This window comes from Photinus pyralis, unplaced genomic scaffold, assembly GCF_008802855.1.
Source record: "Photinus pyralis isolate 1611_PpyrPB1 unplaced genomic scaffold, Ppyr1.3 Ppyr1.4_LG2, whole genome shotgun sequence".
Taxonomy (NCBI): Eukaryota; Metazoa; Arthropoda; class Insecta; order Coleoptera; family Lampyridae; genus Photinus; species Photinus pyralis.
The window spans coordinates 32,051,524-32,194,632 of record NW_022170403.1 but is presented as its reverse complement, the minus strand read 5'-3'; the positions used below and the strand labels follow the sequence as shown (position 1 = coordinate 32,194,632).

General features: G+C 35.4%; 12 protein-coding genes, 3 long non-coding RNA genes and 1 pseudogene across 30 annotated transcripts; 5 read left to right on the top strand and 11 right to left on the bottom strand.

The window, feature by feature from the left end:
* The first annotated feature begins 9,038 nt into the window (after positions 1-9,038).
* On the top strand, positions 9,039-9,695 carry LOC116164788. Its single transcript, XR_004143993.1, has 3 exons — positions 9,039-9,221; positions 9,273-9,341; positions 9,392-9,695. It is a non-coding gene; the product is annotated as an uncharacterized LOC116164788 (long non-coding RNA).
* Positions 9,696-10,384: 689 nt separating this feature from the next.
* Positions 10,385-11,241, bottom strand: LOC116163588 (methyl-CpG-binding domain protein 3). The gene has a single exon (XM_031477598.1). The coding sequence runs from the start codon at positions 11,140-11,142 to the stop codon at positions 10,540-10,542; it is 603 nt and encodes a 200-aa protein (XP_031333458.1). The 5' UTR covers positions 11,143-11,241; the 3' UTR covers positions 10,385-10,539.
* Positions 11,242-13,165: 1,924 nt separating this feature from the next.
* LOC116164681 lies at positions 13,166-20,334 on the top strand. 3 transcript variants are annotated; one of them, XR_004143971.1, is made up of 4 exons: positions 13,166-13,345; positions 18,540-19,368; positions 19,523-19,658; positions 19,708-20,334. XR_004143971.1 is itself a non-coding variant. In XM_031478878.1 (3 exons), the coding sequence occupies exons 1-3, from the start codon at positions 13,193-13,195 to the stop codon at positions 19,561-19,563; spliced, it is 1,023 nt and encodes a 340-aa protein (XP_031334738.1). In that variant the 5' UTR covers positions 13,166-13,192; the 3' UTR covers positions 19,564-20,334. The 3 variants fall into 3 exon arrangements, 2 of the variants coding, with proteins under 2 accessions (XP_031334738.1, XP_031334737.1); XM_031478878.1 differs by having other exon boundaries at positions 19,523-20,334; XM_031478877.1 differs by lacking the exons at positions 19,523-19,658; positions 19,708-20,334 and having other exon boundaries at positions 18,540-19,489.
* Positions 20,335-25,300: 4,966 nt separating this feature from the next.
* Positions 25,301-26,468, bottom strand: LOC116164407. Of its 2 annotated transcripts, none has more exons than XR_004143891.1 (4): positions 26,225-26,468; positions 25,706-25,910; positions 25,495-25,657; positions 25,301-25,455 (listed from the first exon to the last, which is right to left on the bottom strand). It is a non-coding gene; the product is annotated as an uncharacterized LOC116164407 (long non-coding RNA). The 2 variants fall into 2 exon arrangements; XR_004143890.1 differs by having other exon boundaries at positions 25,500-25,657.
* Positions 26,469-38,963: 12,495 nt separating this feature from the next.
* On the bottom strand, positions 38,964-39,353 carry LOC116163946. The gene has a single exon (XM_031478074.1). It carries the CDS (start codon positions 39,351-39,353, stop codon positions 38,964-38,966), a length of 390 nt encoding a protein of 129 aa, XP_031333934.1.
* Positions 39,354-43,721: 4,368 nt separating this feature from the next.
* On the bottom strand, positions 43,722-44,985 carry LOC116163056. The gene is made up of 2 exons (XM_031476896.1): positions 44,446-44,985; positions 43,722-44,389 (listed from the first exon to the last, which is right to left on the bottom strand). The coding sequence occupies exons 1-2, from the start codon at positions 44,558-44,560 to the stop codon at positions 43,722-43,724; spliced, it is 783 nt and encodes a 260-aa protein (XP_031332756.1). The 5' UTR covers positions 44,561-44,985.
* A 5,874-nt stretch (positions 44,986-50,859) lies between these two features.
* LOC116163055 (rab-like protein 6) lies at positions 50,860-61,339 on the bottom strand. Its single transcript, XM_031476895.1, has 7 exons — positions 60,858-61,339; positions 60,478-60,805; positions 60,287-60,427; positions 51,971-52,630; positions 51,588-51,883; positions 51,318-51,529; positions 50,860-51,211 (listed from the first exon to the last, which is right to left on the bottom strand). The coding sequence occupies exons 1-7, from the start codon at positions 60,994-60,996 to the stop codon at positions 51,038-51,040; spliced, it is 1,950 nt and encodes a 649-aa protein (XP_031332755.1). The 5' UTR covers positions 60,997-61,339; the 3' UTR covers positions 50,860-51,037.
* Positions 61,340-62,583: 1,244 nt separating this feature from the next.
* On the bottom strand, positions 62,584-71,258 carry LOC116163718 (60 kDa SS-A/Ro ribonucleoprotein-like). The gene is made up of 7 exons (XM_031477808.1): positions 71,143-71,258; positions 70,446-70,966; positions 67,830-68,044; positions 63,722-63,924; positions 63,282-63,670; positions 63,004-63,232; positions 62,584-62,950 (listed from the first exon to the last, which is right to left on the bottom strand). Exons 2-7 carry the CDS (start codon positions 70,960-70,962, stop codon positions 62,818-62,820), a joined length of 1,686 nt encoding a protein of 561 aa, XP_031333668.1. The 5' UTR covers positions 70,963-70,966; positions 71,143-71,258; the 3' UTR covers positions 62,584-62,817.
* Positions 71,259-75,068: 3,810 nt separating this feature from the next.
* LOC116164531 lies at positions 75,069-79,695 on the bottom strand. Its single transcript, XM_031478726.1, has 7 exons — positions 79,417-79,695; positions 79,153-79,328; positions 78,883-79,103; positions 78,380-78,836; positions 78,158-78,329; positions 75,313-75,655; positions 75,069-75,263 (listed from the first exon to the last, which is right to left on the bottom strand). The coding sequence occupies exons 1-7, from the start codon at positions 79,687-79,689 to the stop codon at positions 75,199-75,201; spliced, it is 1,707 nt and encodes a 568-aa protein (XP_031334586.1). The 5' UTR covers positions 79,690-79,695; the 3' UTR covers positions 75,069-75,198.
* A 3,536-nt stretch (positions 79,696-83,231) lies between these two features.
* Positions 83,232-105,431, bottom strand: LOC116163521 (CLIP-associating protein-like). 7 transcript variants are annotated; one of them, XM_031477492.1, is made up of 13 exons: positions 105,277-105,431; positions 104,857-105,062; positions 97,753-98,030; positions 97,449-97,705; positions 97,258-97,398; positions 96,845-96,889; positions 90,842-90,993; positions 90,552-90,788; positions 90,247-90,503; positions 90,004-90,200; positions 89,820-89,918; positions 83,850-83,972; positions 83,233-83,725 (listed from the first exon to the last, which is right to left on the bottom strand). In XM_031477492.1, exons 2-13 carry the CDS (start codon positions 105,046-105,048, stop codon positions 83,625-83,627), a joined length of 2,079 nt encoding a protein of 692 aa, XP_031333352.1. In that variant the 5' UTR covers positions 105,049-105,062; positions 105,277-105,431; the 3' UTR covers positions 83,233-83,624. The 7 variants fall into 7 exon arrangements, with proteins under 7 accessions (XP_031333359.1, XP_031333352.1, XP_031333354.1 ...); XM_031477494.1 differs by having other exon boundaries at positions 83,233-83,676; XM_031477499.1 differs by lacking the exons at positions 104,857-105,062; positions 105,277-105,431 and adding an exon at positions 104,516-104,617 and having other exon boundaries at positions 83,232-83,725.
* Positions 105,432-109,677: 4,246 nt separating this feature from the next.
* LOC116163647 (CTD small phosphatase-like protein 2) lies at positions 109,678-114,751 on the top strand. 3 transcript variants are annotated; one of them, XM_031477681.1, is made up of 6 exons: positions 109,703-109,829; positions 110,326-110,333; positions 110,381-111,376; positions 113,193-113,561; positions 113,611-113,706; positions 113,755-114,751. In XM_031477681.1, exons 3-6 carry the CDS (start codon positions 110,399-110,401, stop codon positions 113,818-113,820), a joined length of 1,509 nt encoding a protein of 502 aa, XP_031333541.1. In that variant the 5' UTR covers positions 109,703-109,829; positions 110,326-110,333; positions 110,381-110,398; the 3' UTR covers positions 113,821-114,751. The 3 variants fall into 3 exon arrangements, with proteins under 3 accessions (XP_031333540.1, XP_031333541.1, XP_031333542.1); XM_031477682.1 differs by having other exon boundaries at positions 109,706-109,829; positions 110,326-110,330; XM_031477680.1 differs by lacking the exon at positions 110,326-110,333 and having other exon boundaries at positions 109,678-109,829.
* Positions 114,752-116,176: 1,425 nt separating this feature from the next.
* LOC116164210 lies at positions 116,177-117,982 on the bottom strand. Its single transcript, XR_004143838.1, has 3 exons — positions 117,772-117,982; positions 117,461-117,722; positions 116,177-117,381 (listed from the first exon to the last, which is right to left on the bottom strand). It is a non-coding gene; the product is annotated as an uncharacterized LOC116164210 (long non-coding RNA).
* A 791-nt stretch (positions 117,983-118,773) lies between these two features.
* Positions 118,774-119,836, bottom strand: LOC116164209 (proteasome subunit beta type-4). The gene is made up of 4 exons (XM_031478353.1): positions 119,625-119,836; positions 119,368-119,574; positions 119,178-119,313; positions 118,774-119,130 (listed from the first exon to the last, which is right to left on the bottom strand). The coding sequence occupies exons 1-4, from the start codon at positions 119,744-119,746 to the stop codon at positions 118,828-118,830; spliced, it is 768 nt and encodes a 255-aa protein (XP_031334213.1). The 5' UTR covers positions 119,747-119,836; the 3' UTR covers positions 118,774-118,827.
* Positions 119,837-120,517: 681 nt separating this feature from the next.
* Positions 120,518-128,202, bottom strand: LOC116163112 (alpha-1,3-mannosyl-glycoprotein 2-beta-N-acetylglucosaminyltransferase). Its single transcript, XM_031476962.1, has 7 exons — positions 128,012-128,202; positions 127,560-127,962; positions 122,841-123,274; positions 122,685-122,789; positions 122,540-122,630; positions 122,314-122,484; positions 120,518-121,578 (listed from the first exon to the last, which is right to left on the bottom strand). Coding segments are annotated over exons 1-7 (1,320 nt in total). The 5' UTR covers positions 128,014-128,202; the 3' UTR covers positions 120,518-121,464.
* Positions 128,203-128,354: 152 nt separating this feature from the next.
* Positions 128,355-131,851, top strand: LOC116163945 (annotated as a pseudogene).
* A 3,227-nt stretch (positions 131,852-135,078) lies between these two features.
* LOC116163673 (protein VAC14 homolog) lies at positions 135,079-141,428 on the top strand. Of its 5 annotated transcripts, XM_031477737.1 has the most exons (14): positions 135,080-135,275; positions 135,327-135,477; positions 135,524-135,754; positions 135,805-136,146; positions 136,196-136,319; positions 139,181-139,282; positions 139,330-139,472; positions 139,520-139,667; positions 140,049-140,172; positions 140,221-140,395; positions 140,441-140,559; positions 140,614-140,693; positions 140,740-140,896; positions 140,945-141,428. In XM_031477737.1, exons 1-14 carry the CDS (start codon positions 135,172-135,174, stop codon positions 141,108-141,110), a joined length of 2,166 nt encoding a protein of 721 aa, XP_031333597.1. In that variant the 5' UTR covers positions 135,080-135,171; the 3' UTR covers positions 141,111-141,428. The 5 variants fall into 5 exon arrangements, with proteins under 5 accessions (XP_031333594.1, XP_031333592.1, XP_031333593.1 ...); XM_031477734.1 differs by having other exon boundaries at positions 135,079-135,275; positions 139,187-139,282; positions 139,336-139,472; positions 140,441-140,693; XM_031477732.1 differs by having other exon boundaries at positions 135,079-135,275; positions 139,187-139,282; positions 140,441-140,693.
* Positions 141,429-143,109: the final 1,681 nt, after the last annotated feature.

The following is a 143,109-nucleotide window of genomic DNA, read 5'->3' as shown; positions in this document are numbered from 1 at the left end:
CGATTTTGATTATTTTTGATCAAAACCCATATGGCAATAATTTAACATTTTTGAATCACACACATGCGGTTATCAAATGTGCACGTGATGTACTCTTGCTGCATCAAGATAATGCGTTTGAAACCTTTTAAAACTCTTAAATTCATGTATAAAGTGTAATTTTTGCTACATTTTGCTCTAAAACTTTCGACCTATACCACAGAGAAGAGTTATATTAAAGTATTACACATCTAAGAGTCATAGGGAATAATCTAACGGAAGTCCCAACCCGATACATGACCTAGGGAATGAAATATGTTGATTTCTATTATATTGAGCCCGTAATTTTTCCTGTTCCCGATTCACTCGAAGTCCTATAACTTTTGTTCCTATTGAACCAGCTTCCTGAAAATCAATAGCGTCCGTCCTTAATGTCCAAAGAACCCGTACACCAAATTTCAACTCAATCGGCCACTTTTAAAAAGAGTTAGAGCGCACACGGACGGACGGACGGACGGACGACAATACAAAACTATAAAGGATCTGAGGATCCTTAATAAGAGATTCAACGGCATAGAGAATAGTGTTGCATATGTATTGTGTGTTGCCTAATAAATTTTACTTTTACTTTTTCTCAATTTTATTGGCGTACGCTACGCCTAAGGGGCTATTTCAAGGCAACTACTTGTTTACAAGTTTATAAATATCATTGCAGAAATCCCAGCGTTGCCAAATGTTTAGTGTTTGCTTGTACTTATTTAGGTATCTATTATTCCTTGAAATGTATGATGTTTAGAGATATGTTATTCCATTCTACGCTTATGGCACAATTTATTAAGGTCCGAACGCTTGTTGGTTTGATTCATAGGTGCGAAGATATGTTCTTCGTGTAACAATAAGCCGTTTTTTGAGCGGTAAATAATAGATTTTTTACTGTGTATTGTGTATTCCCAGTAAGCGCAAGTAATAAGCTCGCTTTGATTACGTCTCTGCCCTTTGTACACACTGTTCGTCGCCCTACCGTCGACGGACGTATGGAAAAGTCGACCGAACTAGATCGTTTAGTTAGAGGAAGTCGTCTAACGAACGATATTTACTTCCGACTTGCGCGGAAATAAACGAACATTTTTTTTAAAAAAAGGCCAATAGACGTTTTATAGCATTTATTGTACAAATAATAAGATAATGAAAGATTCCCGGAAAAAATGTTGCAATCACTTTTTAATTTTTGCCGACCAAACTATAAACAATATAATAAATCCAAAATAAACAGCCTCAATTGGATTATAGTTGTGATCGAATGGTTCAAATCAGTTAAAAATGTGAACTGTGGACCAACGCAACCCCTGACGCAACCCCACCCCTTTAAAAATGGTTTCTTTGCGATAACTGAAAAACTACTTGACCGATTTGGACCATATTTTTTACCAGTCGATGTGACTAATGTCCCCTTTAATCTCATTACATTTCAGTCCGATCGGAGATATTTAAACGCTCCAGAAACCCATGTTGTTTTCAAAAATGAGAACATACACTGCATTATCAATCGTTTAGATGGATGAAGCGCTAGCAGAGTGCGCGGTGGCTCAAGTTGAGCGGCAAATTTAAATACCTACATATACTTATGTGTTTTTTCCGCTACTAGCCAATGGTGATTGAAAAACGTGTAAGACGCTTAGTTGCTAGGAGACCGATGCGCTCTAGTGCTGCAGCTTAAAATGCGGGTCGAGAGTATTTTTTTAATTGAATTGTTTATTAAATTTATTCGACGGGTGCAGATTTATTAATTTATTAATTAACTGCACTATATATTTTGACTGATTATTGGATTAGACTGATGTTTTTTTTCTGAGGACATAAGGATTATTGCATTGCAATGATTGATTGTTAATGATTAAACAACTCGGCGTATGTAGGCATCTATTCAAAATTAAAGCAAACAAAATTTCCTGTAAAATAATCGCTAGTGCATTTTATGAAATATGTCGTCTACTTATTTAATTTGATTGTAGGAGACGATCTAAAAAGGATGGATAATAACAAATTTAATTTACATTTTTACAATTGTACCTGTTATTGGTTATTAAATTAAATAGTAATTATCTACTCAATAGACGCCAACTAAACAGGAAAATACCAATGTAATTAACAATAGATACTGAATAGTTGCTGATTTCTTTTATACTTAAGTAATGTTTTCTAATTATATCATGTCCACATTTTATACAGCCAATAAGAAAGAAAATTAAATGTGACAACCGCGCAAATATTTTAAACCGAAATTCTATAAAGAATTCTGTAAATTTTCAATACGCGCCAATATTTAAAGAGGCGGTTAGTTCTGGCCACCTCTACGCGAGGGCCCGCTTTTGGAATCCTAGCGGGCGAGTTCTTATAGCCTACACGCGTTTATACCATTGCGCTGTATCTCTTATTATGGTTACTCTTTGGTTCGGGTTAAAAAACGATGTTATCATTCAACGTTTGTTTACCGAAAAGGCCGGATCGTTAACGTTTCAGAAAGCTTATCACCCCGCAATCAATATTGAAGCAGCAGAGACAGACGCGTTAATGGTAGAATCAAAGGAGCCCCTATCATCTGACATTAATTCTCTCCGCCAAAAAGGGTCGCGCGGTCAAAAAACTCGCCAGGGGCAACTAAAATTTAGTAACCAACCCAGTTCAAGTCAAGAAAAAGATAATAGCGTCACTTAAAATTTGTTTGTCCCCAAGATAAGGAGTAAATGAAACAAGGTAAATACTCAGCAAGGAGAAATCATTTTGTGGATACCGACGATCAGGAAACGACCTGCACTGAATCCGAAGAATGCAGTTTTTTTGCCTGTCGGACGAGCACACCATTGAGGAACCCATTAAAGTTACTCTTAAGGTAGAAAATATTGACCTGGAAATGGAATTGGATACGGGATCAGGAATTTCTGTGGTGTCTTCTTCAGTCCACAAGAAATTGTTTCCGTCAAAGAAAATTTTAAGTACCACACTTAAGTTAAAATTATATACGGGCGATTATTTAAAACCTTAAGGGTACATCTTGGTGAATGTGTGTTATCATGGGGTTGAAAAAGTGTTAAAATTGTACATCGTTGATAACGGTGGGCCTGCTTTGTTAGGGCGCACCTGGTGTCGGAAGTTAAAAATACCCATTTTTGCGGCAAGCATGAACTCTATCGAGACGAAGGGTGGAGTGTGTGAGCAGTTGCTTAAAGAGTTTCCCCAAGTGTTTGCTAAAGGAATCGGAACATTAAAGGACATCAAAGCTAATTTGATTTTGAAAGAAACTGCGTCACCTGTGTTTTGTGAAAACCGACCGCTGCCGTTCGCGTTAAAAGAAAGTGTCGAATTGGACAGATTAGTGAAGGAGGGCATTTTAAGTCCAATAAATTACAGTGACTGGGCCACACCAATCGTTCCCGTTTTAAAAAAGGACGGCTCAATTCGTATTTGTGGGGATTTTAAGATTACCGTGAATCCGAACCTTAAAATTAATCAGTATCCACTGCCTCGAATTGAAGAACTTTTTTGTAAACTGAAAGGGGGGAAAAAGTTCAGTAAAATTGATTTATCAGAAGCCTACGCTCAAGTATTACTCGACGACGAGTCAAAAAAGTGCTGTACGATTAACACTCACTGAGGACTGTTTAGGTACACAATCGCCTTCCGTACGGTATCGCGTCAGCGCCAAGTTTATTTCAAAACATTATGGAAAACATTTTCAGAAATGAAGACGGTGTGTGCGTGTTTTTGGACGATTTGCTGATTACCGCGGCATCGGAAAAGGAACATTTACAGCGACTTCGTAAAGTGTTAAAAATGTTAAGTGAGTTAGGTCTAAGGGTTAAACTGAACAAATTTACTTTTTACTTAGTGGACAGAAGGGGTTTACATGTGTGTAATGATAAGGTAAAGGCAATTTTAAATGTTAAAAAGCCAACAAATGTAACCGAGTTAAGAAGCTTTTTAGGTATGGTTAATTACTATGCCAAATACGTAAAAAACTTGAGTACCATTGTAAGCCCTTTGTATCAAATGTTAAAGAAAAATCATCCGTATCACTGGACAACAGAGCATGATTTGGCATTTAATCATGTTAAACAAGAATTAAGTTCCGCCCAGGTATTGATGCATTTTAATCCCGATTTGCCAATTAGTTTAGCTTGCGATGCCAGTGCAACAGGAATCGGCGCCGTCTTATCACATGTATTGTCAAATGGTGATACGCGGCCTATCGCATTTGCATCGCGCACTTTAAATAAAAATGAATTAAATTATAGCCAAATCGACAAAGAGGCGTTAAGTATTGTTTTCGGAATAAAAAAATTTAACCAATACCTTTTTGGGAAAAAGTTTATATTAATTACGGATCATAAACCCTTATTATCAATTTTGGGTCCTAAAAAGGGAATACCTTTAATGGCAGCCAGCCGACTACAGCGTTGGGCGGTGCTGTTATCGGCGTATAATTACGACATACGTTTTGTAAATTCCAAAAACAACGTGTGTGCCGACGCATTATCGCGATTGTCATGCGGCATTGTGGAAAATGATAAACCTGATTTCGGGCATATTTATTACATAGAAAATGGTTTACCAATTTCGTATAAAATGATAGCCAAGCAAACGCTTAAAGATCATTTTTTAAATAAAATTTTAAGTTATGCAAATTTTGGTTGGCCAGAATCTAATGATTCTGAGGAAATCGCACCGATTTTTAATCGTAAAGATGAAATTCACGTAGAGCATGGTTGTTTAATGTGGGGGTTTAGAGTAATTATCCCAAGAAAATTGCAATCTGACATTCTAAATGAGATTCATAGCAGTCATTTTGGTATAAACAAATGTAAATCTATCGCGCGCTCTTACGTTTGGTGGCCATTAATCGACAACTACATTGAGAATATGTGCAAAAAGTGTAAAACTTGTAATTCAGTTCGATCTTCGCCTCCAAAGATTGAACTACATGTTTGGAAGTGGCCAGAAACGGTTTGGGAGCGCATTCATTTGGACTTTTTAGGTCCCTATAAAGGAAAAAAATATTAAAATTTTAAAATGCCAAGCACTAATGCGGTAACAACGATTGAGGCCCTTAGAAGTGTATTTTCTAGATTCGGCTTGGTTAAGTACGTTGTGAGCGACAACGGTCCCCCGTTCACATCAAATGAATTAGAAAATTATTTTAAATGTAATGGGATAAAGCATTTGTTTACGGCACCGTATCACCCATCTAGTAACGGGCAAGCTGAGTGCCGTTAACAGTTAAAAATTTTTTTTAAAAATGTACAATCGAAAATAAATCAATTGACGATTATTTGTATAAATTCCTGTTTGATTACCGTAATTCTATCCATTCAACTACGGGAAAGTCACCCGCAGAATTGATGTTGGGTCGTCGTTTACCTACGCTCATGACTATATTTATTAAGGCAAGATAGACAAATGCGTAACTATGGAGGTTCTAATAAAAGGGTTGAAGTGGGCGATAGCTGTCTATTAAAAGATTTTTCTTCAACGTCTAAATGGCAAGAAGGTACCATTAAAACCAGGTGTCAAATTCTTGACAGAATAGCTTCCTAGCTGAAACCAAAAATTGCCAACATATGTACGCACTTACAGACGGGAAAAATTTATTCTTTAAAAGTTGCTTAAAATGATCTAAAACGTCAATTTTTACGCATGCATTTTGTTTGCTTTTATTAAAAGGACCTACCATCTAAATTTCGTTAAAATTGTTCCATAAATAAGAAAGTTGCATTTCTGCGCATGTGCAACACGATTTTTGCGCATGCATTTTGTTTGCTTTTATTAGAGGGACCTACCATCCAATTTTCGTTAAAATTTCTCCATAAATAAGAAAGTTGGATGTTGCACATGTGCAACTCGATTTTTTGCGCATGCATTTTGTTTTCTTTTATTAGGAGGACCTACCATCCAAATTTCGTTTTAATTGTTCCATAAATAAGAAAATTGCATTTCTGCGCATGCGCAACACGATTTTTGCGCATGAATTTTGTTTGCTTTTATTAAAGGGACTTACCATAAAATTTCGTTTAAATTGCTTCAGAAACAAGATCGTTGCGTTTTGCACATATGCAACACAATTTTTTGACTTTGACAATTTTTTTCTCCGTTTTTTGATAATATAACCCGGCCCAATTTTTTGTAGGTTGTACACAGGAAAATAAGGTCTTCCAAATAATAGAATAAAAATTTTAGGTTGCTATTTGAAAAAAAAAGTTCGATGCCGTTACGGCGCTCCAAAATTTTTTTTCAAAAATCCGGCCCGTTATTTTTCTGTTCGGTATGCCTAAAACATATATACAAAATTTCAACAAAATCCGTCGAGCCGTTTTCTCAGAAAATTGCCAACAAACGTACGTACGTACATACAGACGGAAAAAAATTTTATTCTTTAAAAGTTGCTTAAAATGGTCTAAAACGTCGACATTTGATGAAATTTTGAAATGTTCAAAAAACGGCTATCGCAATAGCTACCTAGCACATGCTAGGAAGCTAAAAATTATAGGTGATAGCAAAGAGTAACCATTATGGTTACTCTTTGGTGATAGTATGGTTAGCGTCGGTGATCAAACAACAAATCAAAATTTTAAACGCCACCTTGACCAAATCATACCGTCCATCGGACGATTTTCAAGTTGAGGAATTACAAAGCGATCAGGAAATGCAGATCTCAAATAAATTGGTTGCTGATGAGACCTCAATTTCACCTCGTTACAATTTACGCCCGAGAAAATAATTTATTTTTATAATCTTGTTTTTTTTTATGTGTATTAGTAAGGGTGGGGGTGTGCAATACTGTATTGTAAGCTTGTATTTGTTCAAAATAAACAGTTTGATTCCAGCGTTTGTCTTGTTTGGTTGTGCATACGTTACACAGTTGAAAATGAGCATTCCGGGTCAACTGTATCTTATAGAATAGTTATTTATATAACAAGAGCGCGAAGTTCAATTTCGCGCATTGAGACTGAAGGTATTTTGACGAGGCGAAGCCGAGTCAAAATATCAGTCAAATGCGCGAAATAACTTCGCGCTAGCGTTATATACAATATTTTTTCTACAACTGAACCGATTGTTAATTAAATTTGCTGTTTAAGTTCAACTTTGTCACGTGCGCGAAATACTTTTTTTCACTGTTGACGATTTCGCGCACGTTGTCAAGAGCAACCTTACTTATTAATTAACCGTTTAAAAATCTAGTACTTCGCGTTTCGAAATCCGTCAGAAAATGACAGGTTTTTATGACAGTTGTAGAAAAAATTTTATTCTAAACAAGTTCATTTCTATTCATTTTTTCGCTCCGAGCAATAGTTAACGAGATATTCGAAGTCAAATGTGAAAAAACACGACATTTTCCCATTTTTTCTTCGTTTTTTGTTTATAAAAATATGTTCCGGGCGTTTCCGGCCAGGGGGACTATGATTTTCGGAATCAGCGGATTTTTTTACATAGGGTACGCTTGGTGTCGTTGAGTGAAGTGACAACATCCAGCCCAAACCGTAATTTGACTGGACTGTATAAGTATAAATGTGCACAACTCTTGTGCAGATAAAGCGCATTTTTTTTACCGAAACAGTACAGTAGTAGTAGTAGGTAGAAAACGGTTTCTTTCGTTGAGACCTTTAATTAGAATACAATGAGAGACAAAATTAATGTTTAACCCCCCCCCCCCCCAAAGGCCAGGTTGCTCAATGATCTCGAAAGAGTCGCACGGGAAAGTTATACCTAGTTGTACAAATCAATTTATTTCGATGAGACCTTTCATTGGAATACCATAAAGGGTAGAACATGTGCCCCCCCCCACCCCCCGTTTTCTAAAGTTTAACTTGGCACCACTAAAGGCATGCGTATGCAAAATCTGAGACCAATTGGTTGTCGTATATAAAAGTTATGCACATTTTACTTTCAAAAACAGCATTTCAGGAAATAATTCGTGGGGGGGGGGGGCATTTTAGACAGCGAAATTTGATGTCCGTCTGGCACACCTTCCAGATATAGGCTACCTACTGCAAAATAATTCCAGGACTCTATAGGACCATTCCTCTAGAAGTAGTTCGAAACAACAGAAGTGGGTCCGGAGGGATGCACAAAACGCAAACCATTTTTTTTAATTCCTAAAAAATGCGCTAAAAATAGGAGAGAATGTAACGGTGGTGGGAAATACAAAGCACGCGGCGGAAGTCGCCATCATATAAATTTTTCGTTTGCACCACTCGTTATACCCATAACCTATAAGGAAATCCCTCGTTCCCGATTTTTATTCTTGATTATTTTGGTTGTGGTGTTGTGAAGGTGTATTTACCTCCTTTGCGCTGGTCAGTTATTGGTTATGTGGATAACACAGAAGAGACTCCTTTATACCCATTTCCGTCGCGTGCTCTTTAAATGCAAAGTTCTTCTCCTCTTATTTTTTACTCGCAAGATCTAGTAGCGTCAAGTGCTGAAATTTAAAAAAAAGTTGTATTTTTCAGGAACACACTAAAAGTTGTTTTTGCGATATAAGTAGGTATATGTACTTAGTTGTCTGACAAAGAGTAGCTTTATTGGCTTTCACTTTCACTAATGTTTTCCCCGTAAAAGTTGCAATGATTTCCACAGCCTTTTAGTGGTCTTTAGTTTAGATTAGAGCTTCTCCAAAAGATTTCAAGATACTCCTAGGAGTATTATTGTATTCTGCTTTCTACAGAGTATGATTCTTTATATTCCATACATGAGGGAAAATTGGGTTTGGGAACTTATTGGAATTACACAATAATGTCTGCAAATACTGAAAAGTAACATGCACCTTGAGCAAGAATTAAGATATGCTTAGATGATGTGGGATGCAGTTAACTAACAAACATTTTAACAATTAATTAATGAAGTAAATTTTAGATTGACCTTGCCCACCGGCCACCACAGATCCAACACAATGTGCCCAAATCATTGGATCGTTACACCAAATAACAATGGTCTATGCTATTACTAGGTAATGGAATAATAATAAAGTTTATCTACTTTGCGTTACTAATCGACTCATTAATGAAGGCTAAACGTGTTTTTGGTGATTTTTATTTGTCGTATATTGGTAACATCCGTCGCGGCACAGAATATGTCAATGTCAAACGTCAGTGATTGAGGTTAAATTGTTTGTTTTGATAATGAATTATTGAACTTTTGTGTAAGTTTAATAGTAAAGAAGACTTTCCTAGTTATATAAATCAGTGTAGGTAAGTGATACACCATAATTGTAAAGAAATACCTATGTTTGGCAATTTTAGTGTTTATTACTTGGAAATAAAGAATGCAGGTACTTGTGGGAAAGTGGATTCTTCGGTTACATGGCACCAGTAAGTAAATGCAATTATCTGCAATTCATTTATCCCATACTTGCTTTTAGATTCCCAAGTAAAAAAGTAACAAGAATGGTGGCTGCAAGCATGTGAACTATCGGAATTCGAGGATGTAAAAAGAAGGCTGTGTTCTCGTCATTTTAACTGTTATGAGTGCATCGATTTGGATGCACGCAAGCACGATGGGGGTCACTTAACACCTAAAAGATTTCCAACTCTACAATGTTACTTTCATTTTAAAATCAGTAAATGTCTTTAATTTAATTGTGTTGCTTTGAACATTAGTAATGTACCACTTTGTATTATAGCTGATGCGAACTTATCCGATTTCATGTTATATTCAAGGTATAATCCCTATAGTTATATTATTTCAATTGCAATTTAAGTTTCTAAATCGTTACAAGGTTTCCCATCGAGGTTGAAGGGTGTAACCGTAAACAAACTCGGCTGAGGAAGCTTGAAAGTTCTCCGTGAAAATGCTACAGATTCCAAGCAGAACGATAGGGAGCACCTCGAGCCAGGACGCATTGGGCTGCACACGAACATTGCTTTGAGTTAGCAATTAATTTGTTCCACTAGGCCTTTGGCTGCTGAGTGGTAACTGCAGGTGTGGAATCATTGCCGAAAACAATGTTGAGGGTACAAAAAACGTCCCTGATAGGTGATGGGAATTTAACCGTGATAGCCAACAGGTGACAAAAGCTTCAGCCACTTCCTCTGTCGTTATAATTTTGAGAGGATAGTCCTTGACCATCAAACATACTTACCCAGAGCCATCAGAAGATCAGGCAGTAGGATAGTCCGGTAGGTGGAATAGGGTCAATGTGAACCTGCATGAAACGAATAGAAGTCTGGGTGAAGTGTACGAATGGTGCGTGGTTGTGTTTACATATGGTAATGTGTTCCATTTCAAAAAATTTACATCCAAATTAAATGACAGATTATTTGAATTTGATTCCCTGCTACTAGATCAGTGATTACACAACATGGATAGAAGAAACAAACCACATTTACCTTTTTCGACATTAAAACAATCTCAATGCATTCAATACAAACAAAAGTTGTATGTAATAGAAGAGAATTAAGCGAGAGATTAAATAAATACAAGAGATTATTGTGAATACATCACATATTTGTATCACCAATATTTCACCTTAAAAACTACGTAAATAAATACACCGCCAAAAACGTAGAGTCAGTCTTTTAAAGCTTCTTGCAATTTCTTTCTGGCCGCGGCGACTCGATCTTCTTGTCTTCGAATATCATCGTCTTGAATATTAACGGCCTGTACAAGAGGTTGCTTAGGATCTAAAAATACGCCAGGATTTTTTTCTAGCGATGTACGAGACCCAGTCTGGCCCGTGATCGGTTGCGCCGAAACATGAAGTGCTGTAGCGACACTTTGAATAATTGTTTCCTCACAAACATTGGGCCCCACCGCTTTCAAACCTTTCGGTAATTCCATCGCCTCAAACTCGACACCGTCAAGATCGCACGCACGCAAACCCTCCAATCGTTTCTCCCATATCAATTGTTTAGGTTTCTCTTGCGATCCGTGTTTAAAGTCGGTTTTTACCCTACCTTCTTGAGTTTTATAGACTGTAACAGGTTGTTTGAAAATTGAAGCCGTTTGTCTGATTGGGGGCACCAGGGATGCATCATTGCGAACACCTCTGCTATAATACATAACGTCCACTTTACCGACGGTGATACCCGTTTTACGTAACATATCCTCTCGATGCCATCGTTTAGGCAATGCCGCACATTCATATTTCGTTTTTTCTATTGTTACACTCATAATTATTACGAACAGCAATGCAATCAACGTAAATTTTCTGTGGTTATAAAAACAGAAATGGCGGAGGCGGAGAAACAATAACAGTGACGTTCTTAAAGTCGATAAGTTAGCAACTCGCTTTTACGTTTTAATACAGCGCGTGTTATAGCGAACTGTAATCCAATTCACTCAACTCAACTGGTTACGGTTTATTTTACGTATGGCGGGAATATGCTTACGTTTCAAAATTCAAATAGCGAAAATCGTTTATTTATCCAAGTTTTCCATTTTTAACAAGCATTATTAAAGAGTTATCACGAATTTAATTTCAAAAACAAGATATAGGCAGCGGCGTAACTATCAGTGGGCAAGTGGAGACAAGACTCGCGAGTCGCGACCTCCGCAGTTTTGGGCATCTCATCTAAGGAACATTATCGTACCTACCCTATTTCATAGAGTAAATCCTCTATGTCTATTGTTATCATAGAATTTTACACCATTCAATTAATTTTCCAAAAACTCAGGAAAATAAATATCATTTCTTTATGTAACGAAATAGCCAATGGAAACAAAAGTTTATTGTGCAAGTGTATAACCACTTTATTTTTAATTTGATAAACCTTCGTTCATTTATTGCTATTTAGTTTTAAGTACCTTCTCAAGCGTATCATCATGGATCTAATAACTTTGATTGAAGTTTTTAGAGTATTTTCAGGAAACAATAAAAGTTGCTAAAGGGTTTACCAATAGGGACGATAGGATTTTAAACGTTTAAGGCGGCTATGTTGGATGCCAAACATTTGACATATGCTGTCAGTTGTCATCAGTAAGGCTTGCCATTTCATCATGAACAAGTTCACGTTGCCTCAACGCTTGGAAATTATCCAAAAACATGCCACACAGCGAACGCTACAATGAACTTATTGCGTCAACAGTTTGGTGAATCGTTGATTTCTCAAAATGGCCCCCACAATTGGCCGCCAAGATCATGCGATTTAACACCATTGGACTTCTTTTTGTGGGGCTATGTGAAGTCAAAGGTTTATGCGAATAAACCCAAGACTCTTGACGAGCTCGAGGCCAACATTCGAGCGACCATAGCTGCCATTCCACCCGATATGATCCACCGAGTCATCGAAAATTGGTCCGATCGGATGAGCCAGTGCAAAAAGAGCCGCGGTGACCATTTGAACGATATTTTGTTTAAATCATAAATGGCATGAAATACAGCATCTAATAAAACCAATCAAACCTAAATTTGACCAAATTGACTGTGTTTTATTTCAATTTAAAATCCTATCGCTCTTATTGGTAAACCCGTTATTATGGGCGCTTCTCTGTACATCCATACGTCCGTGTGAGAACGAGATTTCGGAACTGGAAGGTCGTAAAAAGTACATTGATATCCCGTGTGATAGATATAGGTCCCCATTTAGTGCAACAAGAAATTTCTAATCACTGCGTAATGGTGGCGTAATATGGAAGATTTTTGGTCATTCTCGTTCCGAGTTTGTAAAACTTCTCTCAAGTTATATCCCAAGAACATTTTTGATTTTGGTATCTGATGGAGATCTTTGAACATTAGAAAAATTCAATTGCACTTCTTGGTACCGCAACTAAAATATTATATTATAATTGGTTTTAAATTATTCCAACGGGCAGAACACATGTAATAAAAAAATTATTTCACTAAGGTGGACTTCAGATTCAGACGCCAGCCTTTACAGAGTTGCCACAGAGTCCAGAGTATATCATTTGTGAACTGTTTTTTTAATCCTTTGATTGGAAGAATGACTATTTAACAACTGACCTATTTTTCATATTCTTTTTAAATTTTCGTCTTGTACTAGGTTCCTGAAATTTGATTGTTAAACAAGTTGCATATTTTGAGAAAAATTTGGCTTAACTATGGACAAGGCAAGATTCTTCTTCAAAAGTCCCAAAATGCGCAAAAAGCTCGCTTCCCAATTGTGAAGGGTTATGTTTTAATTACACTAAAAATGTAGTAATAGTACTATTGCTTATAGTTCCAAATTTTATTACAGAATCATCTATAAACAATTCTGTCATCATGGACCGAAATTCTGGTGGCGAGGAAGGGGAAGTGGACGCAACGGATGTTGATGGCTTGGATGAAAGTCGCAAATTGATTCGAGAATTACGTCAAAAAACCAGAGCACAATCACAACAAATTATTGCCTGGAGAAGAGCATATAAATTGCAGGTTGGTACCTACTTACATTACGTAGATATAGTATATAGTAATTTTTGTATTGTATAAAATATTAAAAAAGTATGTATGAACCAAGATAAGGTTGTCTATCATGGGGATCTCCGAAACCATAGAAGATACGACGATGGTCAAATCAGGGAAAAGTTGCGCAATTTAACAGTTACATCATGCTTTAAAAAAACCAGAAATTTCCGATTACTTACTACCAGAAAAACCGAAATTTGCCGATTTGGTTTTTATTTTTTTTTATATTATTTGAACAGATATAAAACAAGATACGTACGAAGAATCGCATACGAATTTCAGTACGGGAATTTTTTGCCACTCGGCTCGCATTCGGTAACCAGACTTGTAATCCGGCTCATATTCAATAGCACTGATCTCTGAACTCGTAGAAATTGATTGGCGAAGGTTTGACATTGCTGTCTGTTTTCGTTCTCGAGTTAGAGGAGGTATAGGCGGACAGACAGACGAACAAAACCATCACATAAGGGGAATTTTATCTTTCGAAAAATTCCTCTAAAAATAAAGATTGTCAACATTGCCACTTTTTGATATTTTTAATACAACGTTTCGTTTCGGACTTTATTTTTTTATAATAATAATAGCCCCGTGTTGGAACATCTATAATGATGACGTTTTACGGGATAAATGGGTATGGACATACTAACCTTGGGTATGGATCACTTAATTTAGCTCGACCCTAACTGGAACGAATTTCAGGGAAGTAGTGTGACAACCACTACGCTCTAAAGTCGCCTATTATTACCTCAGGATGGTCCTTTTGTTTGTTTTTGAACTCCCATCAAACTTGCCTCTCCACCTTGTTGTATCGTTGGATCTGTCCGTGACTTACCTTGTATATTCTTGCCTCTGAAAATTGTGTGCATGCACTGTTTTCTATATTTGAGCGCCGGCTAGCCATATTTGAAATATTTAAGTACCTAAGAGAAATCAGTGTTAATCTTATTATGGGGATGCCTTTATCTACATAAAGCGTTGCTGACTCCCCGCAATCAAATCTGAATATTCCGAATTCCGTCAGTACTGAACTTGCGTTTTACAAAACTATGTCAATCAAGGAATGAAAATGGATTTATTCACATACACACCATTGTATAGGTATACAACGTGTTGCAACGACGACAGGCGGGACATAGGAAATCCCCTGTAAATTTAAAGAAGGTTAATTAACGAGTATTGGCTTCCCTAATTATTTTAGAGGAAAAATGTATTTAGGTTATTTGATACTGTGATTCGGTATAAGATCCTTATTCGCTTGGGTGGAATGACGCAATTCCCCAAAATCATGTAAAACCGCTGTTTCGCATCCAATTGCTTCCCAATATGATGGATTTATGAATATTCTAGGTCACCAACCTGATACAGCTGCTCTATGTTGAATTACAGCGAAATTTTCTTCTGCCCTAGGTGATGAGTTGATGACTCGTACCATTGAATAAAAACACTTTTTATTCAATGCTCGTACACGGTAAAGCTGTTCGCTTCGCTGCCCGTGTGCAAAATAATAATAATAATCTTAGATTCGGAAAATTGTAAATAACAATTACAGAAACGGCAAATCACGAACATACGAACATAACATGTATATGTATACCGGATGGTGCCTAGCGCGACGCAGCATACCTAGGGATTTCAATGGTAATATCTTTATAGTCAATTACTAGCTCCCCTAATTATTTTAGAGCAAAAGTCTAAATATGTTTTTTTTAGAGAAAAAAATAAGGCTTTTCAACACCGTAGAAATCGACAAAATACAAAAGTTCATTTTACAATAAATCAGATATGCCTTGGAATTACCTAAAAAAACGGCGATCACGTTGCAGTATTTGCCTTTGACCTTTATTCAATTTAAATTCATACTTGTTTATAAATTAGCGCTAGCGTTATATACAATATTTTTTTTCTATTTCGGTGCCACAATGATGATTTTGTACAACTGTTTTCGCCTTGTACAAAGACAGTGATTATAGTCGTTTTTTTTTGGTAACTCATCTGCATCTCTTAAGTTGGCAGTTACTAGTTAGTACAAGTAGGTACAATACTTCCATGTTTGAATTTCAAAATGTCAGTCTTACTAAGCTGCCAACCTAAAACTTAACGGCATAAAAAGTGTTCCCAACATAAAACAAGTTAGTTCTAATATTCCTTATAGTTTCTGATAATGATTTTTTTAATTAAATTAAAGCACCGAAATAGAAAAAATAGTATGAAAAACGCGTGTTACAATGCTTTATTGTAATACTCCTATCTTGCGGACACTCGTGGCTACGCTTCGCGTCGCCACTCGTGCCACAAAATAGTCGTATTACAATAGGTCGCATTGTAACACTTGTCTTTCAATATACTGTTACTGAATAGAAAGAATGATTTTGTAATATCTGTTTCGTTCTCTTTTTAAATTGGGGGTGGTTCATTTTTTTAGAGTTTCAGGAGCCGGTGTAAAACGGAGACTTTTTATAAAATGAATGTTGATGTTTTGGAATAGAGATTTTATTTTTATTTCTGGTGTTGTGATCGTGAATATGACTTATACATACTTTGTTATATTTGTGTCGGTTTTTATGAAGCTAAATAAGTAATTTAAAGATACAAGGCAGTGGCATTATTTTATGATGTTTGAAAAAATAAAGTTGTACTGAAAATCTCTCAACGGTGTCTCGTAGAGCTCAAAAAGTGGCAATAAGAAAGTGTTTAATTTTTTTTGTATCTGTTCAAATACCAGAAAAAGATTAAAACGAAATCGGTAAATTAAGGTTTTTCTCGATCTTCGAAAGTAATCGGAATTTTCTGGTTTTCTTTAAAACATGACAATAATTACCTATGCGCATCGTTTCTTTAATTTGACCATTATCGTATCTTCTATGTTTTCGGATATCTCCATGATAGACATCCTTATCTTGGAAACAGCGTAGGTATAGTAGAAATAAGATAAAATCACAGATTATTTAAATCTGTGATAAAATAAATACTTAGTCGAAGTAGGAAAAAACCAAATAGAAGCTAATTCAGTGGGCCATCTATGCGATGTATGCAGGATGGATTATTTGTCGTGCACAGCATTCAACAAAGATTTAGGTTTAGATTATACTGCAATACAGGGTAGTCTGAAGAAATTTTAAATTATATTATACTAGAGGAAGCCATGCGGTCCTAACGTTTTTGAAACGGTTATAGTAGTTTGGGGTGGGGGTGTAGAACTATCACTATGCAGTATGGTTCCATTCCCGTTTTCGTGCAGTTTAGTGTCCATCGTGATAGAACCGTGTGTTTGTTTATGACGCGTTTGTCAAAAATTGCCAATCAATAATGGCGGCGCAAAAAGCGTTTCGAGTTGAACTGTGTTTTGAGGCCATGGGTGCTCCCCAACCATAAACACAATTCTCAAGTGGGTCAGTACAAACTTCGAACAAATGGGAATATCGCATGAAGAGAAAACAGCCCGGAACCGAGCGTGTTCTTACTTGTGTTCGATGGCAGAGACATAAACTTAGGACAATTATAATGCACATTTTCTATTTGTTTAAAACAAGCGCGCGGCGAAAACCATCTTCATGCGCTCTCGTGGTCAATTTCCAAAATTGCAAAATATCTTTTTAGGCTATCATCACAAAAACGTTGATTTTGTGGTCGCTTTTGCGGCCATAAAGTTTAACTTTATTGTACGCTTCTGTCAAACTTTACTTTATTGTACACATCTGTCAAACCTACTTATTTGAAACTGATGTGTGAGAAACAGTAATCTGTTTGATACAAAGCGTCTATCTGGTCTAGCCCCATCAAGGATTGGGCCATCCACGTGCGTTTCTTTCATTTTCGGACTTGTAGGAATGTTTCACACTATTTTGCATAATCACAATGTTCACATTTAAAATTATAGTTTGACGTTTCAATCTTTGCTGCTTGCAGACCTTTTTGAAGTGTAGAACCAAAACATGAGGAAGATGTTATTGCTTACATTATTATACGAAGAATCAGCAGCAATTAACCGAGAACACAAGTAGCTGCCTATACCTACCATCAAAGTAGGTAATCAGGTTTCTAATAATTGTACAGCATGTTAACTATAAGGTCTTGGAAGCCACAGTTACGAAGGATTGCATTATTACAATTTTGTACAACGGAGGAAGTTGCGATTGTACTTTTACTCTCAAACGCCTGCTCTTATATCATATATGACTTAGGGTCGCAACGCTTGCAGCTTCCAAAATTTCATTTGGGGTATCTGAACTGTCGCTATCACCCATTTTGATACGCACAAAACACACGCAAAGATGCTAATTATAATTTATTACATATGACAGGAAATGCTTTGTTTTTAATTGTCTAAGATAACTATGATTTTCAGAAAAAATATGTTTATGAGCAAATTTTTGAATTCTTTTTTGATGATCGCCTAAAAAATGTTGTGTGCACCTTGGCCAAAAGTGATTTGTTAGGCCTAATCTGAATTGCGGCCTCGGCTACCGCCTCGGCCACAAACAGCAGCTTCGGCCAAAAAAGATCACTTTTACGGCCTTGGTACACAAATAACTATTATAGGCAATAACGCCAGGAAAATTTGTTTCCATTTTTCTTTATCAAAAGTTGGCACCCTAACATAACAATAAACGCCGGCGTTACTGTCTAGCTAAAGCATTCACCTTTCGCAGGAGTAGGTATTCAAAATCAAGAGTTTTCGTGCAACGTTACCGGTGTACTGTCCAGCCTTAAGAGTGAGTCGTTCCACAGTGTCATATTGTTAAACGAGACCCATAGAAGTGCCATGTAATTTACTAATACTATTAATGAACGTTAATAAAAAAAATTGTTGTCTTGAAAAACCCATAAGCGCAAACATTTATTTTACAGTCTACGAATCTTTATGACATGGACCTTGAATTATAAATCAACTATACCTACTTTCTTGTAGTCACGAATCTGTGCCCCCGCGTGGTTGTTTTGTAAATAAATTTCCGTACCTATAGGTATGCCGGAACCTTGGCCGGAACACTGCACATAGTACTATAAGTCTGAAAATGATTCACAAACAATGACGCAGTGGCACAGATCTTTGACTACCTACAAGTATAATTCAAATGATTTCAGAACAACCTTTATTGCAGTTTACTTTAAATGATGATTTGATACATTAATTTTGAAGTAAATGAAAAATTTGTTTTAGGAGACCTTAGTCTGGCGTTTGCAACGAGAGAAGGCCGACCAGCTTAAATTTTTATCTTCAAAGTTACTCTTATTTGAATCAAGACTAATTAGAAAACAGAAAGACATATCAACCTTATTAACTCACCGCGAGAGCATTATACATCGTCAACAAAGGATAATAGAGACCATTGTAAATAGATTAGTCGATAATGGCTTAGAGCTCCCTCATCGTGATTTATCAGAACTCGATACAAATTTATTAGACTTGGAGTCATTAAATGATTCTGATAGCGCTGTAGTAATGGAAGATGTCGACTCTGATAGCAATGTGACGCATATTCCCAGGTTTCGTTCTACGAATGCAGAGGGTGTAACGGTGGTTAGGTCTGTGTCGGATGCTATTGATCCCAATTTAAAGTACACTGCCCGTCGATCCAATGGATTTTTGAGACGCCCCGAAATATTGGAAACTGTATATAGCGTTGAAGAGGATGGCGATAACGATACCCAAAGCGAAAACAAAATAGATGCTATGAGAAAGCGGGATGCATTTGCGTCGCAACGTAGTGAAAAAGCAGTTCCGCCCGTTGAAGAACAGTTGGAATTAAATCGAGTAACAGAATGTGGTGAACCTGTTAGAGATTGGGCCTACAACTGTACTATAAAAACAGACGAGACGGAGAAAGTGGCCACCGGAACAAATCAAGTCACAACTTATAATAGGGTCATGTCAAATCACAGATCCGTCACAAAGCCGAAGGATGTGAAATATAAAAGGATAAATAAAGCTAAATCCAAAAGTTTAGAAGAGTTACGAGGGCGTCTGAAAAATTGGGTGGAACAAGGAAGTAAGCTTCCAGGGTTAGCTTTGGAACATAGTCAAAGTTATGCTTAATAGATAATAGATATAGTTTTGATCAATCAAAATTGTAATTTTACATAAAAGTGATCTAAAAATGTTCATGTGGATCAACTAGCTCATATCAAAACTTTTGTTTCCAGATAAGACAGTGTTAACAGTGACTCTGAATATTAATCTGTAAACATACAAAGCAAATAATGAGAATATGCTACATAGTCAACTATTGAATTGTACCAGCTGAACTTTTACTATACCTACTCTATTAACTTTAGCTAGGTACTAAAAATCAGAATAGCCATAACTACCTACTAACGTTATGTTCAAGGATGTTGGAACCTTCTTCAACGGTTACAATTGTGAAGAAGTAATGTTACTGTATTCGTAATAATGTGGATATTGCCAATGGTACCTATATACAAGATTAATATAAAATACATAGCAATTTTAACTTTTGCTGCACCTTGCTAATACTACGGAAGACGATTCATCTCGTAAGCCAGTTTGTCTATGCAGTATAATTTGTTATCCGTAAACAAATATTATAGTAAGCTATTTTATTTTCATGTCAACGTGCTATTTACCTACTCCTGTGGTTATTTAACAGTAGATAAGTTCCCAGTTTGAAATAGCCGTTTTGCTAATGTTTGAGAAAAATAAGAACGCCATCTTCTTTGTAAAGAAACGGTCGGGGCTTCATTATAAAAAAAAACAAATATTGGAATGTTTTCAATGACTGATATGGACTATTTCAAATCCTCATGAGTCTGTTCTTTCCAGTATCTGTATAATCTTATATTAATCACATCACACGCAGCTTAACCTACCTGCAGTAGGTATCATTATTATTTTGATAGACTGTAATAAAGGAGTACATTTTGTTTTGTTCATGATGGATTGTACTATACTATACAGGGTGTTTTTTTGGGAGCTTTAGTTAAAAGTTTCTGGGAAAGTAAAATAGGTAGGATTTTGAAAATTTGTACTTAGGAGTTACTCTGAAGGCCGAATCGATGTAAAATATTTTCAAAATGGCCGCACTTCCGGAAACATCGGAAGTAGATAGTAACTTCGTTATTTTAAATGGCAACCCCTATTTTTTATTGCATTTTTGGATTCTACGTGAAATTTCAGTTATTTTGATACCCATGTGTCGATATCTGCCATTTATGGTTTTTAAGTTATTTTTGACTTTAAGAAAAAAAAATGGCGGATGCAGATGGTACCTTGATAATGGATTACTTGAAAAAGGTTATAGTCATGGCAACCCATTTTTATCAGTGCATAGAGAATGAATAGGGCTTTCTTTTAGTGTACTTAAAAAAAAGTTAAGTTGCGTACAACCGCACCTATGGAGATCCAAATTTAAGAAACTTTAAAGTCTATAAACTCAGTTTTTTTTTAAATGAAATGACCATGTTTTTACTATTGCATGAGATAAGAGAATCGAAATTGGCATATTTTGATATTACATGTTCCTATAGCTATCTTTAACAGTTTCTGATTTATTCCCATTTCATTGAATTGATCTCGGAATTGATGCCATTTTTTTTTCGCATTTTCTTTTTAGTAGTTGGCCATGATTTTATAACAATCGAATTTTAAACAAATCAAGGAATGGATTCTTTAATACCACTGATTCTAGTTCTAGTCTAAATAATTCTTTAATAAATAACTCATTTAATAAGGATATAGGACAGAAAATTTTTGAAAAATCTAAACAGAGTCGTTCAACTGAATTTCTTAAACAACGTATAAGTCTGGAAATTAAGAGAGGTAACGCGATATCTGTTCTAGCAACAATTCCATACCAAAAATGTTTCAACAAAGTTTTTTATATTTTGCATTGAATTTATTTTGTTAATCTTGCATTTGCAATTCAATTCATTTTCTTAAATATTCTCTTGTAGGGCTTTGTATCACTTGTGCTTCAACGGTTTGTAGTGCATTAGGGGTACAAAATTTCCAAAATTCATACAATTTCGTTCTAGTTTTCGAATGAATGTACGGAAAGCACGCGCCGCGATTCTGCCCATTTCACCATAAATAACAATTAAATTCCAAAATAGGTGAAACCACTGCGAGTCGTTTTTCGATTTTTGAAAAACTTATGTTAACCTATAACAGTGGGTGATGGATTAGTGTCACTAGATTTGTTTAAAATTCAATTGTTATAGAATCATGGCCGACTACTAAAAAGAAAATCCTAAAAAATAGTGTCAATTCAATAAAATGGGAATAAGTCAGAAACTGTTAAAGATAGCTATAGGAACATGTATTGTCAAAATATGCCAATTTCGATTCTCTATCTCATGGAATAGTAAGAACATGGTCATTCCATTTAAAAAAACTGAGTTTTTAGTCTTTGAAGTTTCATAAATTTGGATATCCATAGGGGCGGTCGTACGCAACTTAACTTTTTTTAAGTGCACTAAAAGAAAGCCCTATTCATTCTCTATGCACTGATAAAAATAGGTTGCCATGACTACAACCGTTTGCAAGTAATCAATTATCAAGGTACCATCTGCATCCGCCATTTTTTTTCTTAAAGTCAAAATAACCATAAATGGTAGATATCGACATATGGGTATCAAAAGAAGTGAAATTTCACGTAGAATCCAAAAAAGCAATAAAAAAATAGGGGTTGCCATTTAAAATAACGAAGTTACTATCTACTTCCCGTGTTTCCGGAAGCGCGGCCATTTTGAAAATATTTTACATCGATTCGGCCTTCAGAGTAACTCCTAAGTACAAATTTTCAAAAACCTACCTATTTTACTTTCCCAGAAACTTTTAACTAAAGCTCCCAAAAAAACACCCTGTATAGGTAAGTATTGAATAATATGGTTTTCGTGTCTAATGACTACATTTGAAAAAAAGTATTAAATATTTCAACTTAGTTAAGCCCGTACCTATTGCCACTAATTGAGGATAATACCTACTAATTTCAGCATAGCTTTATAGATAGAAGATTTTCATTTTATTTGAGAAGCCACGTACTCGGAAAAATTTTGTCTTTCTAATCAAGTATGTAGGTATAGGTATACCTACCATACCTACCTAAAATTGTAGCTAGACATATTCAAGCGTCTTGGCCAACTACTTAAATAGGATCGTATCGATATTTACTGTCAATTGATGAGTTCTGCTTTTGTTACACAAATGTTTTAGTGCAACGTTAACTGTTTTAAACAATTTGTTTGGTAATTAATTGAAACAGGATAGGTGGTACCTACTTTATGAATATTACTTTGTGGAAGACTGTTAACTGTTAGCAAGCATTGAACGATACAGATTAAAAGTTTGGAATTCCTAATCACTGATCTGCACAGTTACGCTGAAAATACTATAGGTTTAACCTTTGGTTTAACTTTATAGTATTTGTCACACACTCTACTAAATTATGCAGGAATTAAAAGTTCTCAAGACAATGGCAAAAAGTAGACATTAGCGGTAGATACCTAGAAAGGCTAGTACCTACAAAGGTACCTATGAAATACTTTCTTACTCAAATGTGAATGGTAGGTACTAAATTATTTTTTTTAATAATAAATATTTGAGATCTTTAAATTGCACGACTGTACATTACAATTTAAGATAATCCATTCACACTTTCTAGTGCCATGGCATAAGCCTATTAAATTTGTACCTACGTATATTTAAGTACATTGGGATTAATTTAGTATCACTCAGTAGCAGACGTTACCAAACCAAGGATGCTTTGCAAAAATTGTCAATTTCACTGTTAGCAATTCGAAAATTCCTTAAATGTTCCTATATCTCTTTGTTTATTTCACATTAAATATTTGATTGTACATACTAGGTAAATAAGTAATTTATGTTTGATAACTATAACATATTCATGTAAAATGCTAAATGATGATTATTATGCCAATCGTTATAACATGGGCTTCTTCAAAACAGTAAAAAAGATGATATCTATTATACAGTGAGTTTTTTTTAAATGCGGACATAGGAGTTTACATGCAATGTAATTTCCCTATGTTCGATTTTAAAAAAAACACATCAATCTATGAGGTGTGTGCGGTTCACATTCCCAAATCGCGCAACTTGTGTGACTATGAACAGCAACTCTATAGTCTTTATGATCAAGAGCACTCGGTAAGATTTTTTTAAAGAAGCCATGTGAGGCCATAGCAACTTTAAGATACATTTTTCTTAAACTTACGATAACTTGAACTTACAGGCCACGCACTGACACCACAACTCATTGTGAACCAACCTTCAATTATTTGTAGGTCATGTGCACCTGGTATTCTACTAATTTGATCTATTCAATACATAAATGAAGAAAATAAGAAAATAAATACCGAAAACAATTACAATAAATGTCCGAAGTGTCCTCCATGACATTCTAAGCAATAACCTAACCGATTTCGTAATGAAATTGGACGGCGGTATTTTTAAAAATTTGACAGCTGTCAATTGTACCTACTACTCATTTGAACTACTCAATAGATTGATGTGTTTTTTTAAAAATCGAACATAGGGAAATTACATTGCATGCAAACTCCTATGTTCGCATTTGAAAAAAATGCACTGTATACCTACCTAAAATTAGAGAAGTGTAGGTATCTTATAAACAAAAACTACAGGTAGGTACATTGCAGCCACAAAAGCTGTCCTGTTCTGCGTACCCATATGAGGACCCTGTTTATCCACATTCGGTTTGCTGATTGATTTTAGTCACCTCAAGTTGTATATAAGAAATGTGATATGAGACATAAATTGGTTTTTTAGTTCCTTTATACGTAACATGTTCAATAATACTTATATATTTACTAAATAAGCTGTGGAATACCTTTATAGCATAGGTACATTATGAAAATTTGTGTATATAACTATTAAACATGCTATAGGGATATTATCACATGATTCTCTTACAAACCCATAAACGTATCTGTTAGGTAAATATATTATTACTTATTCTGTCGCATATAGCTGTAATCCTTTAATACATAAACTGCCTTTATAAATATGCGGAATATAGAGTACATAATTTATTTATAATTAAAATTCTTGTAAAGAAATAAAATGTGACAATCAGAACAGTCATCGTTAAAAAATAAAACTTGTATAGAATAAGCCTTTGAATTTTTCTATTATGTATCTAGGTATACAGGGTAGTAATAGGGCAGCATAGGGATTTCAATGGTAATGGTAATTTCTTTATAGTCAATTACTAGCTCCCCTAATTATTTTAGAGCAAAAGTCTAAATACGTTTTTTTAGAGAAAAAAATACTGCATCTGTTGATACTTTTAGTTATAATGTTCCATTTTTAAAACCGTAGAAATCGACAAAATAAAAAATTACATTTTTATAAATCAGTGATGCTTTGGAATCTTTTAACAAACTACAAGCGCATCGCATCTAAGTTATCGTTGTTTGACGTCGAATGATAAATTTTCATGTTTAATTCTGTTTCAAACTAACCGACACAATAAAAGGCATCTATGGGGTAATGTTTTTTTAGAGAATGTAATGCTGCATCTGCATCAGGTACTATTTGATTATCATTTTCCGGAACCAGAGTGTACCTACTACCTACATAATCAAAGAAAAAAAAACTGATTTGAGGAAGAATTGTTCTTAAACTTATATTCGGATTTTCCGCTACTGCAGCCAAAACTTGGAATGTATTATCGTTTTTCTGATGGTTTTGACCGACATTTTAACGTTATTGAACAGTTAGTTAACTAATTTGTATTGTAAACCACGTACCTATAAATTTAAATTTAATAAACGTCAAAGGCAAATACTGAAACGTGATCGCTGTTTTTTTTAGGTAATTCCAAGGCATATCTGATTTATTGTAAAATGAACCTTTTTATTTTGTCGATTTCTACGGTTTTGGAAAACGGAAAATTATAATTAATAGTAAGAACAGATGCAGTATTTTTTTCTCTAAAAAAACCTATTTAGAGTTTTGCTATAAAATAATTAGGGGAGCTAGTAATTGACTATAAAGAAATTACCATTGAAATCCCTATGCTGCGTCGCGCTAGGCACCACCCGGTATACAATTAAAATACGGCTGTTGGTATCTCCTAAAACTAGTAATGATTAGATTTAAAACTCTCAACTATAGTCACCTTACGCTCCTACTCGAGCGTACGCCAAGCTTCGTTCCTCAGGGCTGTTGTTAGCAAATAACCAAATATAATGGTCTGCAAGGAAGGGCTCCATGAAAAGGAGCACATCCCGTCGCTCGCTGTAGTGTAAGGTATGCGCGCATGGGCACATAAATTTGTAACCCTATTATTACAATAGCAATAATTTAATCAATTTTAAAAGAAAACTCACCTGAGGTATGGACTTCTGTACGTATCCGAATAACCATTATAACGGTTTGGTTTTGGCGCAAACCAGGACCGGTATTGCTCTGGTCTAACTCTACTCTGGAGGCGATGTGGTAACTCAACTCAGGGATCGCGGGGATGGATTGACAAGAAGCGCCACTGTGTTTTAAAGGAAAAGGAAGGAAAGGAAAGGGACTAAACAGAAAATCCTGAAAGAAAAATACAGGATAGATAACCCAATTAAATACGACCATGTACCTACCACAGTTACGTTTGGTAATTTTAATATTTCAAAACTAAATTGTTAAATTTCACAAATAGAATATTCCGGCAATAAATAATATTCTTATTGAAAATTGAATGCAAAGAGGAAGGAAGAGGGTCAGGGGAATGAATGAACGTACAGTGAAATTACGTTTGGGTCGCAACCAAGTGATCTTGGGTTTGGACTGATATCTTGCGGTAAGACCACATTTGTATGTGATTTGTGGGTAAGACCAACGATACCTGGATCACCGGTTACCTTTCGTTTCGACTTGCTATCCTGCACGTGTCCGTTTATCGTAGCGGAGTAGCAACTACAATACAACCATCCAGATCCAATGCTTTATTCATTGCAACCATCATAAGAACTAAGAAGTAGTGCATTGAGTTAGAAAACTAATGGAGGGAATCAAATGCTTGGCCAGACCACAGCATACCCAGAACAGCCATAAATAAAACACCTTTAGATGGGAAACTCATATGGGAGCAACTGGGAAAGAGTTTTTGAGGTTTAGCCACAGGCTAGTGATTTCCCCTATTGACACGGTATGGCGCTGTTCGCATAAGTATGAAATTGACATGCGTAAAGTTCAGCGTGCCCACGCGGCGTGGGTCAGTGTTGCCAACCGTGCTATAATTGTAGTATTTGTACCATTAATGAGAATGCTTGTCCTATGTATTTTTTCAATAGATATACTACGCAAATTGTACCATAATTATGAGTAAGTACGTAAAAACTGTTTTCTTGGATCAAATAATCAAATAAACGTAAAGAATATAATTTCTGCACTACTAGATGGCGTAGGGAGCTATAATACACAGTCCTTCATATACTTTGGTCTGTGGTCTGTGGTTCTGTGGTCTGTGGTTAAATATACGCGCAGATCGCAGAATCACGTCATCACGTGTGTTTTGTTTACTTACGTATGCCATCGCCCATCTTGCGACTTGCTTTTATGCTTTGTGTGTAAATTGTGGACATTGTGAAATCTTGGTTTTGTTTGTTAACGCTGTCCACAATTTCTCTATAAACGTGCATATTTAACGCAGTTACAAGGTACGTAAATGTAGATGTTAGCATTTCAACTATGAAATAAAACAAGTTTATGTTGCGTACTATTTTTTGGGTTTACTGAGTACTACAATTTTACTTCAATTGTACTCGTAAAATTGTCCCAGGGTTGGCAACTCTGGCGTGGGTTGACATAAACAAACCATTGGTTACGTTGATCGTGTTATTCCATCGTGTGTGATTTTCTCTCTATTTTTGCAAATGTTTGTTCTATCATCTTAACTTAAGATTGCTTTCTTAGTTCCGATCCGCGTGTAGTTATAGTTTACTTCGTTCGGCAACGTCTTTCGGAGTGTACAAATTCACTTTTTTGTTGTATATAGGACCTTTTCGTAGAATAGTGCTTTAGTTATTTAGCAAGAACTTTTATGTACATTAATATATTACACGTGTTTAGTTAAAGACTATAGCTTGGTAAGTTGCCTAATTAAGTAAGCCTTTTCACCTAAACATTTCACAAATTGTAAAAATCAAAACTATATCGATAACATTTTCTAGTATTATGGATCTTCCAACCATTAAATATAAGAACAAATGTTCTGTACCAGGCTGTAACGACAAAGTGAGTAAACGTCACCGTTTTCCGAAACAAGAAGGTTTACTTCAACAATGGTTGCATGCTATCCAGTCACCTAAATTAGCGAACTATAATGCAGCGTACATACGTCGAAGTTGTTTTGTATGTAGCCAACATTTCTCTCAAGAATACTTGTTATATGGGACAAGAAAAGGTATAACGGAAGATGCTGTCCCAAGCTTAAATTTACCAGGTATGATCAAAAACTGAAATAATGTGGTGTCTATTTTAAATTATTAATGTTACAGTTGCACCTGATGTTGCGTCCATAGTTCCACAAGTGGAAGATCACGTTACGGAAAATCCCTCACAAGTTTGCAGCTTTATAAATGAACCATCAACATCACGTAGTTTGCAAGGTACCTATTGCGATATGCTTGTTTAAATTTTTAATACAAACTACCTACTTTTAGTTATACCTATCCCTGAGAACTTGAAAATTGCTAATTTGGATTGCCCATTACCATTGCAACAGTCACTGGAAAATATACCATCCTCACATCCACAACAGATTAAATCATTACCATTATGTAAGTATTTCTAAAGTAAAATGTGGATCATAAATTTAACCAAACTCTTACAGGTATTAAAAAACGGCGAAGCATTTTAGAACAAATTAATGTAACTCGAACCAAGTTCTTGTCACCACGGTGTAAAAAACTGTACAGTATGCAGATACGTGAAATAGTCAAAACAGCTAAAATGCAGTCTAAAATTAACGATTTTAAAACAAGGCTACGTAATGCAGAGGTAATGATAAACTCGCCCACACATCTAAAATTTTTCGAAACTGTGAATAAAACTACGGAAATGTTTATACTCCAACAAGTTAGAACCCAGAAGCAACCACCCCACGGTCGACGATTTTCATTGGATGAAAAAATATTTGCTCTAACCTTACTGAAAGCGGGTCCCAAAGTGTTCCGATTATTATCAAAAATATTCAGCATGCCATCACGGAAAACACTATTAAATGTACTAAATAAATTACCATTGCGCCCAGGCATAAATAAACAGCTATTTAGAAGTTTGGAATGTGTTGTGGCAAGCATGGAAGAAAATCAGAAGATCGCTGCTTTGGTCTTTGATGAAATGGCTATATCTCCCTCTGTTACGTACAATTCCAGTCTGAAATGCGTAGATGGACTTGAACATTGTGAGCAACGATCACCTCGAATTGCTACATATGCCAATGTCTTCATGTTGAAGGGCCTCTATCGACAGTGGAAACAACCATTGGCATTTACATTTAGTTCTGGACCTATTAAATCAGTTCTATTGAAGACCATGATTAAGAAAATAATTGAAGAGTGTCAAGTAATTGGAGTAGAAGTAATCGCAACAATCTGCGATCAAGGGGCTGCAAATAGAGCTGCAATAAATAGCCTATTACGGGATACTGCAGAATATTTACAAACACAAGGCATAGAGAATCGATATCATGGATTTCTGATAAAGAAGCAGGAGGTTGTCCCATTGTACGATGTGCCGCATTTATTTAAAGGGATCCGCAATAATTTGATGAAATACAATGCACGATTTACCCAAAATGATGTAATCAAAGTTGCAAAATGGGAGCACATTGAGAAGTTTTACCTCTTGGATACCATGGACCCCACTCGTCTGTGTGTCAAACTAACGGATGCACATATATATGCTAAGCATATGAATAAAATGAAAGTGTCACTAATGACGCAAGTATTTAGCTGGAATGTTGGCTCACTTATGAAGCGTATATCCCAGTGGAGTAAGTAACTCAAATGTAACTAACATTCTTTTAAATAATATCTTGAATTATGTAGGTACAAGTCGATCTGTTTGTGCATCATTTCATCATTTTTACTAAATCAAGACCTTCCTGGTGTTGAGCCACTAGAACCCGCAGTTGCTGTCGAGGTGCCTGTTTCCGCCATTGCCTATAAAAGGAGTCCGGTAGCTTCTTCCACAGTAGCGTATTTTGCTGGGTACATAGGGAAAAAAATGATTAAAAAAACTAAAGGCTGTGAAAGTTGTAACAATAAACTAAGTTACAGTGATGGGAATGTTCCCATGGAAGTGATAGAAGCCAGACAATATCCAGGATCGAAATTGTATAGGCCAGGAAGCTATTTATTTTTCATTTGTGGGCAAGTATTATCTCGCTCTTTATATATAATTCCTAGGCACTGCGCTAAGGATAAACTCAGTGATTTTTTGTTAACACATTTAATGCAAACTTTGAACTTTAATAGCTTCAATTGCCCATCTCACCCTAATTTAGGAAAGCTCATTGTTTCATTTTTAGTAAGATGCATCCTGTACTTTTGGTGCAAACAAGTTAACCGTATTTTAACAGGAAAAGATACAAAATTTGAACGGTTTTTAAAATTAACATCTAATCTATCTCTAGTAGATCCAATAAAATTGCATGCCCATAATCTACATTTACAGAAATGTAAATATAAAAAATAGTTGTACTAATACTTTGTAAATATTGTTTGTCGATGTAGTGTTTAGTGTAAGTACCTTTTAGTATAGTTGTAATCTCGGTTGTAATCGTACAAGTTATAACGTAATTACTCAAATTCAAGTATAAAGCATTATATTTTGTAAAGCAAGTATACAGTACGCAAAATAAATTCGCTTTCTAATACTTTTTTTGTTAATTATAGACAACGTTAAAGTCAAGTGTCGATTATAAACTGTTCAGATATTGTATAAATGTGCTTGAATGTAAATACATGAATTGTGATACTTTAAATGATACATAAAGTTCATTTAAGGTATTACAATTCGTGTATTTACATTCAATCTTAATTTCAAACACATTAATACAAGATTTGAATTTCCCGCTTTCAATTATTACTTGCCCCTATTGACACGGGATGGCGCTTTTTACAATTCCAGTCGGTAACATGGGAGTTTCCCATCTAAAGGTGTTTTATTTATGCAGAACAGCATGAAAACTTACTCCTGTAAAATTTTGTTCTCTAAATTTGACCTTGCGCCATTTGCATTGGTATAAAAGGCAGAGCCGTATTCAGAAAATTTAATATAAATGGTGACAGCTTGGTATCTTCTCTTATATCGGGCGATCAAAAATGAGTGACTGTCGAGTCGCCTTTGGAAGTTCGAGTTAAGCACGATGTCCCATGTAAACAAAAATTCCAAAGGTGACTCGACGGTCACTCATTTTTGATCGCTATGTATATATGCTTGGTATAGGTATCAACAGGACCGTATCAAGTAGTAGATTTGTATATCAATGCACTGTTTTTTTAAGGTAGAAAAAGAACAATGTGAGATAGAATAAACTTTATTGGTGGCGCCAGATAATAAGTTTTTGAGTGTTATTTGTTTTAAAATTCCTATTTATAATTTTTAGTGTATAAAACAATCGGGTCCGAATGTAAAGTTTTAAAACATATTGCAATGGAAAGTGTTTGCAAGGGTGTGAATATTTCACTTGTGGAGAGGTGGAAAGTATGTAAATAAAATTACTACGCCACTGCTAGGAACGAAATAATGAATCGCGCAAACAACAAATTGACTACGCCCATGATAAATCTATACCAAGATGGCAGGATGCGCGATTAGTTGCGCAAAATTTTCCCGCGCTAGTGAGTTTTCATGCTGTTCTGGGTATGCTGTGGCCAGACGTAGACCACGGGAACCAAAAGTGGCCTCTAAGGGTACGTTCCACTTAACGCCCACAACGACCACGACCGCGACCACGGTTTTATCGTTCCACTAGCTTAGAGGCGTTGTGGGCGAACCCTTAAGTGGAACGCTTTTGAGTGCGGTGTGACGTCACGCGTGAGTGAACAGTTTTCCAACATGGACGCCGTTGAAGAAATCGTAATGCGTAAAGGATACAAAGTGGGGTGGATTATGAAAAGTCACATTAAGTTAGTAAATATTTTTTTATTTTTCAGTACCAATTATTGACACATACTTCTTCGCTTTACACAAGATATTGCTTCTTGTTAATAAAATATTGAAGACGACTTTTGAATTTCTAGCATAAATGCTGCGGCCATACTTAATACGATGATAATGAACACTTCTCCCCAGAATTTCTTCTGGGAATGCTGCTTCGAAAACAATTTCTCTTCTTCATTCAAAACTAACATGCATTTTCATTAATCGTTGCATTACCATTTATACGAGTCTCATTCGCATTCCCTGGTAAAACCCTTTGCAGCAAACTAGTTGTAAATCTAAGATCTACAATAAAGAAAATTGTGTTAGAGCAGAATTTTCCTTAACAAATAACTAACATTCACGAATCAGCATATATACTTACCAGTTTGTGCATGTAGAACATCCATATAGTGTAATGTCCACCACAAGGTTACGTTCTGAAACACGTAATTATATTTTCTCCATAGCGAAAACGAAAAATTTGCAACGCATGCGTGTTCAAACAATCAGTGTCTGACAGTTAAATGTCTCTAGAAATGTCTCCTGTCAAGAATGTAAGGTTATAAAATTAGAACGCCCACGCTGACCCAGGTACGATAGGCGAGCGCCGTGGGCTCGTTGCGGTCGCTAGTAATGAGGTCATATCTGACGTCGCGATTGCGACCATAACGACTGTGGTCGTTATGTGGAACGGCAGCCGAGCGTCGTGGTCGTTGCGGGCGTTAAGTGGAACGTACCCTAACTGTGATTAAAGTACCACACCACTTCCGTTATCATTAGCGTCTCACTTCAGTGGCGTAGAGATATAATTTTCTTTCCACTAATAGGAATAATAACAAAAAAAAAAAAACGTATAGAAGGAGTAAAATACTCGTGCTCGTGGTAAAGTAAACAAAATAGACAAGGATGGGAAAGTATGCAGATTTAATATAATCATTGATTACAAATCTAAATATACATCGATGTGTTCCATTGAGATAGAAAACTAATGGAGGGAATATAATGGTAGAGGGGGTAAGAATTTTTGTAGACGGAAGTTGCCACAGATAGAGGCCACTCGCGTGGATAGGTTCCCGTGAAGGTACATTTTGGCCGACATTATTTGACATATGAAAACGCGGATCCTGTCACTGTCAGTTTTCCACCAAATTCAAATTTAATTAAATTTGCAATTTTATAGTACCTAATAATTTCGGATCGGTTTGTGCTCTGGTTTATATAAATAACTAACTGCCGCATGTCATTTATCATGTTGTAGGCGAGGTTGTAGGTACCCAGTTTATGTTTCTTAGTTTTCCAAACGAACCAGTACTTCGAGCAAAATGGTTACCTAACATTTGTAAATATATCTCAAGAACAGCTCTCGAAATTTGCTTTTGTGCTCACAACGCTTCATTGACTGTGATTTCGACCAAAGGTTGCACCGGAAAGGCGGAAAATGTTCATCAAATATGCAGTAGGTACTATCAAAACTTGTTTTTGCAGCTAAACGTGTGAGTTTATAATATGGATATCAGGTGTAAGTTTTTTTACGAGTGCGGATACATTTTGAGACCAATAAACAATAAATTATTATTGAATCTCTCTGCCGTTGTAATGAACCTGAGACCAACCAGTCAATTGTAGCTATTGATCAACACAGTGAATTTAATGGGAGTTGTCAAGTTGTAGTGGCTATAGTAAACTGGCCTTAATTATACTACTGGAACACATCGATGTATATTTAGATTTGTAATCAATGATTATATTAAATCTGCATACTTTCCCATCCTTGTCTATTTTGTTTACTTTACCACGAGCATGTATTTTACTCCTTCTATACGTTTTTTTGTTATTATTCCTATTAGTGGAAAGAAAATTATATCTCTACGCCACTGAAGTGAGACGCTAATGATAACGGAAGTGGTGTGGTACTTTAATCACAGCTAGAGGCCACTTTTGGTTCCCGTGGTCTACGTCTGGCCAAGCATTTGATTCCCTCCATTAATTTTCTAACTCAATGGTTCCATTAGTATAATTAAGGCCAGTTTACTATAGCCACTACAACTTATGACAACTCCCATTAAATCCACTGTGTTGATCAATAGCTACAATTGATTGGTTGGTCTTAGGTTCATTACAAGTTTTGATAGTACCTACTGCATATTTGACGAGATATTTGATGAACATTTTCCGGTGCAACCTTTGGTCGAAATCCAAATCACAGTCAATGAAGCGTTGTGAGCACAAAAGTAAATTTCGAGAGCTGTTCTTGAGATATATTTACAAATGTTAGGTAACCATTTTGCTCGAAGTACCGGTTCGTTTGGAAAACTAAGAAACATAAACTAGGTACCTACAACCTCGCCTACAACATGATAAATGACATGTCTTACCGATGAAAGGAAATGCCCTGTTCCTTCCCTTTATGAGAAATTTTGAATGATACGCAGCTAATCATTCTCAATTCACAAAATTGCGTGTGATAAAAACACTATGCGGCAGTTAGTTATTTATATAAACCAGAGCACAAACCGATCCGAATTTATTAGGTACTTTAAAATGGCAAATTTAATAAAATTTGAATTTGGTGGAAAACTGACAGTGACAGGACCCGCGTTTTCATATGTCAAATAATGTCGGCCAACATGTACCTTCACGGGAACCTATCCACGCGAGTGGCCTCTATCTGTGGCAACTTCCGTCTACAAAAATTCTTACCCCCTCTACCATTATATTCCCTCCATTAGTTTTCTAACCTTAGACCATATAGTACATGGACTGCTAATTGTAACTAAAATATGGTCAAGGGCATCGCCTGGGTATGTGCGTTTCAGGGTAAACGAGTCTGTCCGAAGTTGTCCGATGAGACACGATTTGAGACTGTCAACCTATAAATTAACAAACGTCAATTAATTAATCGCCTAGATATCCCAAAAAAACAAACTTATTCTGATTTGTGGACGTATAGCAAATAATGAAGAGCATTATTAAAGCTTCCCGTACTACGCGGTTACTATAATGCTGCTCTTTAAGCGATCCTAGTGGTGTTTACACGACTTTAGTTTACCCTGAGATTCACATACCCACGACTACAGTGCCCTCTATCCGTGACCATCCATTTGTTAAAATATAAAAAGGGAATAGGAGGCTGAAAAAAGTGAAGTGGAAATCGCGCGTGGGTGCAAAAATGATGTAAAGATTTGAGAGACGATTTTTTACGTTTAGTTAATCTGTGATTGAATTATAGTGCATTTTATGTTAATAAAGTATTCATTAAACATTTAAAATAACAGGTTATGGCAGCCCAGAACGTTTAGTAAAAAAAAAGTTTGACAGTGACGTGAGTGGAAAATGATTCGCCAACAAATCGTAAGTTTCCCTTATATTTTAAAACGGACTGAAATCGACATATAATTAGTGTACGGATCGCGTTAATGCTAAATGAAATACGATATTACGAAAACGAAATAAACATTGCACCGATAGGTAACGAATTAGACGAACGCGTTTTACCGAGCGTTTTACGATCGCGAAATTTTGAAACGTACGTAAATTAGTAAACGCATATAAAATGAACGATTTATCGCATCATATCTCGAAACTGAACGACGACAATTATTCATCGTGGAGCATTAGAATAAAAAGTTATGCGACAATGAAAAATCTAGATACGGCTTTAACGGACGGAAATTTCGCAACGAAACCAGAAAACAAACAAGCAGACGATAAATGCAGAGCCCTAATTGTTTTGAATGTGGACGACCGCAATCTATCTCAAATCGACGAATGCAGCACCGCATACGAAATGTGGAAAATTCTGGAAAACGCTCATGCCAAAATTGATAATTTTCACGCGATATTATTATTAAAAGAATTCGTGAATTCAGAGAAGAAAACAACGGAATCAATCGATGAGTACGTTTATCGCAAATGTGAGATCCAGAAGAAATTAAATAAGCGCGGATTAAAATTCGACGAAAAAATCAAAATCGGGATTATTCTAATCGGATTACCGGAAACATACGAGCAAACTATCCGGACCATAGACTTAAGCAAAGAAGATTTAACATTAGACCAGATTAAAACGAAGTTACGCGAAGAAGAAAAGTTGATCAAGAACAAAAATTCCTCAAACGAACACGCAACGATTAATATAGCGAAACGAAATAACGAAGCAAAAGCCGAACTTCGCGAACGTGAAAATCAACAGAAAAATTGGCGAAACGAACGAACCCAGGAACGTACATATGGGAAAGAAAATTCTAGATGCGAAACGTCATATCAATCGGAAAGCACTAAATGTTTTCGATGCAACCGTTACGGACACATCGGACGTTTTTGTCCACAATACGGAGATCATACGAACGGAAATAGAAATAAAATCGAAGCTCAAGGCCAAAAGAATAAAAAGGAAAATTCTCGAGTCACCGTGTGTCAAACCAATTATGTAGCAAACGAAAAGAAAGAAGAATGGATAGTAGACAGCGGATCCACAGATCACATTTCAAACGATAAGAAGAAATTCACAAAAATGAAGACTGAGAATCGAAGCATAAGATGCGCGGGAGAAGAAATATTAAAAGGAGAAGGCATAGGAGACGTAAACGTAACATTGGTCCAGAATCGAGAGATAATCTTAAAAGACGCGCTTTATGTTCCTAAATCGACAAACAATCTAATATCTGTGTCAAAACTGTGCGACGACGGAAATTCTGTTAATTTTGACGGTAACGCAGTAACTGTTAAAGACAAAACGAATAAAACGATAATGTTTGGAAAAAGAGACAACGACATATACAAAATAACGGAGGACATTTCTCGAGCAGACGTAGCAACATGCAGTGAATGGAACGAATGGCACGCAAGACTAGGTCATCCAAGTAAAAATGAAACAAGAGAATTGGCAAATTTATACAATCTCAAGATTAATGCAATGAAAAAATCCTGCGACACATGTAATGTATGCAATATTAAAAGAAAGAAATTCCCTCGAATGACGGCAAATAGAAGAAGAAATTGTTTAGACCTGATACATAGTGACGTAATCGGGCCAATAACTCCATATTCAAGAGGAGGAAGGAGATACGTCGTGACATTTATCGATGACTACAGCCGATATGCCGAGATCTATACCATCAGACACAAGAGCGAAGTTTTAAACAAATTTATTGATTACCAAAAGAAGGTCGAACGGATGCATGACAGGAAAATTAAAGAATTGAGAAGCGATAACGGAGGCGAATATTTAAACAGGGATTTTGAAACTTATCTACGAACACAAGGTATCCGAAGGGAGCTGACCACGCCATATACGCCGCAGCAGAATGGAGTGGCGGAACGTTTAAATCAAACACTTTTAAATATAACAAGATGCCTCATGAACCAATCGGGAGCCTACGACGATTTCTGGGGTGAAGCAATATTGACTGCAAATTACATTCGAAACCGAAGAACAACTACGAGTAACGAAGGAAAGACGCCATACGAAATATGGAGTAATAGAGTAACAGGAGTAACTCATATGAGAAGTTTTGGATGCAAATGTTGGTACAAAAACAATCAGCCCAGACAGAAATACAAGCCTCAAGGAAAGGAAGGGATTTTTATTGGATACGAACCCTATTCCAAAGCTTATCTGATATGGGATCCAATACAAGAATGTCTAATTATAAGCAGAGACGTGAAGTTTGATGAAACAAGATTCCCAATGAAGGAAGATAACAATAACGATAAAAACGAAAATGAAGTAATATGGAATCGTTTTATCGATCCATTCATAGATGACGAAGAGCATAGTATGAACGAGTCGAACGATGAAAATAAGGAAAATAATAATGAAGACAAACGAAGCGAAACGAAAAACGAAAACGAACAAGACGATGACAGTGATGAAACGAAAAACGAACACGAGCAAGAAGTGAGTAATCAAGAAAATGATGAGGACAACGACGAAGAAAGAAATGAACTGCAACGTGAAGAAGTAACTACGACTAGGAGTGGGAGAATCAGCAAACGACCTGTATGGCTAGAAAATTACGATACCACAGGACAGACGTCATACGTCATTGCCGAATACATATCAGAAACCGAACCAAAAAGTTACAACGAGGCCATGAAAAGTAAAGAAAAGTACGATTGGCACGAAGCAATACAAGAGGAGTACGAAAATTTGATAAGTAACGATACGTGGAATATAGTTGAACGACCCAGAGACGCAAAGATTCTAAGAAGTATGTGGATATTTAAACGAAAGTACGATGACTGCGGACGAATAATGAAATACAAAGCACGACTTGTCACTCTAGGTAATCATCAAACTAAATATGTAGATTACGAGAAAAGTTTTTCACCAGTAATCATGAGAAAAACGATGCGAATATTATTAGCCATAAGCGTAAGAAAAAATTGGGAAATAAACCACATCGACGTAAACTGTGCATACTTAAATGCGAGACTGGATGAAGAAACCTACATGGAGATACCAGACGGATTCCACGAAAATTTAAACAAGAAGAAGTATGTTTGCGAACTGAAAAAAAGCCTGTACGGTCTACATCAATCGGGATATTTATGGAATCAAGAGATTAACGAATTTTTGAAAAAGATGGGGATGCAACGATCAAGAATGGACCCTTGTCTTTACTACAACACGGAAAGAACTCTGATCGTGACTCTATATGTAGACGACATGGTCTTACACGGATTGTAAGTCATGTGGTTACAGAACCGCAAAGCGAAAGTCAAAAATACTACCACAGAGCTAACACGACGTTTCCAATGGATAGTATAATCGAAATATCTCACCAATAAACTTGGAGATCCTTTTACAATTAAGGGATGCAAATTTTCAATAATATTGATTAAACCTTAGAGAAGGAAAAGTCTTAGGATTAAACCAATGCAGGAGAGACGATTGTCAAATCAAAAGTGACCGGAAAAAGAAGATAAAAGTAAAGGAATGTTATCACAAGGGCAAAGACAATTACAGGTTTTTAAAATTTAAATAAATACTGCATCTGTACTCAATTCTAACAGGCAACCAACCATACATACGGAAGAAACATAGGGAACGAAACAAACCGTTATACCATTGACACTTTGAGATGGGTTCCATTATTACTATAATATTGAATATTATCGGCTATGAATTGCATTTATATGCAAAAACTCGCATTGAATTTCTGACATCTCCTTTTTATCACTCCTACACTAGATCGTCGGAAACGGATATCTCCTACACTAGGTCGTGGACACTGTTATCTCCTTTACTTAGAGCTAGATGCATGTATCTCCTGCAATGTGATTTATAACATCAATAACATTTTGAAGAATTTATTGATGTCCTTAACACACATCCCTTTAATGAATAATAATAATAATAATAATGCCATTGTTGTTGTCTACATTTATTTATCAATATGTTGCAAAATACATTCGTATAATAAATCTAATAAAGATTACTTCTTATACTAAATCTGATTTTTTAATCCACGAGTTATGTGATTGATCCATGCCAAGCCATCGAACGTAGAGCTGGTCTCCTTTACGACGTAACACTTTCTCAACAAGAAATATATCCGGATGAGCAGTTTTCTGCATTTCTTCCACGTAGAATTGTCCCATTATTGGTTTACCAAATGAATCCTCCAATAAGTAGGTAACGGGATTGCCAACTTTTACTTTAACCACCTTGACTAATTCGGTAGAAAAGTTCGGAGTGTAGCCTTTTGAAAACACCGATTTATACTTGGACATTCGAACAAAGTCACCAATTTTGAATTTAAATGGTCCCATTATCTTTATATTGCGGAACACTGGTATGTATGTCTTTGCGGCTACATCTTTAGGCTTCATCTTAATAGTCGAATGTCTTGTATTATTATAGCATTTATAGCCTAGTCACTTCCGCTAGCACATCAATCCACTTATATCATCCGCGAAGACTGAACCGCTTATATAATGCATTTTTAAAGTTTTTATCACTCTTTCAACTATGGCCGCTTTCTTTACGCTATACGTAGAGTAATGATTGATGGCATGTTTCTCCATTAACTTTTCAAAATCCTTATTATAGAATTCTTTTCCTTGATCGGTTTGTAAAAAGACTGGCACTCTTCCTTCGCATATAGGTAATAGCGGTCATGTTTTTGCTCACTTCACTCGCATTCTTCGATTTTAGGGGTCGCGTCCATAGGTACCTATTTGGAATAGCAATCAATTACGGTTAATACATATTTATAGCCTCGATTGTCTTTAGAGTAGTACGTGAATTCGGCCAAATCAGCTTGCCAAAGGTCATCACGATGTTTGATTATCGTTCTTTTTCGCGGAAATTTTTTTCTCGCTGATCTGTGCAATTCCTCGACGACGCCGAGCTTCGTCATCTTCCAAATCACTACCGATAAAGGGCGGAGATTCACGCATAGTCAATTCGGCAAAGTCCGTCACCGGACTCATCCCTAGTTTTTCGCGAATTTCATCCAAGTGCGCTCCATTTCATGCATGACATTCATATGACCATCCGTGATTGACTTAAACGATTTTGCAAACATGTGTAGATATCCATTTGTTACGGCATCGCCATCGTTCACCGGATCAGCTAGATGGGTTAGCGGATTACCGCGCATATCATATTGTTGGGTTGCGGCGTTCCGAGTACTATTATCCACATATTGTTTCGTAGCATCGCTGCCCTTAGCAGGATCGGCAACATTACATATTCTCTTGTTTTGCATATCATAATCATTAGCGGCGGTAAATTATAAGGTATTTTGTGTTATATAATCTTGAGAACGAATATCTTCCGAACAACGCTCATTTTCGGACTAAGCGACTATACCTTCTTCTCGGAGCTCCTCTTCAATGCAAATCTCGTTGTTGTGTCCGGTATGACCGGCTGCTTGCGATGCGTGTAACAGTCTGAGACGCTCAACTGTTCGTGGGGAGTATTCCAATACACGTACTCCTTCTGTTTATTATTAACCTCCTTCACACCTGCTCCAAAATGGCCTACGTAATAAAATGACGTAGGCCATGCCATGCCTTTTCAAAATTTTAATTTTATAATGTTTAGGTCATCTTGCACTCTTAACTTAATTAATGTATTGTAAGTATACACTTTAATGTTTTATAATTTTATTGTATTGACTTTTTGTAGTTGTGTCCTGATGAAGTGACTAACCAGTCACGAAAATTTGACTTAGAAATAAAGGATTGTAACTTAAATGATTGTCTGGAAGCCAATACCCAATAATTGATACTTTGTAGTAACCTAACGGCAAGTACTCCTTGTGGTGATTGTCATGTCTCTTTAATAGTCAAATACGAACTCGTTTATTAACATTGATACAATATGTACATAGACATTATAATACTTTAGTGTATGATTGGTTGCATACACCACATCTTCCTTATTTATAAAGAACATAATCATTTAGAGCGGGTGGTAGTCTAATTTGTCTTTTGCTTCTGTCGTCACTTGCACTTACACTTGGTTTAGAATGATCGCTATCCTTATTACTAATTACATTTTGATGTGAATCTAAATTGTCATCATCAAATTCATATACAAAATTTGAATAATACTTATCCTTATTTTCTACATTATTTGTGTGACATTGTCTAATATAGAATCTATTTCTAATTAACACCTTACCATCTAATGTCTGCACTTTGTAAGTTGTATTACTAAGTTTGTCTACTATTTTACCCTTTTCCCATAGGCTTTTGGGTTTTAATTGATACCAAACAGCTGTGCCGATTTTAAAATCTTGTCTCGGTCTTACACCTTTACTATCATATTGCTTTTTGTTGTACGATTGAGAGTTACTAATTTTCTGATTAAGTTTTGTGTTGTTAATTAATTTTGGATTTAACTTTGAATCAATTATTAACAAGTTGTCTCTGAGGTATCGGGACATTAAAATTTGAGATGGTGTATAAGAATTGTAAACAGGAGTGTTACGGAAAGCTAATAATGCTAGATAAATATCTTCATTATTTTCAGTTGATTTCTTAATTAATTTTTTTATTGTTTGAATGGTTCTCTCCGTTTGTCCATTTGACTGTTGGTGATGCGGAGAGGATTTTATTGATAAAAAATTCCACTGTTTACTAAAATTTTGAAATTCAATGCCTGTGAATTGTTTTGCACTGTCGGAAACGACTATTTTTGGGATTCCATGTCTTGCAAAAATTGCTTTTAATTTGTTAATTATGTTACTAGATGTTAAGTTTTTATGAAGATTCGAGATTTCTGGAAATTTTGAGTAGTAGTCTACTACAATTAGATAAATTTTTCCAGATACTTCATATAAGTCAATGCCCACTTTTTGCCATGGTTTTTTAATTATTTCGTGTGAAATCATCGGTTCTCTTTTATTTGAGTTCGCATGTCTATTACACATCTCGCATTTATTTACAAAAGTTTCAATGTGCGAGTTCATGTTAGGCCAATAAGCAGATGATTTTGCACGAGAAATGCATTTGTTTATACCTAAGTGACCTGTGTGTATGTCGTCTAGGATTTTGCTTCTCCACGATTGCGGAATAATGACTCTCTGTGACATATAAGTTAAACCGTTGGTACCTAACGTTATTTCGGCTTTTAATTTATGATACGGTTTTATATTACTTGGAATTTTACTAACACTTGGCCAACCGTTTACTACATATTTTTTAATTGATTGAAGTTCTTCATCTTTACTCACTTCTTTTACTAACTGTGCTACCCGATTATCAGTTATTATTAATTTCTTCTGAATTAAGCATACCTGAGCTTCAAGATCTAAATTATCGTCAAATGTCTTACTTGAATTAGCACGTGACAAAGTGTCTGCAATTATCAGATCTTTTCCTGGCTTGTAGATTAAGTGAATCTGATCTTTTTGTAAGGATAATAACATACGTTGAAGTCTTGCAGGGCATGCATTTAATGGTTTTTTGAAAATTGCTATTAACGGTTTGTGATCCGTTTCTACTATGAATTTAGTTCCGTAAACGTACTGATGGAATTTGTTTACACCAAATACAATAGCTAATAATTCTTTTTCGATCTGAGCATAGTTCTGTTGTGTTGTTGTCATAGCACGTGATGCGTATGCACAAGATTGGTTATCTTGTAATAGTACTGCACCTAAACCGGATTTTGATGCATCTACCGATAATGTAATTGGTTTTTTAGGATTATAATATCTCAGTATAGGTTCTTTGATTACTAAATTTTTTAATTCTACAAATGCTTTATTTTGTGGTTCGCCCCATTCAAATAAATTTTCTTGTTTGATAATTTCCCTAAGTGGTTGAGTTTTTTCTGACATATTTTCTATGAATCTACCAACATACGTGATAAAACCTAGGAATCTTTGTATGTCTTTTTTATTTTTAGGTTGAGGCATATTTTTTATAGCACCAATTTTTAGCGCATTTTTGAAAAAAATACGCTATTATATTCGTCATTGCTGGCAGGCCGGCTGTCCGCGTTAGATCTCCACAACTACAATAGCTAGAGACTTCAAATTTTCACTAAAAGCGTTCTGCTATAGTGTAGATGTGCAGGCACTACTCTATTTTGAGTTAGATTACTTGTGAAATCGATAATTGAAGAAAATAATTTCGATATGGGTTTCGGAGGTGCTATAATTAATTTTACCGTTAGATAGCGCTACCAGTATAAAAACTTATTATTTACTTTGTGATTTGTTTTACAAAATGAAGACGTACCGTCAATTGAAATTAAATAACATTAATTATTTAACGCCGCCAAAATTACTCCTGAGATCGATAATTTTAAACTTCGCTAATAAAATACTGACCTGCATTACCAAAAATGCGCTTTAATCATGCATATGCTGATTTACAACTTGTTTCTTCATCTATCATTATCCCTTCACTCGAGAATTTATACCCTAAGTATTTAATTTCCCCTACTCCAAATCTACACTTACTTAAGTTAAATTTTACATTTTGCTCATTTGCTTTTCTGAACACGTTTTTTAGACGCTCGTCATGTTCCTGTTTGTCTTTACCGTGCACTAAAATATCATCAATGTATACCTGCACTCCGTTGTCCGCGAACCAATCATACACTACAGTGATATAATGTATTAGCTAAACTTTTAAAGTTTGATAAACATATTGAATTGTATATGCGGCATTAGGTGGATAATAAGTTGATGTGTATCGATACCTATAAATAAATAAAAAGCATTTTTACGCTATTATTTATTTTAACATGCTAATTTTACTAACAACTGTATTTATACATTTTCGAGGGTGAATGTTTACAATTTCTGTTAGAAGAGTAAAGTCTTGCAAATTATCATACTTTTCCTTCCAACTGCATAGCGATGTTAACAATTTGAGATTTTGGCATATCAATTTCCCTCTCGATAAAATGCTCTCTTCGTTAGTAACACCTTCGGTATGTACAATTTTTGCCACCTCACGCGTAAAGTCATCATAAAGACAATACATCACATAGTGGTTGACGACATCCAGTTTTTGAGTAATTACTTCGGAAGCGATAATTATCATATCGATTGCTTGCTTGGAAAATAGTATAGATTTATCTGATTCGCTTATTCTAATACATCCGCCGTCTTCTTCTTCTTCCGCTTCAAGTATTCTTATTTTGGACTCGGTAAAAATTTCATGCTTGCTCCTTCTTTTAGGCGTACACTCCACCATATGTTTAATTAAGTGTTCAGTTTTAAAATTGACTATTTCTTTCCATTCGCAACGCTCAAATTGTAAATACTGGCCTTCATAATGCGGAGGACATGATATTTGCACGATGTAATCGCAAAAGTACTCGTCCAGTGTAACGCCAACTTCGAGAATAGTGCCTCCGTCTAAGAATAACGACCATGCGGATATTAAGGTTTCCTTTCCTATAAACATACAACATATTTTGTTTCCACCATAATCGGCGTTATTCAATGCATACCTTGCTCCTCTTTCAATGATTCATTCACCGATAATTTATCCACCGAAAGCGATGACTTTGCATAATCTTCGCTACTCCATGAATCTTGCGATTGTTGCTGTATTTGTGCACTCATCTCGATATAAATAGATTTCTTACTTTCTTATTACTTTTATACCTACTACTTTGGAGGGGATTTGAAGAAATCCATCATGCGCAGTGTAAAGGTGTAGGTATAAAACTGAGATGCTAATGTTCATTTCGTTAAGTCCTCATATCGAACGCTAATAGATCGAATACTTTACAACATCGCTCGGCGAGGGGCTCAAAAGGAGTCTAATTATATCAAGATGAAGAGCGAATTGTTAAGTTTAAGTGTAAATGACTTATTGAAAATATGGATCAAGATTCCGACCGTATTTCAAAGAGATTATGAGCTGCGTAATCGAATACGATGTACAAAACATTGGAATCAGCCATGGCAGCGCACCCACCTCGATGGCCCAGCGCCGTTAATTATTTATTGTAGAGATTGTATCAAAGAGTACTATGGTTACTCTTTGATTGTATTATGGCGGACACAAAAAACTTTGTAGCTTCATAATTTCTAGCATTACATTTTGTATATGTAGGTACTTATTATATGCATTTAAAAAAATGTTTATCTTTTACACCTTTAAGCGTCTTATATTATGTTATCAAAAATCTCTAAACCTTCCCCATATAGTTTTATTCGTTGAAGTTTTTAAAAATAACAGCGACTATAGTTTCGGCGTACTGCCATCATCAGGCGATGTGAAAGTTAACAGGAAAACGGTAAATTACAAACGTTGAAGACGAAAAAGACGAACATGTTGTTTTTTTAATTATTAACTGGCCGAAGCCAAGTGAAAAACCTGAAGGGTGGTTAAAACGGAAAGGTTGTCCTAAGTTTCAAGACGAATTTTTATCAAGCCTTGTTAAGACAACCAACCGGAGGGTTGAATTTTACATTAAAGGTTGAAAGTTGGATTAACACATTTCAAAAGAACGGGGGAAAAAAATAAACTTTAGTTAGATTTGAGATAAAGGTTGAAATGTGTTAATCCAACTTTTAACCTTTAATGTAAAATTCAACCCTCCGGTTGGTTGTCTTAACAAGGCTTGATAAAAATTCGTCTTGAAACTTAGGACAACCTTTCCGTTTTAACCACCCTTCAGGTTTTTTCACTTGGCTTCGGCCAGTTAATAATTAAAAAAACAACATGTTCGTCTTTTTCGTCTTCAACGTTTGTAATTTACCGTTTTCCTGTTAACTTTCACATCGCCTGATGATGGCAGTACGCCGAAACTATAGTCGCTGTTATTTTTAAAAAACTTCAACGAATAAAACTATATGGGGAAGGTTTAGAGATTTTTGATAACATAATATATTTCAACCCCCATTTCGAGGAACGATGGATCCAACTCAAAATTTAAGCGTCTTATCATACTTCAAGCTGCTATAAATAAACACTATCGCGAGATTGCAGCTTCCCATCCTAATTATAATAAGAAACAACTAAATTTCGCGCGCTGTTACTCTTTACCTATAAAACCTACCGCAGGTAGGGGTATCTACCGCTCCTACCACCAGCACCTTCTACTGCTACCCCATACGATTTACCCTCTACCAACTACGCTCCTGCAATCGCGACCGCGTCCCATTCTAACAATACTTTAACTGCTAAACGTTCATATCTCAAAGCCCCGCCTAGCTCAGCTGAGTAAAGCGGCAGATTCGTAAATTCGCGTATCGACGGTTCAAATCCTCGACATGGAACGCCGCCTTTTTTTCAGGCAAATATTTCACAAGCTATGACGCGTTTCCTGGTCCAGAAACACGAGAGGCAAAACAGCCAAAATGTGACGTAACAAAATGGCCGACAACAACCTCACACGTGACCACATGACCGAAATACTGGATTCTGATTGGTGAGACGTCACTTCCTGGTCCAGAACATACATTGCTCATATACTTATATTCGTAGTGTTTACCTATAAAGGTTCATTTATACAGTGTGTCCCAGATCGGGTGGGATTGCATGGGTCACTTTCTTATTATTAAAGATAGAGAATTGGTTAAATGGACAATGTTTTGCAGTTTTAGATGCTTAGTTAAAATTTCCTTGTGGAAATTCAAAATGTCGAATAGGTTCGACGTAAATTAAAAAAAAACTAAAATTGGTCATTTCCTTGAATGTGTTATATCATCGAAAGTATAAGAGATATAAAAAAAAGTTTTATATAAAAGTTACTGTCTTTGATACGCTTAATTTTGAATTGATGCCAAAAAAATTCAAGATGGCCACTTTTGAGGAACATTTACCAACTTCCTAAAGTTAAATGGGCGCCATATTGAATTTTTAGATTACTTGATAGATTTTTTAATACTCTTTTCAACGAGCTATTATAACATAAGATGAAAATAAGATACCAGTTATATCACGGTTTTTATATTTTAATCAAGTAGGCTGTGATGAATTAAAAAAAAACAAAACAAAATCTATTCGAGGCAACAAAACAATGAAAATAATTACACCAGATGTTTAAAATACTGGCCATTATTAGTGAAACTCAGTTCAAGACTGTTTAGTTTAGGCAACGTGTTGCCATTGATTATTATTATTATTATTGTAGTGGTAGCTACTTCCACTTTACTTTTATTTTTTAATTAAGTATTTACTTTTATAATTTAATGTACTGTACATAATTCTTGAATTGTGACCTGAGCAGCCAGCTTGTTGGTAGATAGCATAAACCAACCCTTTCTTCGAAACATACGTTGTCGAGAAAAATCCTTAAAGGAAGTTTATTGGAGAATTTGTAAATAATGGTGAGCAGTTAAAGATCCATCGAAGATTACCGGTGCAATTACATGACTTCCCATTATGCCATAAAATAGATTAATTAAAAAAAATATTACTTGATTTGGGCGTGAAACTACAACATGTAGGTTTTCCGGTGACGAGTAGTATTCATTATGTCGATTTGAACACTCCGCAGTTAGAAAAATAAGATTCATCTGTCCATATACTCGAACTGGTAAAACTGTTAAGTTTCGATATTCTTGCGACTAAACCACCTACAAAATGTGACCTGGGACAATGCATCAATGGTAATACATTGTGTAAAATAAAGCGAAATGTATTGAAATGTGTTTAACTGGATAATGGCATGATATTTTTTCGAGGGGATAGTTTGTAGTTATACCACCATTTGTAGGTATGTAAGTATGGATAATAAGATAGTCAATAAGTGATGTTATAAAATTCAAAATTTTTCTAGGCCTACTTAATATTAAATTTTGGAGGGAGTTTTAATGCCCAAACCCCCCTCTCATGAGTGCGCTCCTGATTTTTTAAACATCTGATGTAATTATTTTCATTGTTTTGTTGCCTCGAATAGATTTTGTTTTGTTTTTTTTTAATTCATCACAGCCTACTTGATTAAAATATAAAAAACGTTGATATAACTGGTATCTTATTTTCAATCTTATGTTATGATGGCTCGTTGAAAAGAGAATTAAAAAATCTATCAAGTAATCTAAAAATCCCATATGGCCCCCATTTAACTTTAGGAAGTTAGTAAATATTCCTCAAAAGTAGCCATCTTGAATTTTTTTGACATCAATTCTAAATTAAACGTAACTTTTATATCAAACTTTTTTTATATCTCTTATACTTCCGATGATATAAGACATTCAAGGAAATGACCAATTTTAGTTTTTTTAATTTATGTCGAACCTATGCGACATTTGGAATTTCCGAAAGGAAATTTTAAATAAGCATCCAAAACTGCAAAACATTGCCCATTTAACCAATTCTCTATCTTTCATAATAACAAAGTTACCCATGCAATCCCACGCGATCTGGGACACACTGTATATCTTCATAATAAAAAAGTTAGATTGCACATACGTTCATCCAAATTTTTGACACTGCGCATGCGCAAAACCAAAATATATCAGTATGTACGGAATCCTTGGACCCAAGCCCGTTCAAATATCACCCAAATCGGTTCAGTGGTGTAGGAGTACGTGTGACGGACGGACGGACGACAAAGTGCAGCCAATAGCGATTTTTCACTTTGAGGAAAATACGCTAAAAAGTAAAATAATAGCTCTTAAGATAAAGATCTAGTAGCGACACAGTCGTAGGGACGGACGGATAAAGTGGTCACCATAGCGCATTTTTTTAATTTTAGTGGAAATGCGATAAAAAGGCGGTCCGTAGTTTTATAACAACGTAAAGAACGATTAAAAATTTTCCGATTACAATACAGCAATCAGTGTTCTATAAAGTGATTATTTATTTGTATTTCAGGACGGATGTAAGTAAATACCTATACGCACAGATATACAGGGTGGTGCAATGGGTAGTGATGGTTTTAGGAGTGTTAGTATGGCTATACTAATTAAACGACTAAGGGATCCTCCCAGGAAAAAATACCGGTAGGCACGAGTCCTTACCCCATTCTCTTTCAAATGAGCCTCCTATCGTAAAAATCTATACATAGTCCAGTCAAATTAGCTCCAAAAGTAGTCTAAAGTGGATATTGTCACTCCACTCAACAAGATCAAGTGTATTCTATGAAAAAAATCTGCTGAATCCGAAAATCATAGTCCCTCTGACCAGAAACTCCCAGAACATATTGTTGTAAACAAAAAATGAAGAAAAAATGGGAAAATGTCGTTTTTTTTCGCATTTGACTGCAATTATCTAATGAACTATTGCTCTAAGTCTAAGGGAAAAAATGAAGAGAAAGGAATTTGTTTGAAATCGAATTTTTTATAAGATACAGTTGGTATTGAACGTTGATTTTAAACGTTATTGTGTTTTACGGAAAAATAGAAAAAAGAAATGCCGAAAATTAACAATCTGTTTTTACTAAGTAAAATTCATCCGATCTTTTTGAAAATCCGTATTTGGTCACTTCTTTTGATGACAAAACAATATAGCAAACCCGATCACCAATTGAATAATTAAATGAACAAATTTAAAAAACGATGCCTTGTCTTTCAAACTGGGTGACTCCCAGACCGTTCTCAATTTTTGTATAGATAGTGGAACCATATAAGACAACCATTTCCAAAAATTGTCCCGACGATTCTTGCAAACCGGCGACCGTGGCACACCGTATTCAATATTGGTACAAATCAAAAGGAACTGGGTGATTGCTAACAAAACTGAATTAAAACGCTGAATCCAGCTGCGCGGATGGCGACCTTCAATCGCTGCAGCAACTCCACTCTCCACTGTTTGGAAAATTCAGCAGTGGTTTTCATTACACGTACAGAAATTGCTGATTTTTAAGATGAGCTTTGGATTTTTTGGTAGTCTGATCATACTAGAAACCTAGGTACGAGGAGTCGCTTATCATGCTGCTACCACCGATAAAACCAATAAGGGAGGCTTGCAGCACTGCATTATCGTATACTCCTACCCCTCCTCTGTTTCAAGGAACAAACGAAACTTGGTAGTCTTATCATACTAGGAATCGGATTTTTTTAATTAAAAAAACCTTTTTTTTAGTGCCGCCAGGTTTTTTGCATTGCAGCATCGCCATTTCGTGTTCCCCCAAATTTTAAATATTTCATCTGGTAATTTTATCAAATTCAGCCCATTCGTTTTCGTGATATCGTGGTAACGGACGGACAGGCACCACAAAATTATGAACTCGGTAGGAGGTCGTTAATAAAAGAAGAATGCACATACCAAAAGAAATAAATTAACTCTAATAACAGTTTGAGATAATATAAAAAGTAGATGTATTTTCATTTACGAAGAGGCGCTTTGGATGCATTCAACACTCATCGGACTGTTAGCACTAATTCTTTATAAGGATATTGTTAGAAGGCACCATGAACATGAGAGCGGAGGGGCTAAGTAGTCGCGCAATCGCAAAACAATCAATACCACTAGCGACCACTGCAGGATAAGACGTTAGTAAATTGAAGCATAATTTCACACGTGTAATTTAAGCTGAGGGCAAAATTATTTCAATTAAGCGTACGGCTAAAATGCACATCACAAAAAAATACTTCACTCTAATCAACTCCTGGAATTTAGAAAAAAAACTACTGTATGCGTTGTGCACTTCAATCACAAAATGCGCACAACCTTCTTTTAAAAGCAGTATGCAATAACAATTCGACATTTAAACAAATTGTGATCTTTCAGTTGTGCGCCTGGCCTAGGAAATGAAAATAATTTTTTTTAATGTTTACGAATTAATTTTGAATCAGTGTTCCTCCATTGTCGAGAACTTTATTTTCGCATGGAGATTCTAAAAATTGTGTTACTGTTCTGCAAATCCTAACCTAAAAAAGAAAAATTTGGAAAAATTGCTTTTCAGACCTAGATCGTGAAATAATTTTTCTACATCATAATGGTAGACTGACAGTAATCAAGAACAGAAATATATAAGCATTTATTAACTTAATAAAATTTAAATAGTTAACAGTAAATATGCAAAAATAGAAAAATAAAAAATAAATAAATAAAACTTACATTAAAACTACTGTTTGCTTTTAGTATTTTTTTCTGGCGGAAGCTAAGGCTGATATATTTGTATATATTATTCTTGGCATTTGCTAAATAGCTTCATAAGCCGCATCGGCTGTAGGACTGACAGATCCATTCAAAAACTCTTCTAGCTCATCTCGATGCGATGCACTCTCCTCTCTAGACCTTTTCTTGTGCTTTTTATCAGTTTTGTTAGTTTTATCTTTGTCTTTTGATTTTTTAGTTTTATGTTTCTTCTCTACCTGTAAAGAAACAAAAGCTACCAAACTGTTTCAGGAACTTTCAAAATTTATCTCAAGAAATTGATAACAAAATGTTGCATACAAATCTACTTTACTTAAAACCTACTTTTTCTTTCTTTTTCTCCATCTTTAAGGAATTGTTGCCTGTAGACGCTTGTTCACTATCACTATTATTGCCGCTAATATTTGCTGACGTATGGTGCTTTGCTGAAAGTAGTTCCATATGTACATTTGATGATGTGACACTCGTACTGTCATCATATACTGTACTTCCACTGTAATCTAAGGTTTGACTGGTAGCGGAAACATCTTCACCCCCTACACACAAAAATGAAGCAATTTGTAGTTATCAGCAAACTAAACAAACAAAACTTACCTTCTGGTGATCTTCTCCATTTAGTATCACTGCCCATCCACGTGTCAAATGCTTCACTTGTAATTTCCGAAATTTCAGAGTTAATTGTTGAGTCAAACTCGTCAATGGTTTGTTTCATATCATACTCATCAGGTTGGCTTTTGTCTGCTTCACCATCATCTCCACCAGCAGGGCGCTTCAATGACACATTATATCTGGAATCTGAGTGTGAAGGTACTGCTTTAAATTGTGCAGAATCATCAGGATCAAAATCATCTTGAAATTCCGAAACCAAAGGATTTCCAGTATCATCTTCACTAAAAAGTTATTAGAAACTGTGTAAATTTAGTAAATGGAACCAATACAAAATCTATATTAATTATATCTGCAACCAGTGATTTTACCTGTCAGATTCAACTGCTTCGTGCGGATTACCGTGAGGATTGTATTGTACATCATCCAGAAATGTTCGGTCAAGCTGACCACCATCTGGACAAAATTCTTCAACCGAGGTAATTGGACTTATTTCCATTCTTCTAATATCAGGAAGACAGTCAGTATTTTCTGCCTTAACTCCAGTTTTTGATATAAATCCGGAACTTTGGCTTGAACTTTTTGATGTCTGACACTCTGAACTTACAGGTTTTTTATAAATAGCCCCGTTAAGTGGATTGTACGGTATTGGCTTTCCAGCACCAATTACAATCGGCCCACTGTTGGATCGCCTAATGGCCTCTTGTTGTGCGGGGCTGTTTAGCTGTTGACTAGAGCATGACGAAGATATAGGAATTTGAGGAGGAACATTCGCGTTTAAGTCAGCGATTTCGCGCCTTTTTTTAACTAAGCTTTCGAGAAATTTGTTATAATTTGCTTCGTCAGATTCAAAATACATGTCCAATTCTTGACTTGTGGCGGCAATTTCTTCTTCATTGCGTTGCAATTGACGTAAAAGTGTTTCCTTTTGCAGTTGAAGGAAGGGAAGATTAAAGAATTTGTGCAGTAGTTTTAAACCAAAACCATTTCTCATGGAAGATTCTGCATAGCGTACTTGAGCTGACCGAGTACTAAAATGTAAATTAATTAATAACCACATTAGCTTTGAGGGAACATTATTGATTATTAATTACATTGAAGAAAATAGAGAAGAAAACGCTATTATTTATTTCGGTATATTTATTATTATTTCTTCACTAAGAACAGTTACTTGCAAAACGGAGCTGGTATTGTATGTTCCACAAAGTATAGACTTGCCTAGTGCGAAAAAACAATAGTAGATATGTTTCAGGGAATAGTAGCGAAATATATGGACACTGGACACATGAAAGAATGGGAATTTGGGTTGGAATAATTAAATATAAATGGAAAAATTCTCTCTTCAAAATTATAAGCATTTTTTGTTTCTACGCAAGGGGAACGAAAAAAAAATGCAAAAATCTGTTTCTGCGCAGGCGCATTCCGACTTGATTGCAGCCGCGTAGCGAGACGAAAATGCGCCCGTGGCGGAAATCGGTTATGCCGCCGCGGTTTTTGCAATCATTCCCTGCTGAAGATAATTTATTTTGCAAATGTAGTATTATAATAGTATAAATAAACCAGGTGTCAAATTCTTGACAGAATAGCTTCCTAGCTGAAACCAAAAATTGCCAACATATGTACGCACTTACAGACGGGAAAAATTTATTCTTTAAAAGTTGCTTAAAATGATCTAAAACGTCAACATTTGATGAAATTTCGCATTGTACCTAGCTCATGCTATGAAGAGAAAACCGTCAATTCGTGGAATTGTATGCAACCAATATTACACGATTTCAGGATACGTCAAACATTTCTTGAACTGTTATCGAACATACCATTCCAATTTATTCGTTGTGAAAAATCGCAATTTGACACTAATAAAAAATACACACTAATGGGCAACTTAAATTTGACATTAAGGGCCAATTGCACCGTCAAAATTAAGTATTCCTTACAGTTAAGCATAACTTAAATACCATAGCAACGATTGTCTTAATAATCGTTGCCATACATTTTAAGTTTGACTTAACTTTAAGCAAGGCTTAATTTTGTTGGTGCAACTGGGGCTTAGTTCCATAAATACTTAGACAAGGAAAGAGAGGGGACCCGTAATACCGCATCCACGGCATGCGTGAATTTGACGCGAATTTCGAGACGATCGCCATATTTTCGGTGGCACTCAAAGCGCGGTGGCAGTGTGAATTTTTTGACATTTCTTAATTATTGATAAAGTTTGTGTGTGCAAAACTGTGTGATATAAACGTGGTGAATTGTTCTGCGTACAACTGTAAAAGTTGCAGTGGTCGTTGTCCAGCAGGAATATCATTTCATAGGCAAGATAAAAAACGGCACGTTGTCTGGTTTGGCTTAATTTAATTAAATCTTCATGGTAGTTAATAAAACACTTTTAAGGTCTTCATTTTCATAATCTTACAATTGTCCTATATTTTTGTGCATCAATCAAATACTGCTTTATACTTCTTTTCATTGATAATTTCTCTATTACAATAAGCAAGTGATATAACCTGCAAGCGATATTCCAGTGACGGCGTGACTATCTAGTTACATGACGTAACAGATATGTACATGTTTGGATGCCTAACCCTTAGGCGACTGATTACTTTGTATGGAGTAGTTTAACTACAGTGTATGTTGCCTTTGTTTGTACTTACATGTAGTACGACAGATAGGATTTGGTCTCCAAAAGGGAGAGGTCATCGATCGATGTTCGAAGCAATACACATCGATCGCCGCCACATTCGATAAAGACAAGATATCCTGAAGGAAGATCGTTATGATTAAACCCGTTAGGGGAGAAGACATCTCAATTCAATATTATCACAGTCGTCATCGTCAACGGTTTGCTATAGTATCAACAGCTTATTACTTAAGTACAAGAAACTGAGGAACGGGTTTAAAGAAATTCTTTTTAGACACGTTTTGTATTTGTCTTATGCGGCTATCGATTTCGACCTAACTGGTCATCTTCAGGCCGAGCGTCATTGATGAAGTGAAATGAATACAAAATTTTTTTAACGATGTTATATAGTAGTGGTCAGGAATGTCAAATTAATGTACGAAAGAGTGAGATTGTGTATTAGTATTTTAAAAACGCTGCGTAGAAATGGTTACAATTGATTATCGAAATCAGGGCTCCGTTCGCCTAACGTTCCGTGCGGTCCGTCCAATTTATGGCTTTCATGGACATCCTGCAGAGTCCACAATCCGTTGTTTAATAAAAAATTTGAGACAACGGGGTCAGTGATTGATGAAGCAGTTCCTGTACGTCAAAGAAACGCAAGATTGTTGGAGAATATTATTGCCGTTCGGAATAGTGTGCGAGAAAACCCCAGGCAGCCCATTCTGCAGAGTCCGCAAGAGATGGGTCTTTCTGGGACGTTAACTTGGCGGATTTTGCGCCGAGACTTGGGTTTTCAGTTCCCTAGTCTATGCAGACCAACCACAGTCAATTGCTGCCCTAAAGACCAGTATAACCCGCTTTCTTCGTAAAATTCAGCCCAGTTTAAGCGAACATGTCCAAAATTGGTCCACCACAATGCAACGTCCACAGCGGAGTCGCGGGGGCCATTTCACTGAAATTATTTTTCATAAATAATGTCATCGAATATCCTTTAAAATATTATAAAACTTGTGGTAATATCACTTAAACAGGTTGTTTTATTTCATTTCAAAGTTCGAGCGCTCTTAATGAAAAACCCTCGGAAAAACCTTTTACTTTCAATAATATTGCGCTTATATCGCGAACCCAGTTTCTGAAACGATCAAAGTCCAGTCGTATGTTTACGTTTATCGCGTTTTTTGTCTCTCTATTCAGATAAGAACCTAATATTATGTCCGACAACTGTACGCACAGGTTAATCATACCATGATGGCAGTATAAATAAATTGTAATTTCCTAATGTAATACCCGAGCGGGCGCCACTGGTGGTGGCAGTATGATCGCAATTTGCTTCACGGGCGCGCTCTCTATTACGGGTCCCCTCTCTTTCATAGTCTAAGCATAAATAAGAAAGTTGCATTTCTGCGCATGCGCAACACGATTTTTGCGCATGCATTTTGTTTGCTTTTATTAAAGGGACTTACCATAGAAATTTCGTTTAAATTGCTTCAGAAACAAGATCGTTGCGTTTTGCACATATGCAACACAATTTTTTGACTTTGACAATTTTTTTCTCCGTTTTTTGATAATATAACCCGGCCCAATTTTTTGTAGGTTGTACACAGGAAAATAAGGTCTTCCAAATAATAGAATAAAAATTTTAGGTTTAGGTTATTTGAAAAAAAAAGTTCGATGCCGTTACGGCGCTCCAAAATTTTTTTTCAAAAATCCGGCCCGTTATTTTTCTGTTCGGTATGCCTAAAACATATATACAAAATTTCAACAAAATCCGTCGAGCCGTTTTCTCAGAAAATTGCCAACAAACGTACGTACGTCGTACTTACATACGGAAAAAAATTTTATTCTTTAAAAGTTGCTTAAAATGGTCTAAAACGTCGACATTTGATCAAATTTTGAAATGTTCAAAAAACGGCTATCGCTAGGAAGCTAAAAATAACTCTAATATTGGAATTAATATTAAGTTGCTCGGAAGTCAGAACGAAAGTCAGAACTTGATTTTCCGAGCTTTCAAGGCTGCGAACTCGTCCATTGCAGCGTTGAAATCTATTGCGTTGGTGAGCTCGTGTTCGATGAAGAGAATAGCCAAGTTTGATAATCTAAGTTGACTCATGGCTGAACGATGGTAAGGTAACACTGCCGAGTCGAGTGCCGACCGCGTAATGCGGCAAGCGGCTGCTGGCCAGCAATGCCGCCCCTCCCGGGCTGCCGCCCCCGTCTCGCTACGCGGCTGCTTGATTGTTTATTAAAATGTAATTAAAAAGGCATTTTTAACTATGGATACTTGTTAACTGGTGGCATTTTATATATTTGACTTTAGAAATATGGTCCCTATATTACAGATTTAAACACTCCAGATATATCACGCTTGGTTAAAATAGTCTACTCTACGCGAGACTCTACGCTTTCTTCGGATTTAAGCGTCTGGTGAGTTAAACCCAACCTAAATGTAACTGCCGAAACTTTATTTTACTGCAATCGATAAGTACACACATTGCAGTTAAACCCAACCACATGCAGAGAGATCTGTTTTATTTATTTTGATATTAAGAAGCAAATTTATTTCCTAATTGACATAGGTTACTTATCTGACATATGTCCCTATCTTGTAGCCGGTTTTTCATACCTGTGATTGTTATGTACCCGAGTAACTTCTACCTATTTATTTGGTAACAGAAGTTTTTAATTTGGAAATATGTAATCTCATTTTTCATATCCAAATCGCAATTAAATGAATTTTCTTTTTGTTCCGTCCTCATCAAGCCACAAAAATATCTTTTATCAAAAAACCTATAACTGTAGCAAACATTTGTGAACGCCACCTATACCTACAGTGTGTTTTTATTGTAACCCACAAAAGTGGAGCGCGTATGTCCTCACTTTTCCGTACGTCTATCTGTCGTTCCGCTGGCGGTCTTCAGTCCCTAGACCTTGTATCAACTTCAAGGAAGTAAACTAATTTTCAGAAAATCTATATGCGTTGTAATGTTTCATAATATGTAAGTATTTTGCGTTTTAATTCGTAGATGTTTGAATATTTATAGCGTTTTCGATTGGCAAAACTCGTACTGCACGAATGTTGCACGAGAAACTGAAGAAATCCATATGAAAATTGCTCTCAATGGAACATAAATATTCGTAAATAGTTGTTGTCATTTGTCCATAACCTCATTTTAGATTTAGGTAATCGACAAATCTCTATTGTAAAAAGTGACAAACGATTTCAGTATTATTTATGATAAACGATGAGGAATATAAATTTGAAATTCCTGTAAAGGGCCAATTTTTGGCGTTCAGTTTAATGAGTAAGTGCAACTTTTTGTAAAATAGAAGTTATGGCTAGTTCATCATCTTCGCTATCGCTAGATGACGACAAAAAACTCTCCCAACGCAAGAAGAAATTCAAATTGTCGCACGTTTTTTTTGAAAATTTGTTAACTGGCAGCTCCACGAGCTCTCGGACCTCGTGCGTCGAAATTTGCACTGAGTGCATAATTGTTGCATCACATTTGCCAATGGAACACAGAAAATTGCCCTAAAATTACCAATAGAACGTAAAAATTGCACTCGTGCAGCACGAGTTTTGCCAATCGAAAACGCTATTAGATAAACTTCTTTGAGAATTTGTAACATTTTTTGACGTTTCGTCAACCTTATCTGAAATAAACTAATTAAACAAATCGCCTTTGAAATGATTTGCGAGTAACCATGAAAACGAATGTTCTATAACTGTTACAAAATAAAAATGTTAGCGAGTTTGTTGTTTTTTATGTTATCGATTTAAAAGAAGTATAATAAAAAATATCGTTCATTACACGTCCACAAATGCTTTTTTCTATTTCGGTGTCACACTGATGATTTTGTACAACTGTTTTCGGGCCGAAAACAGTTGTACAAAGACAGTGATTAAAGTCGTTTTTTTTTGGTAACTCATCTCTTAAGTTGGCAGTTACTAGTTAGTACAAGTAGGTACTTCGTTGGGTACTTCCATGTTTGAACTTCAAAATGTCAGTCTTACTACGCTACCAACCTAAAACTTAACGGCATAAAAAGTGTTCCCAACATAAAACACGTTAGTTCTAATATTCCCTATAGTTTCTGATAATGATTTTTTTAATTAAATTAAAGCACCGAAATAGAAAAAATAGTATGAAAAACGCGTGTTACAATGCTTTATTGTAATACTCCTATCTTGCGGACACTCGTGGCTACGCTTCGCGTCGCCACTCGTGCCACAAGATGGTCGTATTACAATAGGTCGCATTGTAACACTTGTCTTTCAATATACTATTTCCGTGCTTGCATGACTTCCCGTGTTCGGCTACGCCCATTGAGTTAGAAAACTAATGGAGGGAATATAATGGTAGAGGGGGTAAGAATTTTTGTAGACGGAAGTGGCCACAGATAGAGGCCACTCGCATGGATAGGTTCCCGTGAAGGTACATTTTGGGCGACATTATTTGACATATGAAAACGCGGGTCCTGTCACTGTCAGTTTTCCACCAAATTCAAATTTTATTAAATTTCCCATTTTAAAGTACCTAATAATTTCGGATCGGTTTGTGCTCTGGTTTATATAAATAACTAACTGCCGCATAGTGTTTTTATCACACGCAATTTTGTGAATGCAAAATTTCTCATAAAGGGAAGAAACAGGGCATTTCTTTCATCGGTAAGACATGTCATTTATTATGTTGTAGGCGAGGTTGTAGGTACCTAGTTTATGTTTCTTAGTTTTCCAAACGAACCGGTACTTCGAGCAAAATGGTTACCTAACATTTGTAAATATATCTCAAGAACAGCTCTCGAAATTTACTTTTGTGCTTACAACGCTTTATTGACTGTGATTTCGACCAAAGGTTGCACCGGAAAATGTTCGTCAAATATGCAGTAGGTACTATCAAAACTTGTAACCTGAGACCAACCAATCAATTGTAGCTATTGTAGCACAGTGAATTTAATGGGGGTTGTCAAGTTGTAGTGGCTATAGTAAACTGGCCTTAATTATACTACTGGAACACATCGATGTATATTTAGATTTGTAATCAATGATTATATTAAATCTGCATACTTTCCCATCCTTGTCTATTTTGTTTACTTTACCACGAGCATGTATTTTACTCCTTCTATACGTTTTTGTTATTATTCCTATTAGTGGAAAGAAAATTATATCTCTACGCCACTGAAGTGAGACGCTAATGATAACGGAAGTGGTGTGGTACTTTAATCACAGTTAGAGGCCACTTTTGGTTCCCGTGGTCTACGTCTGGCCAAGCATTTGAATTTGCCACGCGCGCACGGAAAAAGCCTGCTTTCCGGACTCCTAATGAAATATACTATTATTCGAGCGCGTTGTGCGTATAATTTATGACATGAACGCGTCGCCTATTTGATTTCGGTCAGCTGACATGCTTCACCAGCTGAACACACTAAACTTTATTAACGATTTCTTTGACTTTGGCTTGTGGAAATCGACAGATTATAATTATTTTGATATTCTTGAATTATTTCCTTCAAAATAAAAACAATCCAACTCGTTCGAGAATGTCAAGGTAACGTTTCTTTTTTTGAGACCTTCCCACTCCCTTGCCTCACGCTCAAATCGTCAGAATGTTGAAATGTACACTTTTCAACATGTAGTTAACCCACCTTACTTTAATCTGATCCCAAAAATCCCCTATGGGGCTCCTCTACTATTACAGTTCTTTTTAAAAACAGTATTTTTATGGACTACCAAAAAATCTAAATTACTTATGTGGAGCCCATAATTAAATTAATTTTTTTAAATTAAAATAAATCTCATCTGAAGACTAACTTCATCAAAAAAATGGTTTTGGAAACTTTGTTCAATCTTCAATAACAAAAAAGTTATATGGATCATCGAAGAAATTGACTTGATCTGAGAAACACCAACCAGTGATTAAACGATTGGAATGTGAATGAATGTGATCAAAATATCTGTGTTTCAAGGGGGTTGAATGCAATTTCTACTTATCATCAGACCCTTAAGTACAATATTATTCTTTAATATTTGATTTTAATTATTTAAACCGAGATTTAAACCTACCTACTAATTGACTCGATATAATAAAGAACGTGATCCGAGGTGACAGTTCGATGATGAGACATATCACAATGATTCGCTAAAATGATGATTGGTATATGTTCAGGTACTTTTGAGACTTCACGCTGCACATAATCGAAAGTCCTACAACAATATATCATTCACGAGGTGTACAAAATGTAACTTAAAATTACCATGTTTTTGTCAAATCCATCATCATAATAACACCATTTGTACCTTTATAAACGTCTAAAAATTCCGCATCCAGCGCGGGCTCTTCTGGAATGTCTATCTGACAATTTTCTAGTTTCAAACCATCAAATCTCTTCTTTTTCTTTCCCCTATCTACAACATCCCACACTTCAACTTTGACAACGTCATCGGTAGCTTTATAATTCCAATGAATGGATGTAACTTGAATTTCTTCAGTGGGAATATACTCCTCAATGAATTTCTTTCCTTGAAGACGATGAAACAGGCATGTTTTACCTACATTTCGATCACCTTTTATGACAATTTTCACTATAATAGTAAAACATGTTAACAACAATAACAATAACGCATTCACACGTACTGTTATACTGAACACCTCGAGCAAATTTTTTTTGTAAGGAAGTCGACATTGTCTGATGGCCCGGTGTTTTTCCTGGTTCACCAGAGCCAGATGGCATACTCTCATTTTTGCTAGCGAAACGTTTAAAAGCAGAAAACATGGTAATCTGAAATCTTACAGTGCCATATGGTTAAAGCTAACAGTTGGGTCAAGCATTGTAGCAAGAAAATTATTATTATTTATCCAGAATTAAGTTTCACCACAAGAGAATTAACTTTTGCGTGCTGGCATGTGATATACACATTATTTTCTTTTTTTTCTAGGAAAATACGAGGCACGATTAACATTAACCTATAAAAGCTTTGACAAAGGCTTTGATGGCTTTGACATTTTATAAACAGCTGTTTTTGAATTACCATAGATTTACTTTTAGGAGAATATCGGAACACACGAATTCAGCTGGTAGCTGGTATACCAATGCGCGCATTCAACGGCAGTGAACAAATCCGCTGAACCCGCTACGCTGCTTTTTGCCAGCGGCTGTGCAGAATTTAATTATGCCATAGAGGAATACAATTTTCCTCTATCACTTACGACATTAAATTTATAACTATCTATAAAGCTCATCACACAACGAAAAAAATAAGAAATAGTGACTGAAGTTAATTTATTTAGGTCAACCACGTTTTTTTACAAGTCTCCAGTATTTGTGTATTCCCAAATTTTTTTAATTATCCTTACCAATACCCCACAAATGTGAAATGAAAGCTTCTGTTAAGAGTCTTCTGTACCCACTGCACTCAATGTAAATTTCCATAAGAGCGCGCCCGCCATAAAAACATTTGTTTTTCCAAAAACAATTTTTTTTAAGAACTATTTTATAAATTTAGACCTAATCTACAAAATGTTCGGACTACTTTTTTTTTAAAGTTTATAGCAACTGAATACCGATTGTTTAAAGATTAGATGTTCCGCACTGATTATTGCGCTAATCTGTTTTATTTTTTTACTCTCGATCAAGACGATTTATGGAAAAAGTAAACCGACAGTTTTTTAGATAAGTTACTTCTAAACATGGACCCAAAAAATGAAATCATATTTGTTGTAAATAAAGTCTGTATCTTGGCGGGCGTTAAATCAACAATTTGAGTGTAACAAGTGGCACCACTGCACAGTGTCGGTGGGAACTAACTAAGGACCAAGACAGGAGTTGACAAAGCAAGAATATTATCTTATCTCTTGCAGCTATAATCATCTATACACTATAATGTAAAAAAGTTGCGCTTAGGTAAAGAAGACTCTTAAGACACCAAGAGTAGAATATTTAATATTTTTATTTGTTACTCAGTTGTAAACGTTGATTAACAAGACAAAACGCAAACGGGTAAACGTCATGTTTAAACGCTACTGACTTGTAAAACTGACACCAGACCTGTAAAACTGACAGCAGATCTGTACAAATTTTACAAGTTAGTAATCTAGTAATTTCATTGGCCAGAATTAATGCGAAGTCTCTGTTACATGGATAACATGATATTTTAGACATTTCTTCAAGATTAATTTAAGAACTAATTATTTACGTTTACTATTGTTTACAAATGAGTAACAAATAAAATATTGTACATTATACGCCAGGTAATAGTTTTTACTGGCTCTAGGAGATGACAAGCTCGCCTGACGGCTCGCTAGTCAACTTCTCCTATCGCCAGTAAAAACTCACTTACCTGGCTAATAATGTAAAATACTATAAAATGTAACGTATTATTTATTTTGTAAAAAGTGCAAAATTACAAACTTAACTATTGTTTAGTACAAATAGCCTTAATATCATTCATAAATAATTAACTAAAGTTGACTTCATAACAAACTAATCTTCACATTATTATAATACAATTATTTAAAATTAACTTATTATTATTAAGTTAAATTAACGATCAGGCAACCGCCGCCTTGATTCTTGCACCATATGGAGATGCTTGTACTAATAAAACAATCCCTTGCTAAATGCTTCAATTACATTACAAACATCCTTATCAATTCCACAAATATCTAAAACATTGGAAGAACCATCTGCTAAGGTTGTGCGAGTTGAATTTAAGAAAAACGATATTAACCTGAAAATGTGATTTATGTAATTCCAAAATTATAACTGAGAGATAGACATTACTTTGTGTGAGGTAGTGCCATCTGTTTTCGATAAGTGTCTAAAACTTTCAATGCCCTTGCCTTGTCTCGATTTTGCCTGGGAAGTGAGGCAAACGATTGTCCTTGAAGAAAATTTATGAATACATCTACTTGCTTTTTATTAGTTACTGCCCACTCAAAGAAAGGCGTTAGTATAGCTGTGCCGCTAGGTGCTTTACGTAATGCCGCTTGTGCTTGTGCGATTGAGGAATCTAGAAAAATTTTGAAAGTGAAAATAGTTGTAGCTTATTGATTACTTACATTTGTCTATGGAAACGAATGAGATTTTCATACCATTAAATACAGCTATGGTAACATCTCTTTCGCTTCGAAGAAAACTTAAGATTAGTACAGTGGCTGCATCGAAGCAAGTAACGTTTTTGCTAGTTAAACATGGGGTATCCATTTCCTTTGAAACCTCAATTCCAATGAAAATTCTTCTTCCAGTTGATGTAATATTTTGATACGAGGTATGTAAGGCTTTGTGCAGTACGGTCATAATAGGGGGACATTTTATGGGTTGAACCAAATTTGGTTCGTGAACTGTTGGTTCGATCTTTGGTGCAGCAGCACCTTCACATTCTTTCGATGTATCTGAATCAGTTTTTGCTATCCCTTCTAAATACAGTTTCTGTTTTGGATCCATTGGTCTTAAACAACGCAAGTCAAACACTTTTTAGTGGTAACAATTGTACACTTACTTTCCACCTTTTTCAAAATTTTTAAGGGCAATAAATACTTCCAGCGGATATATTCCAGATGCTTTAATTGCATCCGCCTTGAGTAACTCGATTACTTTATTTTGAAATGAAGAATTTGCCTTTAAAAAACCACACTTATACAACCTCGGCAGAATTTTGATCAGTTCGCTAATGGATACATGAGGAATCAAAGTTTCCCATACCTAAAAAGAAACAAGATAAGGGCTCTGTAATCTACGTGAATTAATTTATCTATTAGTCCAAGAGCCCAGTAGGAAAGTATACCTTGAACGCCCGGACGATTCTAATGATTTTCATAGGATCCGCTATAAAAAGTTGCATTAGAATCGACAACGGTGCCGGCGAAAATCCTGCCGAAAGCAGTTAAAAAAAAATTAAATTCGCCTCTTATTTTGGAAAATGTACTTTATTGTCCCGGACGTTCAGGAAGAGTACTAAAGGGTGCATATGGATGAGTTTTATCGGAAAAAGTCACGGTGCCGGGGCACAACTTGCCGCAACCCTTGGCACCGCGACTACAAATGGGGTGGTAAATCGTACTAAACTACCTTTTTCTCCCGGACCAAAATGACCTATATGAAATATGTAGCTTGCGATTATACGAATATAAAAAACCAACGGTGCCGACTCTCAGGATGCCTATGTATTCGGTGAAAAAATGTAACACCGTGGATACCGCGAGATCAAATATATCTCACAAAATTTTCTCGACGAGAAAAGATTCTGAGAAACTCGTCAAGAACATCAAAGGATTTGATTCGTGTACGATTCCGCCTTGTTTCAAATGATTAACACAAAAGATTCTCCGAACGATTTCTGTTACTGCTATATGGAAAAATGCGGCAGAAAAACAATGTATCACGCTCGATTCTACGAAATGAGGCTGGGAAATGAAAGATATTTTAGAACCCTTTTGGTTTGAGGGCAATCCTACTCCTTTCAGCGTCGATTCTGATTCTGATTGAATTACAATAAAATGATTTCAAAACGCATTTGTGACACAAGAATCATTGCGAGTCAACTTCGATCATTTCTACCTTTTTTGGGTTGCTTTTAGGCATAACCACACAAGTCAAGTGTTTTACTTTTCAAAAAATTAATGTTTAAGAATTAAAATCGATTTTGTCGGTTCTTTTTTTGTTTTTTTAACAAAAAAGTGGTTCAGCCTATAAAAGAATGATTCTCTAAGCGACCGAAATAACGGCATAACTCTGTTTGTAATGATTCAAATCTGTATTGTCAAAAGTTTGAGAAAATGGACTTAAATCGTTTTTCTCGCAGTCCAAGAAGTCATCGGATACGAAAAGAAGGCTCTTGCGCGCCCCCGGATTTCTTATAATTTGTCTACTCTTAAGCTACATTTTTCATTAAGGACTTTTTGGTCCGGAAAAACAAGCTGGATTATTACAATTTAATTTTTTTTTAACTGCTTTCGGCAGGATTTTCGCCGGCACCGTTGTCGATTCTAATGCAACTTTTTATGGCGAATCCTATGAAAATTATTAGAATCGTCCGGGCGTTCAAGGTATACTTTCCTAATGGGCTCTTGGACTATATGTATATTAATTGTTTCTTATTTAAGGGAGAAAGGTCTCATGAATTTTTGAATATAAGGCGCGCTTTTATATTCAAAGGTTTGGACATGGGTGTCAAATATTAATGCCGAAGTCCATGAAGCTGGCCCGAAGTTGTTCAATTTCGTCTATGTATAATGTGCTTAGTTCTTACTACACGCGATTTTGGAATTTCGAAAGTTTGTAAGTTGTTAATAGATTTAAGACTAATTCTCATCATACTAATTCCTCAAAAATGGTCAGGTTTCCGTCACAATTGGTTTTAAAAAGCCTGTTTTGATCTTAACAGTACCAATGAAAGGTCAACTGAGAAGACTAGTTCTTGAAGCGTTCGAAAACGTTACACCTGATATGTTAAGAAGTGTTTTAGACTAGACAGTTAGAAGGTGTTATTTGTGTTTGGAGAATTCGTTTGAACATTCTTTATAATCCACCTTGATATTTCTTTGTGATAATGTTTAATTTTTAGGTAATTAGTTTAATAATTGAATTAATGTAAATTAATTAATCTTTTTAATCTTAATTTTCAAATCAAAATGTTACAAATTTAATAAGCCTTTTTCTCACTTACATAATAATCACGTAGTGCCATATATTGTTGATTTACAATAAAAAATGTTAGATACAATATGTACTTTTTACAGGCGATATAAAAAAATAAAGTTGATGTTTCTCCGAAACGAAACGTTTTAATGACAATCTCTAACGGTAAGTATTTTTTAAAATTTGTTTGTACCGGTTCAAACAAAAAAAAATAAAAACGAAGACGGCAAATATGGGTTACCCTGGCTGAAATTTTGTTGCATATGAGAGGCCACTTAATGGGTGGGCCGGCCCCCCAACCCTCCAGTTCACTGTATAGGGGTTTTGAGAAGAAGAAACACTGCACCTATGCCATTGTGAAGTGTTCAAAACTTCAAGACACAGGTCCCGGGGGAGAAGGAAGTTGCACAAGTTGTTTCAAAATGAATTTTCACACACAGGCTGCAAGAATAAAGCTAGAGGGTTCAATTGGCCTCAAAGCCGCGGTACAGAGACTAAACGAAAATATCACGCGAGTTTAAATAAGTAAACCAAAATTAATTACTGTTATTCTACTTTGAATGCTCACATTTATATATGTTTGACGTCTAATAATGGATGATTATTCCCCTACAGTTTGCACCATTTTTAAATAAATAATTTTGGAACCATAGAACTACTTTTCAAATAAATACTACCGCAAAATACCTATAGTTACCCTTCTAACATACGACGTACAATGTGACGTATCGACAAATAAACTACATAATTAAATTATAAAGCAATTCACAATGTTATGCCAACTTATAGTAACGAATACTGTTTGATCGAAAATTACAATTTGAATATTTATTTGTTTGGCCACCAGACACCATACAGAATGCAAAGCATTCCAATTACATGGCACTGGGATGCTGTACTTAAGCTAGAACTGCATAGAAATTACGATCTAACCTGATTAATTAATTCATTCAAAGTGCCGTGATTAAAATTTAAGTTGCTATTGAAAAAACACCCAAATCTCTAACCGAAGTGACTCTTTGGATATCCTGTCCATTTATTTGGTATTTAAAAATCGTGGGGTTGTTTGATCTTGTGTATTGAGAATAATATTGATGGTTCAGTTAAGTAAATGTTGGGTAAGTAGTGTGAAGTTTATCGGATAATTTAAAATTTTTTTCAACCAGCAATAAAAGAAAACAAAGTATGTATAGTTTTATTTATTATGGTAAACTAACACTGTATAATATCGCGTTGGAACTAACGTTAAACGTGTGGTATGTGTGCAGGTTTGTCACTCAGCATTCAATTCAATTAAAGTAAAGAAATGGAAATAAATCAAAGTTTTACAAAAACAAAACTAATGGATACATTACCTATACATTGAGGCAAATTGATGTGATTTCCAGGGCCAGCTTCATTCAAAGACCTGAAGAACACAGCAGAATAAATCAAAACATATTTGTAATACAATACCGTCTTGCATCAATCTATTAACACCACAAATTATAAGAACATGGCAGAGTGTAGAGTATTATGTAAGCGCAAGGCGAGTTGCCAAGACATGAGGAATGTTCAACTCATAACCGGAAAATTATTTGTCTTAAATGGATTAAAGTTCCTGAATAATATCATCTCCGTGTAAAAATTCGAAGTTTGTAGAGGAGACAGTTGAATTGTGAACGCCGAATACCGCATGACGAGAAACCCTTACAAAATCTCCACTGAGAATTTTTGCGACATCCCCTGATTAGTCACCACGTGACCCTGAATCCAATAATGCTGTTATCATAACCGTGTATTTGACTGTGACTGTTGCAACAACCGACAACCTTCCATGAAATATCAATAAATATGGAAGCTAGGGGAAAAACAGCAAAGAAGTATCGTATTTAGAATTGGTAAGTCAATTTGTAATGGTTCTCTTAATAAAACTAAAACTTCAGTTACGAGTTGAACATCAATTGTAAAAATGTATTAAGAAACCTTACCAATTGCGATTTATGAAAAAATGATGGTACTTGATTTATGTTGTCACAACGCAGTTTTCTCATTAGTTCCACCACTCTCTTTTCATTTTCACAGCGTTTTAATTCCAAAGTGTTGGAAAATAATGTTATTACTGGTGTTGCCAAGGCATTTTCCTCTCCCACTGATTTTGCTTTTGTTAACCCGTGTAAAATGTATGATACAACTGTCTGTGTTCCTGTAAAAATAAAATATTTTTATCTTTTACGTTCAGTTCTGTTCCACCATTTGGAATTTTAATTTTAGCCGATAATATTAATATGAATTTGTTAAACTCAATAAAGCCTAATCAAATCATAATTGAAAATGTTACAATCACTTCATACAGCAGCTACTAAGGCTTATTCAAGATGGCTCCTAAACCCATGCCATGCATGTGTTTGTTTAGTTTGCAATGGCCAGAAAGTATGTCCAAAAGTAACCTTAGGACTGTCACACGGCAAAAGGGAGGGGAAACAATGTTTTGCATTTTGTTAGTGACTAATGACTATCTCATACAAATGCGAATCTCGTTCGTAGGTTTTTTTAATTAATCAATAATTGAACATATTTTAATGAAAATTTAATTTAAAACGCATTTCACAAATAATTTCAATAACAATATTTAAAGTAAATAAAAAATTTCTTCTAGCCTGAAAGAATTGTTGAAAGTTCCCATAATGCAACTTGCATTCCCTCTTTGAATTGCAATACTAATTTTCTGTTTTAAGAATAACGTTGAACGACTGTCGTAGGTTTTATGTTTAATTAACTCTCCTATAGCTTCAATAAATGATATTGCTTCATTACACCATGGTCCAAGGGTTTCGACAGCAAAGGGATGGGATCGAATAAGTAATTATCTGTGACAAGGTCCTTATATTTGTTTAGTTTTCTTTTAGCAGCTTGTTTTGCAATTGTACCCGCTTCTTTGGAAGAGGAGTGAATATATGATGGTGTAAGAGTGTCTGGTACTGTAGCATCCCAGATCAGGATTTTTCCTTTACTCCATGGAATAAGAGTTGAACCATCTACTCGTCTACCATCACTTCTACAGAGACCTGGGGTTCTAAAATAGAAGGAATGTTGGCGGATTGCAGACTTCGGCATATAATGTTATTTAATTCATTATGTCTTACTTGTCTTCCGTTGCTTTTCTTACAACTAAGTCCATGAATCCGATTCCTAGATACTGGTGCACCGCAGATGCATTGGTGTTCACGGCAAATGTCACATCCTATCATTAGGGCAATTGAGATTCTGAAAGAGTTATTATCTAATAGTGTTCCTAGGCATCTGGATGGTAAGGTGTTTAGCCAAAGACTTGACTCTCTTGATTTGGAGGCTAAATGACGGGCTTTATCAGTGTCACTTATAAAAGATAACTCATTGGAAATTCTTTTAGTAGAAATTATATCCCAATTCTTCTGTTTATCAGGAATGGTAGGTGTGCTACTCTCAGATATATTCCAACAATCCAGAGCTTCGTTGTAAAGAGCAATTTCAGCTTCATCAGGGTTATTAAGAATCAGGTTGATGAGAGCCTTATTTGCATTTACTGAACTAAGGAAAGCTGGAAGACTGATATCGGAACATCTTCGAATTCCAATACCTCCCTGGGATACGGGGAGAGACGCCTTTATCCACTGTTCGGGTGAAAGATTGCAGTTGAAAATATGTTCCATTGCGTTTTTTATTTGTGCATCAAAACTATTTGTAATATCTGTTAAAGAAAACAGATCACTGGTCCTAAGTAGATATGTTAACTTAGGTATTGCGAAGCAATTTTTAAGTAAGAAGTATCCTACATGTAACGATAGTTGATTTAAATTCGTGCAGAGTGTCATAATATCGTCAAGTTTCTTGGAGAAAAGGTTTGCGTTATTTCGGGTGAGAGGACATCCAAGTAATTCAAGGTTTTCGTTAATAACCTTAATACCAGGAGACAGTTGGTTAAAATTAGTAACTATTGAATCCTTGTCCGGGTTGTCTTCGTTCAAAAAGTACAGCTCGCATTTACTTGAATTTATGTAGAGACCAATTTTAGCGCATTCATGTATTATTTTTTCAAAGTCAGATAATAAAGTGTTTGGGTCTCCTCCTAGTGTTCCATATTGGGTGAGTAATCAGACAAATATTTTAGGTACGTGCGTCTGTACATTATTATACTATTTTCATTCAACCACAACTTTTACTTATTTTTTAGCGAGAGTAGGGCCTCGGGCAGCCGCTCCACCCTAAGGACGGCTCTGATCATGCTCCACCTAGCCCTGTGCTGGTTGAGCTTTGAGCATACCTCTAATTCCATCTTCTTATATAATATTATGGCTGCTGAGAAATTACAGAAGACAAATTTAGGGACTTTTGGGGGGCTTAAAAAATGATTATTGTGGCCCTGAGCATCACCTAAGTATATAATTTATAATGTTACAAATCATGAAAAGAAGAATGCGAAATAAAATATCAAACACACTACTAGGTACTACTACATTCTGTAGTGTTGTTTACTTGCAACACTCAGCAAAGCAATTAACGAAAGAATGTAACATTAATTAGAATGTCAAAACCCATAAAATAATAACTGCTTACATGATACTTACGGATACAGTTGGATTTCCCATGACACAGCTTCAAAACATCTTTGTGGGTCCACCCATGAGCCCCGTTTGATTTTGTGACCTCAACCGCCAACTCCATTGGATCTTTTCTATAGTAATATGAACGTATCATTTTGTTTAATGAACTATTAAAACTTCTCTGTTGATGTGAATAATACTTTAAGAATGTAAATATTTCCTTCGAACTCTTTACTACATTCAAAACAGTCGTATATATTTCATGTTTGAAGTCATTATCAGTTGCAATTGTCGCTGCTATAGCCAGTACAAATATTATAGCATCACGTCTTGGTATAAGATTTTCACTATTTACAATTTGTACAATATTTAAAAGCAACTTTGGATTATCAGATTGAAGTATTTCTTCTACAACCTTAACTTTGCCCGGCAAATAGGCTTTATGATAGCAGGCATCACCAGTAACATAAATAGGGTCTTCTCTACTTGTGTATAAAAATCGTTTCAGTCTTACTTCCATAGTAGGTGTAATAGTGGACATTATACTGAAAATAAATCAAAATTAATCTCAAATTATTTTGAATATGATAAATTTTTGGCAAATTGTATAAGATGAATCATTATATACGCCTGAAATAGACTATCATTTATGAGGTTATACCTTTTACATTTCTCTAATTTTTTTAATATTGTTTGCAGAGAAACAAAATTTTTTTATTACCTTTATGGCAGTGAAAAACAGATGGATCTTTTATAAGTTTTTCAAAACTGACACACAGTTAGGCCATTTAAAACCATAGACACCACAACAAGAACTTAGAACAGTACAAGAGAAACCATAGACATATATTTACACCAACGACTTTAACCATTGTATATATAGGGTGCCTCAGAATTGATTACTTATTTTACCAAAATAAACTTACTGTATAAGCGCTTTCTTTCGATGATTCAAACGCGTTTGGATTGTCAAATCACGTTCTTTCGAAGTGTGATCTTATGATCATGAATCATGATTGCTAAAATCGTGAACAAACTGAACATAAAAGTTTTATGATCACGAATTCCTAACCTATAAATGCAAGGATGTTTTTGCTCAAATGTTAGGTTAGTTAATATTTGTAACTGAAGAGGTGCATAATCGTGCAAGTACTTCCACTTGTATTTAAATTATTTTCACAATCCAAACAAAAAAATACGTAATTCGAATGCGAATGTGTACTACCTACGTAAACTTAACCCTACTTTGATTTAATTTCGCGCGTTCTTTCGTAAAACGCGATCCTACGAATTACGATTTTGAAATCATGATCGCAAAGTAGCCGAAAGAAAGCGCCTTATACAGCTTGTCCCAGATCACGTGGGATTGCATGGGTAACTTTCTTATTATTAAAGATAGAGGATTGGTTAAATGGACAACGTTTTGCAGTTTTAGATGGTTATTTAAAAATTCCTTGTGGAAATTCAAAATGCCGAATAGGTTCGACGTAAATTCAAATAAACTAAAATTGGTCATTTCCTTTAATCTCTTATATCATCGAAAGTATAAGAGATATAAAAAAAAGTTTTATATAAAAGTTATACTGTCGTTGATACGCTTCATTTAGAATTGATGTTAATAAATTCAAGATGGCTACTTTTGAGGAACATTTACAACTTTCCAAAGTTAAATAGGCGCCATATTGGATTTTTAGATTATTTGATAGATTTTTTAATTCTCTTTTCAAGGGAGCTATCATAGCATAAGATTGAAAATAAGATACCAGTTATATCAACGGTTTTTATATTTTAAACAAGTAAGCTGTGATGAATTAAAAAAAAAACAAATCAAAATCTATTCCAGGCAACAAAACAATTAAAATAATTACATCAAATGTTTAAAATACTGGCCATTATTAGTGAAACGCACTTCAAGACAATTTACTTTAGGCAACATGTTGCCATTGATGCTATAAGGGTACGGCCACGACGGAGCGACCATCGCTCCCGACCATAGCATCGCACCATAGTACCCTCGACCCTCGCTCCGACACACGCGCACGGGTGGTCACATCGAGGCTGGGAGAGTGGCAATTTTATATCAGTTTCTCGGCATCCTCTTTATTAATTCAAGTGCTAAAAAGTGGTACCTGCTTCATCCATTAAACAAAAACCGTATGTTGTGTGGAGAATTTCTTCATCTACATAAAGATTTAAGAAAACACCCGATCCGTGCTTTTTTTTAATTATATGAGGATGAAAAACACTTGACTATAATTTAAAACAATTTGGGGATAAACTGAACCAAAACTATCAATTTCAATTTTTATTTATCTACCACAGTGGTCGAAGTGGGCAGGGGTACGTCTGATCCGTGTCAAATCCCGTTTGACATTTAAGATTTAACTGAGTTAAATAAATTTGTGTACTCGTCGAACTAACATAACTATCACAGTAAAAAAATTCGACAGCAACTTTCAATTCGTTACAAATTATGATTTGCTAATAAAATTTCCAGCGGTCACTTGGTTGAGCCAAAGAATACTTAATAATACTCTTTGCTTGAGCAAACTAAATAACTTATTATATTACTATGTAGGTACACAAAAGTGCAGCTTATAGTACGTGAGAGAAGAGTCATTCTACTAATACAAAAAATATGCAAAAGACGCTGAACAGTGATGATTTTAAATACAAGACCGACAAGTATTAAAAAGCAGAAAATTGTTATATTTACTAATAGGCGCCGCCGCCTACTTAACTTAATCCTCTTTGCATAGGAACCAGCAGCACGTAGTAGGTACATACCTAGATACCTTTAAATTACAACTACAAAACATAATCTGTTTGATACTTTGCGGCTGGATAGAATCCTTTTCTGGGAAAAAATTCTGAAATTTAACATTTAAAAGCACTGAATGTTTTTTTTTGTGATCGATGCTATGGTCGGAACGATGGTAGGCGCTCCGTTATGTCGTTTTTTTTACTTCAAACCGTGTAAACCACAGTGGTGTAAACGTAGTCGATGATTATTGCTGATCTAATCTAATGATAACTCTTGATTCATATCTTGCTTGTCCTCTTTTTTCTTTTAAATAACATTCTGTCTTTAAGGAACCGAATTCATCAATTTTCCAGTACCACCGATTTAAACATTTTAAACCTGTGGTAGTATTTTGTAACAGGGCGATAATTTAGATGCTGTTCAAATGTCCGTACTTCGTTAGCATCGTTACTATAAAATCTTTTTTTTTATTGGGGAATGTCGGAGTGAAAAGGGTTAATTATTTCAATGGGTCCTGAAATAAATTTATTGTAAACGCACCAAAGCAGATTGAAATCAGACATAAGAGGGTGAGTTTTTTTCTAGTCACCGCCGTTAACAAACTACATACAGTGAATTTTTTTTTAATGCGAACATAGGAGTTTGCATGCAATGTAATTTCCCTATGTTCGATTTAAAAAAAACACATCAATCTATTGAGTAGTTCAAATGAGTAGTAGATACAATTGACAGATTGTCACATTTTTAAAAATACCGCCGTCCAATTTAATTACGAAATCGGTTAGGTTATTGCTTAGAATGTCAAGGAGGACACTTCGAACATTTATTGTAATTGTTTTCGGTATTTATTTTCTTATTTTCTTCATTTATGTATTGAATACATCAAATTAGTAGAATACCAGGTGCACATGACCTACAAATAATTGAAGGTTGGTTCACAATGAGTTGTGATGTCAGTGCGTGGCCTGTGAGGTCAAGTTACGTAAGTTTATGAAAAATGTATCCTAAAGTTGCTATGGCCTCACAGGGCTTCTTTAAAAAAATCTTACCGAGTGCTCTTCATCATCAAGACTATGAGACTATACAGTTGCTGTTCATAGTCACACAAGTTGCGCGATTTGGGAATGTAAATCACGCACACCTCATAGATTGATGTGTTTTTTTAAAAATCGAACATAGGGAAATTACATTGCATGCAAACTCCTATGTTCGCATTTAAAAAAAACTCACTGTATATAGCCTATTAGTAGCGGTAGCAAGTACAGCTTATAGTAAGTGATTGTACAAATAATTATGTGTAATTGCGTTGTATGTTTTGTATTATTTTGTTGCTGTCTACATAAATAATTGTGTATGAACGTTTTTTAATCCAATTGTATTCCGCCGCAGATTGGTCAAATTTTCTTTTGGATCCCATTGATACGGCACTCCAAACTCCATATCAAGGCTTAAAATTTCTTTGGCTGTTGGAAATAAATTACACTGCGCCATTAATCTTAGAGTGTTACATTTCATTAAAGTGCCTAGCTTTTTAAGTGCCTAAAATATATTTTTTAAATCGTTATCAACTGTTTGATTTGATAGAAACCTCCCAACATGGTAACGGTATGTTGCCCTCTAGATATACAATATCTTGAATGAGAATATTATGAAGAGGTGTTTTCAGATTAACAACGTAAACCCCTCCATATGGAATGAATTCAGAGTACAATCTGCGTTCAAAACAAAAGTCACTACTATAAAATATTTTTACTTCTGATCCAGAAAAGTCTTTTATTTGGCTCCAAATATGTGACACCAAGCCATTTGCTAAACCTTCAATAAAAAATATGTAACAATTGCCATTATTTAATATAAATCCAGTAACAACATTGTTGTTGTTGTCAGAATCAAGTTCCTTGTTAATGTTGCTTTTTAAATAATTAGCGATCATAACTTCTGGTCCCAAAATGTTTTGATTATGTAGCATAACCAAGTGTAACAATTGATGTGCCAGCTCATATCTTTTCACAATCACAAAGAGTTCGTTGAAAATAGAATTGTTACTGTAAAGCTCCAAAAATGCATTTGACGGTGCACTTAAATGTATTTCTATGTCTACTGTTGTGCCAATTTTAGATAACACACCTTCTGTTAAGGGACTACCACTATTAAGTTTGCTCAGGACCTCTAAATTAATATTATTGATTGTGGTTGTGCTGTATCTTCTATAATTGTTCCTTTTATATAGTAGGGCATCGGGATGATGACAAGTTCCAGCTTCTTCAACAAACCAGGAAGGTTTCAGAAGTGATGAAACATTAAAACATGCTACCGCCAATGTGACCATAGTGGATTTAACATTCCATCTTTCCAAAATTTGTTTGCAGTTTCGAATTGTGACTTTTCTTCCTATACACTTGTCATTAGCTTCGAAACCAAACAGGCTTGGTACAACGGTCTTGAAATGTTGCTCTCTGCGTCCTCGTATCTGTTAATAATTAATAATTGCAGCTATGATTGTTATTGAAGAAGTGGAAAAAGCTTTGCCACATTGCCCTTTTTTGCAGACAAAAGTGCAATTTGGTAGGTATATGACGGGTATGTTATCCCTTGAAAAGCATTTCTTATTCCAAAATAAATTTAAAATTGTACGCAGTTTTTCGTTATAGGGCCAGGAATTAGTTAACAATTTAAAAAAACCATTAAAAAAAACATATTACATTTACACCAAAAAATATTTATTTATGATATACAGGGTGGTGACTTGCGTAACGCATCATAGGGATTTCAATGTAAAATTCATAAAATGCGATTATTGGCTCCCCAAATTATTTTAGAGTAAAAATGTATTAAGGTTTTTTGTAGGAAAAAATTTTTTACGGCAATCAACCCTATTAGTTTTCAATTTTTTGCATAATAAAGACGGAAAATTGGAAAATAAAACCCCCATCTTTTTCAATAATCTGCGATGCCATGGAATTTTTTAAAACAAAAAGATATCCAGTTATCAATTAGCAGCAGTTCGAAATGGCTTTTATGATCGACTTGGTTACTGTATTGCAGTTAATGGTGACTTATTCGAACATTTATTGTAAATTGTTATATTAGGAAACCGTTTTTAGTAATTTGGTCTTTCTTTATGTTGAATTCGCTGTTCTAAATATAATACTTTTTGATAGAATTTGATTTGTTTTATAGCGGACATTCCATGGCATGACGGATATTGGCGTAGTTTTTGTATTATAAAATTCCATGGCATCACAGATTATTGAAAAAGATGGGGGTTTTATTTTCCAATTTTCCGTCTTTATTATGCAAAAAATTGAAAACTAATAGGTTGATTGACGTAAAAAATTTTTTCCTACAAAAAACCTTAATACATTTTTGCTCTAAAATAATTTGGGGAGCCAATAATCGCATGTTATGAATTTTACATTGAAATCCCTATGAGGCGTTACGCAAGTCACCACCCTGTATAGCTTATACACTGGAAATTACTTTTTAAAAATTATATCGTTTAAATGCCCACCGTCTCCACTTCGGCATTCCTATAAACGAACACGAAAATTTTCGAGTACTCGCTGCAATAAAGATCCAGGTATTGCTGACATCTCCTCTCTTATTTTTGTCTTTAATTGGAGCAGCGTCGATGGGTATAGACACGATGTTTCGGATATCCCCAGAGAAAAAATCTGGTGGGGATAGGCCAGGACTCCTAGGTGACCACGGAATGTCACCTCTTCGCGTAATGAGCCTTTTTGGCAACATTTTTGTGATGACCGGTAGGGATTCGTTAAGGCCGCTTTACATACTGCAATTCTTTGTGCAATACAGTTGCAGCAAGTTTAATTGCAAAAATACTGTACATGCAATAATTATTGCACTTTGGTTTTACACGCGGCAATTTTCTTTTTGCAAGAGTTTGTTACCAACATTCGCATTTAAAATTGAACTAAAAGCTTTATTCTATTCAAAATTCATCAGGTGTTGTTATAATTCTGAATGCGTTTTGAGTAAAAATGAATAGACACTTTAATCGAAAAAAGGCAGTCGCAGCTTCAATTTGTGTAGTAATAGTAAACAAAGTCTAGTTTCAACGTTTGGGAATTCTAGAACCTGGCGTTGTCAATACTTTCCCCCAAAATATCACGTGCAAGTGCAATAAAAATCGCGCGCGACCGCTAACCTGCAATTGCAAGTGAATTGCCAAAATGAATCAGCTGTTTCTCAAACGCGCATGCTTCTGGGCAAGTTTTATTGCGTATTGCATGGTCTTGCATGAAGAATTGCAGTATGTAAAGCGGCCTTTAGATGTATGGCAAAAGGCTCTATCTTGCTGAAACCGCGTCTGCCGATTGTTAACCAGCAAATTCCTGTAGCCGTGGTGTCAGAAATTCTTTCATCAACAGCTTTACCTATTCGGCGTAGTTTACGCTAATCGGGCGGGCTCGAAGATCCTCAAAAAATAGGGCCCAATGATTCCTTTAGCTGAACTTGCTGCTCATACAGTCACTTTGGGGAATGAATAAGAGGCCCCATTTCCTTACTAAAACTGAGCTCGACAACTCATGTCGTGTAAATGGTATTCAAAGCGAAATAAACGCCGCACAGTGATGGGAGCAGGAGAACCATTGTTTAAATAAAATTGTTTTACGCCAAAGGCACGCTGTGGTCCCGTGAAGCGATCCATGTGACTAAATTTCCAAGAACTGAGCTAGCCGTTAGATCGCTCCCCGCGCCTCCCACATTTTATATTTGCGCGGAAGATCAAACTCAAATGTAAACAAATTCCTGGCCCACCCTGTATTTGTACCTATATCAAAAATAGGTACAATGGGCGCTACTTCTTTCTCGCCATTTCACCAAGATATACGTAGCTACATTTCTTTAGCGGGTGATGAATCTTAAGTTATAGCATTGAATAATAAACATTGAATTTCAATGCTCTCAGATTTATTATTCAATGGTTATAGTAAGAATTGGTTCATACCTCTGCGATTAATCTTCCAGTTTGAATAAATTCCAAAAATTTCAGTTTGGGTACACCAGGTAGAAAGTGCGCGTGTCCCTCATTAAATGTTATGCACTGTTCCAAAGGTTTCGCTACCGTTGTACACTGCGCAATAAATGGCACGTTGTATCGAACAGAAATATCTTTAAACCTACATTAATAAGTCATTTTGTTACCTATATAGATAATAGTTGCCCATACCCATGTAAAATTAATTCCTTCAGAGGTAAGTTGGTAATTTTATTAATTTTAATTATGAGTGAGTTAAATTCGTTTTTTTGTATCTTTGTGAGTAATTCATTTGTCGACATTAAAACGTAAGCTTCTCCAAGAGGACCACAGGCTTCTGTTAGGCTATAGATGGCAAGGTCGGGATCTGTGTATAGCCCTTCTCCCGATACTCGTATGGTTATTGCATTACATCCTTTGTCTTTATTAGCATTTTGCGATTTATCTTTCTTTTTTTCGTGCTTAGTCGTTTTTTCAGGATCTCCTTTACCTTTGGATTTCTTGTTAGTTTTTTGAGGAGATTCGTTTTCATCCATATCCTCGTGAAACGACGGGGGCGGGCAAGAAGGGGCAAAACTTTTGAACATAACAGCGTCAGACACTTTGATGCGATCTATAATCTGATTTGTATAAAATTCATGAAGTGGGTCTAAAAATATGTTTTAAGCTAATTATAGCCAATGTTGATCTCTTACAGTCTAAAAATTTTAATTTTGTTATAACTTCTTTATCGTTGAACTTTCCTGGATACTCAGCACATTCCCATATTAAACCTTCAATAAAATTCTTTAAAGGTTCTTCATCATAGTTGTATTGGTTTACATTTGGATCGTAATCATACGCCAAAGAAAACTTTTTTGGAGATTCTAGATTTTTCTGATTTATGAAAAAAGTTTTATTTTTTTCCTTTTTGGCGCTAAAGCAATGGGTTTCAGAACATTAGAGAAACATATCTACCTAGATACTCATTTCCAAGTTTTGCTGGATTTGTCATTATGATGTAGTTAATTACATGACCGTGTAATTTAAAGATATCCGAAACATCCAAGTCATTGAAAACGTGTGTAACATATACCGGAACCCAAGATAGATCATCTTTTACACAGGTCTTTAATGCGATGTGCCCATCGAGAGTGTATACCTAAGCATTTGAAAAATAAGTAACCGTTTTAGGCTCAGACTAACTTCAAGGTTGTTAATCTGCGAGGATTTAGGTAACTTCACAACACCTTTGCTATTGTTTTCCAGCAAACAACGTCAATTTGATATTTTGGCCGTCCAGGTAGAATCTCATACTCTACATGGCAACTACCAATGGGACTGTCGACTTCATACATATACTCAGGTTTTTGCAACGTCACTGGACTATTCCTTTTACTAGGATTCCGTTTGTCCTTTTTTTGTTTTCCATGCGATTTATGTTTTTCAGGCTTACCGCTTGGGGTGCTTGAAGAGTCTTTAATAGAAAATGCTAAAAGTATTGTTAATTTAAGCGTTTTCATTTTTATAATTTATGAATAAATATCGAAACATAAAAAGACCAATGCTAATTTTTTCTCACTGTCAATACACACGTCACGGTGACGTATTTTCGAAATCACGCACCAGTTCGTTAATACAGGCATGTAAAGGTGCAGGAATGGAAGACGCATCTCATCACTATTCACGTTCTATTAATTCCAACTCTTGATGCGCCACTGAGCCATACTGGCTCCTCCTGCAAACTCTAAATTCCTCTGCGCTAGGCCCGCTCTCGCCTTCTTCTGTAGTTAATCTGTCATAGAACAGCGGGTGTTTGTATACTTAATAAATAAATGGAATTGTAGTTAATTGTCTGATGTTAGATTTTATGATATAACTTGATGACAGTAAAATGTGAGAAAGTTTTTATGCAGGAGGAATACCTAGCAGAAAGAGACGGTTAAATGAAGAAAATTTGCAGTTTTACGAGCTCATTTAAATGCAGAAATTTTTTTTCGTTATTTCGTTTGATGCTTCTGGCTTTGTTATTATTGAAATAAGAAAATGTGTACAAAAGAAACAAGTTGAAAAGTACCTACACAATGCGTCGAGCTACTTACGCGCGTTTTTTTTGCGACGGATCGAGGTTTTATTAGCTCCGAGATTAGCTCTGAAATATAATGTGCCAGCAGAGAATTGTGACACAAAGCTACCTAATGCTTCAAACCCGAGCATTCTACGAAGATCCTTTCGAGATTTATACGCCGACCGACCGACCGACCGAACAGCCAAAGTGAATACATATACCTATGAGCGCTATTTTTTCCAAAAACGCTCTAAAAATTGTAGAAAATTACGAGATTCAAAGGAGCGTATATATAACTGATGCCAAAGAGTGGGTAATATTATTATGTATTCTTTGCTGATGTGTATTTTGAGAAGATACCAGTTTTAAGTAAAAACAGCGAGGCGTTTCTGTTTTTGATAGAAATCGGTGTTTTGTAGGTCATTACTCAATATGTACCTAGGTATTTAGCGTTTCTACATTTCGCCATCAGATTAATGCTTATCTTTGACGTCGGATGTCACAGGCCCGTATAGGGGCTGATGGTATTTCTAGTACAAGAAAGGGACTTTGCAGTGTCCCCCAGGCTCCTCGACGCTACGTCACTGTTATCAGAAAATATGCCCGGGGATGAATATAGGAGCCGAAATTATAATAAACAGGTTATCATAAAGTAAGGGATATATTACAGTTTCATTTATGTATTTTTAACAAACTAAGCTAACAGCAGAATGTGACATGAAATCGATTTTTTAAATAATGGGAATTCTTATGTCCACCAGCATGGTTAACGTAAATGTTCAATATGTCGTCCATTTTGCTGATGTACGATTACCCTTCGTTCCTTCAAATTGTCCACAGCGTTATTTAGCATAACTGCGATGATTACGTCTAACAACTGGGTATCAGTAGTTCATAGATACAGTAAAATCCAATTATTATATTTTTGTGATGTCTTACAGGAAGAAAGCGTGGGTTTCAGGGAAGTAACAAACAGTGACTCGACGCAAACTGTACTCAACAAACATTATTATTAATATCATGACTATAACTAAACAAGCGACAGCACCGCTCTCCGTGCCGCTCGATCACTACTGTCCTCGCGTGAATTGTCCCTTGAATGGCTTCACAAATAATCCACACATGCGCACTCAAACGATCACTACACAACAGCTATAGCATGTGCAAAACCAAATTTTAAACTTAAAACCTATGTATGAAATTTCATTTAATTGCTCCCATAAATAAGAAAGTTGGCACTGCACCTCCTACACAAAACCAAATTTGGAAAATGGCGCTACATTTGCTTTTATTCCAAGTGGCTAGGCTATGCATCAAATTTCATTTAAATTCCTCCATAAATGGTCAAGATGCGAAAAGGGCACTGTGAATGTTGATTGATTAGGCTCAATTTTTTCGTTTTATATGACTAAAACTATACGCATATTGAATTTCATGCAATTCGGTTCATAACTCACGGAGATGTCAAAAGGGCCTTCCTTATTTTTTGGGGTACATTGCCAGTTCACGAACTCCGATCTACAAATTTGATAAAGAATCCATCTACTAAATTTGATCGTAATCGGTCCATTCGATATCGAGATATCGTGCTAACGGACGGACAGACGGACAGACACCGCAAAATTATAAACTCGCTAGGAGCTTATTAATAATAAATTATACTTATTCCATAATGTTGCAATGACGATGAACACGAGCTATGCGATTTCCTCGAAGAAAAGGGTCCTGATCACTGATCAGAGTGCCTAGAGGCGGGGTGTGTATACTAAATAAACACGCGCGCGGCATAACACTTTCCCAAATAGGTATGAGCTATGAGCTCCATCTTAAGCCTTCAGGAAGCCATCCTCAACGACGCATTCAACCCCAATCGCCAACCGGAGTATTCGGAAGTCCAGGAGGCGTATTGGCATTCTGTACTATTATTCAGAGGAGCTCTGGTCTGATTCGCAGTATACTATGGCTTCACATTATGCGCAATTTGATAATACATTATATATTGCGGTTCAGAGCACCGATACGGTTTAGTGTTTGTTTTATTACTAAAATCAGCTAACCACTTGTCGCACCAAACACTGTTAATATCTTCGCCCGTTTCGCTATAAATTCATGTTCTACTAGTTCCAAATACTCGTTCATTGAAAACGTATTCTAGTTGCACATTTCAACCAATACCTCTTTATAGTTCATTTTAGGGCAGTTTGAGAACCTTGATTACACACCAACAACAAAAAATATACTTTTCTTGCAAAGGTAACAATAAAAACACACTTCTTGTAAGTGTAACCAAAATTTTCTCCCGCGCGATTTGACATTCTTTCTGAATCGCAGTATAAATTTGCTAAATCGCAGTATAATTTGTCTGAGGCACACGCACTTTATAGAAAGCCATTATATACAGCGTTTCAGAACTCTAATAGTACATTATATATCAAGGTAGAGAAGTCCACTATTATTGCCTGAGCACCAAGATTACATCTCGAGGGGCTTGCGCCGAGGGGTGTAAGGTGCGAGGGCAATAATAGACTTCTCTACCGTGGTATATATACTATTTTTTTCACTACTAGCACTTGAAATCCTCTAAATTAACATATTATATTGATAAGAAAGTGAACGGTTGGACAGAATTTTTTGTTTCTTAATGTAACATGTCAATCAAGTACGTGGAAGTACAAGTCAAACAGGCCGTATTTTGTTCTGTCATTGAGATTTTTCAAAGAGTAATTTCGTTCGAATTTTTTCAAAATGTGATAATTTTAGGTATGTAATTTCTCTGGAAATTGCGATGGTGGCAATTATTCGTTTTAGAGAACTTGTCTAAACGTTTATTGAGCCAAATTTCGGGTTGTGTTTTCTAAATGTGACAGCGTGACAGTTCTCATTATTGACTACTAGTTAATAATAAAAAATTATTAACCACTTTGAACAAATGCCGAGAAAGCCTACTTTACAAGTGGAAAAAAGGTTAATAATCATGTCATCAGACGCTAGTAGTGAAAAAAATAAGTTTTCACGTTTTTTTAAAATTTTGGACCTTGGATGGCACAGAACCTCGGATTACTGAAGTTTGGATTGCTATGACCTTACTGTATAATGTTAGTTTAGTTTATTTTCTGATGCTGTAAGTTTATATTATTGTTTTTGGATAAATATATTAACAATAACAATTTAAACTTCAGTTAATATTTGAAAAATTGGGAAAGTGTGTCAGTAAAAAAAATTAACATGTTGCAACGGGAACGATAATAGTTTCATAATCGTTGAAATAAAAAAAAACAATTGAACCCTACAGTAACAGTTGTTTCTGTAAGAACCCTACAAATGATACTTTATTAATCGTGCACTGTTGTATTTTAGAGCGGAAGTTTTTATTTAAAAGCAGAAAGAACGCTAAAATAAATTATTAAAAAATATTAAATACCTTGCTGCGCAACCTCTCCCTCTACAGACATGAAACAAAAGCAAGAAAATGATTAACGCTGTTATTGGAGCTAAAAAAATATCAACGTACAATTATTAGCTGCTAATACGCTACAAAACAATATTACGGCATCTAATCTGTTATTAATAGTAAAAGCAAAAACAAAGCAATGATCTTCGTGACCGGATACTCACGTAAACTCGCTGTGCCGAAAGCGACTTTTTGTCGGGTCATTGCGGAATATTGCGCACGCGCTTTCGCTCTTTGCGCGGCTTGCAAGTCTATGGCAGAATTGCTTCGGAATCCTTTTTTGGAATCTAAAATCAAAAATGCAACTTTTTATGAAAAATGTACAATCTGGCTAAGATAAGTAATTTTAATTCAAATCAAATCATTTGAATTTTGTGAAATTCTTTGTGGCATCAATGCAAAACTAAAGACTGATAAAGTCATTCTTTCAGTAGCATTTTAATGGGCAATAGATATCCATTTCCGAAGAAGAAATTACCTGAGGTTTTCGATTTTAGTACAGGGTGTCCATTTCTTAAGAAATCTCAAATGGTATGAAGTTGGTTAAATTATGGGAAAATATTACTACACTATTATTCACCTTGTGAGCAACAAAGGCCCAGGGAAAGTATATGAATTAACGAAGATTATTTTGAATTGAAGTACTTATGTACGATCATCGACAAAAATAATGATAAAATTAAACTTACTGCCGCTTAGACAACCAACCATACACTATCTACAATAGCAACATTGAAAGGCAAGTTTTTTCGCGGCATCGTTTAAATTAGTATATTTATACAATGCTTGCTGAAGTTGTTATTTCTATTTTCTCGATTTAGAATAAAAAGAAAAGGATTCCTGGACAATAATTACAATTTTTTCACTTGCGGTTTGACTGGAAACAAGCAAATTTTTTTAAAAACAGAACAAAGTGTTTTTTATTATTGAATACGCAATAAAAAAACGCAAGTACTATTTAAATCTTTCAGTTTTATTTGTTTACTGCGTTTACGTGAGCCTATTTTGTCACTGTGCAACAAAACTGGATCATTTAAACCTAAGAGAGTATTTAAAAAAAGAAAATTAACCTTAAAACCAGTTTTCATTTCAAAGAAAAAGAAGATACCAATGTGTCCCAAAATATAATTCGTAAAACTAGGCTTTACCAATTCTTGTAATTTTACCTACTGTAGCGTGTGTCTCAAGGTAGCGACGAAGAACTACCGAAGCAAAGACGACAATGAGCGATGCCGTGCAGCCCATTTCTACACCAACAACTTACACTTCAACGTTGCCATTTTAGATAGTGTATGGTTGGTTGCCTAAGTGGCAGTAAGCTTCATTTTATCATTATTTTTGTCGGTGACCTTACATCGGATCCATTCATTTCTCTATACACTCTATAGCCCTCACTAATGATAATATACACTATGTCCGAGATGAAGAGGGGCCCCTACAAAAGGTAAGAGATACAAATTTGGGTAATTGGGAAAAAAATTGTACAATCAAGGGTCTAGAAAGATAGCGTTTTAGAGATCTCTGCATTTTTCTTTTGTTTTTAAAACATTTTGAAAAAATGGATTTTTCCATTTTACGAACTAATTTTTTCTGGCGTTAATATTTGACCTAAAGCATTTAGACGGAGTTCGTTTTGTCTCTTCAAAAATATGTTCAACATCATTTTTTTAATACGCCCCTGATATTCCGCTATTGTATGCTTAAGGGTACTTTATCAAGGCGACGCAAAAGTTTTTACAGTTTTATAGCTCTAATTTTTATTAAAAATGGATTCTGTCTTTTGGGATAGGTCCTTAATGACTATATGTCTCAAGTTACGTCATGATTTTGAACATGTGTTTGACGTAGTTCGCATAAACAATTATAGAAAGAGAGCGACATAACAAAAATTACTCAATAAGAAAAAAATTCCACGTAACTCGATACAGTTTTTTTATTTGCTATTCATTGCGTCTTTTCATTTCAAAATATTTTAAAAAATAAATCCAAAATATTGTAAAAACTGTATGGATTTTGATGATAATGGGTGTGTCTATTCCTGTGACTTGTAAATTAGAGGGAGGTGCACCTAAGTGAGTTCGGCCAATAGCAAACGAAAACCGAGGACCGAAAGATAGGTATTTATTAACGAGCTCCTAGCGAAGTTATAATTTTGCGGTGTCTGTTAGCACGTAACTCATAAACGAATGGACCGATTACGATGAAATTTTGCAGGTGGATTTTTTATCAAATTTGTATATCGGAGTTTGTGAGTTGGCAATGTAACCCAAAAAATAAGGAAGGCCCTTTTGGCATCTCCGTGAGTTATGAACCGAATTGCATGAAATTCAATATGCGTATAGCTTTAGCCATATAAAACGAAATTCCAAAAATTGAGCCTAATCGATCAGCATTCACAGTGCCCTTTTCGCATCTCGACCATTTATAAACAGAATTGCAAACTTTTTTAATTTAAATTTAAATGAAATTTGAAACATAACCACTTGGAATAAAAGCAAATATAATGCTAATTTCAAAATCTGATTTTGCGCATGCGCAGTGCCAACTTTCTTATTTATGGAGGGACTTAAATGAAACTTGATACATAGCTACTTGGAATACAAGCAAATTTAACCCCAGCTTCAAAATATGGTTTTGTGCGTGTGCAGTGACAACTTTCTTATTTATGGAGGCACTTAAATAAAATTTGATACATAGCCACTTGGAATAAATCCACATTTAACGCCAATTTCAAAATTTCGTTTTGAGTCTGCGCAGTGCTAACTTTCTAGTTTTTATGAAGGGATTTAATGAAATTTGATACATAATACCACTTGGAATAAAAGCAAATATAACGCCAGTTTCAACATCTGGTTTTGCGCATGCGCAGTGCCAACTTTCTTTATTTATGGAAGCATTCAAATGAAATTTGATACATAGCCACTTGCAATAAAAGCAAATGAATCGCCATTTTCTAAATTTGGTTTTGTGTAGGATGTGCAGTGCCAACTTTCTTACTTATGGAAGCAATTAAATGAAATTTCATATACATATAGACTTTAAATAAAAACAAAACTAACATCAAGTTTATTTATTTATTCAATATTACGGGAGATACCCCAAAAAATCAATGTTTTGTTCACAATCCACATAGTTTTGCTTAAATTAGTGTAAAAAAGCAAAATAAGAATAAATAAACCCCTCGCCAGGAAAGATTGTCAGTCACAGAACACTTGATCCTGGTCTACAATCTATGTTTTTCTAAAGATGTGAGGGACTTCCGGGATAGTATCGTGTCAATGTTGAACAAAAAGACTTTTCGTTCAACATTGGCACGGTCCTATTCCGGAAGTCGCTCGTATCTTAACAAAAACATAGATTGCAGATCAACACAAGGTGTGCTGCGACCGGCAATCTTTCCTGGCGAGAGTTATATAGTAGGTAAGCAGTAGTAATCTAGTATGATTTGTCTATATCATTTAGTAACAGCGATAGACAAACACCTATTAATGCAATCTGCGGATAGGAGTTTGCGAACCACATCATTCTAATACTCGGGGATTGTTTGTTGTAATTACATTGTAACTTGTATGCGAATGGGGCGCACTACTAGAAAAGATGAAAGTTCATATCGGAAAAAAGCTATAAAGCTCGTTGTAAGAGGTAAGTGACAACTTTATCGAATGGATACTATGACCTAAAAGTTAGCCACTAAAGATTGACTTCGCCCTTTTACAACATAGCACTGTCACTAAATTATTAAGAATCAATCCTCAGATTCTTATACTCGTACTTGTCCGTCCGTCCGTCTGCGTGCGTGTTTTTTGAAAGTGGCCGATCGTATTGAAATTGGCGTACAGGTACTTTGGACATTAAGAAAAGACGCTACTGATTTTCAGAAAGCAGGCTCAACCGGAACAAAAGTTATAGGACTTCGAGTGAATCGGGAACAGGAAAAACTGTGCGCTCAACCGAGGCTCAAGATAATAGAAATCAACATATTTCGTTCCTTATAGGTCATGTATCGAGTTCGGACTTTCGCTAGATTAAACAAAGCTCTTTAAATTTTTGCCGCATGTTTAATAATCACCCTGTATAGACCATAGCCAGCTATCAATTAGCGAAAACCTGAAGTTTAGTGGCCCATCAGGGATCGAGATCTCGGTCGATTTATAAAACGCAATTTCATCCTACATTCATAAATTATTGACTTGAATGGGAATAGCTTTCCCCTTTCAGACTAAGGCCCGGTTGTACAATGTCAGGTTAAACTTCAGTTGGGTTCAACCGACAAATTTGAGAAATACGATTGGCCAACTTGTGAAATACTAGCCAATCAAATCCTTTAACCCACAATTCAACTACAAACTGAAGTTTAAACTGACATTATACAACCGGGCCTAAGTGATCCAGGAATAAACACGATAGTGCGAATCTCACGCGGAAAATCCAAAGGTTCTACGATATTTCGTCGCCAAGATCTCGATCGATTTATAAAATGCGAAGAGGTAGGATGACCCCCCACGCCGGCAACAAAACGAACCGCCCACAATTTAAAAGTTACAAGAAAACGTATAAACCACCTTAAAGTTCTTTTTATTCTGTTTTTTTTGGGTTTAATTAAGAAAATTCCTATTACAGAAGGGTTTCAGTTGGATGAAATGAAACACCCGACAGATGAAGCAGAAACAGCGTGAGCAATATTAATTTATATATTATGTCATTGCATTCCTCTTCTGGCAATTGTATAAAGCAAAAGTAATAATAATAATAATGGTTTTTTTTTATTGGTTAAATAATGGTTAATAAGTGTATCCCCTCCAGTTGGTATAAATAATTTTATGGCAATTTTGTGATGGCATCAACATTTAATTGATATACCTAATTGAATTTCTTACAGCATTTCATTTATTTTGTAGGTGGCGCTGTTTATTTACAGGGTATGTCTTCTGGGGGCGAGTTGTGATAGTTCAAGATTGTTAAATACTGCACTTGGCATTGAGGATTAATTACTTTATGTCTGCTCCTTTGCGTTTTGTTGTAGTGTTATAAAGGTGACTTATTTTGAGTCTCGCTTTGGGCATGACATGTTAAACCATAAAAGTGCGGAAACGTACGATCTTCTTGCTTTTCATTTCATTTTGCTAGTTACATTTTAATTTGTATTTTTCGTAGTTTCATTTTTGGTTTTGCATTAAATTTACCACACTGTATTTACAGATTTTGCTTTTTCTCTCCCCACTCTTTAATTGCAAAGGTAAGCTGTTTGCTACTTTCTGTTCCATTAATTATAGGGGGGATATTGTTTAGTTTTTTCTTACATTTGATTTCCCGTAGACACCGCTAATTAATTTGAGTTTTGTCGACCACAAGCAGGGTTTTTAATTAAATTTTATTTTTTTAATGTCACTAATTATTCTATAGAGCTTCGGGAGCCCCCCAATTGCGTGCAAACTACCGAAGTTCATTGGAACAAAACATAGTATTTTGTTATCAAGTTAGATACAATTATGTGCCATGGGGTTCAGTTAGTTTGGGAGCGAAAGTGTAAGACAAAAAAACAAGTATTAGTTTTCTCTTTAAGCTTTAGTTTGGGACTTTTGGAGACATTTGGGCCTCAAAAAATTTTTTCTTGCCTTACACCCTGTATACAAATTTTAATTATTATTTCACTGTACGATATATGATAAATGAGAGCACATAAAATTTAAAGGCTGTCAAAAAATGCTATGAACGACATTCAAAATGTGGTACTTACAAATGTACTTAATAATATAGCATCTTTGACATATGTCAGAAATTGTACCTGGATTCGTGTATGAAAATTTTGCATTATGTACAGGGGGTTGCGTTAAAAGAATAGCATCAACTGAAGCACTGCCTACTTTAAAATAGTAAAAAAATACGATAAACGACAGCGTTTGGATGAGTGCAGCACATGCAAAAATGAAATTTGTACAGAAAAGTATTTTTCCCATTAATTACATTTTTTTTATTGATTTTAGGAGGCTACTTGAAGATCATTTAACATTTCAAATCTTCTTTGGACATCCGATGATTAATCAAACATGAATTATAAGAACTTTGGCTACTGTACTGTGAAGATATTAGCAAACTGCAACATTAACATCGAAAATATAATGGCAGTTACATACTGTCTCTGGAGAGAACAGGTATAGAGCTACGTTGTCTATAGCTTCTAGGCAATGATGGAACCCTCTGCAATCCACCACTGTAGAGATTTTCTGTACTGCCTAAAGTTCCGAGCAGCATTTAAAACACGAATTAATTAAACACACTTAAACCCCTGCGATCAGCAAAACTTTGAAGTGCCATTACCTGTAGCACTTTGAGGCGTCGTAGGCACTCGGTACTGTCTAGGCGTGCGTACACCCGGAGTCGGCGCCAAACTGTTGCTGGATGAACTGCTCGAGAGGCACAACTCCCCTTGTAAGGCGCGGCGGTAACTGGGCTCCAACGATTGCAAAAGCGATTCGGCTTGATCGGGAAAGTGATCCTTAAAGCCACGGAATGCTCTGAAATGACTCACTCAGTACATTAGAAGCAACCTCAACACTGTACCTTCGTGAACAAACACGAGCTTCGGGATCGGCATCGGCTATACCTTTCCGCAAAGCTTCCTGAAGTACATTAATATGTTTCTCTAGGGGATGCGTCGCCCACTGAGTTAATATTAATTCCAAAAATTCGCAGCAACTTCGTCGAATCTCCTTACTTTTGGAACCACCTAAATTTGTCGTAATAATCGGTATTAACCTGTGATGTTGCGTGTATTGCAGGATGAAACGAACGGTAATATTACCAGCCGTCGCGACCACCTAAAAAATTCTACTAAGCGAACGCCCAAAAGACGGAAATATACTTACTTTAGCTGAATTTTGAATGAGGTTAATCAGCCCGTTTAACAAGCACTCTGAGCAATGGTCAAATTTGTTGCCGATAACTTGAGATAAATACGCTATCGTTATGCAAGCTTCCCTAACTACTTGCGAACGTAAATCTTTTAGTGTGCCTTGAAGCGGAATCTCCAAATTACGTAGGTTGATGTAGAATTCCTCGTAATTTGTAGCGCCCGCAATGACCAGCGCTCTTACTTTTTTTAGCTGCGTTTACGCGACGTTAAATTTCTACCGAAAAAGTGCAAGGTCACACTTACCGCATCCACTCGTTTATACCATTCTTTATTCGGATCCGCAATTATTTCCTGTACTGCCTTCATTTGCTCGCCCAGTTCCCTTGCTGAGAAAATTTGGGTGTTTGGTACCTCTTCGAATGAAGAAGTGAAGGTCTTCTCGTCCACTGCTCCTGCTAAAATTAGTACAAGTTATATTATGTTTCACTGATTTAATTGTTGTGTTAACATTTATGAAAAGATCTTGCTAACTGGGGCAAATCATCCGGTTGCTTTCGGCGACAAAAAGTGGGAGCAACTTATTTCAGAAATGCAAAACTGCTGCCCCCCCCCCGCAGTGCTACATCCTCCCCAAACGTTCACCACTTATAGCTCTTGTGTTAGAATGTCTAAAAAATGTCTATTGTCCCGAGGGGTTTTTACCATTGATATTTGGTATACAAATAATAATAATAAATAATAAATGCCTTTATTCACTGGGAATGGGCGAGGTTCAACAATGACATGTATGTCATGTGCTGCTCTTGCACCTAATCCGATATAACATATAGAAACTAAATTACACTGATACCTATATACACGGTGTCCATTTTTCGAGTGCCACTATGGGGATCTCACTTATCTTAAGAGATAGCAAGTTGGTTAAATGGGGGCAAAGTTGCAAATTTTCGTGCTGAATAAGAATCTGAAAAGAAATTTGAAATATCTTCAATAGTTTTGAAGATATCGCAAAAAACTAAAATGTTTGATTTTTGTTTTTAATTTTTTTGTGATAAACTAATCGTAGTAGACATTTCTAATTAACACATTATTCGGACACTTTCTAATGGGGATTCCAAACATGGCATCCTGTTTTTAATAACTCTCAAGATGACGGAGAAACACGTTGCAACTTTAGTTTTTCTTATGAGCGTCATATTGAATTTTGACATTTTGGGATTACGTCTTTTTTTCTCTTTACAACGATATATCATACATGGTGGTTCAGTAACACATTTTTCCTAAAAATACAATTTTTAGTTTTTTGAGAAGAGTGCTTTGGAAAAACAAAACGTTCTTTTGTTGTGAACAAAAGATTGACTTATTTCATGTAGTGTCATTTAGGTTTATGCTAGTTGTATTGCGAAAATGCCTTTTTCAAGTGCAGATGAAACAGATATGATCCAAATTTACTACACTTCTCATCGAAATGCCCACATATGGCTGCTTCTTATTCAGCACGAAAATTGGCAACTTTGCCCCCATTTAACCAACTTTCTATCTCTTAAGATAAGTGAGATCCCCATAGTGGCACTCGAAAAATGGACACCGTGTATATTTAATAAGGCAAATGACCATAATAGTCGATGCCTCAGGAGGGGTTTTAGTGGGTATACCCGGTATCTGGGGGAGCCCCACACTTAGTGCGTCATTGCATTTCCTCTCCTGAAGAAAAAAAAAAAAAACAGAAATTAATATTGATATGGCCACAGATAAAACATAAACATGTAAAAAATTAAAGAAAGAATATCTCCAGTGAACACTAAGGTACATAATTATTTATATACATATAGGTACACGTTTCATACACGCATAATCATATAGGTATATTATTGGAATTAATAGGACACAAGCAAAAATTCAACTGAAGGGAGCAATTAAGTGCATAAAAATTAACTTGGCTTAATGTTTTGAAATCAAATGGTATCTTGTTATACAGATGTGCAATTTGGTAACTATAACCACCTACATATACAGTGAATTTTTTTTAAATGCGAACATATGGCTGCAATGTAATTTCCCTATGTTCGATTTTAAAAAAAACACCTCAACCTATTGAGTAGTTCAAATGAGTAGTAGATACAATTGACAGCTGTCACATTTTTAAAAATACGGCCGTCCAATTTAATTATGAAATCGGTTAGGTTATTGCTTAGAATGTCTAGGAAGACACTTCGAACCTTTATTGTAATTGTTCTCGTTATTTATTTTCTTATTTCCTTCATTTATGTATTGAATAGATCAAATTAGTAGAATACCAGGTGCACATGACCTAAAAATAATTGAAGGTTAGTTCACAATGAATGGTGATGTCAGCGCGTGCCATGTGAAGTCAAGTTATCGTAAGTTTAAGAAAAATGTATCCTAAAGTTGCTATGGCCTCACATGGCTTCTTTAAAAAAATCTTACCTAGTGCTCTACATCATAAAGACTATGAGTTGCTGTTCATAGTCACACAAGTTGCGCGTTTTGGGAATGTGAACCGCGCACACCTCATAGATTGATGTGTTTTTTTTTAAAATCGAACATAGGGAAATTACATTGCATGCAAACTCCTATGTTTGCATTAAAAAAAAACTCACTGTATATTCGTTTGAGCAGACAAAATCTCCAAATCACTAGAATTTGCAAATAACATAACAACTGATTTTCTCATGTTTATGTTGAGGCAATGGTTTGTAGATGTTTCAAAAATGTGTTGTAGGTCACTATTTACAGTTTCACACGCCTTCACTATGTCTCTTGGAAAAAACGAAAAATATATCTGAGTATCGTCAGCATATACCTAGGTGATATTGGCAATCTTTTAGAACAGAAGGGATAGCATGTGTGTAAATTAAATACAGTAAAGGCCCTAATATGGATCCCTGAGGGACCCCTCTTTTGATATTTAGGTACTTTGATGCCTGACCATTGCAAAATACTGATTGCTGACGATTATTCAGATAACTATTAATTAGTGAAATCCCAGATTGCGAAGCCCCAATATAATGTAGTATAGCCAGCAATCTAATAATATTAGTAGGGTAACCTTTCCAGCGTCTCTTGCATGTAATACATCGTCTGTTAGTTTAAGCAAAGCTGTGGTACAGCTATGTTTCGATGATACAGTTAAAGCTAAAGAGGAAACTGACACAATAGTTGATGGTCTTAGAGCAGTGGTTCTCAAAGTGGGTGCGGCAAGCACTTCATAAGGGTGCCACGAAATTTTTAAATATTTACTAAGCTTAAAATTACATAAATTAAAAAAGGAATTAAAATAATTTAAAAAAATGAAAATTTGTTTTTTATTACAATTCTGTTTTTTAGTTTCTATTTTATTTATTTCTATGATTCATATTTCATTAATCAATCATATGATGGTATTTCATTAAATCAGACTTTCTCAAGCTTATAACTTATATTTGTGGTGCATAGGGTGGTATGGGGAATTGAAAACGTCCTATTTTGGTTTTCATCCGTAACCATCTTCAAGGTTGTTGAGTGTCAAAATTTTAAGTCATAACGGCTTGAAGATTTTTTTAAAATTTTTTTGGCATACACTGACCAAAATGGCTTAAAAAACTCTACAAAAAAGTTCATTACAATTTTTTTGTGAGTTCCTTTGTTTTTGAGAAGTTTTGAATTGAAAAGTTAAACTATTTATTTTATTTTTCTAAATTTCATTTTTCTCTAAAAGTAAGCATCAGAGTGGAAAATGTCAATTACAAAAAAGATGTGTCTTGATGAGGTCTACAAAAAAGGCGTCTACACTTCTTGAGTCGGGTTCAAAAGCAAGACGCTAGAGGGCATTTTCTAAATGTTATACTATGACCAAAGAACCAAAGAATAACTAGTTTTAAATGCTTTTTAGTCCAGGAAATATATAATTTTAGGATGCAAAATTCATGGTAGTTCTGGACATAGGCTTGTTTTATGTTTTCTGGATCTATGAATCCGAATTTTCAACTTCCCACCAAAAAATCCCCCCGCAACTCCCCCAAATTTTGAAAAAAAGAAAAAATATCGTTTTTTTAAAACCGTTATTTTGTGTATTTTAGAGAAATACTATCTGGAACTTTGGAAAGTAGAAAAAATTTGCGACAAAAAGATCATATAATATTTTGACGTAGGGCGAATGAGTATGGCGTTAGCACATCTCAGAACAAGCGCCTTGGTCTCGTACGCACGCCGGGACATTAGACGATAACTGCGTGGTTTTCGCCACTTTTGCGACCTTGCCTATTTATCGGTGACTGTAATTTTCAATTTGTTTGTTCATCCCCTTTCCTGAAAAGCGCAGAAAGATTGCGAAGAGAAAGAAAGCAAGTCATCGGTTGACATAATTTTTGATGAATCTATATGACTCCTTGTTGGCCAGGCAAATTTTTTATCTAACAGCAGAAATAAACATCGCCTCATTGAAATTATTAAAAGGAAGTCAACAGTGCGACAAGCTGACTAAAACGCAGACTGTCTCATCGTTAATGCAGCAATTGAAATGGCATCAAATCATCAATCGGTGATTATTGTCGGCGAAGATATACATTTATCAGTTCTATTAATTGCACTTCCTCAATCCGCCAATATTTACTGCATGAAGCCCGGCAAAACCAAAGTTTTACAATAGATCTACTCATCCTTTGGTCTTAAAGAAAACATAGTGGCTAAAAATATACTATTTTTACACGCTTTCAGCGGCTGTGACTTTATGTCTGCGATTTTTGGTCACGGTAAAGCCAAATTTATTAAAGTTCTCGTCTAGAACTCAGATTTTTTATTCCTAACTTCGCTGTAAAACACAATTAAGCCTCTTTGCCTCCAACTGAACAACACTTATTCAGGACGTCCCATCAAGTCCAACTATGGCTAGAAAATGTCATGGAACCACAAAAATGGAGCTAGAAAAGTACTAGCTACGGACTATCTCCTGTCACTATTAAACCATCCGCTCCACCAAAATTAATTCTAAAGCTAATCTCCTGGGTGTAAAAAAAAAGGCAAGAAATTGGGTTGAAATGTTCAATAATGTGCCTCGAGTGCAACAATTCATGCGATAATAGCCCTAAAGATATCGTGGAAGATTTGGATGAAGAAGATCGACAAACAGATGAACTTGAACTGTTATTTGAAAAGGTGATCCATCAAGCTGATGAGATTATTTTGGAGAAATCACGTAAATTTGATGTTCCAGCTTTTCCTAAGCCCGAAAACATGGAAGAATTGTCAGAGTAGTCGCTTCTAAACTTCCTTTTTTTTTAAACTCTTTTTATAATTTAATTTAGTAACAAAAGTCTATATTTTTTAAATGTGTAGATGTGTTCTTAATTCTGAACTTGTCTGAAAATAGGTGGAGGAAAGTTGGAGGTTGAGGGTTGACTTCCCGATGTTAAAAAATAAGAGAGATTAAAGGAGGGAGGGGGTTAAAACGAAAGATAAAGCGGATGAAGAGAGAGCGAACACGAACGCCGTGGGTTGTTAGGCGAAGTGCGCCTGAGTCGCCAATGAGCATACTTCAACGCTCGCCAGCGCCACCTACGTGCGTAGTACGTAAAAATCTTTTCTGACGTTTTTGGTTGCATACTATATCTACATTTCAAATTTGTGGGTATTTTACTTGTGAAACCACAAAAAACGATTTCTTAAAAAAACATATTTTTTTCAAGATTTGGGGAGGTTGCAGAGGGAATTTTTGGTTGGGAAGTTAAAAATTGAGATTCAGCAAACCAAAAAACATAAAGTAAGCCTATTTCCAGAACTACCATTAATTTTGCAAGCTAAGGTCCTCATATGTTCTGTATTGCCTGGACTATTTGTGTTTAGAAATTTTTTTTGTAGACTTCTCATCCTTCATCTCTTTACTAACGGTAAAAAAGCAAAAAAATAATAATACTAGGGGTGCCGCGACTTTTGTTTAATAATTTTAAAGTGCAAAGTGAATTTATGTGTGGGTAAATATTTATACAAAGACAATTGTAGCAAGTTTTATGCTTTATTGCCTAAGTAATGGTAAACAGGGGGGGGGGGGGTGTTCAAATGTGAGTATTTAGCAAACAGAGTGCCAAAAAGGGTACTCACAAAGGCAAGGTGCGAATGTCTCGAGAACGGAGTGTTGGAACTGAGTACCCACAACACGACCACATTTGACCCAATTGTCAATTTGTGAGTATTGGCGATCATATCGAAATTTCATTGCAGTGTAACAAGATCTTTTCCATAAATGAATGTAACATAAGCGCCAATTAAAAAAAAAGTTAGCACAAAAATATAAATGGCCATAACACTCACATGCACTAGTGGCTTTCCGCATCGATCCAGTTCTGCTTACAGTCGCTTCACATAAAATTAAGTTGTAATAAGGCCAAGCGGGATTAACATAAAAAAATAATAAAAATTATCTTACAAAGCTACACAAAAAAATCAAGCCAGAGAGCAACACAAATTTATATAATTTTGCATACTCTGGTCAAAGTGAACACTTCCTTATGGTAAAAAGCTTGTGAAATTCATTCCTAAGAAAACATCCACTTTGTCCAATTCTGTGTATTTAAAAACAAAGTAACATGAAAATATTTCTGTCCTTTTCTTAATCATAAAGCTTTAGCAAAACAAATAATTGTTAGACACAGGTGACTTCCACCCTTTTTTTACAACTGTCAGCCACAAATGGTCTCATGCCAATTCGTGCACATTATTCTTACCCAAGTTCGGAGCACTCGCTCCTGCAGCCATCTTGCTGGGCGCAGAAACCGTACGCTTACTCGCGCTCGTTAGCAGTCCAACCTTCTTCACTGGAACGGCGGGTTTTGGCATAGATATCCTGTCAATTTCGTCCATTCCGACTGTAATCGGCAAAAGTTTTAGTCAGAAATTGGCTAACATTTGAACTTACGATCGAGTGCACAACACGCAGTCGGAAGTAATTCACCGGCACTTTTAACTTCATCAAATCTTAAAAGTAAAGCGGGAAGTCTCGTACTTGGAACTAAGTTGCGCCTTTGCAAATCGACTTTCAATTTTTCGCCGACGTGTTTATATAAGTCGACTAAAGTACTAAAGGCGGTATCTCGAACGGTCGCAGTCGGATCGGATAATAACTTCACTATGTACGATATAAACTTACTGAGCGTTACTGATTGTGCTCCGTGTCTACGAATCAAAATTATTAACGGTCAAAGTCGCAATCGAAAACTTACTCATTTAACGTATTTACAAGGCACCGTAAAACCTCCTCTCTAATCTTCGCGTTTTTGTGTGTGAATCCGGGCGTAAGTTTCTCGAGGAGTGTCTGGGGTGTGAGCACGTTACGCTCGAGCAGTTTAAGGATCAGCAGCTGTGCCTTCTCTCTGACCGTATCTTTTGAATCGCCTAATCTATCTATGACTGCCGGTAACACAGTTTGTAAGTAAGGACGAAAATCGTGACCCAGCCTGTCTATCAATGATGTCATTACTTCAATGCCATTGCTCGATACCTGCAATCATAATTAAACTGGGCATTTTAATTTCGATCTTTGCCAGTAAACAAATTTGGTCTTCCTTTATGAATTTTAAAAGTTTACTAAGTCGGTGAAGTGTGACAGATAATTACTTTTCCATTCTATCAATAGGACTGACGTCATTAGTGTGGTTTGGACCGTATTAATTATACAAAGATGTTGATAGGTGACCATAATATTAAGTAATTTAAATTGTAAAATTGATTAGTACATAGGAAACCTGTTACATTTGATTAGCATAATTATGTAAACATTAAGTGGGTTATTTGAAAACAATTTTAAATATTAACACAGTTCGTTTACCGGCAACAATTATCTTATACAAAATAAACGAAAACCTAAACCAGATGTATGATAATCGGGCACTAAATTAGTACATTTGACAAGAAGTGGTAAAACAGTTGTGTGAGTAATTATTTTTTTTAAATCTTAAGGTTAGAAAGCGGTTGCGTGGACATGGACAGTCCCCAATTTCTCCCAACTTTTTTGTTCATCTCAAATTCTTCTACAGTTCATAAATTCTCTTCGTGTTCCCTCGAGCCTCCCATAATTTCCTCTTAAATATCTGACACATGCTTTTGCCACCGGTCTCTGCTTTCTGAAGTTTCCATCAAATTCTTCTCCAGCCCTTCTTAAGCTCTCAAAGTACGAGGGTCATCCAATAATTGATGAGACAAATTATTATTGCTCAAAAACGGCAATCAGTACAAAACTTTCGCTACTTTTCAGTCCTCAGTAACACTTATCCCATCATTCTGCTAATTTTGGAATAAAATTCTTTGGCCACTTTTGCACTTACTTTTTGACCTCTTCATTGGATTGAAAATGTTTTCCACGTAGACCCTTTTTAGGCTAGTCAAAATAGGTGGTTAGGGTAGAAAAAATTAGTAACAAAGTGATCTCTGCGGAAATGTCCTTATTAACCCCTCAAAAATCGCACTTTGTCGCATTGGTGGAACTTGCAAAAAATGGCCGCCATCTTGATTTTTTTCGAATTTATTAAATATTTCCTAAAGTATACATTATATCAAAAAAACTCAAGAGACTTTTTTAAGGAGAATCAAAAGTTACCTGTAATAAAAAATAAATAAATGTTTTATTTTCTTTAGGTTATCGGCTCACTAGAGTCCTTTATATATTTTAGCAAGGTCTGATGATTAAGTGAGCTTCGAAATCGATAACCTAAAGAAAATAAAAACATTCAATTATTTGCTTCCCTCTACTTACCTGCTACATTAAATATATCCAAATAATTCACATGGAGCAATACATCAATAAAAAAAAAAGATTCATGTTATTAATGTGCTGTTTGGCAGCTTCTTCGGTTGGTGGTAGTGAGGCTAGACACAATTCAGAATTTAAGCTTTGCCTTTAAGTCATTCGCATATACAGGGTGGTGACTTGCGTAACGCATCATAGGGGTTTAAATGTAAAATTCATAACATGCGATTATTGGCTCCCCAAATTATTTTAGAGCAAAAATGTATTAAGGTTTTTTGTAGGAAAACGTCAATCAGCCGTATTAGTTTTCAATTTTTTGCATAATAAAGACGGAAAATTGGAAAAATAAAACCCGCACCTTTTTCAATAGTCGGTGATGCCATGGAATTTTATAATACAAAAACTACGCCAATATCCGTCATGCCATGGAATGTCTGCTATAAAACAAATGAAATTCTATCAAAAACTATTATAATTAGAACAGCAAATTCAACATAAAGAAAGACCAAATTACTAAAAACGTTTTCCTAATATAACAATTTACAATAAACGTTCGAATAAGTCACCATTAACTGCAATACAGTAACCAAGTCGATCATAAAATCCATTTCGAACTGCTGCTAATAGATAACTGGATATCTTTTTGTTTTAGAAAATTCCATGGCATTGCAGATTATTGAAAAAGATGTGGGTTTTATTTTTCCAATTTTCCCTCTTTATTATGCAAAAAATTGAAAACTAATACGGCTGATTGACGTAAAAAATTTTTTTATACAAAAAACCTTAATACATTTTTGCTCTAAAATAATTTGGGGAGCCAATAATCGCATGTTATGAATTTTACATTGAAATCCCTATGATGCGTTAGGCAAGTCACCACCCTGTATAGTGTGTGTGACGTAACTGGTTAATATCATGAATCTTCTTTGGACACCGGTACAGATTTAAAATAATTTTAAGTCCTATTTAATTACGACTGCTATATCTGCATTAAGTTCTTGAAATATATACATCTAAGTCTCGACACAGATGTGATAATTTACCAAATCATATAAATTTCAATAACTTTTTTGTTTTTTGATCAATAGACTTAAACTTTTTTTAACCATAGGTAACTTTTGATTCTCCATAAAAAAAGTCTCTTGAGTTTTTTTGATATAATGTATACTTTACGAAATATTTAATAAATTCGAAAAAAATCAAGATGGCGGCCATTTTTTTCCAAGTTCCACCAATGCGACAAAGTGCGATTTTTGAGGGGTTAATAAGGACCCTATTGAGTACTCATTTCCGCAGAGATCACTTTGTTACTAATTTTTTCTACCTCACTTGTATAAACCTGCCTAGATTGACCAGCCTATTGTAAGGGGTCCAAACAGAGGAAGTCTGATGCGGCAAGGTGGGGTGTAGGGGAGATGTGTAAAGATCTCCCACCCCAGTATCTGAAGATTTTCTTTAGCCAGATGTGCCATATGTGGACGGACGTTGTTGTGAAGCCTTCTGTCGGCGTTTCGTTTAAATGGCGGGTCTTAACTGTCACTGTAGTACTACTGATTGTTGATTGTTCTTTGGTCTTCAAGAAAGTCACAATAAATTGGGCCCTGAAAATCCCAGAATACTGCAAGCATGACTTTACTGGCCGATGGCCGGGTCCTGATTTTTTTTCAGAGTTGGAGAAATCATATGCTTCCATTGAAGGCTCTGTCATTTTGACTCGTAGTGGTGGATCCATGTTTCATCACATGTTACAATTCTTTTGAAACAAACCTTCCCCTTTAGTCAAATATCGATTTTTCAACTGTTGACTAATTTAAAGCTTTATACAGGGTGTCTTAAATTGAGTTGGATAACATGGCTATCTTTGTTATTAATATACTTACAGATTCAGTTAAATTGGCAAAGTTGTGTGGTTTTTGATGCTGATAGATATTCCGATGCGATATTTTGAAAAAAATTATTAGTTTCGTAGATAATTGGAAAAAAGTGAAAATCGCCATTTTTAAAAAGTTCAAATACTTTAGTAACAAAGAGAGCTATTAAACAAAAGTTTCAAATAAAAGTTGCAAGATTCCATGGGGCGCAGTTGTCATTACAGCCTCAACCCAAAAGCTCGCAACGTAGTTCTGGTAGCTTCTACCAATGTTTGATTCTCTTTCTCAGCACCGCCATTTTATTGTGACGTATATGGCATAGATATTCGGTGCCGCAAACAATGCCCTTGTTCACAAATTTAGTACCACAATCAGTCAATTTCTTTGACTATGTGTCCAAAAATTTTCACTTCCCGCAAGAAACTGTTTTAAATTGTCCTTGATTTCTGACTTGGGGGATTTTTCTGGTTTAAACCCATACACATCAGCGTTGATGCCGTCACCTGGGATAGTTATTACCTCCACCGATTTTTCGAAGCTCAATTGGTTTGATCTCTATGGTTGAAGAAACAAAACTTCGTCCTTCAGAACCGAATAGCACCCTTGAAAAACACCTCAAAAGTAGAAAACCAATTGCAGTTCATGGTCATGTACTGTGCTGTAATCCAAACACAGATTTGACGATATCCCGATTGGCTAACAAACGCAGACCCTTCCTAACTCTTCTCAGACTTCTTACAGTCCCGCTTATAATGGCATAAGTCGCCACATTTGTAACATTTTGGAACAAACTTCTTTCACATGTCACCACTTCCACTGCCCATACTGTGACCATGCCCCTGGTTGGGTTTGTTGGGCTTATTTTTACTGGGAGAATAGGCAGCATTCTCAGTAGAACCATTTGAGAAGCTTCTATCATTCAAGCGCTTTAACCGAAAATTGCACCTACTAATTTGTTTAATTGAACATCCTAAGCTTACTGTACCTAATGGATAATCCAGCATTGCTTCAATAATTACATAGGTAATTGAAATATGAACTTAAATTGCTAATGAAACTTTCAGATGTGAAAGGTGTAATAAACTAATCTATTAGCTATTAAATTGAGTTTTTTCCATTTTATACATTCGCTGTGGCCATTTCCAGCTTTACACAAATGGTATTTATAGCCATTTTTATTACCTATTGTATTTATAACTGTAGTGTTATTATTACACTAGTTTTATAGTTTCATCTGCTTTAATTTCATGTTAACAAATTACCATACAGTCATTAACAATTATTATCTTTTGCAAGGTGAAAATGACCAATACTAATTTTTCAATTGTGAATATGCTGATCAACGTTTAGATCTGCCGTATTTTAGCCCTTTGCTTTCGAATGATTTTTAACACGTCAAAAGATTGACCAAGACAGGAAGATCACCAAACTCAATTCCCACCCACCGAGATGAGAGTATTTTGCCATCTCTGCAACAAAGTTATTGAATGGTGTAGATTTAGTCAAATTTGAAATTTACCTCGTACTTCTCTGACAAAACAGAAAAAAGTATTTGAAAAACGTTGCCACTAAAATGACGAATAAAAAATGTATCTTACATTCACGTTTTTTCCCCACGTGTAGATCAACATTAGTCAAAATAATTGGAGAAAAAACTACCAAATAAAACAATAGCGTTTGAATTACCTCGCAGTTAGTTAAGATGATGACAGATTTATAAATACAAATTTTGCGAGCAGGTTCATTAATTAAGAAGCTTTAAAAATATCCTTTCAGACTCCTTATAAAATTTCCAGTGAGCGAGTGGGAAAACACAAAATAGAAGAACAAAATGTACATATGCACTTATTTCGGTTTCTGCTATGCTTCGTTCGATAACAGCAATTATTAAATTAATCTTCTGCTATGTGGAATCAGTACATATATTGAACACTTCGCCAATAAAATTGGTGCATAAATACCGATTTTTTGCCCAAGCATATAGCAAAAAAGAACAGGCTATTCCTTATGCTGTCGAGGCAGTATATAAATAAACACTCATATGTTTGCATCGTTCAAGTGAGGCTGGAAGTGCAGCAAATGCACCAATTCTTTTGTTTCTCAATTAGAGCTCTTTCATACTTGAGTTTAAAAGCTAAATGATTTGAGGAATCCGAAAGAAATTAGCGTTTTCCCATCAAAATTAGTGCACAAACCTAGCCCCTTTTTTTTTAAGTATTGTCAGTAGAAAACTTCGACTTTAACCTTTGTTCAAGATTTTGACCGAATATACAGGGTGTTTCATATGTCTATATAGAGGGTCCCATTTAAAAAAATGCAACTTTCATAAATCACCCTGTATAACAATTGAAATTTCGTTGAAAATATTTGTAGGTTGTAGCCCTCGTTGTAGCCTTAAGAGTCCTGCAACATGCTCCGACAATGAATTTTAAATATGTGCGTTATAAACCCACAATCTTCCACCCACACACTAATGGCCCACCCTGTATAAATAATTTACGAATCACTCTATATTAGATGAAACATCAACATATTTAAAACTTGCTTTATTCAAGAATGACGCAATTTTAGCGCAACTCACAAAACTGGAGTACTTTTCTGTCTGCCATTCTGGGATATAGCTTGTCCCTAGATCATCACTTTATTGTCAAACATTAACCTAAATCCATATTTATGCACCAATTTTCTTAGAAAAAAGACCAAATGCACAAGAAATGTTTATAAAAACCCACCTTCCAACACCAAGACGTTCATCGAAGTCTTAAACCATTATTCTAGCACCTGAATAATTTACTCGTGAGCGTCTGAGCGATTTCAACAGCAACCCGAAAACTGGCAGTAAAAATGCTACAACTGAGGAAGGCACGACCATCGACCTACTTTACACAAGCCAATATACAAGCCAGAAAATATCCAAGTGTTATTATTGAAACTTCATTATTAGTAAATTTCGAGTAATTTTTATTCAAAATTTAATTTCCTTTCAAAATACATACAAACATAGCGTGTTCTACTAAATGGTTAATTTTTAGAATATCTCGGTAGTTTAGTTGAAACACACTGTACACTAAGAATAGTGATATAATCACAAAATCACCTGATAATGCCTGTGTGAACAGGACACGCCGTGTACAAAATTCTTGGCAATGACCATTAATAATTACACAATAAATTCCATGTCAAGAACGTAAATGTTAATTATCATACAAATTAATATAATTCCACGATCACCTCTCCGTGTTAAGCACATGTTAGCACACTTGATTAATTCAATAAAGAATCTGCCAATCCTGTCGCTAGTCCAGAAAACAATTGAGGATAATAACTACGACTGTATTTTTAGATACGCACAAATCAAAAAAACCTTACCTTTTCCTAATAGACGTACTTGTCAACCCATGATCATTAAAACAATTAAACTAATTTTAAATTGGACTAATAAAAGTACCTACCTCCACCTTTCTATAAATATAAATCTATTTACGTTGTAAATACCTATGGGGTGGGGTGTAAAAATGTAGTACATTTGCACGGTTGCTAGGATACAAAACATCTTGCTCAGATTTGCCGTGTTGACAATACCACTTTCACCAGAGTGCATAATTATAAATATGCATCACTTTTACTTCCTTGATTTAAAATTCATAAAGGAGATTTAAAAATAAACATGTTTCGATGACTTTCATTACCATTTATAGAACCTTGCGTACCTTGTAATTACTGCTCTGCATCCACGGTATTAGACCGTCGATCAATTGTCCGATATCCTGGCATATTATCGAATTGGATGGTTCGTCCAAGTAAGCGAGTAGATCGATGCCGAGTTGCTGACGAAACTTTGTATCAGCTTTGGGTAAATGCGGCATGAAACCGTCCAGATCCTTCGGACATACATAAGCCATTTTGGGCTTTTTTGCTGAAAGTACGTAAAAATCAGGAAATGCAACACTCCCACACGCATCGCCAAAAAGGTGAGGTGCCATCGACGGGCGGCCCACATAAACATGTTTACAATTCGCAAAACAACACGGGTTTTTCAACCGTCTTCTTATAAACACTTTGACATCAAAGGGAGGAAGAAATCAGAGGTAAGTAGTTACCGACAGAGGGTGAATAAAAGGATTACTTACCGTTTATGTTATTGTAAATATCATTAACAACGTGATATAGAAAAATATGAACAAACTAAACAGTACATCTACAGTTGCTCGGACTTAAATACACAATTTACAAATTACATTACACTGCAGCCATGTTCGAATTCACTTTGACACTTGACAGTTTGTGACAAATTTTTGTTTTTTACAACTCAGTGGCGTAACGTCGAGCGCGTTCATTATTCTATTCGAACCAAAGGCTATTTTATTAAGTGATTGAGAGAGAAGAGAAAACGACCCTAATAATAAAACTTCATATGTTCTCGTCGTAAAATTACAGAAAAGAAATTTAATATGAATCTTTGACGGTAAATAGCTTATACGCCTGTTGCGGTTAACATGCACCATTGTTTAAATATGTTTACAATGCCTGCACTTAATTTAAAATAGCACTCTTCAGACATTTTGTAGCCCACTGATAATCCACATATGTACACAAAAAGTGTTTACGGTGGTTTTTCTTTAAATAATAAGAATAACATAATGCATGCAGAACATGGAACATTTTGCAAGCGTCAAATGTGGGTTCCGACGACGGCACTACTTCTCCACATAATTGTGATTTTTAAAAATAGGATGAAATACAAAAGTATAATCTATATTCGGTATTCCTCACAAGAATATAACGCCACGTTTTACCTGTAGCCGATTTCTTATAAAACGATAAGCAAGAACAGCACTTAAAAAATACGAAAAAGTCGGAGTGCGCACTACTGGAATATACAACCGTCCCCCGTCCCGAGAAGCTGAGCAAGGGGGGGGGGGCGAAGTGTTCAATTGAAGCCACCGAGATACGGAAAAAGCTTAATATTGCGGTCCATAATATGTACAAATCGCGTGGTACAGAGGAATCGGTATGAGTGAATTTTTCGGATAAAGACGTAAATTTCGAGAACAAATTTAAAAAAAAGGAGTTAGGGGGCGGGAGAAGTACTAAACGGGACGCGGAGCGGCACGACGCTTCAAACACGAGACGCGCACCCCTCCATTTCCCTTTCCGCATCAAAGTAATGTTCGCAGGCGCCGTAACATGGGCGAAAGAAGGGGGCGTCTCGAGTTGGGATAGGCTATTGGAGCACCTCGCTACTGATGAAATCAAAATGAATATTTCGTGAACGAAGTGTCAAACTGACAATTCGAACGTATGGATAAAACATATCTATAATAGTAGAGTTAAAACTTGAAGTGCAAATATATCGAGAACCAAAAGTCGAAAAGAGGTTACTCACAAAGAGAGATTGGAACGTGTGTACGATACGTATTTATGGGTAATTTGAAAACTTCAAGTGCGAATATCTCGAGAAAGTACTTTTGTGCGAGGATCCACAGGAGTTGTGCACAACTTGTACCTACTTATGTACATATTTATTGTATATTTTGTTTGTGTCTTTTTTCTTCTTTTGCGATCTTGCGTTCTTTGGCATCTTTTTCGGTAGTTTCTCGTCTTTTTTTGTGTTTCGTTTGTGTCTTCTTCTATACTTCTTGTTAGTATCTTTGCTTAGTGATTTTGTTCTGCTATTACTTCAATTTTGTGTGTTTCTTTAATTTGCATCTTTACTGTACCCTCTTATTTTTGTACTTTTTTTTAACGCATTTTTGCAAACATATAAGGTGTTTGTAAAATGGTAGCTTTTAATTTGACTGCTGGCTGGCAGAAAATGGGGGCCCGTAGAAAGTCGAGGGGTGTACCTACTGGGGCCGCGTAAATAACAACTTTAGGGACGGAGTTACATGATGTGACGCGGCGACATCTAAGCGCCATCCCCAAGCGTGTTATACTAACGCGGTAATTTTAAGTAAGCGAGCAAAACTTCTGCGTGACAGAATTTGTTTTTTCCCAACTTTTCTAAGGCGCGCATTTTCGAGGGGTAATCGATTTCGGAAACCGAAAAGTTTCTTAAAGCTCGAATCGCGGTCTCGAGGTATGGGAAGTGCCCCAAAAAGATTGAGTATTGTAACGTGATTTATAAATTCGGGTTCGATATATATCAATATTTATTAAACAAAACTAAAACACTATAAAACCCGTACAATTTATATCGATTATTTATATCACACACTACGCAATTTATATTTCCGCGCTCGATGTTTCATACGTACTCGATCTCATTCGGTAGTAGACTGCCGCGCTGTTCGGTCCGCAACCATTTATACACGCAAGCAATGTAAGTCCAGAACATTCGCGGAATTACCGGAATATTCCTATACAAATCCCACTATCGCGCGCGTAGAAAATTCCAGAGCGCCAAAGGCGACGTCATGTCTGGAGCGTTTCCGTTACAGTATTATATTTACCTTCTCTGCAGAGGCACCTCTAAAAAGCATTATGCGGGTCACTCTGTAATTGGGCGCGAGCCTGTTGAGGGCCCAGAACAAGAGAGGGATAATAAATAAAATAAATAAATATTGTGGAGAGTTTTTAGCTAAATACACCAAAATGCGAATTGCGGGTGAAAGGGACGTTGGAAGTGAGTAGCGACAAAAGGAATGTGGTAGCCCCTTATCGATGGCGGAGTCAAATTAATATGCCTCCATAGTCCATCCCACACGAAGACTGTAATTTTTTGCGTTTATGAACTTTGTTGTGCATTTCAATTTTTTCCTCTGTTTTGTATCTTGCATTTGTGCCTTTCTTTTGCATCTCTTTTACGTGTCTTTTTTATGTAATTTTTGGCGTACCTTTTTCCCCTGTTTCTGTTACTTTTTTTATTTTTTTGTATCTTTTGCTTGTGTATTTTTTCGTATTTTGCGAGGTTTGCGTTCTTTAGCATCTTTTTTTCAGTAGTTCGTCTTACTGCTTTGTTGATACATTTTTGTTTCTTTTTTTCTTGCTTTTTGTATTTTTTTGTGATTCTTTTTGAGTCCTTTTACCGTTCATTTCTCTGTTGTTGTAATTCCTACGTCTCTGTTTGTTTTTCTTTTTTTTAGTATTTCCGCTGGTTTTTATGCTTAATAGAACGCAGCTTTAAATAAAAATGGAGGCTCCATAAAGAAATTCTCCATTAACGATTCTTTTAATGTTTAATGTATTTGTATTCATATAATGACAGCGACGTCAGAAGTATGGGTCAGAGGGGGCGAGTGGCCGCCCTCAGTTTTTACACAAGGGGGGCCGTGCCCCCATCTAAGAATGAGTAGATAAATCACTCAAAAGCGACTAATACATCTTCTACTGCATATGTGCATGCAGAAATTACAAAAAGTGTAGAAGTAGAGGATATATTGAAAGAATTTACCAGCAAAACTGCGAAAAAGCTGAAAATTTTTGGATGTATTTAAATTTTTATACTTGCTTTTCTTTACAATGCAATAACTGTTTGTATGTTCTAGTTCTCATTATTTTTTAAATAAAATAATGATCTATGGATATGGTTTTCTCAATCGAGTAAATAATCTCTTCAGTTGCTCAGTTGCATATAACTAGACATCCTCCGACACTTTTCTTTCAAAAATACATTATTTTGATTGATTGATTAAATAAACAGGTTTCAGGGCACTTAAAAAACCCACTGCTTTGCATTAATTCGTACACAATTTTGCATGGGGGGGACCTTTCAGACTCTATGGTCGCTGATTTTTGCCCCCAGCCCCCCAACCGTTATTCACTTCCGACGTCGCTGAATGAAAATATATAAACACAGTCCATTAATTTGGAACCTCTTCTAAAAGGAATTCAGTACCCATTAAATAATAAGAGCTATCATATTGAAAAAAAATGACAATTATAATTTGGGCTGCAAACGCCATTTTTAACATAAGTTAAAATATATTTCTTAGAATTTAAAAATGAAACAATGTTAGTGTTCCGTTTAAAATAATCTAGTTTTCCACAAACTAAAAAATATTTTAGATAAACATATTAACATTAGTATATTTTCAAAATATTCTGAAATCTTCTTCTAGATATAGATAGCCGTGATTCGTCGTGGGACTTCTTGTATCTATTACATTGGTCCTTTGAGCCGAATCAAATGTCTTTTTCGCTTTTTTTTAAATATTGTAACGACACTTTTTTCGCAACAGTTAATCAACGGGAAACTAATTAAAAAACGGCGTGCGATGGGAGTCCGCGGCTATCTAGTTATTTGTTTATAAAATAGAAATCTGCGTTAAGATGCCCATTCTCGCATTAAAATTCTAGTTATGTAAAGCGCCAAAATAGTTCACGTATAGAAAACGATGCGATAGCACCGTAGCGGTTAAATGAAAAATACGCATCCAACGCATTGTGTACAGATTCAATTGATGGATACTAAGGTGACTCATCTAAATGAACGCAGTTCCTTGTCCTAATCGCACAAGAAGCGAAAAAATTTAAACGTGAAACAAATCGAAATTCAAAGAGCCCTATCTAAAAACAATCTTAATTCTCACCTGTACCTTTCGACGCACGCGCATTGGTAGAAATTGTATAGGAAAGCGCGTGGGACGCCATTTTAATGTGATGCTTTGTATTTGATAAAGGTTTTCAGTGTAAACAACAATTCCGAAAAAATGGATAAGGAACGGCAGATGCGGTAATACAGGTAATAAAATCAATTACGTTAATTATGTTCGGCCTATTCGAGTATTTTCCCGCTAAAGTTTTCGCTGGCGTTCCGCTCGTATTTCTACCGAAATTATTGCGACCAGTAGATCAAAAATTTTCGGTTTTTGTTCGAAGGGCGGTTTATTATCAATTTAAGGGATGTTTACGAGGGACTGTTTTCGAATTAATTGTGTTTATTTTGATTTTCTGCAACGCGGGAATTATCTAGGACGCCCACTTCGTTTTTTCTACTTTTAGTTTAGTGGGCATGTGCAATAAGGTTGAATTTTCTTTAACTTTGATCGTATACTACCTGTAATTAATACAAAAATTTAATCCAAAATGATTTCTTTCGGTATATTTTAGTCATAAATTAGCCCTATCTTATGTCTTATCTAAAGCAATACAAACTCTTATCAGTATTGCATTATGTTTTTTTCTTCACAAATTGTTTTTATTTATTAAATTTTCTATTTATAATATTTTTGCAATAGCACGAGTGGTTTGTTGCTTCCGAGAAGTCTGAAAAAAATAATGGTTTCGTTTTAGACTCTTTATGGGAAAGCGATGTGGCTTAGAAGTGAGAAACGCAACAAACCACGCACATTTACACTATGCGCAAATAAACTCAAGCGGACTTCGATGAAACGAAGTTGCTGGTCACAAAAGAAGGTGAAGAATTTGGCCCTTTCGATATGCAATGATTACTGCGACAGTAAAAAAGAGAAGGTTTTCGTGGTGGGCTGCGTGAAAACCAACGTTTGCAACAATGTGGAAGTATCGTCCAAAGAGGAGTGTAAGGAAAACTACGAAGCCCAACTTGTTCCCGACCTTTACGTGTTTCGCAATTTGGAAAACAACGCCAACAACAAATGCCCAAATTTGGACGACTTCGAGACCGTAATGGACGAGCATTCCGCAACTAAAAACTTCAACAACACAGTCTTCTCAGTCAATATGAACCTACCGAATACAAGCAACGAGGGCACTTCGGAAAGCTACACGCTCCACGAAAGCCTGCCCAAGGAAATTGAATACTCCACGATCGAAATCGATTCAGATTTAAACATAAACTGCGCAAACTCCAAGAGCGGCGATTTTTCCTATCCGACATTCTCGGAGAAAATCTGCGACGCCATGTACTACGACTATCAGGCAGTTAAGTCGGATTACCAGGAATATCCTCTGATAGGCGATCTGAGCAACGTAAATACTCAAGACTTTACAACGTTATTAGACGAAGAAATGACTAAAAATACCTTAATCAATATTAATAGCGTCGGGAATAACATAGACTACGATTTTAATGTGCAATACTGTCCGAATTTACCTAACTCGTCGATCATCACTAGCATAGTACAGCCGACCGGAAGTTTGGAAGAGGAACGGTTAGATAGAAATCCGGAGCACGTCGAAGTCGAGGACACGTGGGAGGCTTTCGATCCGTATTTTTTTATCAAGCATTTGCCGCCGCTTACTTTCGAGATGCGTTCGAAATGTCCGGCTCTGCCGCTGAAAACCAGATCCAGTCCAGAATTTAGTTTGGTGAGTAAATCGTGTTCCAATGGAGAGAATTGAGGAATTTTATTGGATAATTTTTGAACTTTAATAATTAATAGAGGGCCTGGTATTGAAAGTCAGGGTTGAGATGATAGCTCAATTTAAATCACCGCAAAACATTGGAAGACTTATTTATACAGGGTGTCCAACTAAAATTTCACCTCTTAATAGTCATTTGTTTCATCAGATTTCATTGAAAGGACACATGACATGAAGAATGATTTTTTTTTTAGATTTATGTATGCATGATTTGGTTTACACAACAGACAGTACCTATAAGCAATAGGTCTGTCTTGCCCAGTATTTCGCAGCAAAAATACGCTCCAAGGAAACCAGGTTTTTATGATTGTCACAAAAAACCTTTGAATTAGATATACAGGGCGTAACAATTTAGTATGTTAAAAAAATCGAGTATAATACAAAATTCTTGAATAAAATTTGATATTTGAGTATCTTCAGATACCATATTTTATTATTTATTTATATTATGTTTACAATATTATATTATATATATACAGGGTGTCCCTAAAAGGTCTGTACAACGCGCTACCAGGGGTTCTTGGTATCAAAATAGGACGATTTAACCCAACTTACCTCTATCCAAAAGTGCTTCGGTAAGGCGCTATCTACCGCCAAAGATTTTAAAAAAAAATCGTTATTTTTATTTTATCGGAAAATGGTTTTGCCGATTAAAATGAAATTCGGGATGTGAATGTCTAATGTAAAAAGGGTCTTTGTGATATCATCGTTTTGATTGTAGTTGCTATCTAGGTGGTAAAATACTGACCATCCACATCTGAAGAGGTCTAAAACTTTTTAACTACTATTTTGACGGTTCTGAATTTTTAGACACTGATAGACAGTTTACTTGCAAGCATTTTTTGTCTCTGGATGAATATCGCTATCTGTGATGGTTTACAAAAAAAAAAAATTTAGGCATGATGAATGGCATGCACCATACATGCGATTGTTCCTCAAAAAATCAGAAGATGGCTGTGAAACAGAGTGGCGTAACGTTTGTTTGTTGTTTCTTAAACTTTAACAATTTACGTTTTGCTTGAAGACTTAAAATTTTATTGTTAAAATTGTAATATGGCCTTTCAATACAGTAACGCAGAGTTAACTGATATGCTATTAGTGTTTGGATACTGTCGTGGAAATGGTCGCCAATGCGTTAGGGAGTATATTCACAGGTTTCCAAATCGTCATAGCCTACTTCTTGCTTGCACTTATGGTTTTTGAGGAACAATCGCATGTATGGTGCATGCCATTCATCATGCATAAATTTTTTTTTTTTCGTAAACCATCACAGATAGCGATATTCATCAAGAGACAAAAAATGCTTGCAAGTAAACTGTCTATCAGTGTCTAAAAATTCAGAACTGTCAAAATAGTAGTTAAAAACTTTAGACCTCTTCAGATGTGGATGGTCAGTATTTTACCACCTACATAGCAACTACAATCAAAACGATGATATCACAAAGACCCTTTTTACATTAGACATTCAGATCCCGAATTTCATTTTAATCGCCAAAACCATTTTCCGATAAAATAAAAATAACGATTTTTTAAAAAAATCTTTGGCGGTAGATAGCGCCTTACCGAAGCACTTTTGGATAGAGGTAAGTTGGGTTAAATTGTCCTATTTTGATACCAAGAACCCCTGGTAGCGCGTTGTACAGACCTTTTAGGGACACCCTGTATTATAATTTTGGATTGTTATTTTATTGTTGATAAACACCCAGATATCACATTTTCTGGAAAATTTGGTACAATTTGGTCTAAAACTGGTTTTTTACAGGTATTGGACTTGGACGAAACGTTAGTGCATTGTAGTCTTCAAGAGCTTCCAGATGCTAGTTTTCACTTTCCCGTACTATTCCAAGATTGTTCGTATACAGTTTACGTCCGCACGCGACCGTATTTTAAAGAATTTCTCGAGAAGGTCTCTCAGATATTCGAAGTCATTCTCTTCACTGCTTCCAAGCGTGTGTACGCCGATAAATTGTTGAACTTGTTAGATCCGGAAAGGAAGTGGATAAAATACAGACTATTCCGTGAACATTGTGTTTGTGTCAATGGGAATTATATTAAGGATTTATCAATCTTAGGACGCGATCTCTCTAAGACGATTATTGTCGATAATTCTCCCCAAGCGTTCGGTTATCATGTAAGTGTCTCACATGAATAAATGATTAATCTATCTAGCAATCTTTCAGCTAAATAACGGAATTCCGATTGAAAGTTGGTTCGTGGATCGTTCCGATTCGGAATTACTGAAGCTTTTGCCATTTTTACAAGATTTAGTCGAGATGGTAATATTTTTTTTTCATTTGATGTCGATGTTATCGTGTCATTTGTAGAGGGAAGACGTCCGACCGCACATTAGGAATAAGTTCAAACTCTTCAGTTACTTGCCGCCCGATTAAAAGGCGCCACTTTAGATCTCGTTAGTTGTGGAATGGGAAAATGCGAATTCTGACTGACATTTGCAGATTGAAGTGCCTATTTATGAATGTAATGTGCAAGAGAATGTTGTGTTTAAGTTTCTAATCATGATCTTCAATTTTGTGTTGTTATGTATATTTTTTATTTATTGTTGATTCTACACGAGTTGTACTTACGTATTAAGTCATTATTGTTGAATTAAATGTAATCAAAATTACATTTTATCGTGCGCGCGCGTCTCTCGTTTCTTAAGATGTTAATCGTTAGTCAGAATTTTGCAATATTATGGCGCAGTTGTAAAATACCTACTGTATTATTGATATAGGGAACAATATAACAAGGTAGATTTATTCTTGCCACATATATATAGTTAGAATGGCAGTATTGTGCAAAAATTATATTATTTGTTATTTTTGTTAAATTTTAGAAACGTATACGTAAGATCTTAAATCAGTGTTATTAATCTTTTATATTCTAATGGAATACGTTTTATTTTTTGTTCAAGTACTACGTACAAACACCAGAGTGCTACCGTCGAACGCATCAATGATCACAGTTTTGTAACATGTTCAGATCTCATATTGCTCCGCAATTAAAAGCAAAACATTATTTATTTGCTTTTAAATTTTAAGCAATTTCAAGGTAATAGGTTTACTAAAATATTTTACATTCTAGTATAATATATGTTATCCAAAGTGAGCTGATTTGATACGCGTAGACATTTTTGTCTGTGAAGCAATCATTAAATCGGCTCCCTTTCCGTATGTTACTGTTATGATTAAAGCAGCATGCAATCATATGGCAACTATTTCAATAATTTTTCTGTCTCGTCTATTAGCAATAACAGCATCATTCAGAATACTTGTAATGTATGCACGTAACATTTTCAATAAAATTTTTCTTTACTCGTTATATTGGCGGTTTATTTATAAATTTAGGAGTTTAGTTGCTACGAGGGATGTAAATTGTATATTCATTCAGCAACCTGGGGGGAGGATACAGTCAGATGTATCACATAGTCCCTCGTTTGGTTACTTATCAATGCTCAAGAATCATAACCTTCTAAGAGAAATTGGTAGCTCGAACAAGATAGTAGTTATACACTGCCTTTTTGTGAGGCCCCAGAAAAAAATTGTCTCGGATCGACCGGGAAAAAACATTTTCTTATAGAATGTGGCCTGTAGAATCCATAATTTCAAACAGTTCCAAGATTGGGCTACTAGTTCAAAAGTTACAGCCTTTTGAATTTTTTTTCGAATTTGGTTTCTAGTCTATAACTTTTGATTGAGAAGTCTAATCGAAAAAGTACGAATTGTTTTGGATTCTACGCACCAAAATTAATAAGAAAAAGTGTTTTCCCAAGAAATTTTGGTGTAGTCGATTTTTGGTAAAAAAGGAAGGTTATACACTGCCTTTTTTTGAAGCCCGCAAAAAAAATTGTCTCAGGTCGACCCGGAAAAAAATTTTTCTTATAGAATGTGGCCTGTAAAATCCATAATTTCAACCAGTTCCAAGATTGGGCTACTGGTTCAAAAGTTACAGCCCTTTGAATTTTTTTTCGAAATTGGTTTCTAGTCTATAACTTTTGATGGAGAAGTCTAATCGAAAAAGTACGAATTGTTTTGGATTCTACGCACCAAAATTAATAAGAAAAAATTTTGGTGTAGTCGATTTTTGGTAAAAAAAAGGAAAGTTAAGTATTCAAATACTATGCGAAGTATTCGAATACTTCTCAAAGTATTCAAATACCTTGCGAAGTATTCGAATACTAAATATTTGTGAAAGTATTTGAGTTACAAAAACAAATACTGCTTCCATAAAAGTATTTGAATACTTTAAAGGATTTAAATTAAAGCCCCATATTGTTAGAAACAATTTAATCCACACAAGTGGGCATAATACAATCACGTGAGTGATGCAATGCGTAAGTATAACTTGGTATAAAAGACTAAAATAAGTGGTAGAATCCCTCGACTTTTTATCAACGATAGGATTGAAAAAGGTGCTGTTTTTAAACAATTGACTGTCCTATAAGGCAACCCTCTAGTATTACATTTCTCAATTTATTCACAGTCACTTCATGAAGAAAATTGTATAATGTAATACTCAATCTTAACGTCCAAACACTTTACGATCTTCATGAATGTGAAGTTCGGTGCTACCAACCAATTTAAAATTTTGTTGGAACAGGGAAAATGAGGTTTATTTTACAAATTATTTGTGTGTGTGGTGCGTAAATGTAACCAAATTGATGTTAAGGGTGGAAATGATAAAATTCCGTGATCGCCAAAATAAGAACCACTCCACCTAGGCTTTTGAAATTAAAACTCTAAGACACACAATGAAAAATATCTTTAATTCATAACTTTCTTGTAATTTAAAAATTTAATACGTATAGAAATTCTTTAATTAGTAAACAAATGAACAAATTCCTTTGGCGCATCTGCTACTCTTTTTCCAATAAATTTTGCTGTTTCTCTTAAATCTCTTTTATTCTCAACATCTCTTTTATGTACTTTTTCAAAGTATTTGTCCATTTTTGTTCTTGTTCCAATCACATTTGCGATGGCTTGGTAAGACCTACTAAAGATAAACTTTGTAGCCATGAAGGTATGCGTTGTAGGAATGTAACTGTCCTCCCATTTCTGCCTGATACATATTGTCCTAGGTGCGGATAGTTCGTGTTGTGCTTCTTGGCCAAATATCCTGCTATACAGGGTCGCTGATAAGTCTGGAAACAGTCGATTATTGGGGAAACTATACAAGGTATCAAAAAGTTTTATACAAAAGATTTGAGGTTCTTTAATGTCTAGTAGGCAGTAGTAATTTTAATTATACAGGGTTTGCGAATTTCGTTATGATTATTTGAAATCATTAATTATTGTTTTTTGGTCAATTATATTATGACTTTTAAAATAATAGCGTTTATTTTCAAAACTCGATAACCCTGAAACGATTGAATTATGGTACATTATCGATAAGTTAAAATTTAGAGAAGAATTGCAATATTGAATAATATACAGGGTGTGCCATGCCTTTATGAACAACCTTGTATAATTAAAATTATTACCGCCTAGTAGACATTGAAGAACCCCAAAACTCTTGTATAAAACATATTTCGATATCTTGTACACTGATAAATCGACCGTTTCCAAACTTATCAGAGACCGTGTATAGGCTAAGCAGTCCTTTTCAAATTCTGTTTGGAAGTACTGCTAACTGATGATGAGGTTGTACTCTCATAATCTAAAATTGATCTCTCCGTTAATTCGCCTGTTTGAAGACATCTGCCAATAACAATTGATCCTCTTGTAACCTTGGGGAAGATTCCACATTGTAATGTTTCGACACAAAACCAGGATTTTTTCCAAGCAGAGTAATTTGTATCCTATATAGGCCACTTAACGGAGAAAAGATGATCATGCATACCTCCCTGAGTCACAAATCATTGTCTTTATTTTCTCTTGAAACCCTGCGATGAGCACTTTCAGAAACCTCCAGTGCTTCATTATCACTAAACGGAAGAAATAATGTTGGGATAGCTAAAAAGATGAACATAAGTAAATAAAAATTTAACTCCTATAATAATTAGGTGTATGTATTTTATTTAATTTTACGTACCATCTTTTTTTAAGTGTTTTGGATGATAATTCAGTAAACGGGCTTGAAGTTCATCTTCATAATCAGATAAAAGGAAGTGCTTGCTACATATTCGCTTATTTTTAGGGTTCCACTTATCCTTACGACAACATACTCTTACCCATTCTTTAACAATGTTAGGATCTTTAGGAAATGTAAAAAAGGAGATTTTGTGTACACCTGAATCAGAAATTCTGGAATTGCTTTTGCATGTAACTATGGTACATGTGTTACCACCACTCATCTAAAATAATAATTAATTAAAAAGTGCATATTATAATTTGGGAACTAACCTTTAAATCACAGCTATGAAAACACACACACAATTCACAAACTATGTCTTTGTATTGTATCAATCCAGTATCTATAGCTAATGTCTTTACACAAACTTCAAAATTCAACAAAGGTTCAGCAATTACTTTACTCGTTACACTACAACAAACGAACCATAGACAATGTGCTTTGTCTATGAAACGAACAGTGGTGAATGGTGAACGTCAATTTTATCATTGAATTTATTATAAATTCAATGATTTTATTTATGTCGTCCCGATGACGTATTCATCCCGTCCCTCCCGCTTCCGCCATTACGGTTACCAGGTAACAGCGTTGCCAGTTATTTTTAAAATTGTACTGAAATGTGAATGAAAATGTACTAAATTTAATTTTTTGTACTAAAATATGAAACTGATGATTTTCATTTATTACTTCAAAGGTGTAATTCAATTAGCTATAAATTATCATGAAAAAGATGAATAACAAATAGTAAATAACAGCAACAAACAAGACCTCACTAAAAAGTGGTGAAAGTAGCGTTTCTTAATTTTTCCCTCAGCAACCATAAGAGTTACAATTTACAAAGACTGGAGGCACGTCTTTGAATGGGTTTTTGGGTACGCCCTTTCCGATTTTGTACAAATTTTTTTCAAAATTCCTACTACGAAAGGGCGCACCCCTAAAAAGAGGTGCGGAAAAAAGTCTGATTTCGACGAAAATTGGTAAATGGAGGGTTTTGAACATGAAATGTTACAATACGTATTTTCGCCACCAACCTGTTAAAACCAACAGTTTCCCACTTGCTTTTTTTTTTGTGTGCCGTACATAGTCGTATTCTTAAAACATGCTACTCAATACAGTATTCACTTTTTTTACAGGTCGTCAGATTACATAAAAAAATACAGTTGATAATTTCTCCAAAACGAAACCTGGTATTAAAAATTTGCCAATTTCAATTTTCCTGGTATATCTTCAGAAGTAATGGTTTTCAAGATCCTAAAATGCATTAAAAATGATTGTTGATAATCAAAAAATTTCTTTAATTTAGATAAGAAAATAATACAAAAAACACTTCAATGTATCATATGCGCCAACTCCCACTTTTGATTAACATCAATTGGTCCCTCAATTTTTATCCCATCCTCAGTTATGATCCCAATCTGATATTTTGGGAAGCTTCTAGCATCTCGGTAGTACAGCACTTCCATACATTTCTTCAATAGTGCTACAGCTTCGACTTCTGACAAAAGAGGATTTTTGTCAAGCGCATCTCTTATAAGTGGAAGTGCTAAATGTGCTCCGTACCCAGTGCAGATGGCCTTATCTTCGTACGCTGTACCTAACTTATCGACGGTGCCCAAAAATGGCACGCCATCCTAAAATAAACAATTTCATTAGACGATAATAGAAACACGGTAAAAACCTGTAAGCCGCCAACGACAAATGTATTCCAGAACGGGTCAAAACGACTTCTTCGATTATACATGATTCTGGTTAACCAACAGTATAACGATTTCGGTTTTAGTTTGAAACCGTCATCGAGACATTCCTCGTCGATGCTGAAACCAATCTTTGTGTTACAAAAGTCCTTTTGTAATCCGACGCAAACTTACACTTTCTGTTCAATAAAATCTTTGACATACTGAAAGTCGCCATAGTCACCTCCGGCGCCCAGAATAATGTTGTCGTTAACCTTCATTATCCTCGGGCAATCGCGAAAACGAGCCAGTGATCCATACGATGCCAGTAAATCACCGGCAATTATCACTCCCGAATTAAAAGCGAACGCAATTACTGATGTTGCCGTTGTAACAGGGGCCCTACCGCGAATTAGGGATGAATGCAATTGCAAAGGGAATGGGGTACTTACTGCGAATGTTGGCTTATATGTTGCTTGTCAACATTAGATCCTGGAAAATTATAAAAAGCGCCGGGAACGGGCCCATTCTTCCATAAAGGAGGAGCGCCAAACGAATCGGTAGGATTAATCATTTTGTTATTAACAAATTTTGATGTCTTTCGCAGGTTATGTATTTTAATTTTACGGCAAGTAATAAAGATGACTTACAAAATTTTCGTGAATTTTGATTGGTTAATTTTTCACGATAGCAATTACCAACCTAACAAAATAAAATCTAATGCGTTTAAAAAGCAGGACCGTACTTAAAAACCAGTCTCAAAATTATAGTCGAAAATACAAAACGTGTTGAGAGAAAGTGTTTAAAATGTGAAATGGTTTCTGTACGTTTATTTAAATACACAATATGATAAAATAATTGCAATAAAATTTACATTGATCAGTATTTCAAATGTATCATCTCATTATTCGATTGGACGCTTAGAACACACAAATAACTAATAAATTGGGAGTTTTTTATTGGGCCATGTTAGATTTTTCACACATTTAATAAGGTGTTTTGAAAAGGATCTCTAAGTAAAGCATTATAATGGGCCTAAATGAAAGCTCTTGTAGGTGTCTAAAACTTCTGCAAACAACTCCTTAAAGGCATTAGAAGCCTTTGGAAAGGTGCTATAAGGCATGATAAATGCCTGAGAAAGTTCAAATAATATTTGCAGAAAGAAAAATGTAAAATATTATAATTATTTAAAATTTTATAGTAGTCTGTTGTAGGATAAGAATATTTGTATTCGATTGGAAACATTATACCTCAATTTCATTGAATCAAATCACACACACTTTCCTTTACAGAAGAAAAGGTTAGTTAGTATAGGTGAGGTATGTTAAACATAAATAGGAAACTATTAAAATAAACTGCTGCATTTATTATTTGAGTAACTAGCACTTATAATTGTCAACAAAAAAATAGAAATAAGATTTTTTGGTACTTACAGTTTTAACAATATCACAAGATTATTCGACAAAAAACTAAATCGACAAAGAGATTTAAAAAAGATGCATTTGCACATACCAGAGCTTAAGCACTTTGCATGTAATCCGTCCACTGCACGTACAAATGGTTGGTGTTTGTCAGTTAAGTACATTATTGCCTCGACACATTAAATGCATACCAAGGAAATGACGCTTAAAATATAGTTACTAACTGTCACGACAATAACGCCTAAAGATATACAAACAAGCAAGCCAAAGGCGCCGCACAATAGCAAGTGTAGAAAAATTGACAACGGTATAAGAGGTGAAATGAGGTAGAGTAATTTCTTTGTTGACTTGCCCATTCTATGACGGAGCTACATGAACGGACTACAATATGAGATTGATCCTCCAGAAGATAAAAAATGAGACTACAATATAACACAGTATATGATAATGACATTTATATAAAAAAGTAATGTTATTATTACGTGTGTCTAACACATTTTATTTTATCCTACACATTTTGGTGATTTATTACAAAATACTAACCGAAATTTAACATTTGTAGTATAGGATAAAATAAAATATCTAAACAAACATCTCCTCGAGATTCTTAAATTTAAAGTAAATAGTATACTATTTGTTATATACAACAAAAAATAGTTTTTATTTCATGGACCAGTCAGCGTCACTTTGGGTAAAAACCAATTTTTTTTAAACAGCAACAATTTATAAAGTGCAACAAACTTAAATATTCCCATTTGACTCTGACTAGAAGAGATTACTTATATCAAATATTCTTAATTTTATTAAGACTGTATAGCATAGCTATGTCTTCATAATATTGGAACACATTTCACTCCTATTTCCATTTGTGTTAACTCCACGTTGGATCGTACCCTTTCCAATTCAAACTCGGCGTTAAGTATACAGTTCGTCCCTTGTAATTAAATGTTACAATGCCTTTATAACCCGTTCGTGGTACACCGCTCTGCGAACAAAAATTATTTGAACTGATACCTTTTACACGTCATAGAATGAATGTAAGAAGTGCAGCACAGAATGTATCACTAGTAGGTCTGGAATAACCCCCCCCCCCCCCCCCAAACAATACATCCATCGCCATTTCTGGAAGAGCATGATCTAAAACATTTTATCCGTTCACGAATTATAAGTATTAATGTTATTGGCGCTAACACAGAAACGCACCCACCCATTCAAACGCTTATTGCAGTATTGTAGACACAGATTTTCATATTTAAATATGTGTCATTCATAGACAATTGACGATGGACGTATGTCATCGCGGAGTTTATTGTGAGAGATTGCAATTTGTCTTCTATAAATTTTTTCCATCTATTTTGGTTTAACTGCGTTTTGAAAGAGATGCGCGCGATCATGATTTTCATAAAAAAAACACCTGAATGTGTGATAGATTGAGTCAATGTTTCCCATGTCTCAACCATAAAATGTGGATTCATTATCACAGTGCTATACAGCTCATAAAAATGATACCAGTTTACCAGGAGGATTAAAATAGTATATCTGTGTTTGTATAATGCCAATATCTGCTTCCATTTTTGCACATTACCATGTTAGCTAAGTATAAACACGCCCGATGTTAAAAGTGAAAGTAGATATTGGCAGTAAGCACAAAACAATCTGAGTTATTGATATATGATAAATTGAAGATTGTGTTATTATCTCCATATCGTACAGCAATTACCTTAAAGTCATCCATTAGACCTAATAATTTGGCGGTTCGCTTATACACATCTCTGGTGTGGTATATTATTCTAACACTTCCATCATACGTAATTGCATTATCTTTAAGTTCTTGGTAACTCACTACAGCACTTTGGTAAACAGTTCTAACAAACTCACTATCATAAATATCCTAAAAATTCAACAATGTAATTATTAATTTTTATCATAAAACTCAAAGGGCATACTTTCATTAAGTAACTTAAATTCATTTTTGTAAAAGGCACAAACACTTCGTTCAATTTGATGTACTTCAAATGCTTCTCAAAGAATAACCCACTAAAAAATAAACAACAATATTTGGTCACCCGTAAATAGCGGCATTGAACTTACTTGGAAACACCAATCTTCCCAAACGTTCTAGTTCGTGACACTTCTGGTCGAATGCACGCCCTATCCTTCCTCTGCTCAGGAGACCGAATCCAGTCATCCCAATAGCTGCACAAATCAGTTAGTAAACAAAATCTCGATTAAAACAGAGAAACATACGCTCTAGGCCATTTATTGCACAACTCCACCCAGAGAGATTTAGTAAGCATCCAGCCTAAACCTGGGAAAAAGTCACTCCGATACAACAAATCCGGCCGATCTTGATTAATAAGACCAACCTTTCCATTGTCATTCCAAGCGGAAATGCACCACAAACTCGGATCCTTCAATAACAACGGGTACGTCCCGGAGAAATATTCGAAAAAGTCCGGTGCCACATTTAAATCGTCTTCGACGATAATGGCAACGTCAAAATTAAAATTAAAAAACGTTTGATTCAAGGCCCAGCCGTAGTGTCGGGCGATTTTAAAGTAGCCTTTAAATTTCTTCTCTTTCGGCGGAATATCGATTTCAGACTGATCGGGTTGTTTGATAAGAAGCACTTGCGAGCCGTAACGTTCGATTACCTCTGTCGTTTCGGCGTGGTTGCAATCCTACAAGGTTTGGTTAGTGTGGTAATATGAAGTATCCCCTAGGTATACGATTGGCGGATCTATTGCTACCGTTGGGTGGTACTCACTTTGTACCATAAACTCAAGTATACAAATTCATAAAAATGTTGATCTGTTTAACGCGTGAAATGCAGTTTTTACCAATCTTGATATGTAAACAAACACATTTGCTTTAATTTAAATTAATGTAATGAATATTTCTCTATGCTTCTATCACATGGAGAGGGCGCATGCGCACTCTCAAGCATCTATGCGTACACCACAAGCAGCTATCACACCGCGTTCTTCGCATTCACATTAAATGGGTTACGCTAAAAACCTTTTTGAAAAGTACGTTATATGATAATGAAAAACCAAATTTTCTTTAATACGGTGAAACCCAAAGTGTCTTAAAACATGTTTTTTAAGAAGGGTTCTAAAAAATTCCTGAACATTAAATCAAAACTCATTCCAAAAAGTTGTCGCCAAGTTTCAGCCAAAGTTGCTCTACCAACCTAACCCACTATCCACTTCGTACAAAGGTTATAAATTATGAAAATTTATATGATTTTAAGAAAGTTTTATCTCATGTTTTATGAACACACCTTCAAAAATATTTTGCATCTATAGTTCATATTAATAGCCATGTATTTTTCCCAAAAATCACAGCTTGCACTTGTCAAAAAAACCAAATTTCAAACATGCTAAATTTTTTGCACATGTTTAGTAGACAATTACATTTATTTTCGGATCCTTCAAAAAATTAGAAATATCCTACAGGGTGTACAATAGAAAAAACAAAAACGTGAACTATATCTCATGTTTTTTTAGGAAAAGTTGGGGTGAAAGCGAGTGAAGTAGTTTTTGGTTAAAAAGTTGGCCCCTTGATAAATCTTTTGACGTGTCTCGGCGTTTTTTCCTTTAATCAGTGGTTTCCTATAAATCCGTGGTGGGAAGTTTTGAAGCGAACACCCTGCACCGTGCATATGGTATGACGGTCAAGATAGAACTGGAGACATGTGCTCCTTGTAGAATGATGAGTAATTTTATTTTGCAGAGGGCCGATCGCAAAAAGCAAAGAATTCATTTGCCATAATGCCAATTTTTTTCTACTTCTGGTTTGGAGAGAAATAACCCCAAAATTTTCTTTTAATAGAGTACCCTGTATATATTTTATTTTTTAAACACAATAAAAAAACGGCGTTCAAAAATACTAGCAACAATGTATTAAACAATAGAACAAGATACAAAGAATTGCATAAGATTTTCAGTAGGGGAATTTTTGCTGCTCAGCTCGCATTCAAAAACCAGACTTCTAGCTTAGGTATATTCAATAGCACTGATCCTTGAACAATCACATAAGGGGAATTTTTTCCTTTCTAAAATTCCCCTAAAAAACACACAAGCGGACCTATTAAACAAAAAAATGGAGGCTATTTTTTACTAAACAGGAAAGGAAAAAAGTGTCATTATGATCAATCAAATTCTTTGCATTTTACTGTAAAAAAATCGATTCATAAATAACAGAAATATTCAACAGTTCCTGGACTTATGCCGCATATATACAGGGCGAGTGAACGTTTGCACACAGTGCTATTATGGCCCTAAGGCCCAATGAAAAAGATATAGTTTTAAAGAAAATTCAATTTATTATTTTAAAAAATTGCATTAATTTAATACAAGCTTTGCCTGTTGTTAAAATTTTGATTTCAACAAAACATCGCACATGATTTCGAATTTTCCGATTCTGTTTTCAATATTATATTTATTATCACTCAAAGAAGTGATTTTTGTCGGTGACCCCAGGAGCTCGTTTGCTATATTTGTTACAAGTTTATTAAAAGTTGGAACCAAATGCAGGGCGTTCCATTAAAAAATTGTAACTTTATGGCTCTCTACTTTGTGATCGCACCATGTAGAATTCAAAATATTTTACATCATACAACAAATCGTTCTGTAGGGCATAACAGCACTCCTCGCAATCGTTGACTCACACTGTACAAGGTGGTTCAAATTCGTGGATCACCATTAGGATCTTCGCAACGGTGAGACAGACAGTATAAGTTAAATGGGAGTAAAATTGACCCTTTTTTGACTAAAAAACGCATATGACATTTTTGAAAAATCTTTGAAAGTACATGAGGACATTTCCCCTTAGTGTACTTTTTTTGGAGAATCTGTTATAATAATTTTCACACTAGATGCTAGATGTAGAAGCAACATGACAAAATGATTGAGTCCTGTGATCTGTACTATCATCCAGGGGGGGGGGGGGGGTAATCGCTACCGCTATATATGAATGTGATGAATTTTTTTTTAATGACGCGCACTTTTAAAATAGTTAATAAAAAAAAGCACGCCGTACTAAAAAAAAAAGTTGATGATGGCGCCAAAAAATCGAAAGTTGCACTTGAAATCTAATCATGCAAAAATCAAATGAAGTCGCAAGAAAAAATTAGCACATTTTAGTTTTTACTGGTTCAGGAACTAGAGCGTTTAGAACAATTAAACATCATTGAAAAGGTGGAATATTCACTCAATGGTCACCCTTGAATTTGAAGGACCCTGTATACAGTGTGTTCATTTGTTTTGTCCACATTGCTTGGCAACTATAAGAGCTACGAGGTCGGTTAAATTAGCAAACAATTTCTATTATACAAAACTATGTTAATGAGCACTAAAAAAAATTTTTTCAACAGTGGTTTACAAAGTGTGGATATCAACTTTGTTATTTTAAATGGAACTATATATTTTTGATTTCCTTATTCGATAGAGAATTTTCTTCTGAGTTCAGTGATATAATATATGTATACCCTTAGATAACAATTTTTATGAGCAAAATGCATGGTTAGATTTATTTCAGTTTTATTTTAAAATGACTAAAATAAGTGTGCCATGGACGATACAAATGAATGTGAAAAACAATTACTTTCAAACAAAAACACAACAGATATATAAATTTACAAATCCTGCTCAAATTGTCCTCCATTTTCGTTAATACATATTATATCACTGTGCTGTTAAATAATAAAGTTGGTATCTACAGTTTGTGAACCACTGGTTGAAAAAATGTTAGTCTTTTAACATAGAGATTGTTTCCTAATGTAACCGACTTCGTAGCTCTTATAGTCAAGGAATATTGTAGCCTGTATGTCGATGCCATCTAGTGGGGCTTAGTACCTACTAGTTTCTTTTTCGAATTATTTTACGAAAATTTTCATTTTATCTAAGTGTTGAGGTCATTGGCCCCAGGACGGCCCCTGACACATGGTGAACGCATGTGGCTTGCCTATAAAACAAACCGACAAATCAATAGACAAAATAACACAGTTATTTCATTTGACGAAAACGAAAAACCTACGAGAGCTCTTGGTTCCCGAGAAGACAGCGTGCTAAAAGCAGCTGGAAGGTTTACTCACATATGAAGATTAGATATAAGCTGCTGAGGACATGCTTATGAATTATCTCAAAATAAATAACATTTTGAGTGCTATGGTACTTGTCCAAAAGTGAGAGGTAGATAAAAATCAAGTAGGCCTCAATTAATGACAAATGCATGCTTCGTGTAGATCTTTTATACACTAACAAGTGTCTCGAATTAGAGCAGAGAATTTATGGCATGATGTGCAATGGGACGGGGGTTTATTGAATTTTATCTGTCAATTTTTGTAACTGTTTGCAAACTGAAAATCCTCGCTAAAATTGAACAAAGAGCAAAATGATACTGGTACAAAATTAAATTAGAATACATACCGATATATGGGGTTATCATAAGGTAAGGAATATACTTTAAAGTCTTATGTTAACTAGTAGCGAAAGTAAATGGAATCTAGTTGCCTTGTAATTGGATTTTACTGTGTCTATGGAAAACAAAAGTTATTGTGTCAACTACTGATACAGTTGTTAGGCGTAATCATCGCAACTTATAGAATTATTATACTAAATAACGCTGTGCACAATTTGGAGGAACGGTTGGTAATCGTACATCAGCAAAATGGACCACACATCGAACATTTACGTTAACCACTGACATAAGAATTCCCATTATTTAAGAAATTCTGTTGTTAACTTAGTTTGTTAAAAATACATAATAATCTGAAATATATCCCTTACTTTATGATCACCTTGTAGATTTACAGTGAGTGGTTTAAATGCAATCGGCACAAAATTTGAGTACTAATTTATGTTTATGATGAAGTTAAATTTGCACCTCAATGTAGGGTTAAAAATGAGCAGTTCAACAGATTGACCAATCCTATTTCTAGGGGCTTTTAACGCATCAACTTGCCTGGCTAACTATAATAGGAAACTGATCCGGATTCGGTCTATACTGTATAAGTTGATCTAAGCACCGATTAACACTGACACGATTGCATGCGATTACCACGACTGGTATAACGGTACCTTTAAATTCTCTTTTCGTAGAAACTTCGTTTTCCTTAGAGACATCTTGTTTTTTAGCCTCAATAATCGAATGTAAGGTACTAATAAAATTCTTGTTAATTTTAAACTGTTCGAGTATTCCATTTTCCAATTTCTTCAGTCCTTTATCCACTTCTTCGGTCGTATCGGTTACGACTAGTGTATGGCGTTTAACTGTTATATAAATGATTAGGATCCATATCAGAAAACTAAACCCTAAAAAATATGTGCGCCTCATTCGCATATTATAATTTACACTGGAAGAGAACCTGAAATGTTTAAAAAACTATAAAAGATAAGGAGAAACTAAACACTCACATTCATTCTATGTCTAAGTAACCTTATCTGTAATAAACATAGTTTTTTTATTATTATTTATGTACACGTCTTTGATGTTACATGGCGATAAATAAATGTTATGGAGAGCTAAATACAAAAAATATCAAACATCCCATTAAAAGCCTCAATGCGGTTTTCCCTATTTGTTGGTAAGTGTCTAATGATGAGCTTAAGCAGTTTTTTTTTAATTTGACGTGTGTGGAGCTACGTCCAAATTGCACAGCAGAAAGTGTGTTTACATTGCATATACAGGGTTATTACAAATGTTGTTCCCGATTTCAAGCGTACAAGATGAAATCACAGGGGAGACCCAGAGATCTAGATCTAGTAGGCTAGTTCAAGAAAAGGTCATCATTTGGACCAGCGCGCCCGATCTATTTCTCAGGCGGCGGATTAATTGTCCCAAAATTTAAGTACCAGTTGTGAATAGAGTGCTTCCTAGGAGGATGTTCATTAAATCTCGTGCTAAAGTGACGTTGCACACTATATAACTCACACCAACACACAAAATCCGATAACAATTGACTAACAAACAGCAGCTGATATACTACGCAGCCAAAGTAACGAAAACAAAACTTTTTGAGTTTTTCTTTCCAATGGTTATCATTGTCCAGTACTACTATTTTCAATCGAAATCATTTGTAATAACCTTGTATACTGGTTTTAGCAGGAGCGAACATTTATTGGCCCTTGATCATGTTTTTCAACATCCCCCATTTGCATATGCAACACCAAAATCGAACCAGCTCCTACCTGGTGGAATTACTGTTTGAATAAAGAGAAGTTTATGACCTTTCAAGTTATAGACGCGTTTTTGCAATTTTTGATTTGCTATCAAAATTATAACAAATTTTTTTGTGCATATGTTAGTAAATGCTGCCCACGTGAGTTTTTAATGTATAATAAAAAAAATTAACAAATAAACTTCAGTGGGCCAAACGCGTTTGGACAGCATTGTTGTTGAGTACGTTCCATATATTAAATTGTGTTTCTGGTTCTAGGTGTTATTACTTCAGTTTCTTGCAACGACCTCGGCGTTTTCGCACTTCCTGGTGATGCAATGGCCTAAAAAGCTGTGTAACAAATTAATCATTGTTTATTTCCTAGCTTCAATACTTACTTCCGCGACTTCGTACGATCGATGCGTACAGAATATAAAAACACATCGACACGGCACAGCACAAGAGATTTGGCGCATATATCGATCGATACGCGTACGCGAAATAGCAGAGTGCGACATTAACGAAAAAAAGAGTTTTTAAAAATACAAAAATATAATCCGATTGGGTCCAATTCTGTATCTAAACCATCCAAGGATACACAAAATTTAATCAAAATCCTTCCACCCGCTTAGGAGGGTCTCAGTCACAAACACACGCATAAAATAATTTTATATATAAAGAAGATATGGTACCTATTCACTGCAGGTCGCGGTGTAAACTTGTAATTCGATACAAACAAATCGGAAAAACGGGATATTCGTTAAACAGGCAAAGCGAGGTGTTATAAGAATTGATTTGTAATGCTCTCCTTATGGTGGCATTTTTTAGTAAGTGTGTATTAGCTTTGTTACGCTCGAAAATTCATAATAGAAATTACGTCCGCACAATTACATGAAAAGATACAACCCAAAAGTCCATGCACAGGAAAAATAAAATCCTACCTTTATAAAGCTGCCCTTCACGAATCTGTAACAAAGAACAAATTTACGTTAAAAGGTTAAAAAAGAAGAAAACTAAAAAAAATGAAACAGTACATGTCTTACTTGAAGAAATCACTATATAAAAAGTGAACTGGTGACCTGCTAAACTTAATAAACATTACCTTGAACTTTCGGTTTTATAAATTAAAGTGTGGGGGACTGAAATAAACATGAAAAAAGCTATGTGATAAGATAAGTTATAAAATAAGCTGCCGATCACCTTGTCATCCAAAATTGTTCGAAAAATGGAATATACCGAAGGTAAACTTATCGTTCTTCTTTACATCTATTTAAATCATTGCTTTTTTAGATGAAATTCGTTACAAGAAAAATATCATATACACTACAGATTATGAAGATGAACCAGATTCAAGAGGCCTCGGATATGCATACTTTGAACAAATGTTAGAAAACAATGATCTTGTAGCGCAAGTGGATGGCTACACCGGAGAAACAGATACGTTTGCTTCACTTTTAAAAAGATGTGTACGTACCGCCATTTGGTTAAAGGAAATGGGATTGCAATATGGTGATGTCGTTTCGTCGTGCACATATAATCATTTAAACAGTGGGGTCCCTCATATTTCCAGTTACTTTATTGGTGCCAAAATAGCGGCCTTTGATCCTACTTTATCAGTTAGGGAAGCAGCTTACCTTTTCCGCCAAGTGACGCCAAAGGTGATATTTACAGGCACCGAATCTGTAAAGCTTATGGAAAACGTTATACAAGAAGTCGGTGCTAATACTAAAATAGTAGTATTCGGCGCTACTGACAGGCACGTGCCATTTAGTGATCTAATCAGTCCCAAACCAAACGAAACGTCCTTTAAACCTGTTGAAGTATAGCACCTTAAGGATATTGCGCTAATCTTGTTCAGTAGCGGTACCACTGGGCTACCAAAAGGAGTTTGTTTCAGTCATCGCGCCATGTTGCATTCAGTGGCAGCGATAAAGTAAGTTATTAGTAGTCGATGATGTAGCAATAATCGTTAGAATTTCAGAGAGCGTGATTATCGAGGTGTAATCCTTTATAGTAGCGATTCCCCTTTTTGGAACGTGTTTAGCAATTATCTTCATCGATCGATTTTTAATAAGTGTGTGCGATTAGTCTCCCCAGCTTTTGACTACAACAATCCCTGGAGCATTTTCACTTACAATGTAAAAGGTATAATTGTTCTACAGAATCACTAAAGATAATTTGTGCAGGTAAATTATGTCATGCTTGACTTGACTCGCATGTTAACACTGTGTCATACTCCAAAGCCGAAGGGCATCGATCTGAGTAACTTAGGGACTTTGCTAGTAACCGGTACCACAATTAGTGAAGATCAAATGGCGAAGGCAAGGGAGACGTTTCCAGGAGTTCATGTATCTCAATCTTATGGCCTAAGTGAAGTTTTCTGTGGCGTGGCATATTTTGATCCTACCAAACCTAAACATGTGCAGTTGGCAATAAAAAAAACGGGCTCGTGTGGATTACCAAGGCGAGGGATTTGCCTTAAAGTGAGATTCTGTGCTTGATCTTTCTTCATGTTTAACGTGTGTTTAAAGGTGGTGGATCCCGATACAGAAAAAGTGCTTGGACCGAACCAAAATGGAGAAATACGTTTAAAAACCTCTAGGCAACTTTCTGGATATCATAACATAGACTCAAGTGGTGTTTGGGATTCCGATGGCTGGTTACGAACTGGTGATTACGGTTACTACGATCAAGACTATTGCATTTACGTAATTGATCGCATAAAAGAAATGTTTGAGTATCGCTATAAGCACATCACTCCGTCTACAATCGAAAGTGTTATCAATACCCATCCTGCGGTTTTTAGATCCGTTGTAATAGGTGTACCGCATTATATGGATAATCATCACCCCATGGCGCTGATCATATTAAAACCCGATTGTGCCAATGTAACTACTGACGAAATTGAAAAGTATGTAGAAGTAAGGGTTGAAGATCCTTTCCGTTTAAGAGCAGGCGTAAAATTTGTCAAAAGTTTTCCTTTGACACAATCTGGCAAGGTTAATCGTTTGAGGTTGAAGGAAATGGTTCGGAATAAGCAAGTTTGACAAGTATAATTATAATTTTTTTTCTTTAAAATAAAAACGTCTTTCCACAATTGTGTTACTGTTCATTCCCTTAACGAAAATAAATTGTTACAATTATATTATTATTAAAAATAGCGACAAAGTGCCACACAAATTGATATTCAAATATTAACTTTCCTGTGAGCATAGTTTTAGAACTTAAAGGTCACTAAATTCTGTTATGAAAGGGAAACACCGATCAGGTGGCTTTACTTATATTTTTAGCAATAAGACGATCATACAATCTTGGACAAGCAAAATAATGTTGGGTGTTTTATTAAACATTACGTGGAACAGTTACGCCACTGGTAAGAAACAATTGATTTATCATACATGTCATTATTTATACTACTCTATTTTGTCCTTTGATTATAGATTTTGTCTTTGATGTTTACATTTGAAAGATTTTAAATACTCTTGACAGCCGATTTGTATTTTAAAAACTCGCTGTGACGAAAGAAATGCCGAAATGGTTGTAGAATTGTGAGAAAAACGCAATTAAAAGCGAGATCGCAGTAAGCTTCCCTTGTCTTATTTTTTTATAGCTGGGTCTTCATTTCTGAGAAATTGTAAAAATGTCTAAGTGTTGGGAGAAGTTAATTTTGATTAAGCTCGCTTCCTATTAATGGACAGCAAGCCGAATGAAAGTAGCAAAATAATCAGTAAGGTAAGAGTTGAATTATATTGGTGTACTTGGTGCTGCCGAGGCATATAAGACATCGTCATAAACAATATGACATCCTTAAACCAGATTAGGGAACCGGCCGAGGAACCGGCAAACCAACACAATCAATAATCATACAAGGATTTGTTTGTGACTTTTCAGGTCGTCTAAGAATCTATTGATAAATGGAATTAGCTAGCTGCTTCCACAAAAACAATTGCTTTACCGTATTAAATACCTACTACATTTTTTGGGACTGGGCAGTGAAGAAACTTCATTCTGAGATTAATCGGATTCGAATGCATTTGTTACAATTGCAGCATTGAAAGACAATGGGCGATCAAAAAAGGATTGACGTTGAGCCGTCTTTGGAAGTTCAAGTTATTTATGATTTCCCATGTAACCAGTGACGTCGGAAGTGAATAACTGTTGGGGGGGGGGGGCAAAAATCAGCGACCATGGAGTCTGAAAGGTCCCTCATATGCATAATTCTGTACGAATTAATGCAATAAGCAGTGGGTTTTTTAAGTGACCCTGAAACCTGTTTATTTAATCAATCAAATAATGCAAATTTCTGCATGCACATGCAGTAGAAGATGTGTTTGTCGCTTTTGAGTGACTCATACTTAGAGGGGACGAGGCCCCCCTTGTGTAAAATCTGAGACATACTTCCGACGTCCCTGCATGCAAACAAAAATTCCAAAGGTGACTCGACAGTCACTCTTTGGTCGCATGGAAAATGATTGAGCCCGATTATCATAACGGGCGAGCAAAAATGAATGGCGGTCGAGGAAGTTCGATTTCCAATGTAAACAAACATTTTAAAGATGACTCCACAGTAACTCATTTTTGATTGCACAGTAATATAGGTATGCAATGTAGGTAAATTAACTGTTCGGTAGCAAGTTTTGCGGCTAATTAATGAAGTGTGCCATGTTTTTATTTCGTTTTACTTTAACAATACTAAACCAAGTCTGATGATATCTACGTGGTGTACCAAAGCTAGCAGCGCAATTATGAGGTTATCAGTTTAAGATCTAAAACTTACCCAAAATCAACACATTGGTGAAATCCTAGAGGTCTTGATCCTAAGCATGAAACAGAAGCTCAAGATTTTAGGTATATTTTAAACCCGGCACGTATCGCGAAAAGTGATTATTAATTTAAAGGTTGTTTAAAATAACTCCACAAAACCAAAACACGACCGAAGCGTCACTGTCCACTGATAACGAAACACAATTTCAAATTCAAACTACGAGATGATGCTGGCGACGCCATACTTATTCAAAACTTTTGTTTAAAAATATACCGATTTAATAAACATTGGAGCGAAACGAACGATGTGTCAATATTTTACGCGTGCGTAGTTTTATTGTTCTACAGTTTATATTTTATTATTACCGTTCATAAAGTTTAAGAAAACGTAGAAAAACTTCACACGTTCGCGAGCGGCCTGCAACGATAAACTGGGGCACGTGACACGAAATGGACGCTGGGACTACGTAAGTCGCCACGTGTCAAACAATTCCAAAAAAATGATCCAATCAGAGCACTGAGTTTAAACGAAATTTTAAACATTTGGTTGTATTTTTGACCTTATCTATAACACCCGTATCTATGAAGACCGCTTGTGGATTTTATTGTCCTGGGTCTTTAAAATACGTGAGGCTATCAAAATAGAATTTTTCTGAACTTTTTCGAAAAACTTGCATTGGAAGGGCGGGGGTTTTTGAGTCGGTGTCTTTTCTTTTTTAAAATGTAGTACATAACATATTTTTTTGGAAAGCACAAAGGACAAGCTTAATAACTGTCTTGTTAACGTCATTCTGGAAAACGTCTATAAAACTGCGTTGTAGAAGTCTAAAAAGCTCTTAAAGTACGCGCTGTCGTATGTAGAGGATCTGCCGGAGACACTTTCCGAAATGTGCCAGCGAAGTGATATGTATGTGTCGTTTACATCCCAGCCAGATCTGGCTGTTAGTGCCAATTATGTCAGTCAGTTCTACTTTGTGGTGCATTACCTACAGTTTTTAAAGTTAAATTAATTTCTTTTATACGATTATACAGATTTTAAGGTAAGTTCATAGGCCTCCGTTCATACGTTTCCGTTTGTCCGTTAGCCAATCAGAAGACAGCAAATTTTTAAATCGTACGTCGTCCGTTTACGACGGAAAAGTTGGTTGAAGTTGAACATTTACGTTTCCGTTGGTCCGTTTTTAACAAGAGTGAGGTTATGTTTGGTACGTTAACAGCGTTCGCCTATTCGTTCTTCACAGTAATAATCAGATAGCAACGTATTCTTACTTTCGTACCATTTTTACATATTGTACTGAAAATCACGGAGGGTACAGTACAAAATAAAATTTAGGTTATGGTTATACGTTGCACTTGTACAATGTGCCAGGATTGCTATGAACCTTAACAAAATTTTCTATCCGTTTGACGGATCAACGCAACGGATGAACGGAGAACTATGAACCCACCTTAACACTTTGCTCGAAAGCAATGTCATTGATTATACACGTTATAATCAATGGAAATACCATCCTGTATATATGTTCAGATGTCATTTAAGTCAGTGGTGTAGTAGTAGATGATCCCATGAGAAATCCACGTCACTGATATTCACATAACCTACATTTGGTTATTTACGTTGAAGAAAAAGTCTGTAAGATAAATAAAACGAAGATGATGTCCGAAAAAGACTACGCACCTCTCAGTCCAGCCTGTGTCCGGGCACTTCACGACAAGCTCTACGATAAGAGAAAAACTGCTGCATTAGAGATCGAGAAGTGAGTATCGTTTACAGGGGGTGATGCAGCTTTTAAGATCTTACATTGCAGAATGGTAAAGGAATTTGCAAGTTTGAATAAGACAAACGAAATTAAAAGACTCCTGAAAGTGCTCGGACAGGATTTCGCAAACTCTACAAATCCACATGCAAGGAAAGGGGGACTTATTGGTCTTGCCGCTATTGCTATTGCTTTAGGAAGGGTAAAGTTGTTATTGGACATAGCCGTTTTCTGAGTAAGTGTTTTAGGATACTTCACTCTACACCGAAGAGTTAATCTATCCGATAGTAGCACGTTTTAGCGACCCAGACTCTCGAGTGAAGTATTACGCCTGTGAATCACTGTATAATGTTGCAAAAGTAGCTAGAGGTGCGGTTTTGCCACAGTTTTCACAAATTTTTAGTGCCTTAAGTAAAATTGCAACAGATTCCGAGCAAAGTATTAAAAACGCCTCGGAGTTATTGGATCGCCTTATGAAGGTGCTTGCACGATTCATTTGGGAAGTAATAAACACCTTGTCGTTTTTAAGGATATTGTCACGGAGAGTCCTTCATTTGATTTGCCAGCTTTTATGCCGTTGCTTCGCGAACGTATATACACCAAAAGTTCCTTTGCCCGACAATTTGTCATATCGTGGATATCGGTGTTGGATGCAGTCCCCGATATCGATTTAATCATTTATCTTCCGGAGATATTAGACGGCTTATTTAAGATATTAGACGACCCTATGTTAGAAGTGAAGAAAATGTGTGACACGGTACTTGGAGAATTTCTACGCAGCATTAAGAGTAATCCGGCTCGAGTGGATTTCGGTAGTATGATTAATATTTTAATCGGTCACGCACAAGAGAAAAATGACGAAATCTTACAGGTGGCGTATTAAAGAATTTAATGTACTGATGCGATTCAGTTTGTTGCAGTTTACGGCAATTACATGGATTAAAGAGTTCGTTCAACTGTCTGGACCGTTAATGCTTCCTTACATGTCCGGAATTTTTACTGCCGTATTGCCGTGTTTGGCGTATGATGCGGATTCACGCAGAAGTATCCTTTTTACTTTTATTTGATACTAACTTTAAATTAGTGTTTTACTAATTGTTTTGTTCTGTTGAGTTTGTTTGGTACAATTTGATTTCTCCATATTTTTAAAGTGATTGATTGAGAAAGTTGCAACCTGTTGGTTAAATTGCTGTTTAATTTTTGTTTACAATATGCATGTATTAGAAAATCATTCCATTTTCTTCATGCTAGTACAAAATATAATTGTTGCACTAGGTGCAAAATAAGAATGGCAGGGTATAAGTAACATTTTTGGGAAAACAAAACTTTGTAGTTGTACTGCTTTGCTAAAGAGGCATCTGGCGGCTACAAATGAATCTAAATGAACACAAATGGTGTTCACTGATTGCGCTGAGTAACTTAATGCCTTGAGATAAGATTTTTCCGTTTGGATATGGTTGAATATTCTCTACATTTCAAAGATATTTTGAATTATACAAGGTGCGTTCACAAAGTAGGGCACTAAAAAGGTAATTTTTTAAAAAAATTGCTGTTGCCATTAATAATATTGACCATAGGCAACAAATTTAAATTACGTATTTTGGTAGCAAACTTTATAATTTTTGATACCATAAAAAGTTTCTTTAAAAAAAAAGTTGTTTTGAAGATATATCCAGTGTTCCAGATATTACAAATTATGGTTCTATAGCTGTGCAGTGACTCTACCACCATCTCTTCCCTTTTTTGACAAAGAAAAATAAAATAACCAGCGTTCTAATATGATCTAAGTTGATATTACTTTTTGAAAATAGGTACAGCTCCCTGCCATTCTTATTCGGTAACCCAATACTTTATCATGATTTGTTCTTCTTTCTTTTGAAAGCTTTACGCTGCATTAGCTATACAAAAGTACTATTTATTAGTAATGAAAAAGCGACTTATTGCACAAAACATTATAATAGGGCAAAATTCTGTACAAAACAATCTTAACTGATTATGAAAGTACTGACAATTATAAGCGGTAACAGCCTGCATATTTTTAATGTCAAGTACCCACACATACAGAATGGGCTAAATTTAGATGTACATTTTTGTCAGAATAGAAAAAAACTGCATCTTTGTATTAAAGAACAAAGAAATGTTTTTAATTGCCAACCTACTTTCTCATTTCAAACATGTCATTATGACTGAAAGAATTAAATTAGTTTCAATTGTTTCAGAAATGTGAAGGGATAAGTTCCTTAAACTATGTTGAGTAAAGTCCTTACAATGTGAGAAGAGGCTATTATAGAAGTGAAAGGTTATTCAATTTTGCGAAACAACTTTGCCTCTATAATATCTTGAACTGTTTCCAATATATCACCTTCAAATTTCAATTGGCTAATTATGCCGTAATTGAGTAATTTGTATAATTTCGTGTTGAAATTATATTAGGGAGACTCAAAAACAAAATAATGAGATTTCCGTGGTATGCCATACTTTGTTTGAAGTCTATAGCAGAATTACAAATTATGTATTTGTTCTGATCAGGGGTTGGAACCGGAACCCTCCCTCCCTCCCTCTCTCCCTCCCGATATATAGCCGATTGATGTTCCGACATGCGTAGCTCAGATAAGCTTACGTTAATAGCTTTAACTTTGGCTACAAGAGTACTGGATTCGAATTCCAGGCGTATCATACTTCTTGGCAAGAACACCTCACATTCGCTTTCATTCCTTATCGTCGGTGACTAATCCTTTATTGACTTGATGGCGCTTTGATATCGCTCTAGGAAATTCGCTACAATAAAATAATAAAAAAAATATGTTTATTGTATTGACCAAAAATAAAATCTTGCGTTGTGAATTACGTTCAGAGCTACCACACTAATTTCTACCAACTTAACCTTAGTAGGTACTAAATACACAAAATATTTTATAGTGACTAATACTAAAAATGAACCAAAAACAGTAAGAGGGAATGAAAGTAGAAAAATGATCTAGTTGACAAAGGTGAAACGAACGAGCAAACTCAAAGGAAACCTAAAAATATGCAAAAGTATGTTTGTACTTTAATGTTGTGCATAATGCTTTTCCTATAATTGATAATAATTTATATTTTTCATAATAATTGTATTTATTTATGTAAAACCGCAATCTAAAATTACTGATTCCGCAGAACCCATACCGGAACCCTTAAAAATAATGCTACCTAGAGATATGGAACCAGAACTTATAATTTATATGGGTTCCAACCCCTGGTTCTGATATAAAAATGAGGCAATTACAAACCAGAGGGAATTGATATAGGACTTTATTTTATATTGTTTAGGAGACCTTTGACTGAACTTAATTCAAGGCAGTTTTTGATATAAGATAAAGCCGGTGTGTTTTGTTTTGAAATATGCATATTATACAGGGAGGAATGTTACTTGGGTATTAATCAATTAACAATTGATCTGTTCTCTACAATCCGTTATAACATAACTGTACTTACATAATCAAACACTCACTCAACTTATATAATACAAGTGTATTAGTTCGAGAGGCAGCAACATGTAGCATGCAATGATTTCTCTTTTGCAAAATGCTAAAATATTTGTAGACTTGTCTCATTCTCAATTTGCAGGGTATTAAACAATTATTAGCTTTGCGGTTACGTACAATTTATGTTGCTATCTCTCCAACTGAATCAATTCATGCTTATTTTCCTAAATTCGCCTAAACACTGAACCAGAGAATGTAATGGATTCCGCACCACTTTTATCATAAATCTACGATACATTGCATGCGACTGGCCTGTTTTTGTTTTTGATTACTAAAATGCTAAGCGCATGCTTATCCTGTCGATTGGGTTTGGAAACAATTTTTTTTATATCTAGTGCAATGACGCATGCTATAGGAGTTTTTTTCTTCTCCTTAATTTAGTGACAGACATTAAGGAAACCGCAACTGCTGTGAATCACACTTTAATGAAATTGGTCTCCTTGCAAGTAGAACAAGGGGCCACGGCGGTAAGAACTGCAGGAGGTGAGTAAACGACATTGACGACTCGGCGAGACTTACTCATTTAAAAGGTGAAGACAACGAAGTACGGGGCCAACTCGATCTGCCATCTGTTGTCGAAGTTTTAACCCAGCATATCGCCCATAGTTCTGTTCAAACTAAGGTCGCGGTTTTACGATGGATTCATCACTTGTACATCAAGTTACCGAATAAGGTAGAAGAACGCTGTCTGTAGTTTTTGATAATTCCCTTTCACCGTAGATGTTTAGTTATATCGATATATTATTTCCCGCTTTATTGCGAACTTTAGCTGATCCGGCGGACGAGGTGGTACAGCAGTGCCTGGTGGTAATTGCAGAAGTAATATCCGCTCCGGCTGGGGAAGTTTCGCAAGACTTGTCCAAAACACGTAAGTCTTTGCAAGGGTATATATTTTTGTGAGTGTCGCTTGCAAACACTGGAACTCTTGTGACTGGTCAAGTAAAAGGAACTAAAACAAAAACAGAGAGATCACAAGAATATTTTAATAAAATGTATACGTTTGAACAGCAAAACGGTCCGTTCAAAAGTGTATCAGTTTTCTTGTGATTTCCAGATATTTTTGTTTCACTTTATGTTACTCCAGTAGTGCAGAGAAACGTTAATGACACATACTTGTAAATCTAGTGACGTATGCGCATGCGCAGACCAACTTGGGACAAAAGTATTTTATTCAAAGGCAAAAGCAATAAATAATGGACCCAAACTACAAGGAATTTAGCTGGCCTTCACTATAATGTTTGCATTTTAGAGGCACCAATAAGAGAAGCATCACCAGATGTGAACTCATACTATACAAAATTTCTCATTTCGTTACTTAATTCATTTAGCGCTGATAAACACCTGTTAGAAGAGCGAGGCTCGTTCATCATAAGGTGAGAGGTACTGCTTAGGGGGACTGGATTTTTATTCCGTCATTGTAGACAGTTATGTGTTTTACTTAACGCGGAAGACATCTACTGGACGTTGGCGAAAATTTTGCTGAAAGATTCAAATTTGAAATTTGCCAGCTTAATGGTCGGTACCCTTAATATGATCTTACTTACATCTTCTGAATTGTTCGAGTTACGGAATAAACTTAAGGATCTAAACACTAAGGTAAAATTTCAAGTGGCAATGAGTAGATAATTGAGTTATTTGTAGGAATCCTGCACACTTTTTTGCTGTTTGTATGAAACATGGTGTCATGATCCCGTTGCGACTGTCGCCTTGTGTCTTTTAACGCAGTGTTACAAACATATATGTGATCTTATAAAAGTGTTGTATCCTTTGAGAACTTCTTTACATTTTTCATTCTTTTCCTTAACTGTATATAGCGGTAATATAGAAGTGACCGTAGAGTTTTTAACCGAAATCGATAAATTAGTTCAATTGATCGAATCTCCGATTTTTGCATGTAAGCTTAGTCAATTAAATGCGTGAGCCAACTGAGTGTATTGTAGATTTGAGGTTAGAATTACTGGAAGTACCATGCGATCAACATTTAGTGAGAGCCTTGTATGGTCTTTTAATGCTACTACCTCAAACGGAAGCGTTCCAAACGTTAAGGACTCGCCTTGCTTGCATTCCTAGTTTACACTTAGAATGTACTCATAGAAGGTACGTAGATAATCAGGTTTGAGTTTATGGTCTACATGTTATCTGCAGAGAAGCAGCGACAGTGCCAAAAAAATTACCAGAGAAATTGAAGGAAATCGATTTTAAGAAACTTTTAGCCCATTTTAATGAAGTACAAGCTCGCCATAAGGATCACAAAAAATCCACAAGGGCTCAGAAGTTAGCAGTTCTTCAAAAAGCGAATGTCGACATTTAATGACATGATTTTCTTGGTATTTCAGTACAGTACCTGCTCACAATATGGATTGTGACGTTTAATTTTTCGTACTGCAAAATGCATTCCATAATCTTTTGCTGATATATTGATTTGTTCAAGAATAGAGTACTTCTCCGAAAATGATAGTACTTTAATTGGCCACAATTAATTAGCGGCACAGCCTAGGCCCAACTGAGCTTATTAGTTAAGTACGGTTGGTATTGCCAACAATAGCCAAAGATAAAATACATGGTATTTAACTATGTTCTTTTTTATTAATTGTACATTGTTTACAAAATAAATATTGAAAGTTATTAATGGATCGTTATTATAATTTTATATTATTAATTGAAATTTTTCGTTTGCGTCATAAACATATTTCTCGAACATTGATCAAATTGTAGCGAGATCAAATATCACTGTTCAAGGATCACTTCTTTTGTGGCTGTCACAGACTTGATCAATTTTGACTGAGTTCCTGATTATTTGAAAGTTGCAGCAGTGCCTTTTTTTCTCTATGTGTTTTTCCAATTTCAAAGTAATTTTAATTAGAGGTAACATTAGTGAATCCAGTGATGTCTTTAACAAATGGATCTTGTGGCTAGAAATTAGGTTTACATATGCCCAGACCAACTAGAATGAACTTTTTATGTAGATTCTTTTAGTAGTGACATACACCTTCAAAGTTATGTGTGAAGGGGAAGGAGGGGCGCGTATTTAAACCAGGAAAATACACTACCGTCATTTGGGCCTTCTTTAACAGTTTTTACCGACATTACTTTCGTGATAATTCGCTAGTTTTGATGCTAGGGACTTTTATAAAACAAAAATGAAGGTTTTTTCAAGTACTTCAAAAAGATTCTATGCCTTTTTTTTGGTTTGCTTGAATTTTGAATTTTTTCAGTGTAGTATTTTTTGAAAAGAGAATTTTAATATGCTATTTTACCTGAGCCCATATATACTTATCTTAAAAACGGCAGATTATTCAACAATCATTATCAAGAAACGTTTGTAATAAACATTTTTCTGTGTTTTTTTTTAACTAAAAAATATATTGTCATTCTGAAATTTGCAATGTTTTGATTTCCCCCCGTATCTCTTAAGCGAGCGAATATTTTCAAATTTTGACTTCACTGTTTCGTTTGATACAAAAAGAGCACATGATGCCTATATTACTTTTTTGTTAGCCAGTGTTGTAACACACTTATTTGAGTACTGAAGTGCGGTAGGGAAGGAACACAAAATAAAACGCTGAAATGCAAAAAGTTTATTTAATAATGATTGTTATAATTTCGTTTTTTTTTCGGTTCCAACGGTCCGGATCTATTGGAAATACTGTTCTGGTTTAATTTATTATGATTCTAGTTCTAAACATCATTGTGTTAAATCTTTTTTTAATTCATAATGGTATTTTATGAAGTGGACGGTATATATCCCCCTAGAGGATTTAGTCATGAACACCTCCTTGACCATTTCGCACTGTCATCACTTCAGCATAGGCGCTTCATCGCATCAATTAAATTCCTGTATGATATTCTGCACAACAACATAGACTGTTCCAAACTTCTAAATGAAATTAATTGGCATGTGCCTAGATTGACAACTCGAAGAAGTCATACTTTTTCTCTCCCACAAATAAATAGCAACATCATGTACAGGTCTCCTATGTATGCAATTTGTAATAGTTACAATACTATAAGTTCAATCTGTGACATTACTCACTCATCCTGGAAGGACATCATTCGAACATTGAGTATGTAACGACCGCAACTATCTAATTAATTAAGAATTTTTGTCTGCTTCGAATTACTTTTTTTCTTCTCCTATTTTACTTAAACCACCGTATATGTTTATCTTATGTTTTTGTATTTTGTATGTAATTCATATTGTGATTTGTCCTTTAATTGGATATTCTGTTGGGCAATAAAGCATTATTATTATTATTATTATTATTATTATTATTATTATTTTTGGTTTCAAGTGAAAAATGTGTAAAAAA

Coding starts and splice junctions, on each gene's coding strand:
- LOC116163588 (XM_031477598.1), bottom strand. CDS start 11,142: ATGAGTGTAACAATAGAAAAAACGAAATATGAATGTGCGGCATTGCCT.
- LOC116164681 (XM_031478877.1), top strand. CDS start 13,193: ATGGACCGAAATTCTGGTGGCGAGGAAGGGGAAGTGGACGCAACGGAT. Junction 13,346..18,539: donor GAAGAGCATATAAATTGCAG/GTTGGTACCTAC, acceptor AATTTGTTTTAG/GAGACCTTAGTCTGGCGTTT.
- LOC116163946 (XM_031478074.1), bottom strand. CDS start 39,353: ATGAAGCCTAAAGATGTAGCCGCAAAGACATACATACCAGTGTTCCGC.
- LOC116163056 (XM_031476896.1), bottom strand. CDS start 44,560: ATGAGTGCACAAATACAGCAACAATCGCAAGATTCATGGAGTAGCGAA. Junction 44,390..44,445: donor ATCATTGAAAGAGGAGCAAG/GTATGCATTGAA, acceptor GTATGTTTATAG/GAAAGGAAACCTTAATATCC.
- LOC116163055 (XM_031476895.1), bottom strand. CDS start 60,996: ATGTTTTCTGCTTTTAAACGTTTCGCTAGCAAAAATGAGAGTATGCCA. Junction 52,631..60,286: donor TATATCGAGTCAATTAGTAG/GTAGGTTTAAAT, acceptor TTTACATTTTAG/TACTCGGTCAGCTCAAGTAC. Junction 51,884..51,970: donor GAAGCAGTTGAATCTGACAG/GTAAAATCACTG, acceptor ATAACTTTTTAG/TGAAGATGATACTGGAAATC.
- LOC116163718 (XM_031477808.1), bottom strand. CDS start 70,962: ATGTCCACTATTACACCTACTATGGAAGTAAGACTGAAACGATTTTTA. Junction 68,045..70,445: donor TGGGAAATCCAACTGTATCC/GTAAGTATCATG, acceptor TTATTTTTACAG/GAACACAGACAGTTGTATCA. Junction 63,233..63,281: donor ATTCGTTTCCATAGACAAAT/GTAAGTAATCAA, acceptor AAATTTTTCTAG/ATTCCTCAATCGCACAAGCA.
- LOC116164531 (XM_031478726.1), bottom strand. CDS start 79,689: ATGAAAACGCTTAAATTAACAATACTTTTAGCATTTTCTATTAAAGAC. Junction 75,656..78,157: donor CTGGAAGATTAATCGCAGAG/GTATGAACCAAT, acceptor AATTATTAACAG/ATACGAGGACGCAGAGAGCA. Junction 75,264..75,312: donor TGGTAGTCCCTTAACAGAAG/GTGTGTTATCTA, acceptor AATACATTTAAG/TGCACCGTCAAATGCATTTT.
- LOC116163521 (XM_031477492.1), bottom strand. CDS start 105,048: ATGGCTTATGTATGTCCGAAGGATCTGGACGGTTTCATGCCGCATTTA. Junction 97,706..97,752: donor CTTGTAAATACGTTAAATGA/GTAAGTTTTCGA, acceptor TTTGATTCGTAG/ACACGGAGCACAATCAGTAA. Junction 90,201..90,246: donor GCTCGTGTTTGTTCACGAAG/GTACAGTGTTGA, acceptor GAGTCATTTCAG/AGCATTCCGTGGCTTTAAGG.
- LOC116163647 (XM_031477680.1), top strand. CDS start 110,399: ATGTGGCTTAGAAGTGAGAAACGCAACAAACCACGCACATTTACACTA. Junction 111,377..113,192: donor CCAGTCCAGAATTTAGTTTG/GTGAGTAAATCG, acceptor GGTTTTTTACAG/GTATTGGACTTGGACGAAAC. Junction 113,707..113,754: donor TACAAGATTTAGTCGAGATG/GTAATATTTTTT, acceptor TGTCATTTGTAG/AGGGAAGACGTCCGACCGCA.
- LOC116164209 (XM_031478353.1), bottom strand. CDS start 119,746: ATGATTAATCCTACCGATTCGTTTGGCGCTCCTCCTTTATGGAAGAAT. Junction 119,575..119,624: donor CATATAAGCCAACATTCGCA/GTAAGTACCCCA, acceptor AATTCGCGGTAG/GGCCCCTGTTACAACGGCAA. Junction 119,131..119,177: donor TTGTCGTTGGCGGCTTACAG/GTTTTTACCGTG, acceptor TGTTTATTTTAG/GATGGCGTGCCATTTTTGGG.
- LOC116163112 (XM_031476962.1), bottom strand. Junction 123,275..127,559: donor TTCCTATTATAGTTAGCCAG/GCAAGTTGATGC, acceptor CAAACCTTGTAG/GATTGCAACCACGCCGAAAC. Junction 121,579..122,313: donor GTCTAATGGATGACTTTAAG/GTAATTGCTGTA, acceptor TTTTGTTCGCAG/AGCGGTGTACCACGAACGGG.
- LOC116163673 (XM_031477731.1), top strand. CDS start 135,172: ATGATGTCCGAAAAAGACTACGCACCTCTCAGTCCAGCCTGTGTCCGG. Junction 135,478..135,523: donor TTGCTATTGCTTTAGGAAGG/GTAAAGTTGTTA, acceptor TAAGTGTTTTAG/GATACTTCACTCTACACCGA. Junction 140,173..140,220: donor CGAGGCTCGTTCATCATAAG/GTGAGAGGTACT, acceptor CCGTCATTGTAG/ACAGTTATGTGTTTTACTTA.